This window comes from Mytilus edulis, chromosome 4 (assembly GCF_963676685.1).
Source record: "Mytilus edulis chromosome 4, xbMytEdul2.2, whole genome shotgun sequence".
NCBI classification, from domain to species: Eukaryota; Metazoa; Mollusca; class Bivalvia; order Mytilida; family Mytilidae; genus Mytilus; species Mytilus edulis.
Genome location: NC_092347.1, coordinates 64,143,682 through 64,284,719, shown reverse-complemented (window position 1 = coordinate 64,284,719; position 141,038 = coordinate 64,143,682). Strand labels below are relative to the sequence as shown.

General features: G+C 32.4%; 1 protein-coding gene and 1 long non-coding RNA gene across 2 annotated transcripts; both read right to left on the bottom strand.

Annotated features, from left to right (window-relative positions):
- Positions 1-14,412: 14,412 nt before the first annotated feature.
- On the bottom strand, positions 14,413-17,004 carry LOC139520230 (uncharacterized). The gene is made up of 3 exons (XR_011663841.1): positions 16,766-17,004; positions 15,147-15,338; positions 14,413-14,688 (listed from the first exon to the last, which is right to left on the bottom strand). It is a non-coding gene; the product is annotated as an uncharacterized lncRNA (long non-coding RNA).
- Positions 17,005-27,827: 10,823 nt separating this feature from the next.
- Positions 27,828-92,268, bottom strand: LOC139520227 (uncharacterized). The gene is made up of 15 exons (XM_071312711.1): positions 91,999-92,268; positions 87,674-87,748; positions 84,742-84,913; positions 84,129-84,434; positions 77,120-77,177; positions 76,412-76,476; positions 71,228-71,290; positions 57,988-58,038; positions 56,401-56,658; positions 51,425-51,994; positions 49,231-49,358; positions 45,644-46,852; positions 44,406-44,465; positions 42,968-43,040; positions 27,828-31,540 (listed from the first exon to the last, which is right to left on the bottom strand). Exons 2-15 carry the CDS (start codon positions 87,707-87,709, stop codon positions 30,897-30,899), a joined length of 3,693 nt encoding a protein of 1,230 aa, XP_071168812.1. The 5' UTR covers positions 87,710-87,748; positions 91,999-92,268; the 3' UTR covers positions 27,828-30,896.
- Positions 92,269-141,038: the final 48,770 nt, after the last annotated feature.

The following is a 141,038-nucleotide window of genomic DNA, read 5'->3' as shown; positions in this document are numbered from 1 at the left end:
ACTGGAAGGCCTCTGACAGACTGGGTGAGCATAAAATCATAGCCGTTGACAAACAAGTTAAAAGCTACAAATGTTTTACTGTCGACCACACTGTTATGCAATTAATTCTATAAGGTGTCATGTTTTCTTATCGGTTTACACTTCAGTATGTCGGACTATTACAAAATAGAGTGTATGCGTATCTCGTTAACATATAGTATCGCGCCCAGTATTCAGTTAGTGTTAGGCCAGAGACATATATACACATATACACACACGTGTATATATGTCTCTGGTTAGGCCTATATTTGTTGCTGGACGTACAATTGTTATATTATCGAATAGTAATTAAGCTATAAAGGACCCCAGAGGCGGATTTAGAGGGGGCAGGGGGCCCGGGCCCCCCCTTTTTGGGAAAAAATTTGGTTGCTTATATAGGGAATCACTGAAGCGTGACTGAAGCGGGCCCCTCTTAGGTCAGTCAGTGGGCCCCCACTTATGAAAATTTCTGGATCCGCCACTGGACCCCAAAGGCGACTAGTATGATATCATTCAAACGGGTAACCAACGGTCTAATCTAAATAGAAAACGAGGATCTAGAAAACATTTATGAACTACATCAACAAACGACAACCACTGAACATCAGGTTCCTGCTTTCAGAATACTATGAATTATTTGTATCAAAGTTTTAAAGATTTGATTTAAATTTGATTTGCTCTTGAGTTCCATAAAAATAGAGTAAGGAAATAAACCTTGACAATCCAGATTATATAAAAAATTAAAATAAAACGAAACATGTAAAGCCTTTAAGGATCTAAGCCACACGAAAAAACTCACCATTTTTAACTTCACATCAGCACTGATTTTAGTTATGAATAATTGGCTTTATTGAACATTATTTCAAAACGGCATGATAAAATAAATATTGTAATAACACATTTAAAAGATCATGGATGGGGTGAGATGGACGAAAACAGTGTATCGACTGTCGGGTTTTCCGAACGGAAATTAGTCGCAATTTATATAATTTACAGAAAAAAAAAATTCATATATTGAAAAAAATACAAATCTTTTTAGAAAAGAAAATTTATTAAAATGGAGTCAAAAGTTTACAAAAATTAAGAATGAAAGAGAAAAGAAGGGCAAGAAGCCGGGGAATTTAAAAAAAAAGGAACGGATCGCCGGTAGCAAAGTTAAATGAGCCATTTTGAAAACTAAAACTGTAATCAACGGGCGACGACTTCTAAAAATATTGCTTTAAAATCGGTATCTTTAGCATGGAGTGACATCAAAATGAAAATAAATCACCCCCCTCTTTTCCATAAAATTACAAGCCTATATCGATTTATCACTTTTTTTAATCAGGTTGAAGTTATTAATAAAATATTCATTTGATTTTAATCTGAATTCGTTAGTTGTTTGATCTTTGTAAAAGAAATCGACCTGGATATGCATTAACATTTGCCACTGGACGTTAATTTTTAAGCCAATCGACCATTGATTGTAACAGCCTATTTGTATATTCATAATGCATTTACAGATAGACTGATCAATATATTTAATTTCTTTGTTTTGATTTAACTGATTATTTATGTGAATAGTTGATTACATTGGCCTTTGATCAAGTAGTTTTATTTGAAATTTTAAAGCATTGGCATATTTGGAAAACGGGCACCTGTTGACTGACTTTGATACTTCCAAGTCATCTTGTACAGATAAACGTATAAATCAACTGGTTCCAGGTGTTAAACAGGTGGCAAAAGTTTTTTAAACATATATATTACATTTTCTGGGAAACTTTATGCATACAAGGACGTTAACTTATATATACGTGTTTGAGATATACCATAGATTACATCTATGGATATACCATGTATACCTACAAGGAAAAAATTATTTTTTTCACCATTTTTTTTATTTCATTCGAGTTCTGGATTTTTTTGTGTTTTTTTTTTACAAATCGGTTGTGCAGTTAAACCAATCTATTTTTTCAACGGTTTTAATATTCTTTTGTGCCTTAAAACCTAGGTTGTTCGAAACAGAGACATATAATATTACATATATCTGTTCAAAATAAAATCTTGAGTTAAAAAAAAGAAGATCTTATATAAATACAGTATTGATATTTTCATTCTTGTAAACATTACACCTGTCAATTATTTGAATGTAGCCATCGTAAAGCAGCGGAATACGACAACTGAATTATTTGGGTGAACCAGAGACATACATTGCATAATAATGTACATAATATATAATAGTGAACCTGTCAACTATAATGCCTCGGATGTTGCCCCCTTTCCCCCAAAGAAGGGAAGAAAAGTATTAACAAGTTGAATATACTTTACAGAGTAAACGATTGCGCAAACATTTGTAATGTCTTTAGTCATAAACATGATAAATTCGAAATGATTTTTTTAATGAATTTTTCGTAAGTCTTTTTCCAATAAATAAAATAATATTACGACAAAAGAAAAAAAAAATGATTTAAAATACCCCCCATTTTTTTTACAATAAAAGTAACACAATTGAAAAACAATGAAAATAAAGGTATATTTTTGAATCCCTTTCACGAATAGTAAATACACACGATATTTACAACAATAAGATTTCTTTTTGAAAGATGTGTTTGGTCCTTAAAAGGACCTTTTGTATATTACAGCATTCCTGTAGGTTTTTCTGGTCACTCCGGCGCAAATTCCGTCTCATCTTGGTCACCATCTTCTTCTTCTTCGCGGTTAGTAACGATCTGCACTATTTCTCCAAACAGTTCTTGTCTCAACTGTGCCACTAACTTAGCTTTTTCGTGAGCAAAGTCATAGTAAACATTCCTCATGCCTTCCGCGACAGCGAGTCTAAGTCTCAAATTATATCGGAAAGAACGAAAATTAACTTTTTTAGCTCTGTCATATCTAGTTTGTAAATTCCCAAGAGTTTGATTTAGCAATATAATTTGTTCACATGATCTTCTAAAACGTCTTTCTGCAGTTAGAAGTGCTGTTCTTTTGTCGTTGAAAGCCCGGCTTCCTCGGCGTAGCGTCCTCATCGTTTCCCGCTTACAGTGAAAATGGCTTAACAAATGGTCAACATGGGTTATATAATTTCCGGTAATTTGACAATATTTAGATAAAATCTGCCAAAGGCGGAGTGACAGCTATCGCTTAATATCCCGTGTATATTAAATGCAATCTACAATAAATCTCTTTAAACGTTGTGTTGTTATCTTAGAAAATTAAAATACAAACAAGATTAAAACTTAATTGTTCATTGTTATTGGAAACATTATAAATAATTAATATGCCCTAAAATTTAAATTGTTTCTAAATCACCACAGGGAACTTTGACATGATTATGACACCTGGTGCATTTGATCCTTTTAATTACCATTGGCAATTAACGCAGACATTTGGCAGTCACTAATCTAGTTAATTGCAATGTATAGAACCTGTTGGCACTTAACTGTGAATTCCATGGAGACAGGCCTTTCATATTCTAAAATCTGCGTTTTGTTTTTTTTTTTGGTCTGTTTTGCACTGTTTTATCTATATTTATAGATGTATTTTAAAATATCCAATAACCTTCGACGAAGCAACCAGCCTATCGGTGCAAAAGAGAGGCGAAAGCCTGATTCTATACGGGGACATTTTTACTAAAAGTCGAAAATAAACTAGCTCACAACGCCATATCGAGAAAAAAACCACAACCGTATAAAAACATAACATAGAAAACCAAGGATTTGTATAGTCTTATTATACAAATCCTTGTAAAAACTAAAGACTGAATAAACTAAAGACTGAGCAACACGAACAACTTGCAGGCATTGTATTTTTTTTTAAATAAACTTTTTTTAAAGAGACAAATAAGTGAATTGTATATTTTATTTATCTATCATTCCTTGATCAGCATTATCCGGGAAACGACCATTATCTATGAATATATCAAATACTGTTGAGATTATACTTTCAAAAATTAAGCTTCTTAATTTTATCTCTTAATACATTTGAAAGTCTGCGGCAGGTGTGTTTTGTTAAGGTGATGGGCTATCAAGGATTAATTACTCCCTTTGAAGCACCACATCATTGATCATACAGATACAAGTAATACAAAAAAGCTTCAAGTTTAATTGATCAAAAGATGAAAAAAAGGAAACGAATATACCATCACATGAAGATCAAATTCTATGTAGAGTTAACAATAAAAGGACTTTTTTTTTAATTTCGTAGGTGTTAATTAGGAGATATTTCATTTTAATTGAGATTGAACTTTATTTTAAAGTCGGCGTGTATACATGTTACAGTGAGTTTATGAAATCACACCTAAACTTGATGATTTTGAAATGATTTTTTTTATAAATAATACTAGTACACACCAAGGAGGTTACCTTATGCAAACTATGGTACAGTGGTTATACATAAAAGGATTTCATTTTTTGGTGTTTTAACGCCACTTTTAAGAACCGTTTTTGTGATATTTCGTGGCGAACAGTTTTATTGGTGGAGGAAGACGGCACCATTAGCTTTATTGAGCACTTAAAACTGTCGTTTATTCATAGAAAATACAGAGATTAGCAGATATATGCAGTATTTTACTTTAATGTATTTTTAATCAAAATGAAATATCACCATGTTTAAATTGCTTTAATCTTGTAAATATCCCAAACATCTGGTAAAATCTTCTAGAATCCACTAGTGAGATTGGTAGACTGGTTTATTGAACAACAATGACATGCTATAATCCCGCCTGGTGGACAATTTTTACAAAAAGACACTCTCTCTCGCTCTGGTAATCAATCCTCATTAAGTACCAATTATATGATTGAAGTGAAATGAAATGTAAAATTTCCCCATTAATACAGAATAGAATTAATATCTCTAATTCTGCATGAATAAATTACACAAGACAAGACAATATTTTATTTAAGTCTCACCTCTTCATTATATAAAACATACAAACAGTTGATAAAACAACATCATAAAACATACAAGAGCCACTCTAAAAAGAGTTATGAGAGACTTTCTAAAATGTATATACAGTATTTACACTAAATTAGCTATATCAAATACATTTTCTTTTCAATAAACGTCATTGCAGATTTTGGCAGATAACAACGCAAATCTTCATACACAGGACAATTCATTAATACATGTTTTTCATCTTCAATTAAAAGATTTCCATTACAAATACTGTTATAACAAATTAAAAAATTTCAACTAAAAGACCTTCATATCTTCCAGTCTTAATTTTCAAAGGAGCAGTACCACTTCTAAATTTGGCATAGGCACTCCTATATTTACCAGGTATAATTTTTAATAAATAATTTTCTTCACCAAATTCATTTTTGAACAGTCTGTAAGTACGTAGTTTACTACGCTCGTTTGACATTAAATCAATATACCATTGCTCTTTAAATCTATTGAAACAGATATTCTCAATATTTTTATAACATGTTTATCAATAATCTACGGAAGCGTATTAGGGACATAGTAAAAATAAAATTAGCAGTAAACTTTTTTTTCAAAGACTATATTTTGACTTTTCAAATCTCGAAATTTTGACTTAAACTTGAAATTTTGACTTTCTAAAATCTTGAAATTTCCGACTTTTTGAAAAGTCGAAATTTTGACTTTTTTAATACTCGAAATTTCGACTTTATAAAAAGTCGAAATTTCCACTTTAAATTCAAAATTTCGACTTTTTTAGAACTCGAAATTTCGACTTATTTTAAACTCAAAATTTTGACTTTATTTTAATAAACTAAACCATTTTTAAAAAGAGGTTATTTTAGATAGAAAATCTTGTTCTTGCCGAAGAATAAATAAAATATGTTTCACGTTCAAATACATATTTCAAGTCTGGACTTCAGATATGTGCATCAAGACAATCCCGTTATTCCGACACACCTATATTACGACATACTTTTATTCAACAGTCTTATATATATAAAGACAAGGGTTAATAGTTGTGGCATAAGAATGTCAACTTGTAGAGTTTAATCAATGTTCCAGAAAATAGAACCATTATTTCAAAATTCCAAAACTACAAAACTGAGCAGCTCATTTGTCGTCCTGAATATGCATGGCATTTTTGGCTACTTGATTTACCATTGTTTAAACAAGGCAAAGTCAGTGACTTGCTATTGAGAAACCAAACAGGCCTTTGAAACTGCGATGCTAAATGTTCTCAGATCTGACGATCCTATGACAGTGTCGTGGGAACTAAAACATGGAATATTTTTTCTGTCAACATGCATGTTCTTTCCGAATTCAATATTAAATGCTAATCCATATCTTAATTTAAGAACAAAACCAATTTTTTAATATAAATTTCCAAAATGTGTGGATGACGCTTTAATAATTTGCGTCTTCTAAAATTGTAATAACTGTGTTTGAATACTAACATCAAAGTTTTAAAAGTACTTAAAAAAAGTCAAAATTTCGAGATTTCAACAGTCTAAATTTTGAGATCAAAGTCGAAGTTTCGATTTAAAAAAAAGTCGAAATTTTGAGTTTACAAAAAGTCGAAATTTTGAGGTAAAAATTATGGAAAGCCAACGGGGTCATAATTCTTAATTCGTAACTTGTCAGTTCGTAACTCAGTTGTAGTTGTGTAATTTCATAATTCGTAATGCGTAAATTGTGAGTTTGTAACTTGTATATTTGTAATTTCAAAATTGTTAATTAGTAAATTGTCAATTTGTAAATTGTAACTGTGTGATTTCAAAATTCTTTATCGGTAAATTGTCAATTTGTATATTGATGTTTTGTAACTTGTAACTTGTCGATTAAAAAAAGTCGAAATTTCGAGTTTAAAGTGGAAATTTCGATTTTCAATAAGTCAAAATTTCGAGTTTCAATAAATGTCAAAATTTCGTCATATGCTTTTTTTAAATCTACAAATGCACAGAATGTTGAAAGTTTACAAAGTTTTCTTGTTTCAATGATAGTTGTTAAAGTTGATATATAGATGGTCTATGGTACTGCGACTCTTTCTGAAACCATTCTGTTCGTCATTGATCACTTTAACTTCGGTAAGTTTTGCGGTCAGACGTGCATTTAGGACGCCACAGTATAGTTTATCCGCCACTGGTGCTAGACTTATTCCTCTATAGGACATCGGATCTCTGGGATCTGCCGTGGATGACTTTGGGATCGGTGTAATGATACCTTTATTCCACATAGCTGGCACTTTACCGGAATCATAACATATATTGAAAACACGGATAAGCGCATTCAATGCTGTAGGATTTTTATATAATTCAACTGGAATATCATCACCGCCAGGAGATTTACCACATTTTGATATTTTCACTACAATATACACTTCGATCGCTACTGGTAATTTCACCATCTAAAATTTCATCACAAACTATATCACTATTACAATTTCTGTAATTTCTGTTCTATATTCAAGTTCAGATGCTACTTTCAGGGTACATGTCTATTTTCTATTCGGTTAATTTTTTACTCATACATGTACATGTATAGGCTATATTACAATTTCCTTTGAGGAGACAACCATACGAATAAATACTTAGAAAATTCTTTTAAGGATCCACTGATCGAATGTTCTTTTATTTGGAGAATATTTCATGTTTAACTCTTCAAACAATATACTATTTATACATGTATCTATTTAAAGAGTTATCCCTTTAATCTTTTACTATTCTCGTCACCTGGTTCCCGCCCAACTCTCAATTCCCTCCAATCTAACTTGACTCCTTGCACTCATTCCCATGCTTCGCTCCAGAATCGTATCCACCCAGTGGCAACTTGCAGGTTGTAGTTATTGTACGACATGTTTAGAAAGACAGACGGTCAGACAACGGTATACCATACATTTTAGTCCCGTATAAAACACAGTATGTAGTTATTGGTTGACGACAGACAGACGGCCATACAACGATATTTTTAAAACCATGTTTATAGGCCGTTAGTTTTTTCGTTTGAATTGTTTTACATTGTCTTATCGGGGCCTTTTATAGCTGACTATGCGGTATGGGCTTTGCTCATTGTTGAAGGCCGTACGGGGACCTTTAGTTGTCATATTGGCAATCATACCACATCTTCTTTTTTTATATTATAATATAAATATCCTTTTGGAGAATCAATGACTACATATAAATACACTGATTGAGAGCTTAGTCGATTCTAGAATTGAGGGGTATGAATCGTCCCTGCATTAGGTAATGGAAAATTTGAAAATTTGACCTACATGGTCAAACTAATATTTCTTTTCTATATAGAGTTGTTAATAATTAAACAGATTTTGTTTGGTAACTAATAACTGTATAATTAGAAACACATATTATTTTTATTTTTTATTTAACCAATCATGGACCTTTGTCGGGCAAGATGTATAAGGTATAAGACCACTAATTCAGGCCCGGTATATGATAGAAAGTAGTACATATTTTAAACAAAATAGTTCCTACGCATATATAGCTGCATATCTTTGTCAATAGGGAGAACATTTGATTATTTTGGTATCAAAGGTAAGCTTGTGAACTAAGGATCACCGTGGAACCCTTGTTGGAAGTTTTATTTGAATAATTAAGAAGTATAGGAAATTTTAATAGAAGGTAAACTGATTGAGAATGGAAATGGGGAGTGTGTCAAAGAGACAACAACCCGACCGCAGAACAGACAACAGCCGAAGGTCACCAATAGGTCTTCAATGCAGCGAGAAATTCCCGCACCCGGAGGCGTCCTTCAGCTGGCCCCAATAACAAATATATATACTAGTTCAATGATAATGAACGCCATACTAAACTCAAAATTATACACGAGAAACTTAAATTAAAAATCATACAAGACTAACAAAGGCCAGAGCTATATTTACGAATGATATCCTTGTACCGACGATAAAATTTAGTAAATGTCTTGTCTAGTTTGTTATATCGAAAACCCTGGTGTAATTATTTGGGCACATTTGGCCTGTTGTTCAGTTAAGAAGTTCTACTTCCAAACTTCAAGGAACCAATACGCTCTAATATGCAATTAAAGGTATTTTGAATTTTTTTTCAGTACAAGTCAATATAAGGTTCAGTTTTGTCATGAAATAACTGTCACTTTTTTTAAACTTATAATAAGACAAAGCAGCCATTAATGCTTGAAATTGCAGATTTTAACATAGAAAGCAATGGGGTTATGAATTAGTGGTTTTATACCATAAACATCAAAATACAATGAATATTATGAACAGAGACATATAACGTATTGCATTACCGGTATATGTCTCTGTTATAAAACATACACAAAGAAATAAAGTGAAAAATATGAGCAATGTGGATATTATTACAGTATGAAGCATTAAAATTGTTATATGAGGTCGGTATTATTAAAAAATAAAAATAAATAGATGTCAAATATTTAACAGGATAACCAGAAATATAGTTTCTCATTTTGTACTAGTTCTCCCCATGAGCAGTGCACAGCATCGAGGAATTTTATATCACAACAATGCAGAGGTCATTCAGAAGTAGTTTCAGATATTATGAGATTATCTCCTCATGACTCATGAACAGCAGCAAGGGGTTGACATTCCTACTGTTCAAGATTCAACAAGGAACGGTGCTCTCAAATATATGACATAGCAAACACCAAGAATCCTATTATCTGTCTTTTTTTGTTGGTTCATCGTTAAATTAAGACCTAGTCCTGTTCCAATTATTTTCCTGTAAAAATAGAATCAACAAAATCAATGCAAAAACTATAAGATTTATTTTATTGCGAAACAAACAAAAACAATTTTTGGTTAGACATAAGAAAAACTCGACAATAATAATATTCATGATATTTTACTGTTAGTTTTAATATACGATGTGTTTTATAAATGTTATCCAATATTTCATGTTATACGCAATGTTTTATATGTATAATGTTATACAAGTGGTGAGACTTTAATAAGTGAATCTTGAATCTTCATGTTAAAAAAGTTATTGGTCTTCTAACTTCTATAATGCCTCGCCACAGTCTGTTACTTACATTTAGGACAACATGACATGTTTTACTTTGAATATTACAGTATAAACTTTGATAACCAAGATAAACCAAGAATGTCTTTCGCACCAAAAACATTTAATAACATTGAAACAAAATGTACTATATTGAAGAATAATTGATAGTAGCCGGTCCAAATAATGCTATTAAATGTGTTAAGCTAGCATTCTTAAAATGCTTGTTATTTCTACCTTATACATACAGAGCAGTCATTTAATTACTCATTTAAGCATTATTACTACTCCAGATTTTTTTTCTGTCGTAGACACAATTAACCATTTAATATTTCATTGTTCATTGAGTTTAAATAAACGTACATGTATACCAGTATTATGTAAGTTTTAATTATTCTGATCATCCTGATTATAAGCAATTTAATGTATTTTATATCTGTATACCTGAAATATGAAGCCAACCTGTCGTTCGTGTAACCGATGACCCCGCATGTTGTGTTGTTGCTGGTCCCCTGGTTATCGGGTCTGCTGCTCAATTAAAAAAAACTAGTATATAATCAATTCAGCACATCATTTCAAAACACCAATTTTCTACGAACTACATTTTAAGTTAATTTACGTCCCCTCCTTCTCAAGTGAGGGCTTGCAATCTATAAGCTAGACATAATGTAACTAACAGGTAAGAGACCACTTTATCTAAACTTGTAACCTTCCCTCAATCCTCTTGCTAGCGAAACTTAGACTTAGTATCCATCAGGATAAAAGGTGTTTTCCTATATCATTGTTATTTATTACAATGTCCTGTTTATGAAAATCTACTTTAGTTTCCATGTTCTTTTTTTTTTTTTGGGGGGGGGGGGTCCCTCTCTACAGATTATTACGTAACATATATGTTTCAAAAGAAGGCTGGACAAGTCATGGTGTAGTGCACCTTCTGTTGTTGTAGACAAAGACTGCATTCTCCAAAGTCGAATGTATATTGAATTTTAATAGATGATATATTAGGTACTAGTATGATATATGCGTGTATAGTACCAATACAATGTTTTAAAAAAAATGTCTTAAGCGTTCGAAACGGGCCAGTATCTTTAAATTTTGTTTAGCTCAAATTCAAAGTGAGTACAAAAAGGGGGGTGAAAATTTTGCTGAGACGTCAATTTTCATTTAATCTTAATGGATTTTCCAAGTAAAACAAAACCAGGAATGCATGATCCTACTACTGTACTGCAACAACATAGATTTCGGTTTACTTTTACATATGAAGGTTTGTTTAATTTGGTGGTATTTAGACTTGTAATTCAACTTACTTGGAACATGTATCCATTTTTCAGCTGTTGTTACCCTTTGAGATCTAGCTCCTACTGTTAGTAATGTAGTTCTTGCTTCTGAACCTAGTAAATCAAAGCATAATGACGGGAAAAAAAATCCCACAATGATTCATTTACGCGGAACGCATATAAAACCACAGGTTTAAAAACACTAGAGACCGGAAGCTTAACGTTTTTGCTATTCATCAACAACGAAAAAGCTTCATATCGAAAGAAAAGTTATAATTTGGAAATATGATATCGACGAAAAAAGTGCCAATATCTTAAAATAAAACACTGTTATTAATTTGTGCATGTCGAATTATCCTGAAAAAAATTCGAGAACACATATTCTTTTATTATACTGCACGTTAAAATGCCATATTTTGATTGGCTGATACGAGGGTGTTAATTTACTCTATCACATGGCTGAGAGGGTAACATTTTTTAAAATGTTACCCTCTTGTCTAGACCAATCAAAAATCGATAGTTTAAAGAACACTGAATTTAATTTACATCAAGTATTTTTAATACAATGCTAAAGTTCTACGTTTTGGCTCAGATTTTATTATTTGATTGTCAAAATAAAAAAAAAAATCATATTGTTTAACTTTTTTTTTTCTTTTTTTCTAATACCCGTAACGTTGTTATGTACGTGATGTCATAGAAAATACTTTTAAAATAAAATTCATCTGTAAAAGACTATAATGAAAGGACATTCAGTCTAATAAATTAAATAACACATAGCTGAGAGGGTGATAGAGCAGATTGGTACCCCCGATAAAGCATTGTCAACCTTGGCTTCGCCGCAGTGGACAATGTTTTCTCGGGGTAACAATCTGCTATACCACCATCTCAGCTATGTGTTATTTATATAATATCATATATTGCATGTAGAAGTATATATATATATTAAATTGCATTTATTATTACGGTACTAGAATTGCATGTAAAAGTATATATGCAGTAAATGTCCAAAATGCAGACAAGTTACAATAGGGATTTCAATCCATCGATGAGGTTAAGTATACTTTATTTCGTTTGGAATATACCTTTATAACTAATGCCACACAAACTCTGCAAATTATATGAGAACTGTGTACACATGACCAAGTTGTTTTCTCCACAGAAACATTGGTTAACTCCATCTGGTGAAGCAAATGATGCACCAACTTCATATTGTTTCCCGCCATAGTTGCAGTTTCCTGGTGAAGAAGAAAAACATATGGCATTTTAACGTGCAGTATAATAAAAGAATTTATTCTGATTTAGAGTAATTTCTCGCATTTTGATTGGCTGATATTGTCCTAATAAATGTCAGTACAATTTTTTATCACGTCAATTGGAATAAGACTATTTACCGGATTTGTTATCACATAAGCAACACGACGGGTGCCACATGTGGAGCAGGATCTGCTTACCCTTCCGGAGCACCTGAGATCACCCCTAGATTTTTGGTGGGGTCGTGTTGTTTATTCTTTAGTTTTCTATGTTGTGTCGTGTGTGCTGTTGTTTGTTTGTCTTTTTCATTTTTAGCCATGGCGTTGTCAGTTTGTTTTAGATTTATGAGTTTGACTGTCCCTTTGGTATCTTTCGTCCCTCTTTTGGAATTATCTCCCTTATTTATTACGTCAATTGGAATTATCTCCCTTATACCATTGACCTAATAAAAAAAATAAAAAATTGAGTTGCTTTATAGTCATAATATTTTTAATTTTTCAGTTTTAGATTAAATATCTAAAACGTATTATTGATATTGTCCTAAAATTGAATTTGAATATAATAATATGTAATATAACAAAATCAATTCGTTACACAGTGTTCAATTGTCCTAATACGGAATTTATCGGGTGCAATAAAATTCATATCGGGTTTGGCTTCGCCTCACCCGATATGAATTTTATTGACCCGATAACTTCTCGTATTAGGACAATTGCACACTGTGTAACTAATAATGTGTTCAAAGTTTACAGCCACTTGTATGAAGTATCATTTTGTACAATCATTTGCTTAGTCCGAACATCCAAATACCTTTATACTTTGTTGATGGGTTGCTGTCCTGTGACTTATAAATCATCCCTTCTTTTATTCATATTCAAATGGTTTGAACGCTACTTATAGTTAATATATCTCTGCGTTTTATGGAACATTTTAAAAGTCCTAAACATATAAATGAAAACACTTATTAGTTACCATACACATGTTCTATACCTTGACAATAGGCTTTACAGATACTTTGCTCATTTAACTTCGGATTGTGACAACTTGGTGTGGCACAGGTCCATTCCTTACACACTGTACTGGTACCGTGTGGCACACATATGCGGTTAATACTAGGGGTTGTATCGCTTCCAGTGTAATGTTTGCAATCATTTTGAACTGTAAAAAACAATCATTTACTGAACGATTCAATAAATTAAATGGCAAAAACAAAAAACAAAAAGAACTTAAAAAATCATACAGCAAGAGCGAATAATCAAAACTTAAAAACCAGTCTTTGTAAGAATCAGGCAATTTAAGTAAAAATTAAAACATGATTAGAAAAAACCCACCGAGCTAATCATGCTATTTAATACTAACCATCATCCTGAGTTAAAAATAATTGGTCTTTTGTTTGTGTGTGTCTGGTAATATCAAATAACTTGGTTAGAAAATTGGTTAGAATGATAGCAAATTACAGAGTTATCTCCCCTTATTTGTTAATTTCTAGTGCATTTCAACCAAATTGTATCTTCTATTACCAGAACAGAAAATGGAAATGAATGTTATTTTTGTGCATAACTACATATTATGAACTGAAATCAATGTCAAATTGGGTGGGTTTTTTTAGTCATGTTTTCACCACTGTCTGATTTTTAGGCAGACTGGCACTGAAAACCCAAATGTATCTATCACTATATATATTTATAAAAACCATACACATAATAATGACTTGTGTCTTATTATATACAGACTTTAGTTATGTGTTTAAAATAAACTGAAATTATAAGAACTATCCATTCATGTTGTCTTTTGTCTATGTTTCTATTTTCATTAAATCGCCATATTTCAACTTTAATTCATAAAACCATCACATTTTGAAAAAAAAATAGCAAAAGTAAACTGAATGGAAAAAACCTTTTTTACAACACATTGAATTAACGTAATCGAAAATGTTTTGATCTAGATACCTTCTATTGATGACGTTGGTGTTGTAGCCCGTTGTTTGGGTGTTAATGTGCTCGATCTCATCGTTGTTGTCCGTGATGTCGATAATAACGTTCCAAGTCTCGTGGTTGAGAAGAAATTATCAGTATGTTGCTGTTTCTTAGAATTGCAAAGATTTTCTAAGGTCAGGTACTGGTGAGTACAAAGTATCACATTGTTGTCACCACACCAACATGTATCTTGACCATACGGTGAAGGGAATGGCTTTCCTTGTATGTGTTCTTTCCCGCCATAATTGCAGGTACCTGATATTGAAATAAAATGACATAATTGCCAACCGAAGATGTTCGTTACTCTGTTTCAATGAAATAAGCTTTTTAAAGACTGTTATAATTTGATAGTCTAAATATAAAGGAACTAAAAGCAGAACAAAACGAAGGGTCCATGTGCTTGTTTTCAAGAAATAAGCCATTGAAAATTTGGTGGAAACTTTTTCGCAATAATTATTTCATATGTGCAACTTTTTACTTTCAAAAACTAAGAAACATTAACAAAGATTATGTAAAATTTTTCAAAATGATTTTTTAAAGAAAATGTAATAAAATTATGAAAAGAAAAGCAGCCTGAGATTTTATATGTTTAAACCCTAGAATGTAAAGATTACAAGAATATTTTTTTTTTCAAGATGTGAGCTCGTTCTCAAATTATTTATTAGACGAGGAACGAAATAAACCGATTGTCAAACTCAAAATAGTACTCTTACCTTTACAGTATAGACCACACTCTACAAACTGGTTCACCTCTGGGTTGCTACAGCTTGGTTTGGCACATGTCCATTCCTTGCACAATGTATCTGTTCCTTCTGATAGACAAAGCCTACCTATACCACAGATTTTTGGGATTGTTTCATTTTCCTTGTAACGTGTACAATTATCTCCCAATATAACGAGATCGCCTAAAAAAAGTTTTATTTTAGTGTTCACATTACAAAACAATTTAGAATTATTAAATATTGATTTGATTAAAAAAGGGAAAGATAAATCCATTATAATTATGATCATAAGCCTGTCATAATTTCAGGAAATAATGATTCTTCTGATAGACAAAGCCTACCTATACCACAGATTTTTGGTATGTTTCATTTTCCTTGTAACGTGTACAATTATCTCCCAATACAACGAGATCGCCTAAAAGAAGTTTTATTATTTGAGTGTTCACATTACAAAACAATTTAGAATTATTAAATATTGATTTGATTAAAAAAGGGAAAGATAAATCCATTATAATTATGATCATAAGCCTGTCATAATTTCAGGAAATAATGATTCTTTTGCTAGATGTAATTTGTCTTCAGCCAAGGGATAATGGGGGAAATGACAGGTTATTTTTGAGTCTCAGCTAAAAAGTAAAATCACAAAAATACTGAACTCCGAGAAAAATTCAAAACGGAAAGTCCCTAATCAATGTCCTTACATTTTTTCAGACACGAGACGATTTAGAGGTTGACTTACACTGTCATTATTTGCAGAACGACCGTATCCAGTGTAAAATATTGGGACTGGGCTCGGCATCATACGGGACAGCATATTTGTGCTTGCTTAATGCTCAGTGGCAAATATTTCAAGCATATTCATCCACAAACGTCACAACCATCGTATTTAGAAATACATGTATGCAACGTAACGAATTTATAAAGTGATAAAGTTTTTTTCCGATGTACTGTTTGATTGTGAACAGTTATATTACCTGTATCGTGTTGCTGCAAAATAAAAGAGGAAGTGAGGGTAACTTTCAAATTTTAGGGAAATAATAATTGACGATATTTGTTGCTGACTTTGCAAAAAGGAAACAATTTGCTGCCCCTATATGATACCAATCCCAGTCACCATATTGGTAATGGAGTAATTGGACACGGCGTATTTTTCTAAAGATACGGAGATGTGGTATAATATCCAATTGGACAGCTTTGCAAAACAGTTTGAATGAAGTGGATGTAAGGAATTATATGCAACCGTACGGTCTTCGACAATTAGAAAAACCCAAAGTCGGCATAAAAATCCTTGGCAGGAAAAACTATGAAACAATTCAATTGAAAAAACTGACGATGTAGTTTATAACAAAACAATTTACGAAAAACAAATATGACAGCCATGAACCAACGACAATAAATGAACTACAGGCTCCTGATTTGGGACACGCACATACAGATTTCAGGTCTTTGTATCTGAAATTGCTTATTAATCAATAACTATTCGTATAATTTTTTGGCACACGATTGAAAATAAAGTAAAACTCAATTTATTAATAAGTGTCAATGAATTTTTTTTAATAAAATTAACAGGCACAATATCTAATTGAAATCAACATTATCAAGCCACTCACCAAAACCAGCAAAAGCCGACAGCATAACGAAGGAAGTAAGTATGGTTTGCATTCTTTGAACTTTGGTGGATAGTTGTATCATTGGCAATCATCTACCAAATCTCCTTATTTTTATATTACTTGAACCGGAGCTGTTCGTCAAAATGGAAAGGACACACATATGATTTTTGGCCAATAAAAGGCATTCATGATATATATTGGCTTAAAGCGCATTAACCAGGTTTAACATTGAATGAAACATGCATGAATCATCACATGCTCAAACCGTGCTTTCAACAATTTTTCATATTATCATTGGATAAGATAATTTATAGATTATAATGTTAAACAGGAAAAGTAAATAAAGCGAAATATTAGAATGATAGTAAGCGGATATTATACTTAAAATGTGTCAAAAGTTAACAGTTACAATACATAAATTGAAAATGGAAACGCACTCGACTACCTATTGAATTGATGTTCCAAATAAAGGGGAATTTTCAGGGATATTCTTTATGAGATGAATTCAATGATTGATGACAAATATGAACATAAAAGATAGATAATGAAAAATATTTTTGTTTCGACTTACAACATCACAATAGAATACAAGGTCTGCAGTCACCATTTGACGTCCGTTTTTCATCCAGCATCTGTCAACTTTTCAAGTGAATCTACATTTTAATAAGAAATTATTTGGATAATTGGCTAATTTAAGCCACCCAAAAATTCCTGCACTTTCTTTCTGAACAGTCCGATGACCCGGCACGAGTGTAGTTTATAAATTCGCATGTTAAGAAAGAATTGAACCAAAAGTGTTGATCCTTTTCTTGCAGTTATGCCGCAAACAAAAACACAAGACGAAGGGAAATGGTTTCAATGCGAGCCAACTTTCTTTAAATAAGAAAATTAGTTATATTTAGGATTCAAACATATAAATGGCTTTGCTAGTTCAAATGATTTGGTTAGATTTTTTGCTTTTATATAATAACTATTATCCCCAATCATCCAATTGAAGGTTGTACCTGATTTATTTTTATTAATATCCTTAAATTGATTTCTTTTTGCTCAAAATACCTGATAATGATTGTATTTGTTCGTAGATCTTCAAAAATAGTTCAAGTTATGCTACATAACCAAAATCAAAATATCCTCACATGCAATATATGACAAGAACAAATAATATTGGTATCATCCTGATACAAAAGATTTAACATGAGCACCGTGGACATTTTAAGATATAGCAAGGACTGAACCCAAAATTTAGAAGCTTTGGCTACAGAGTCGATGCTATTTTTTTCTTGATGCGAGTGCTTGAATCCATGAATACGGCGTTGACGGTGATGTTGCATTAGCACGACGATATCGACATATAACAGTTCTTATAATGTATAGAAAAATTCGGAATGACACATTTCCAATAGTGGTCATGGGAACACAAAAAGAAAAGAGCACCATGGTGCAGTCAGAAATAAGAAAAGGAACAAAGAAGGACAAAAGCAGTAGAGTGTCAAGGAGCATGGATGAAGTGGAATTTGCCAAAAAGAAAGATCACAAGGGCAGAGTTATGGAGGATGGAATCATTCAGAACTTTATTCATGCTTATTTCAGTGTACGATACACTTCCATCCCCTTCAAACTTAAACCAGTGGGGATTGATAGAAGAACCAAGCTGCAAGCTATGTGGTGAAAGTGGCACGATGGCAAATATTCTTTCAGGCTGCAAGGTTGCTCTGACACAGGGAAGATGTTGAAGGCGGCACGTCAAGCTCATAAAACATTTGGCAGAGATCCTTGATATTGAGAGAAGAGAAAAGAGACCATCAATAATGGAGGCAAAGCAGATCAGATTCGTCAGAGAGGGATATACTATAGTACTGGTCATGCAACAAAGGGACAACTTTATGTTGAACAAGAACAGTTAACGGAACACGAGGGCTGACATTGGAAAGAAAATTGTGTTTCCTGAGTGCGTGCAGATAATCATATATTCACAAATTGTATTTGGGTCACAGTCGTCAAAGATGAACGTAGCAATAGAACTGACAGTTCCGTAGGAAGAGAGGTGTGTAGAGGTATACCCACGGAAAAAGGAAAAGTACACAAAGCTAGATAGTGATGTTGGAAAGCGTGACTGTTCCTAGTAGAAGTAGGCTGCAGAGGTTTTCCTGCACAATCAAAATGGAGGATGATACAGACAATTGGAAGACAGATAGGGTAAGCAGCAGAACGTTTATTTTGCTTTTATGGCATCACAAAGATGATCGAGCTGAAGAGTAGAGGTTTGGCCACCTCTACTGACCCTTAAACCGGAATATGTAATGGTACAGAGTCGCAACATCTGGTGAAGGTTTGAACCTTCTGAAGACACCAAAGCACCGACAGAGAGTGATAGAGATTCAGAGTTGAGGAAGATGAAACGTCAAAAGAATATGACAACAGAAAAACAGAATACCACATCTGTAAGTTTTAATCAGTCTCTGTTAAAGATTCGTTTGTTAAAGATGTATGCATCGAAGAGATCAAATATATCGGCTGATACGGTGCTTTTTGTCCGCAATTTGTTTTTTGTCCGCTTTTGCTTTTTGTCCGATAATTTTGCTTTTTGTCCGACACTTTTGCTTTTTGTCCGTTGCTTTTTGTCCGTTTCGCTTTTTGTCCGATAATTTCGCTTCTTGTCCGACACTTTTGCTTTTTGTCCGTTGCTTTTTGTCCGTTTTGCTTTTTGTCCGATAATTTTGCTTTTTGTCCGACAATTTTGCTTTTTGTCCGTTGCTTTTTGTCCGTTTTGTCTTTTTAGCTCACCTGGACCAGAGGGTTAAGTGAGTTTTTTTCATCACTTGGCATCCGTCGTCGTCGATATCTTTCAGAAAATCTGAAATAATGGCAAAATTAAAGCAAATATGGCCACAATCATCCTTAGGGTATGTAGTTTCAAAAAGGTATCCGATGATCCCGCCCAAAAATCAAGATGGCCGCCATGTCTAAAAATAGAACATTGTGGTGAAATGTAGATTTCAGCTTATATCTCTGAAACTAAAGCATTTAGTTCTGGGATAAAAATATTCATCAAGTCATAATCTATAGCCCGAGATTTTTCAGTTACATTAGACAACGCGTTTTGGGGTTGCTGCCCCTGATATTTTAATTTTAAGGTAAATTAGCATTTTTTAGTTTTAGTTTGATTGAAATTTTATTTTAAAGTCGTTATAACGAGTAAGCTTACTTGTTATAACGACTTAACTAACAACACAGCTTACTTGTTTTAACGACTTAACTAACTCGTTTAAACGACTTAACTAACTCGTTTAAACCACTTGACTAACTTGTTTACTTAAAAACTACTTATTGTAAATACACAATTTTTATGTGATGTTTGATAATAATATGATGATTAAATGTGTTGCTATAAGATAATAAATAAAATTGAGAATGGAAATGGGGAATGAGTCAAAGCGACAACAACCCGACCATAGAGCAGACAACAGCCGAAGGCCACCAATGGGTCTTCAATGTAGCGAGAAACTCACGCACCCGGAGGCGTCCTTCAGCTCCCTAGACAAACATGCATACTAGTTTAGTGATAATGGACGTCATACTAAACTCTGAATTATACAAAGAAACTAAAATTAAAAAGGATACTAGACTAACAAAGGGCAGGGGCTCCTGACTTGGGACAGGCGTAAAATTGCAAAGACCCTATAAGTGAATTAATATTAAAGCCAAGATATGCAATCTTTAATGACCTGACAACAGTATCGTAACTATATCCCTTCTTAATAAGTCTGTTTAAAAGTTTTGTTAGCCTTTGAGGTGAATACTGACATTTTTGTGCTTTGTAAAGAATATTACCATAAAAGATTGGATGTGAAATACCTAAACGTATAAGACATCCGCATGTTGAGTTATATTTACGAATTATTTCCTTGTACCGATGATAAATTAAGTAAATGTTTTGACTAGTTTGTAATATCGAAAACCCTGGTGTAATAATTTTTCAGTAATACATAAATTTCTCTCGCTAAAATCTAATACGTTGTTATATACACGAGCGAATCGTACAAGTTGAGATATATAAACACCATAAGATGGTGACAAGGGAACATCACCATCTAAAAATGGATAATTAACAATAGGAAATGAAAAATCATCTCTTTTATCATAAATTTTTGTATTAAGCTTCCCGTTAATGATATGGATATCAAGATCGAGGAAAGGAAAGGACAGTGGTCATTGTTACATGTAGTATTAGCTATATTTAAAGTAAGTTCAACAGGATAAATTTCTTTAGTATACATACTGAAGTCGTCATTATTGAGAGCCAATATATCATCCAAAAATTTAAAAGTATTGTTAAATTTTTGTTTCAAATGTTGTTTTGATGGATCTTTGCTGGTTTAAGTCATAGTTTGTAACTCATAACAATACAAAAACAGGTCCGCAATAAGTGGTGCACAGTTAGTCCCCATTGGAATTCCAATAACTTGACGATATACGGAATCTCCAAAGCGAACAAAATTGTTATCAAGTAAAAATTCAAGCGCAAATATAGTATCAAAGCATGTCCAATTGACATAGTTCATTTGTTTGTTGCTACTAAAAAATGACCGAAAAAAGTTTGAACATATGTATTGGCATTATGACTTTTTAAATGCCCAATTAATTAGGGATGTGATTTTTTTTCTTAATAAGAATATGTGGCAAAGTGGTATATAGGGTAGAAAAATCATAACTTTGAACAGATTCAAAATCACCAATATATGCATGCAATTTATCAAGTACTTCCAACGAGTTTTTGACACTCCAAAAGTAATTAATTCCACTATTCAAAGGCCTTATTTGAACAATTTATTATCAGGTTTTTGATTGTACCAAGTGTACCTGTAAGTAGAATAGACAATTTAGTAATGCAACAATGGCTTGAAGATGAAATAAATATATACTTGTAATGTGTTTTGTGTAGCTTCGGAAGCCAGTACATAGTTGGGACTTTCATTGTATTTGGTTCTGCTTGTAAAGATGTAGCTAAAAGTTTGTGTTTGTTACAGATGTCGTTTTCTGAAAATGAAGTCAGTTGGAATGTTGGTGAATTCGTGATTTCCTTTTACAGAACCTCAATGTAAAATTTACGTCAAACAATAATGATATTAATAGTAGCTACTAGTATATCAGCCGGGACAAAAACAAATTCCTTGGCTAGTTCATTTAGTTTAAGCATGGATTTCTGGCGGAAACATTTATAACGGCCGAATTTAAAGTTTTGTCTTGGTTAATAGAAGAAATTTTCATCATAAAATTGAAACGCATGCGGAAAAACGCACACACGCATTAAAATGTTTATTCAGGACAATAACTTATATCCAAAAATAACAGCAGAAATATATATGAACTACCACCAATGAAGGTTATAAAATACTATAGGTAATACTTAATGCTTTACGTAATGTGCTGTTTATCTTTTTTTTTGTGTCGTTAAGAATTGCACAAAAATAATGGATTTATACTTTAACGAAAACATCTCTTGAAAAGTAATTCGTTGATGGCTAAATGATATTTATTTCTGAATTCTAAATCTTGTTTCGCTGTTCTGAGTGTTCAAGATGTTACATGCAGTTAAGAATGGTGAAACAAATACAAAAAAAAAACACTGGTCTGTATAAAAGTAAACGAAAGAAAGCCGCTGGAATGCACTCCTGGTCTCAGATAAACATATTTAAAAAAATGACAGCTAACATGAAATAAGTGCCAATAAAAGAGTGAGTCCAACACTTGCTTTTTCAAAAAACAAAATCTATATTCAAAATGATAATGTATATATAAAAAAAAAAAAAAAAAAAAAAAAAAAAAATGAATATGAAAGTTTACAATTCAAACAATATTATAGATCGATATCGAACAAAAGCATTTCATTATCATTTTTCGGCTACAATGGGTATATGAAACATCCAATGTCGTATTATCAACATTGAGTCCTAACAAAGAATGTTTCTGTCATGTTGTGCAACGAAATCTCTACAGCACATGGTACATGTTGTGACACCACTAGATGTTTAATAGGATCCCGCGAAAAGTCTGACTTTGGTCCATGAAGGTAGCAAATTGTCTGTGTGACCATCGCTGGCGGCTTTTGGTACACATAAGATATTTTATTTTGTTGGTAATCAGATATTTTTTTTAATATGCCGGACAGCCATTAAAACATCACCAAGGAAAGGTTGCCATGCTCTTTGTTAATTTCCATGAAACTGATATAGCCCCAAAAGTTTTACATGAACACCAATGGATACTCATGTCAATTTGAAAGCCACGCGGAATCAATATCGGAGATGTTTAAGACAAATGCATCGATCCTGCTGGGCGTTTGTTCCTTTACATCTCCCTTGACATGGCCTATCATTAAAAGGTCCCTTTTGAGGACTTGTGGATTATTTGGTATACTGTAGAGGGTAATTATACAGTCTACAAGCAATTGCATCCTTGGAAAAGCCTCCTTAAATTACGCCCCAAATTGTTTGTCATTAGTTGTTAGAAAGACCTGGCATATAGTCTGCTGTTTATTGAAGTGTTTTTACAATAAGGGCGTGACATTCATGACATAAGCTAAACTTTACATGTCGAAAGTAAAAGCAAGAAAAAAGTCATACTTGAGTTAGAAAACGTTCGAACTCGAATTACGTCCGTTCAAATAACCCTTGTCCTTCACATATGTTCCAAATATCTATTAAGCGAAAAGTATTCGACATTAGTCTTAACAGTCATGTTTAACCAGCTATGCATAGTTCTAATAAAAATAAACTAGAAGCTCTAAATAGCCTTTGTGATCACCTGGGTCTATGTGCATATTCAACAAAGGACACTCTCCAACATTATACACATGGATATAATTCATGACAAATTCTGTTTCGTTGATCTTGTATTGCTGATCATGTGCTGTTTCGATTCCTTCTTTCTTATTTAGTTTTGCTCAAAACACAAAAGAGGATAAAAAAAAATCCTCATTTAAGTGCATTTACTACTATAAAGATTCACAGTCTACTTAACTTTGTCGACAACATTTGACTTTTTAGTAGATCTTGAATTGCTGATCATTTTTGTGATTTAAAGTGTATCTTTATCTATAATAATTTTTTATAATATATGACAAAACTTAAAAAAAGATTGATTAAAATCTTCTTTAAGGTGGTATGGAAGTTTAGATTAAAAATGCTAGAATGTGCCAAAACGTAGTACAAAAATGTATTTATGAACTGTGTAAATAAATATTCAAGAATTTAATAAATATGATAGGTCACCGAGCATTTTTCGCAAGCTACAGGTTGTGACAAAATGACACAATTTGTATGACAGCGCTGAAGTACGTCCATTATTCATTTTCCATTATTCAGAATTCAATAATGAATAATGAAATATTTAAATATTTTATTTCATTAATCACTATACGTTAAGTGATGAATAATGAATAATGAATTAGTTTTTGTTTCAGTATTCAAAATGAAAAGTGAATAATGAAATAGAATAATATTTTTTGACTGTGACACTATATCCTACAAATATTCAAATTAATATCAGACAAAAAAATCCAAGCACTCTTTGAAATTTTAAACTTTGTTTATTTATCTAGTTTCGGAGGAAAAACTAGAGGGTTTCCCTAACTATTTTTAACAGAAATTTCTTGGTTTAATGTATGGACGACCTGAATACCATAAATATATAAAAATTCAAATACTTTACGTTGTCTTTTATTATTTTCACTGGACCTTTGCTATTCTTCATCCCTTGATTATAGATATGACATGCTAATTGTACAGCAATGACCATTAGAGGGGTTACGGAGAGGACCAAAATGCCAAAATACGCGTGAAAATTAAGAAATAGCCAATTTTGAATAATGAAATGGATAATTTGAATAATAGAATGGCTGCTGCGGCCCTTCAACCGCTATTGACACAGTCGGGGCACTTAGCGAACACCATAATATTATGGATTTGGCTAATTTCGACTGTATTATGAAAATCCATAAAATTATGAGATACAATAATATTTCTAGTTATATTATGCAAGCCCATAATTTTGAACACATTGTATTTCATAATTATGCATTAAAAAATAAAATTTGACATGTCCGGAAAACAATTTTTTGGGCACTGCTAAAGTTCTGTTATTTTGTCATCTTAAAATGCATGATGTGATCAGAAGCTAATCTAAATTATAGAATTGAAAACAAAATGCGAGAAGATAGCTTTAAGAATATCAATAGATACAATAGGGTCACCGTGCGTATTTTTCCTGCTAAAATTTAAGATAGCAAAAGCTCATGTATATTCTTTCAGAAAATGCACTATGTCCCCTAAAAATGCCAATTTAAAAACATTAAAAATCAAACAAATAAATTTAAATCTACGTTTGTAAAAATATTAATATTTATCAGTTGAATTTTGTTACAATGATTTAAAATTAGACCTTAAGCTTTCTTGTTATTTACTTCTTCTTCTTCTTCTTCTTCTTCTTCTTCTACCATATAGTGACCGCCTTCAACAAATTGAAGATTATGTCACAGGAGGAAACTTACAACAAGACATAGATTGAAAAAATGTACAAGTTTTTAAAAAAAATATGAAAAATTAAAAATATAAAATGTTTTGTATAATAAAGTAAGATGTTGTAATTAATATTGATGCTTTGAGATTGAAGATATAATCCAAGATATAAGGTAAAAAAAAGCCCTCCCTCCCCCTCCCCCCCCAAAAAAAATAGTCAAAGAAATAGTCAAAATCATCATCAATGGACATTATCTGTATTAAGGAGTCAATTAACGATTTCGATCATGTTGTCTCATTTGTAGAACTTACCTTGCTGGTCACCATTAAGTTTTTCTGTATCTATTATAATTTTCAAGATAGTAGGCAAAACAATTTGTCATTTTAGGGCAATTAATCCTATATTAAAATGGGAAATGAGTCCATGGGACACAGATAATGCCCCCGCTCGCATATTACTTTAGAAAGGGACATAACTTAATAACAACAAAAGTGACACTACCCACATTTGTTCTTGATCTAACTTCTGTTGTAATAAGTATTGTGTATAAGTTTCATAAAATTTGCTTGAGGCCGTTAGTTTTCTCGTTTGAACTGTTTTACATTGTCATTTCGAGGCCTTTTATAGCTGACTATGCGGTATGGGCTTTGCTCATTGTTGAAGGCCGTACGGTGACCTATTGTTGTTAATTCCTGTGTCATTCAGTCTCATGTGGAGAGTTGTCTCATTGGCAATCATACCATACTTCTTTTTTATATTAAGTTAAGAAACACAAACGATAAAGTCAGTATTTTCCCCATCTATATAGGGCATAAGAGGAAAAGTGAGGTCATCAAAATTCAAACCTGACCTGTGTTTTGTGGTATACTCATTGCATATAAATTCCATGCCATTTTTTAAGGCAAACTGCAGTTAAAGAACGGATATAAAAAGTTCAGCAGTTTTTCCATTTCCAAACTCTAGAGCAGTAAAAGTGACGCCATCAAAATTCAAACTTGATCTGGGATGTTTGGTAATAAGCATTGCGTTTAAGTTCCATAACATTGGTTTGGGGCGAACTATAGTTAAAGAATGGAAACCAATTTTGGACGTCATCTGACAGTTTTGACAATTGGTAGAGCTCAACATCCTGCTGTCAGATTTTCTCTCTTTTTAATGGTTTTCAGAATAATAGACAAAACTTTAATTTTACCCCGTATGTTCTATTTCAGTCATAGTGGCCATCTTGGTTGGTAGGCGAGGTATAAATCAGGCATCTTTCTTTTTAAATAAGATACCCTAATGAAGATTTTTCGAAGTTCAAAATAAAACCTTCAAAAATATCCACGTTTTTATATCGGACATAAAGCAAAATCAGCGGACAAAAAGCAAAACGGACCAAAAGCAACGGACAAAAAGCAAAAGTGTCGGACAAAAAGCAAAATTATCGGACAAATAGCAAAACGGACAAAAAGCAACGGACAAAAAGCAAAAGTGTCGGACAAAAAGCAAAATTATCGGACAAAAAGAAAAACGGACAAAAAGCAACGGACAAAAAGCAAAAGTGTCGGACAAAAAGCAAAATTATCGGACAAAAAGCAAAAGCGGACAAAAAGTAAATTGCGGACAAAAAGCATCGTATCAATCGGCTAATAATTTTCTAAATTACTCTTTGCTACAGTTATCTATATGGACAATTTAGTTTCTCCTGGTTCGTCTGTTTTAGATGCCGATATCGATAACACCACTTGATCATTACAATGAGGAAGTTCCGCAGTTATTACTCATGCTCGCTTTGTTGATTTTCATGTGTGGTTTAGTGAGTGATTGAGCCAGTTAGCCGACCAATTGCTGATTCATTGTTCGCAGGAAAACGCATCATATTTATCTTCATTATAAGGTGGATTTTGTTTACTTATTGTAACTCTGTCGTGTAATGTTGTCATTTTGATGTTATAAATAACACTGCCATTAAAGCGGAAGGTTAGTCATGCCACAAAACTAGGTTCAACCCACCATTTTTTTCATAAAATGTCCTGTATCAAGTCTTGAAAATGGCCATTGTTACATTATAGTTCGTTTGTGTGTGTGTTACATTTCGATGTTGTGTCTCTGTTGTGTCGAAGTTCTCTTATATTTGATTCGTTTCCCTCAGTTTTAGTTTGCAACCTGGATTTCTTTTTTCTCTATCGATTTGTGAATTTTGAACAGTGGTATACTACTGTTGCCTTTATTTAGCCCGAAATAAAAAAAAAATGAGTTAGTTTCAGTAATGAGAAACATTTTAAGTGGGTTTTTTTCCGTTGTGATGTCTTTAGCCTGCAATCTGAAGACTGACCCATTTGCGAACTCTCGATGGCTTCATTTTTGTGAGTTCGTACAAATACATATTTCAGACGCTGTATGAGAAAATTGTCCCATATGGCTACTATGTCTTGTTATGAAATTGTACCCAAAATCAAAATGTTGTGATCAGAATCTTGTTACATACTAGACCAATCGGAGCGTTTAGACGGTTTGACATGACAGTTAAGACAATGCATCTGTATAACATTATAACAACATATTATCATTTTGTATCTTTATATATTTACAATTGCATGGTGTTCAATACATATAATTACTAATCTTTTATTTGACTTAAAAACAAGTTACATCCTTCCGTCATTTGTTTCCAATTGATGTTATAGCAACACAAATCAATGTAGAATTAGTGTACTGAACACTTATTTACACATTGTTTGTGTACATCGTGCAAGTGTTTTTTTTAAAGGAGCACTAGCCTGTCAAATACATGTTTACCGATTTTTAAAACATTTATCCAAACTATTAAAAGTAAAAAAAAAAAACAATTAACAGGACACGGGCATGAAAATACGTAGTTTTGTTTCGTGTGTACTTTTATCAAGACGCCATCTAATTAACCATCGAGTTGACCTCTAGAATTATCCGATGACCATTTAATTAAGCGATGTAAACATAAATATAGATATAAATAGATTAAGCAAACTCGTGCTGTAAAATTTTTCTAGGTCTATTTAATTTCACATTGTAGATGAAATTTAAATGTTTATCCTGGTTTTTACCTGTACTAAGAAAGGTTTTTGTGGATCGAATCAGTCAATCAAATGATTAACCTTTGTCTCAATTCCAATTTTGACATTCTTTTCCTTTAAATAACTCTATACATACAATTCACGTGATATCCATCTCAAGCTAAGGGGTTAAATGGAAGGTTACATGAATACGGATTTAATGAGGTCGAATTATTCACTTGCAAGCGAATTATTCATAATCAATTTGTTTTAGCTTATTTTGACAAAATTGAACCATACTGGCTGCTAAAAGTCAATTATTATCTCACTATTTGTATTTCATTAATGATTGAGCCAAAAAAATAATATATATATGATTTTTCATACATCTCGTAGCTAGTGCCCCTTTAATGCAAATTTTACAAGTTTTAAAAAAGTAGTTTGTATCATACACAAGAATAATTTATAGAAAATATGTAACAATAATTTATTTTTCAATGATATTCATGTATAAGAAATATTGAAATTTGATTTATATTCTATAAACTATCAACTTTGAAATGGTCATCGTCAATTTTATAAAGTTTCTGATTTATTACTTATTATTGATTTCGAGTGGCATTATAATGCAGTCATCTCGTTAGACAAATTCTGCCGCATTTTTTGTGTCAAGATTTACTTTCAGACTCAAAATGTTTTTCTTATTATTAATTTGATTGTCTGTAAATATCAGAGTTTGAATGTCGTGCTTTTTAAAAATTTATACGAAATGAAAGCAAGTGACGTAATTTATTAAGCGAATAAGTAAGTGTTATTACAAATGTAAAAGTCGACATATATTATGTACAAAATAACAGAGAATGCTCTAGCTAATCGAATAAAGTGAATATAACTTTTTATGCAAGGAACGCTTCATAAAAAATGTGAAGGTGACTTGTTTTCATTTTGCATGATTTCAACAAAAACGATTCATTTCTCTAATCAATTTAGAATAAATCATGTAACAGTGAATATCGTATACATAAGAATAAAAAATATATACACTGCAACATGGGATACAATATATCACAAAATCACAAATATTGTGTATCACAGATTTTCAAATTATATAAATATAAGTTATATCACTGAGACCTTTAAAATCATCCCCTGAGAGAATAAGCGATTCGTGAATCATGACGTTTTTTCCCGATGCTTAACAATTTGGAAGGACGGACACTAACATGCAATTAGAGTATTATTGAACAGTTTGCGTGTGGTCTTCATTAAATTTGATTCATAATCTGTCGATAGATATTACATCTGCTCACATTCCTAACCTTACTCTGATTTGCATTGGTCGCGATAAAGGACATCGACGAACTAACGTTTATGAATATGCAAGTAAAGGGAAACACATAAACCTCTAGAGAGTAACATATAAGGATAAATGTTGGAGAACACTAGAACATTTTTATCGATTTAAACTAGACCGGTTTACTTTAGATCGATTTAAGGGCTAATGTGAACTTTAATCGGTCTAAATGTAGTTTAGTTTGAATCGATCTAAAGTAAACCGATCTTACTTTATAAATGTGACCACAGAGATCGGTCAAACTAGTACGATTGAACCGAAAATAACGTACTATATTCGCATGTATAGCGGCAAAACTATCTCAAGAGATTCGTTGTTTAACCCATATTTCTATGTTAACAGACCATTAGCACAAACTGAAAACATGTTGGCACTTTACGACATCGACTATCCGTAACGGTCTCGCAAGGTGGGTAAAAGACATAAAACTTTGATAGGAACAATGAAAAGAACTGTAGTAGTGTGTTTACATCTATATAGCTACATAAAAATAATATTTGGCAAATACTTATCATGCACAGCATAAACGTTATATATAAACGAACCATTAAACTGTAACTAGAGGTATATCTCACAAAATGACTCAATCATCTCTTGCAAGGTCCATGATTTGGGAAGATAAAACTCAAAAATGATGTGATGGGATAAGATCGATATATACGAACGGTTCGTATTATTGATATGAACCGAGAACACGTTTATATAATTTTGCAGTGCATTTTGGGACAAATCCTATTTTAATAGCTCTTACTAAAAAATGGACAATTTCAAGTTCAGAGGGAATTCAGTTTGACAGATTAAGAAATACTAAATATTTACATTTTCACCTGGACCAAATCACTACCTAACTTTAAAATCCATACAGTAATTTTTTTTAAAAGTGTAATATCATCTCTCTCCTTTCTATTTGAGGCATAAAACAGTAAGTAATAAATTGAAAATGTGTATGAAAAAATGTAACACATTGTCCACACTAGGTATTATATTTGGAAAAAATACCGACTGTTTGATGATTATCGGGGTCTTTTAAATTGTTTATATATAGTTAATTTTCAAATCTAGTAGTGGATTTCATTTATAGCATATATTGTTTACTAGAATGGGGTGATCACATAAAATTTTAGTATCAATGAGTGACCGGTTTTAAACGGATTTGCTATAAAATTTATTCTTAAGCGCATGCATCATTCCAGCATGGCATTGACTTTTCTTAAATCGTTCTTTTAGATAATACTGTGACCCTTTTTTACACAATATTAGGAGTAGGCATATTTGAAATATATTTTATACGTTTCTCGATGAATTGTGTATTATTTTTTCGTCTTTCTTCGTCACTTTTTGAAAATAGATGGTTAAGTCTTTCGTTGAATTGATCATCTTGATTAAAGAAATCAATTGCTTTTTTAGAGCCTATTCCAAATGGTAGTGGTAAACCTTGTTTCGTCCTTACAGGTATTATTTTGTTTCCCTTATTACAATACCAAACTATTTCCTCGAAAAAACTATTAAACTCGTCATCAATTACAAAATTATCTGGCGATACACAATTTTCACCATTTAATGTTGATTGGTCATCATTTTCGGGCGATTTTATGTTCCTAATAAAAGTTTCAGTAACAAGTACAAAAATGAACATAGAAATTTCGCAAGTCAGTTTTAATTGTGCGAGTCTTGAATTTGTAACATGATCTAAATGAAAATCATCGTATAGTATCGGTTTCAGTGGATGTTTTAGTTTCAAAGATTTCAACTGTTCACAAAATTTTGTTGCCACATTCCGATCTGCCTCCATATAGAAAACCATTGCATCAAAATATTCATACCGCAAACACTCTGGTAGCTTAGTTATATTCTTCTCCACTTCTTTGATTTTATGTTCCAAATTATCGTCTGAAATAGATTTGTCGAAATCAGGTAATAGATTAATGATGTAAAATTTTCTAATGGAAAAATTTGTTTCAGAAATGCAGTCGTCAACATAGTTTGTTTTTATCTATTTAGAATTACTAAATTCAAAAACAAATAACAGCAGTGGTGGTTTTGTCATTTCTTTTTATCCAAGTTGAAAATAAGCGTTTGTCAAAAGAAAGAATAAAAACCATGCCCAAAACATGCATTTTCCAAGTTGAAAATAAGCGTTTGTCAACAGAAAGAATAAAAAAAAAACCATGCCCAAAACATGCATCATAGATATAAAGTTGGTGTCTACTCCTATATAGAAATTAAAGAGAGTACACGCATTCATGGAGATAATTATAATAGATTATCGTTGATCATCTCAACGAGCAATCGAGTTGAAAAAAACCAATGATAATCTGTTTATCGCTATTTTACCATTTATCATCCACGAGAAATTATCGCACCGTACTGATTAACAAATAGTGAACAACTGCATCTAAGGAATATATCCTCTAATTAGCGAACTAACATTAAACATATTTAGCCATGTACAGAATCAATCAGCAATATCAGAAAAAGGGGGGGGGGGTCATCGAATACTAGCCAATTCTTTCCAATACAACTCGATAAGGTGTCTGACACACGTAGAAATGGTTTGCTCTTAAACACTGCTTATGGTCTTATAGATTTTTTCTGATCTTTTATAATTTCATCTGTAAGTATATGAACATCATGGTCATTGCAAAACACAGATCTGGTTAGAATTCATGCTTTGTTTTGTTATTGATGCATGCTGGGATAATTTTTTCAAATGAGCATGTTGTGTTTTATGATTTAAGATAATTGTTTTATAATTGGTAGAATATGATAACATTTCCGTCTTTTGAAAGTACACAACTTTTATTATGTGATGAAAATTTATGTTATTTCTCTTCCATGCTTTCAGATGCTGTTCTTGTCTACCACATAGAGACACCAGAATCCGAAATACCTGAGCAGTGTGCAAGACATTTGACGTTTGCCCCAAAGAGAACAGAAGGAGTTGCCAGGCCAACAGAATAGATCTTTAAAATAAAATTATTTTTTCATTTTAAAAACGTCTTTTTGTCAATTTCTATAGTTAATTGAGTGCCAGTAAACAAAAGGCAGTGACATTTATCAATACATTATTTGGTGTTACCGGTATGCATCTTTTTGTTCGGTTTACCTAATTGTATCGGGTGTATAATGATTTAATGAGTAAACAGCTTGGTTATAGTATGGTTTGTTCCAAATGCCTTCAAGATAAATGTAAAAGAAAAACATACGACATACCCACAAAAAGTCAAATTTCAGATCAACAAGATATCAATAAAAATGAAAAAAAGACAAACAAAAACAACTGAATATCAGAATAACAAAAACTGAAATTGAGATCAGGTTTTTTAAATGGTTCTGGTATGTATTCACATAAAACAAAGGAGGCATTTTGTGTCACTGTGTCAATTTGCTGCATTTTCATGATTTAGTATAACTTGATCAACCAGAATCAAACCAGTGTGCTGTAGTGAGTTTTTACATCTGCTCCTTTGCTTTGAGAAATTGGTGTGCTAGAAAAAGATAGCTTGTTAATATTGAGATATTTGGTTCAAATAACATCTTGATATTCTACTGTCTCTCCTCATTGGTTTTGATTGTTATTGTCTATTATTCTCTTTTTAAGTTGTCTCTTGTTGAGAAAGGAACTGTTGATGGACATTCTAACTGAAATTAAACTTGAAAGTGGCTTTTTTTTATTTCATAATTCAGGTACCTTATTATTGTATTTGAACACGTTCCAATAAGGAATGATTTACACCCAAGAAGCATCACTTCAACCAACCTACAATTGACTGACTACAACCTAACTCAACCTGATTTCAACCTTAACCCGACCTAATTTCAACCTAAACCCGACCTAATTTCAATCTAACTAAGACCTTATTTCAACCTAAATCAGACCTGATTTCAACCTTAACCCGACCTGATTTCAACCTAACTAAGACCTGATGTCAACCTCACTTGACCTGATTTCAACATTTTATCAACGTCAATACAACGTTGAAACTGCAACGTTGATTCAACGTCAGAATTTCAAACGTCATTTCAACTTTCAAAACTAACCCAAGTTTCAACGTTGAAACAACGTTGAAGACTGACATTGGATCAACGTTAATACAACGTTTTGTGCCTGCTGGCATACCAGAGGGACTTTCAAACTCATAGTTCATATATAAACTGACAACGCTAAGGCTACAAAAGAAAAAGACAAACAGGCAAATAATAGTACACAAGAAACAACATAGAAAACTAAAGACTAAGCAACACGAACCCCTCCAAAAACTGGGGTGTTCCGGAATGGAAAGCAGATCCTGATCCACAGGTGACACCCTTCGTGTTGCTCATGTGTTTACAAAACCCTGTAAATAGTTTAATTCAGTAGGTCATATTCGTGAAAAGGGAACTGGAATGTAGTTACGACATAAGAAACATATCCGAAATCATCTGTGAAACTGATATTCCATAACAGTCACCCAACTCGTGATGGCGTCCGTCAAATTTACGAAGGGATGATTTCAACTTTGTTCCTACGATGTACTGTTATACAACTGTTCCAGAGTAGGGGGAGGGTTGCGATACCTCTAACATGTTTTAGCCCGCCAAATTATTTATGTATGTGCCTGTCCCAAGTCAGGAGCCTGTAATTCAGTGGTTGTCGTTTGTTTATGTGTTACATATTTGTTTTTCGTTCATTTTTTTTTTATATAAATAAGGCCGTTAGTTTTCTCGTTTGAATTGTTTTACACTGTCATATCGGGGCCTTTTATAGCCATCTATGTGGTATGGGCTTTGCTCATTGTTGAAGGCCGTACGATGATCTATAGTTGTTGATTTCTGTGTCATTTTGGTCTCTTGTGGATAGTTGTCTCATTGGCAATCATATCGTATCTTCTTTTTTATATTCATCATTTGAAACTCTTGGTTTAATAGCAGTCCTTGTCAGCATCAACCCTCTATCAAGGAAATTATGATAGGAAATACATACCAGGGAATATCTTATCAATAAGGAGATATATATATACCTCGTATATATGCAGGCTCTGCTGGAATGTTGCTATATAATAATGGAAAGTTCATAATTGGGAAGCTTTAATTATCCCTTTTGCCGTAATGTTTTGTTTTCAACCGACCCTCATTGTCAATACCTAGATGTAAGGCAAGATCTGGTGTATCCTTTACCTCTAGTTAGATGGGATAGAAGGTTTCAACAAAGTCACCAAATTTTGAATTATTTAGTTAGAGAACACCATCTGTATAGCAGAAAGTAAAGTTAAAGGATATTACTAACTTCTTTTCTTTGCTCCTAAGAAGTTCCTGTATGAAGTCAGTCTCATAAAAATTAAGGAACAATTCGGCAAGAAGAGGAGCAAAATTGGCTCCCATGGGAATGCTGATAGGTTGTTAAAAAAACAAATATTTTGCTCAAATAATTTGATCGTTCCTTTAGAGAACACTATTTTTTCTTAATGATAAGTGAATAATGATAATTATATTCATTTCTTATTTTAAATGATGAATCACTTTCCAATTGCGTTATTTCCAGTGAAGTTTACATGACCTTTTTTTCGTTTCATCATGTCTTTGGTATTAAAATATCAAACATAAACAGAGGTTACTGACACACTCTTCAAATATAGAAACATGCTATTCATTGAAATACTTCAAATATATCAAAATATTGTCGAAATGCGTTAAACAAAATTGAAATCAGTCTTTTAATCAATCAATATCCATATTTTTATAGCGTTGTACCCATTCAACACCCATTTGTATCTCATAAAAGTTACAATCGTCTCTAAAGATCTACAAATGAAATATCAATATATTCAGTTAAGCGTATTTTTGTTTGTCCGAATTATTTCATTATAGCGAAACATTTTTGTCTAAAATTAAAAGAAATATCAGCAGGAATTTGTCTTGACATAGCTCTATTTTGCTTGGATGGAAGCATATTAAAATAGAGACAGAACACAGTTTCCGCGTCTCCAAACATAAGTGCACTAGCCTTCCATAAGTTCATATTCGACAACTTAAACAAAAATTAAAACGTAAATTCACCTAAGTAAACTTTATTTTGAGGGAGTATAATACCAAGATTTGATTATCAGGAAATACTTCAAATTAAAGAAATTGTATGTGCATCATATAGATGCTTTTACCATAAGTAGCTATATTATATGAGTGCCCATTTCTGGTATTTAGTACTGAAGAATCATAAGTTCTAACATATACAATACCATTTTGATATTTTGGGGCGTTCAGTGTTGAGAGTTTTTTTTTTGTTCTGTGAGTTCAAGATTACTGAATAGAAATTAAGTTACATGCGGATATGATAGAAACACAAATTGGAATCCGTCTATGCCAAAAAAATCAGAACATGTATACAAAAATTTCACAAAAAAATAAAGACCACAACTCTAATCGATGTCCTCCACATCAAAGTCATAATAAGGCCTTCAAAAAAAGGTCTCACTTAACTCACTGCAAAATTAAGCATGAACAGAGTTCTTTAAAAAAAACATACGGAGAAGTAAAACATAATCAAAACCAATCAAAGTTTTGGAAGCATTGAAATCACCCATGGAAATATTGGAAAGGTAGTTTTCAACTAACAATTAGGTAGTGAGTGAACAAAAAAGAACATTGATATAACAATTGCATTAACTACAGGCCTTTAGAAGGATACACACTATTCGATAAATAAAAAGAGCTAAATGAGAATCAGCGATACAGGGTAACCCTGATACATGTTTCATCTTTTATATTTTATCTTTTAAAACAAATAAATAACAAAACTTTGAATGATTCCTCTAATAAAGTTTATCAAGTTTATCAATCATCCGATGGACATGGGACAACCAGATAGACTGAAAGCTGAAACACATTATTGTCTCCGAAATAAATTGTAAAAGGTTGCTTTGAGGTTTTTCTTTATACCGGCGTCACACATCAGCGTATAGCTCCGACGTACGCCGGACGTGTTAAGAAATAATGTACGCTGCCAATACGCTAGTAATTTTTGATGCATTAAACCTGTCAATCATATCTGTAACGTGTGTACAACGAACTTTAAGCGCGTATTGGGCGTACGAGAAGCGTATCTAAGCGTTTATCGGACATTCAAGAAACGTATGGTTGTGTATGCCTGACGTTTGTCTAACGTAGATGGAATGCGTGCTACGAACGAAAGAAGTTTCTTGAACGTATTTGAGACGCATCCCGGTCGTATCTTGGACGTTCTATTATGGGGGGGGGGGGGGGGGGGTTACAAACACACCCGCATACGTTTTAGTTAAAGTCGAACGATCTCGAAAAGTATACAACGTGCCCTAAACGTGTCTCAAACCTATCTGTAGCGCGTTAAACGCGCTTATAGTGTATGTATAACTTGCGTGTTGCGTACAGGTATACGCTAGACACACGCTTGAGCTGGATGAAAATATTTATACTGCATAAAAATTCCCTTGAGTTGTAGAGTTCACCAAACGTATACTTTTGTATTTCGACGTACTTCAAAAAGGAGGGACGAAAGATACCAAAGGGACAGTCAAACTCATAAATCTGAAACAAACTGACAACGCCAAGGCTAAAAATGAAAAAGACAAACAAACAACAGCACACACGACAAAACATAGAAAACTAAAGAATAAACAACACGAACCCCACCAAAAAACTAGGGGTGATCTCAGGTGCTCCAGAAGTAAGCAGATCTTGCTCCACATGCGGCACCCGTCGTGTTGCTTATGTGATAAAAAACCCGGTAAATAGTCTAATTCGGTAGGTCACATTCATGAAAGGGAAGGGGATTGTAGTTACGACGTAAGGAACATATCCGATATCATTTGTGATACGGTTATTCCATAACGGTCAACCAACTCGTGATGGCGTCCGTAAAATTTACGAAGGGATGATTTCAACTTCACCATTTGGAACTCTTGGTTTAATAGCTTCCTTGTGAGCAGCCACCCTCTATCAAGAAAATCATGATAGGAAATGCAAGCACGGGAATATCGTATCAATTGGGAGATATATACCCCGTATGCAGGTGCTGCTGGAATGTTGCTACTTAGAAATGGAAAGTTCACAATTGGAAAGCTGAAATCATCTCTTTTGTCGTAAAGTTTTGTTTTCAACCGACCCTCATTGTCAATTTCTAGATGTAAGTCAAGATATGAGGCCGACTCAACTGTATCTGTAGTATCCTTTATCTCTAGCTCGATTGGATAGATGCGTTCCACATAGTCAACAAATTTTGAATTATTTAGTGAAAGAACATCATCTATATAGCGAAAAGTAGAGTTAAAGGATAGTGCTAACTTCTTATCTTTCTTCCTAAGAAGTTCCTGCATGAAGTCAGCCTCATAATAATAAAGAAAAAAGTCGGCAAGTAGAGGGGCACAGTTTGTTCCCATTGGAATGCCGACAGTCGGTTGAAAAACACGTCCTCCGAATGTAATAAATATGTTGTCAATCAAGAAATCAAGCATCTTGATAATATCAGTTTCAGAGAAATTTTTGTTCGAATCAGAGTGATCCTTTACAAAGTAGGATTTATCCCTCCCTAAGACAAGATACTTGTATCTTCGTTGGCCATTCTTTTTTACGAAGCAAAGCAATACCAACTCTTTCAATTTGTCTTTTAGTATGGAATGTGGAATACTAGTGTACAGAGTAGAAAAGTCAAATGTTTTAATACTGTTACTAGATGAAAGAGAGTTAGATTGTATGTACTCTAAAAGATCTTTGGAATTTTTAAGTATCCACATCTGATTCACGCCCCCTCTAAAATAGGCAGTTTCACAATAACTTTGAAGCCCATCTTTGATTGCTGATAAAATAGATGTTAATAATTTAGAAAGAGGTTTCGTGGAGCACTTGGAAGACCCAGCAATATACCGTTGTTTGTAAGTACACTTATGTAGTTTAGGTATCCAATACAGTGATGGCAGATCCAGTTCTTCATCTTTGGTTGAAATTCCAAAGGAACACAGAACAGACCTATGATTATCCAGGAATTCCTCTTTGCTAAGTGTCGTGAGGGTATGTTGAGTTTCCAAGTGAATTGTCAATACCTAATTCGTTTATCAAGCAGTTAATGTAATGAGTTTTACATACAAAAACGATGTTGTTTGGGGCTTTATCTGCGGGGACAACAACATATTACTCATGGAGTGGGGATAGGTGTTTTGCAACATTTGGGTCTTTAAAGATTGACGTAGCATGGGCATTGATAGACCCATTCAGTTTCTTAATTCTGATTTGTATCAACGACCTCACTGCCTTAATCCATTCGGAAAGAGTGTCTACGTCTTCCTTCTCGCGCTTAGCCCATTGCCTGGCATAATCCACAACTGAATCCATCAAAATATTAAAGTTGAATTTCCAAGTGATGGATTTAGGCTCACGATATTTCGGACCTTTCGATAACACATTTCGTAGAGAAGTGTTATTAGCAATGTTGAGGTCACCGGTAATAACGTGGCCAGCGGGATTATATGTGAATTGGGAACTAGCACAAGTGCAATCGGGAGGTTTAGACTTGAAGTCGTCAATATCGAGATCCTGCAAAACGTGTTTGTAATTGAAAATTTTAGTTGCAATAGGTTTGGTATAGGTATAATAAATGATTGGTACAGACTGGTCTTTGAAATAAGGAGGTATTTTCGATTGAACTAATTTATGATGAAGGATATTGCCTAAGTTGAAGCCATCGATACCTTTGTTGGCAAAGGAAAGATTAAGGAAAGATCTTTTCTCTTTTTCATCTTTGTCAATGCGGACTGGCTTGAAAAGTCTGTGACTTGCAATATCCGAAATTATAGCTGTAATTTTGTATAGGTTTGAATGAGGGTTTGTAACAGTGGGTTCCAAACATAAATTGAACAGAGAATGAAGTTTTGAAAGGGGTAATGAATAAAGTTTCGTGCGAATGTGATGAATACCTAACGGCGTTTGTATAAAAGGCAGCAAGTCATTAATAGATACATCATGCAGAGAAGGTGATGTATAATGACGATGACCATCAAACTTATGCAACGCGCGTGTAATGATTGCTTTGCGTTCCTCCGGCGTACAACTAACGTATACTGACTTTGTCAATTTTCTCTGTACGTTTGGTGCACGCCGGTCTATACGCCAATATGTGACGCCGCCATAAGCACTAATGAGCCTTGTATAGACGAAACGAGCGTCTTGCGTATCAAATTATAATCCTGGTACCTTTGATAAATATTGAGACATACTAAGGTATACTATTATGAATTGCTCCTTAATTAAAAAAAAACCAATTATCATGATTTTATAACACTGAAGTTTAAAATTTATAATTTGATTTTTTCTAGAAAAGGGCATTTAAATGTACTTTTCCAACTTACACAGATTAAATAACTTATTTGATTGCAAGCGCGATTCATTCAAATGGCAAACATACACTTCGTGCAATCAAGTGACTAGAATTGTTAACAGGTATTTGATAGGGGAATAAACTACAAAAAAAAATGGTTTGCTTGGTTAAAGAGTTTAAAAAAATTTAAAAGCAAATAACTTACATAAAATTGATGAATCACATATGATTATTGCATAGATTTATTAAGTAAATTAAAGACAAACTTGCATACCTTTTCATAAATTATTTAAATTTTATATTTCAGTTTGAAAACAAAGATCTTGTCAATCTGTAAATAACCATTTATCTTTCAGATACAATTTACAGAATTCCTTTGTATAGTTTAAAAGAAATAGACAAGGAATAAATCTATCATGTTTATATATCAAGCATCTAATATATACAGTCGTGTATTCAATTATGAGGTCAAGTATTTATGTATTGAGTGATTATTATTAAGTAAGACTGTCATAGTTTGAATAGTAATATGGTCAATATGATTGACATTTTATGAGGTGGGGCAAACCTTGTCTCTGATTATTTTGTGAACAGGACAGGTGTCTATCCTACTGGTATTGTATCAGTACTCTAACTTAATCGAAATAAAAAAAACCCGGCGCTTTGGCACACTTTTTATACATACTTGAATGTACAGCAAAACAGCTTTAACTTTATTTTTTTCACATTTCATATGTACATGTGTACACAGACATTGGAATCAAAGAGAACTATATTTTTAGTGTGTACACTTTTTGTACATTAAGATCTAACTGTGCTACTTCCCGTAAAGTAGACCGGTGCCTAAGACAAGGCTTTGAATAATAATGAACGAATGAACTTTAAAATTGAGGGTCTATATTGCCTGTTTTTCAGATATGAAGTACCTGGTTTGAGTATCCAAAGTTCCTGTCACCAGTACGGTCTGGTGAGTACATGTTACAGTAAATTTTAGGGCGTATTGCATTCCCGCTAATTTTTTCAAAGTCCCAACACTACGTTTCCGCAAAGGAGTAGGTCCGGTAAGGACCGATTTTGGCCTCAAATTTCAGGTTCATCTGACGAAAGATTTTGACCACTTTTTAAACACTTAAGTGTCTATTTTATTTGAATTAATTAGTGTATGTGAAAGATTTTAACAGATTTAGTCATTAAAAACGATCCGATTCAAGCTGAAATATGAAAAATCTACCTAATATGCCGAAAAATGTCACTTTTCAGATGGTTTTTGGTAAAAATGAAAGTGGCCGCATCCGTGTTCATCCTCAACCTTTATATATGTTATGTATTATCATAAAATACAACTTACATTTCAATATTAAGGATGAACACGAATGCGGCCACTTTCGTTTTACACGAAAACCGTCTAAAATTTAACTAAAATGCTAGAATTATGAGGATTTCAGTAATTTAGCACGACTTAATGGTGCTAGTACCGGATATATGTGCATTGTATTGTCAAAAACAGCCCATATTTATGTAGCAGAAGCATTCTACTGTCCAATAAATAACTACAGGTTTATATTTTAACAATTTTGTAAAACTGCTATATTTTGGGGCCAAAAAAGGGGTCTTACTGAACCTACTCCTTTAAAGTATTCGTTTCCGCAATTTTGTATTTATTACTTTTCCGGAAATTTACCTGGTGAATTATAAATATTTGAATATAATTGTATTAGATACATATTTTTTTAAAAAATTTTTAATAAAGAAAAGGTTCTGATCTTATATCTTCAATATATTATATATAACTAGTTGACTCTGGTAAGGATTTTTGTAAATGGCTAACACATTTCTTTGGTTTGGCTTACTTGCCAACTGACATGATTAAAGCATGCTTTGCTGAATTAATAGCCGATTCTCCATCTGACGATAAATGCATAAAGTTTGCCGATTATATATTGGAATTTTATATCGATAGCAAATCGAGATTTCCACCAACCATTTGGGGATCACCTCCTGACCCCGACCAAAAGAGAACAACGGATGATGACGAGTCTTTTCATTACCAACCGAACGAGCAGAGTGACGCTAGCCATCCTAACATTTTTGTCTGTGTCGATGTGTTATTGAAACTGCAAACAACATCTTTCATAAAGATGAGAACTCTAACTGTAAAAGCATCCGTTCGGAAATATGAAAAAAGAGAGACTTCCTTCTTGTCTGGGACATAAATTTTACTTGAATAATTTAATATACAACTCATTTATAAACTATGTTAAAAAATAACAGTTAAATTTACCAAAAAAATAAAGGGCATGGACATTTTTACCTAGGAATATTAATGACATGGACATTTATTCGTAGGAAAATTAGTCTGGGGACATGGATTTTACTAAATATTCATTCACAAATATTTATTAACATTAAAACTGAGTTTCCATTGTTTACATATAAATTATTTGCTTCATGAAAATTTTCATTAAAAAAAAAAGACATGGACATTTTTCCGTAGAATATTAATGAAATGAACATAATTTTCTAGAAAACTTAGTCTGGGAGCATACATTTTATTTTAAAAAAATGATACACAACACTGTTAATCAATATTAAAACATTACATATATATTTACCTTTTAAAATTAAGGGCATGGACCTTTTTACCTAGGACTATTAATGGCAAGGACATGATTTCCTAAGTAAATTAGTCTGGGGACATTTATTTTGTCAAAAATATAAATACACAACTCTTAAACTATATTAAAACATAATATTAAATTTCTATTTGTATATTTAATTGAATTTATTCATTAATATTTTTCTTATAAAAAAAGGACATGGAGTTTTTACATAGGAACATTAATGACATGGACATAAATTCATAGGAAAACTAGTCTGGGGATATAGATTACTTACATCGGACTAAAAATACTAGTAAAATCTGGAATCATCGACTGTTTATACAGACATATTTTACCAGGACATATTTATCACTTACAAAAATAAGCATTACTTACCGAAAGAATTACTGTGATTTGGTTTATCCTGCTCAGTTTTTAATTTCGTCAAATCATATTTTGCTTTTTCAACCTGAAAGCAAAATAGGTAATTTAATTGAACACAAAAACATAAATATGTGAAAATATGCAAACATTTCTAATCTACAATGTACAGTTCAGTTTATAAAGGATTATTTAAGCTAAACAGACATAGTGAATGAAATTTCAGGCATGTTAGGAGCTTGAATAGAAAATAGTAAAGATTTTTAAAATGGTGTAAGACTTTTATAACTATCAATATATGTCATAGGCAGTTCAGTGGTTTTAAAGAAATTTGGTGTAACGAAAGACGACATCTATAGCAATTTTAGCAAAATTTCTCTAAAGCTTTTTATCTGACTAGGACAAATATTGACAGTTATGCTTGAATAATCAGTATTTCAAACAAAATCAAAATTACATTCAGTTTATTTAGCAAAATTCTCTTCTAATTGACAGATATGCTTGAAATGTTGTTGTTTACCATTTAAGTTTACATTTGTATTCTAACATGACGCCCTTCAAACGCTTTGAGTACACACCCGTGGTAAAATATGAATATTTTGCATTGGCTGTTCTGATCGTACTCCCACGTCATATGTTTTTTTTTTATGAATGAAGTACCCGACGTCATAGAATAATGACGTAATAATTTAAGCATTTTACGGGAAATTACACGCTTCTGATACTGAAAATCATCAAAACAAGGAAACGTGAACAAACGATGCTAAAATGTGGTATTATTAAATTTTTTATAAGTAAATTATCATTAAAATTCATCCAAATCTATCTAAATACGTTATTGTAAATAGTTTGAGCATGTCACTAATTCTGTTTGCTCCGTTCTTTTACGCCAATCTAAAAGTGCGTTAATTTATGGGAACGGCAAATATTTGCCTACACTTAGAGCGCTTCGATCCAAAAGAATTGCCGTATTTGTCCTATTAGAATCGAAATAATTCATGGGGGCTTGAATATATCTAGATTTTACCACGGGTTGTCCCTTTATGCCGATATTTTACCCCTCGATATCGCTCAGGGTAAAATATTTGTCATAAAGGGCCAACCCGTGGTAAAATCACGATATATTCAAGCCCCCATGAATTATTTCTTAATCAACCTCAACTGTTTTTTGCAAATAAGATGAATATTTGATCAGTTATAAGTCCTAGTCCTATAATATAAGACTCTGCAGGTTCATATCATTTATATTCCACGTTTTTTATCGAATTTTTTTTTACTATCAATGTTGAACCGCAGAGTCTTATAACATCCGTCCATTTTCTCGTAGTGGATTCCCAACGAATTTTTGTGGGAACTTTGAACGACAATTTGACAATGTTTTCGACAGTTTTAAGTTTACTTATGTCATTATCCTTACAAATGAACATCTCAAATAATAAATAAAATGTCTTACCTTATCATATGATGGATTTATATCCCTTTTTGAACCACTTTTCAAACTGCCCTTTTTTTCCTGTTAATAAGTTTTATTAACCATGAAACCCAAAGTTTCCAAAATAATTTATAGAAACACCAAATATAAAAAGAATTGTGTTTCGAATCGCCAAAGATGTATGTTAATGACTCCAGTCGACTATACAGAAAGATAAGACGTGTATAAAATGTACCAAATACAGAACTCAAAGCACATACTTACAAAACAAGAATGTGTCCCCAGTATATATCATTTTCTATATTCAGTGAGCCGTCAAATTTGGGTAGAAACTCAAATTTGGCATTAAAATTAGAAGGCTCATATCATAAGGAACATGCGTACTTAGTTTCAAGTCGATTGGACTTCAACTTCGTCAAAAACTACCTTGACCAGAAACTTTAACCCGAAGCGGGACAGACGGACGGACGCACAGACCAGAAAACATAATGCCCATCTACTATCGTAGGTGGGGCATAAACACATCATAAATAGATACATGAGTGTTAAATGTATAAATACCGAGCTACGTCGTATAGCAATGAGAATTCATACACAACAATTCAGTGACTCGGATGCATTGAAAACCGATTGGTGGCATTCGGATGTTTTCTGCTCTTTTGTTTGGTTGGGTTGTTGTTGTTTTTGGCTTATTCCAAATTTCCCTCGGTTTTATTTTGTTTTTGCTTAATCGATTTATGACTAACGAATATCGGTATACTTCTGTTGTCTTTTTCTAACATAACTATGCATAACTTCATTTGAGCCGTTTCTGCGTAAGGAGCACACTCCTGTAAACGCAATACCAGAGGGTATGTTATTACTGAGAAATGAGAATTTGTGAATTGGAAAGGAGAAATTATCCCGTTTGTCATAGATTTTTGTGTGAAGTCGTACATCTGTGTTAATATTTCTGGGATATTCTACACTAAAGCATCGGAGTCCTTCCCGTAATCGCAAGAGGAAAAAGAAAATATTTAGGAAAAGAATAAAGTTTGAAGCAGCTCTTAAAAAATTGAAATTGCATTTTATATTTTTAAGCATCTAATTTCGTAAACGAAATCCAAGAAAAGTGGTACCCCACAAATAATAATGAATCCATATTATTAAGTCCTGTGTTTTGGGGTTATTTCTTTTCCTCTGTTTGTATAGACTATTACATATATCATTATTAAATATTACAATCTTTTACTTATTGTTTGACGATATTATCTACTCACCTTTGCGAACTTCTTGAACCATGGCCATAAAACATCATTTGAGAAATGCGGAGTATGTTCGGGACATCTGTAAAGCTCATCCTGCTGTAACTTTTCTACTTCCACAGAAGAAGTACATATGTCGCCATCGTTGCATGTCACTTTTTGTTTGTATGTTAATTGCAGTCTATATCTTTGTTGAATATTTTCAATTTTTGAACAGAATTCGTCACGAATGTCTACATAATCTTTTTTTATCTCCAAGCTAGTATCCCAAATCCATATCTGAACCGCCACTGTATTTTTTGAAACAGTGACGATAAGTTGTGGACATCCAGGTCCTTCTAAATCAAATACGCCCATTCCTCTATATACAGCATGAACTTGGTAATCTCCATCTTTTACTTTGCTGATTTTGTACTGTCTTATATACCATACAAGAATGTGGAAGAAAAAGGCTGGTGGCAAAAAATTAAATTCGATGCAAAACCAAGAGGTTCTTGTACACCTGTTGCCATCAACTTTAAATAGCTCGCATACTTTTGTTAATGTAGACGATTGCATCATAGATGGCAAAAAATAAAATTTGTTCTTTTCTAAGGTCGTTTTATTTGGTTGTACAATTATGTCAAATTTTTCCATAACTTTCAATAAGTGTTCTTTGTATTGAAAAAACAAGGACCCGGTTTTAGATAAGAACATATCAGTTATCAATTCATTACTTAACTCACCAGTCTGTCGAAAATTCTCCAAATCAGGGTGGTTTACTGTTTTTGTTTCTATTTTGTCTGACACAAGACATCTAAAAGCATCGGCTAACCATTGAGGGTTTAAAATAACATAATCACCAATTTCTTCAAAGAAAATAATGTTACCTACGTTATGTTGAAATTTCAGAAACTCTTTCAACTCTGATTCACTTGATACATCGAAGGCACTGTTACTTGCAAACTGATAGATTTCTTTGTAAGTTACAATTACGATATTTTTTGATTTTATCTTCTCTATAAAATGCTCTAAAAGAATCCATTGTAATGGCTTTTTCTCGCCCCAATTCGACATTTCCTTTGCTGTATGCAATATTTCATGTCTAATTTTCTGGAAAATCTCGTCGGAGTCTTCTTTATTAGATACAAAAAAGGTGTTCCGATAATGTTTAAACTTTGATTGACTCGCAAGAACGTTATGCAACTGGTTTAAACAGAGTTGTTTGTGGGATTCTTTCTGTGTCTGAAAATATATGACATTACGGTTTTAGTTCTATTTAAAACGAAAAGAGTACACAACAATGTGCTACTGTTACACCTCTGGCACATGTGAGGGGAAGAGTTTGACGCTATAAAATAAGTTTACACAGTCTAATTGAGTCCGTAATTTATTGAGTGTCGTTTGTTTCTGTAAATCATATTTTGGTTTTCGTTCATAGATTTGTACATAAATTATGTCCTTAGATTTTCTGTTTAAAATGTTTTACTTTTGGCATTACGGGCCCTTATGTAGCCAGCTATGTGGTTAGAATTTTGCTCATTATTGAATGGCGTAAACAGTTTCAATCCTGGTATCGATGATGATCTTCATTTGAAGATGTGGTAAGAATGCCAACATCGAACAGTTAGATATAAAGGGCCCAAAAAATAATTAGTGTAAAACAACTCAAACAAGAAACCTTACGATCTAATTTACTTAAATAAATGTGTATTTGAATTTTTTTCCCAGCCAAGATCTAACATGAATTGTTCACTCTTTTAAAGCCACATCAAGATGATTGTTTAAGGTTTTTGTATTCTATAATTCTAAGTTACTGACTATACGGCGTACATTTTTTAGTGCTTTTTTTATATATATATATTGAAAAACGAATCCTGCCAAACTTGCAGTTTTATCTGAATTCGATCTCCCAAGTATAAGCTTGCTTCGATAAAAAAACGAATATTGCCGAATATAGACTAATCAATTCAACCATCGGTGATGAATAACAACTTTAAGTAAACACCCATTAGGGTTTTGGTTGCAATCTATAATATCCGTTGCTGTAACTCTGACGTATACAAACAAAATATATATGTCCTTGTGAATTTATTTCAAAAATCCAGTTACTTCAACAACAACTTCAGAATGCTTGTTGTCTCCAAAGTCTACCATGAAAGGTGGCAAACTCATATAGGTATTAGGACTTGTAAACTTTTTTAATGTAACATTCAACATTACTCAGCGGTATCTCTTCTTGTCCTTGCGTAAATATCAATCTTATTGTAATGATATTCCAGGACTTCGCTTTTCTACAAGAGTTTCGTCTACGAGTTGTTTCAGCCTGAAATGAATCTATTGATCAATAGCTTCCAAAAGGTAGATTTAAGGTAAATCGAGTGCCCTCAGTCATCTCGTGTTACAAATAAGCAGAATACAATCAGTCAAGATCTTTATCAAAACATACAATGTTTTCGAAAAGCTGTAATTCATTTGTTAGACGTTTCATCGTATATGGGACTATTAAACTTATCACCTGGTTTGTGCTTACATGAGGTAGCAATAAACAGATAGGAAAAAATATTAAAATTTGCACTCATAAATTTTACCATCTCCTTTTCATTGCTTTCTTGCAATATTAAGCTTATTGTTTGTGTCATATATGTGCATATGTATGTAATCAGATTCTTCCTTAGATTTTATTTCCAGTTTATAAAATGATAAAAAATAATTTCCTTTGGGTGTATCCATGGCAACAGTATACATTTATTTGCTATAACATATTGCTAAAGGGGAGAACAAATGTCACATATTTCCCCAAAATTTGGCTAAAAGTAGAATTTCAAATTTCTGAAACTGTTTCCATATATCATTCAGTAAATCCAATTAAAATCATATGTCTTTCATCTTACTTTTTGGTGAAATTGCGTCAAAAACTTCGTGTAGAAAAAAAGTATTTGTAAGCATTACATTAATTTCTGGACCGATGGCTGGTAATAGCCAATAAAACATGTAAAAAATAATCTAAGTGTTCTTTTAAACCATCTTTTCAGGCTAAATTGGTACACAGCTGTCTAAAATGGCCAAAATGCGAAACCAAACTCCTAACTGAAAACTCTACGGATGTCACAAGTGGCGAAGGACCGTCTTATCCTTCTGGGTTACAGGCATGAGATCCCCCCTGCTTTATGGTGGGTTTGAGTTGCTCAATCGCGAGTATTCTATGTTGTGTTTTCAAAATTGTGGTTTTTCCTATGGTTTTTCCATGGCATTGTCGGTTTATTGTCGACTTGTGTGTTTGAATGTTACTTTGGTGTCTTCGTCTTTTTTACAGCTATCTCTCCATCACATTAAATTGGGTTTGATATATACAAAATCTCACAGATCTGCACCTGAAAATGGAAATAATCTCCGTACATTCGATCTTCCGGAGCACCTGAGCTCACCTATTTTTTGGACTGGGTCTTGCGCAATATAGTTTTCGGTGTAGTATAATGTGAACTAGTCGTGTTAGTCCTTTTTTTGTCATGTTCATTTTTTCTTCTCCTTGTTTTTAAAAAGGTACTCTGATATCATCTAGACTACCCTTTGTTATAATTTCGTAATAAAGTTTCCTTATTAACTAATTAAGCTATTGTTACCTTGTACTTGTCCATTCCAGTGCAAACTATAATAACTGGTGGGTCAATATGGTAGTCTGTAGATCTTTCAGAGCGTTTTTCTTCATGACGAAGGCAATGAATTGAATCAAACCAAAAATTGACGTTATCTGAAATTGACATTTTCTCCAACAAAAAAACCAACATATTATATAATTATAACAAGGTTAAGCAATTTGAAAGAAATGTATAGGAGGCAATATTACAGCGCCACAATCTATGATACTGAAGCTAGAAATTTGACATTTGCTTTCAACGAAAAGAAGGACTTAAACTTAAGATGAAATGAGATGAATATCGCCTCCGGAACACCATGATTTTTACTTTTTTCTGACTTATAAATAATTTTGAGTAAATTTCATTGGTCTCCCGATAAGGATTAGAACAGTTTGTGAAGTGGTCTAATTAGTTAGCTAAATTTCTTAAATAATAACAGAAATGGAAGTAAATCATACCCATACTACGAAATGACAAAAGTTTTATGTCAACATATTGACTGAAATAATTTAATAGAATTGTGAAGACTTGCGCTAATATTAACGTACGTTTCAACGGTACGGCCGCTATCTTTGTGACGTCACGTTATTGTGATTCTTTTATGTTGATTGAATAGAAACTTATAATGACAGACGTAGTACTATCTTTAACACCTTAGTTAAGCTTACGATAAAAATACATAACACATCGCAAAAGTCTACATTGGTGCCGTGACCAGGACATTAGCCGATTAAAATCATTGACAGCGGGGAATAGAGCAGCGGTGACGAACAGATTCTAAATGCAGTCGAATCAGAAGATATTACTAATGAAATACTTGAAACATATGAGTTTTATCTAGAATTAAACGTTAAACTTCGAAAATTTAAACAGTTCTTGAAACCCGTGGCACAAACCACATCTTCAATACTATATTCCAACGCCGAAATGTTTGTTCCGTACACACCCATTTACACACACAAGTCAGTAAATATCAAAATCAAGTTCGACCTCAAGTAAAAATCATCACCTACCAAAGCTATCATATTGAAAAATCATTTAAAAACTATACACAATTGTTCTACCCATATATTGCAAACATTTGACTTTTTAACATTGTTTAGGTAAATGTTTGCCGCATGCCTGTAATACAAAGCTACCATTTCTAGTAACAGGAACGGGAACCTATTTTCTAGTCTGTTTATTTTGTTTGAATGGTAAAGGCATTCATTTGTTTTTCTTCAAATTGTTATATTGGTTACCTGTAATAAATAATCGAAAACAATAGGATCAAAACTATACAGTTTTACTTATTTATGTCTTGTTAAAGCAACTTCATCGGACGCAAATTGATTTTGACATCTAAAACTTAGGATAAACGGAAAAGCCAACACTTTTAAAATCATATGTTTACAAAACTTAAAACACTTATAGTACACTATACACATTTAATATAAAAATGTTTCTTTTTGTAAACAATATTGAAAACACTCTCAATTTTAATTTAACAAGAACACACAAATAAAGGCAACAGTTGTATACTGCTGTTCGAAATTCATAAATCGATTGAAAAAAACGAATCCGGGTTACAAACTCAAACTGAGGGAAACGCATCAAATATTAGAGGAGAAATACAACACAAAAGAAACACAACATTAAAATATAACATACACAGAAACGAACTATAATTTAACAATGGCCATTTCCCTGACTTGGTACTGGACATTTTAAGAAAAAAATGGTGGGTTGAAAACAGTCGAAAAATGAGATACTATTGTATATTGAAGCTTATTTGCCTATGCTTAATGATGTTGTTCGTGTGATTTGAAATTGTGGAAGTTTCAGGTGGTGTAGTTCTCGAAACAAAGAAGGAACTAACTTTGAAATTGGAAATTACATTTAACAATAAAAGTGAACTTTTGATATGCATGTACACTATCAATATTAATTTATCTCAATTATATAATTAGACTTGAGTGAACCTTGTATTCCAATTACTCATCTCATAAGCAGCACTTTATGAAATACCTTGATTTGTATTGCTATTTTCAACCTGATATAGTTTGTTTATCTTTTTTTTTGTGCGCGATTTAGCGTTTACGAGTAAATAGCTACACATTTATAAATCGTTCAGCATGTGCTTTTTATAATAAACCATTATGTTGTATCACAAAAAAACTTATCTTATCTTGAAACATACCTCCAATATCTTTAGGATTTGAAAAACAATGATTTGTAGACTGGTTTACAATATCACCTAGATCTGCTACCAATAAATAAACAGCATAGCTAGTTAAAAATACTTGATGAGTTACGTAAAATTCTTTCTGCCCGGCAAAATCCCATAATCCACACAAGGCATAATCTCCTGATGGCTTTTCGAAATCTATAGAAGATAATAAAGAATATAATATATCTGAAGGTTCGCCTTCCAGTTTAGGTAAAGTAAGCTCATCTGAATTATTTGGGTTCTGTCCGATATCAACTGCAGACTCTTCAGATGACTCTATGGTTATTTTACGGCTACCAGTTGTAGAATGAGGCAAACTTTTAAATTCATTATGCACAAATGACTGTTGTATATCTTTATTTTCATCCTTATTACGAGTCCTTGTAATGGCATCCTTTTCTGATCTTTCCAAAGCAATTAAATCAATATTTCCTCGTTCATTATTATCATTTTCGGTTTTCAGGACAGTTTCCCGATTAACCAGATCAAACTTCCTGTTATGTGTCCTTTTCAGCCTTTCTAATTTATCATCTATAAGATCTACAAAAAGAAATATAACTAAATATTTTGGAGATTTACAATTAACCAACATTACTAGACGCAACCCACATATCTGAATAAAAACTATATCTTATAAATTGGGCCTTCTTTTACTTAAGCGATCCCAACCCATACAGAGCTATACAAAACTATTCTTAACACCAAACCTGACCCTAACCCATACCTTAATCTAACACTAGCCCTAAAACCTAACCCTAACCTAAAACATCCCTCAACCCTACCATAACCATGAATGAACCTCAACTGTAAATAGAATTGATAATGGAAATGATAAATGTGTCAAAGCGACAACATCCCGACCATAGAGAAGACAACAGCCGAAGGCCACCAATGGGTCTTCAATGTAGCGAGAAACTCCTGCAACCGGAGGCATCATTCAGCTGGCCCCTAAACAAATATGCATACTAGTTCAGTGATGATGGACGTCATACTAAACTCCGAATTATACACAAGTAACTTAAATTAAAAACCATACCAGACTAACTGACCAGAGGCTCCTGACTTGGGACAGGCACAAAATTGCGGCGGGGTTAAACATGTTTTTGAGATCTCAATTCATTTCCCTATACCTCTAGCCAATGTAGAAAAACAAACGCACAACAATACGCACAGTAGAACTCAGTTTAAGAGAAGTCCGAGTTCGATGTTAGAATATGAAACAAAAGAAAATAAACTGTTATCACAGAGATATGTCTCGCCTTTTTGTTATTTTGATTATGCAAATGTTGAAATAGCAATACTCTAACATCTGACAAAAGTTATGCAAATTTTCAAAGTCAATGAACTATGACTGAGTTATATTGCTAAACAATCTCCATGTAAATGAAATGTGCCAATGCTAATACAACTGCATACCAAATACCATTGACTTATTATAAGTCGTTCCCAAATCTAAATACAGACATTAACTTGTAAACTATGTAAAAGTGTCAAAGTCAATGGACCATGAATAGGGATGGGACTATATAATATCCATGGACACACTACTTGCAAATGCCAATGAATTTGCATACCAAATATCATTGACTCAAATTAAGCAGTTCATCTTAAACTGATCTAATCACAAACTAATACATGTAAACTAAGAAAAGTTTCAAAGTCATTAGACTGTGACTGAGGGGCAATGCCAAATATTCTTCATAGAAATGAGATATGCCAAAGCTTATACAACTGAATACCAATTAAAATTGGCCCTACACTAATGGTTCCCCTTGAACTGACCTAATCACAAACTAATACATGATAGCTTACAAAAAATTTCAAAGTCCATAGGCCATGACTAAAGGGGCGGAGTCAAATTATCTCCATGGAAACTAGATATGCCAATGCTTATACAAGTGCATACCAAAAATTATTGACCTACTACTTGTGGTTCCCAATAAACTGACCAAATCACAAACTAATACATGTAAAATAAACAAAAGTTTCGAAGTCAATAGACCATGACTGAGGGGGCAGGGCCAAATAATCGCCATGGAAATGAGATGTGCCAATGATTATACAACTGCATACCAAATATGATTGACCTACCACTTGCCGTGCACCATAAACTAGACCTAATCACAAACTAATACATTGTTGATGCCGTCGCCGCCGACGCCGGAAACAGCATACCTATGTCTCGCTTTTTGACTCCGTCAAGGCACGACAATTAACAAAATAACATGATACATAAATAACAACAGACTACAAGCAGTTACTAACATGCCAGCTCCAGACCTCAATTAAACTGATTGAAAGATTATGTCTTCACCATATGAATATCAATCACAATCCCTCCTGTTAGGGGTTTAGTATTATACCATCATAAAATATATGGGAAGAACATAACCCGTGTCATGCCAACAACTGGTTTTAGAATAAATGTGTTTAATTTCGATGCAAAGACCCAATTAGTGAATCAAGATTAAAGCTAAAATATGCAATCTGTAATGACCTAACAACAGTATCGTAACTATATCCCTTCTTAATAAGTCTGTTTAAAGGTCATGTTAGCTTTTGAGGTGAATACTGATATTTTTGTGCTTTGTAAGGAATATTACCATAAAAGATTGGATGTGAAATACCTGAACGTATAAGATGCATGTCTACATGCTGAGTTATATTTACGAACTATTACCTTGTACCGATGATACAATTTAGTAAATGTTTTGACTAGTTTGTGATATCGAAAACCCTGGAGTTTTTATTTTTCAGTAATACATAAATTTCTCTCGATACAATCTAATACGTTGTTACATACACGAGCGAATCTTATAAGTTAAGATACATAAACACCATCAGATGATGACAAGGGAACGTCACCATCCAAAAATGGATAATTAACGATAGGAAATGAAAAATCATCTCTGTAATCATAATTTTTTGTATTAAGCTTCCAGTTAATGATATAGATATCAAGATCGAGGAAAGGGCAGTGGTCATTGTTAGTTTAAGCTTTAAAGTAAGTTCAACAGGACACATTTCTTTAGTATACATACTGAAGTCGTCATTATTGAGAGCCAATATATCATTCATATATCTAAAAGTATTGTTAAATTTTTGTATCAAATGTTGTTTCGATGGGTCTTTGCTGGTTTTAGTCATAAATGTAACTCATAAAGTATAGAGACCCCTAAAGTAAAAGAAGGTCATAAAGTGATGACTACCGACGGGTACACATAGACCATAATTTTGATTGTATCAACACTTTAAGGATGTAGTTAAAAACAGAATTTACAATTAATACTATAAGTCAGACAAGCATTAGTGAAAGAAGAAAATAAGCTTAAAAAAATTATAGGTTATGGAACTCCTTTTTGCGATATCTGATTTTTTTAAATTCCGGGAAAAGGCTGACTTTGACTTTTACCTTATATTAAGGTAATATCTGCTTACATTTTGGTATTTACCTTTTTATGAGCTATTGAAGTATTCTTTGAAAAGAAAAGTGGGTGATATGGGGCAGACTAGTTTACCCAGTATTGTAGGAATAAACCCAAGAGGTTCAAACATCTGTCAAAAATTCATAAGCCTGACACAAGTTCATCCTTTAAACATTTTGTTTGTAATTATATGTACACTTTAACCATTTTTATTTTTGAAATGTACATTTTCTACTTGAGTCACTAAAACATTCATTGCAAATTTTTATGACCTATTGATTTACAGAAATTTCAAAAACGTTTTCTTCGTAAAAAAAGGTACTTTATTCAGGTGAACATCTGGCGTTGATGATAAACTAAGCCTGCACTGATATCCCTAATGGCAGATCAATTGTTCATTGAACTTCTCCTCACTGATTCGAATGCTTTTTCTAGTAATTCAATTTGCCTATTATATATATTCTACTGTAACACTGTATTCTATTTGAATGATTGAAAACGGAATCAACAAAAACAAAAGATAGTATGTTACAAATTCATCAATTCAAATAATTCAAAACTGATGAGAACATTCGGTGTTTGTTATTCCGATTCCGAATATAAAACTGAATATGTATCTTTGGAGCCAGGTTGGCTGAGATCTCAATCCTCCCCTTACTCATTTAGCCAATGTTGAATAAAGAACCACAGAGCAATACGCACAGTAAAACTCAGTTTAAAAGAAGTCCGAGTCCGATGATAGAAAAGGTAACAAAAGAAACTAAGCAAAATGACAATGATACATAATTTAACAAAGGACTACTAGCAGTTTATGTCATGCCAGCTCCAGACCTAAATTAAACTGATTAAAAGATTATGTCTTCATCACATGATAATCAAGTACAATCCCTCCCGTTAGAGGTTTAGTATCAGACCAAGTCTATGCTGTGAATAAATAAAGGCAACAGTAGTATACCGCTGTTCAAAACTCATAAATCCAGGGACAAAAAACAAAATCAGGGTAACAAACTAAAACCGAGGGAAACGCATTAAATATAAGAGGAGAACAACGACATAACACCGAAACGTAACACACACAGAAACGGACCAAGCATCAGACAAAACACCACGAGAATAACAAATATAACATGAAAACCAAATACATGAATTTGGGATAGACAAGTACCGTGCCACGTCTGAAAACAGTAATTAAAAAGGCAATACAAAGTATTTCTTTATGAAAACAATATATGATGAATGTTTTTTTTTTATAGAAACTTGAGTTATTAGAACATATTAAATTGAATTTATAAAAGATGTTTTAACTTAAAAGTAAGTTAGCAGTTCAAATCTGTGATTTTTTAAAATAAAGATGAAATAATAAATGTTAATCATGTTAATATTCATTCGTGTATTTATGTTCACATGTTAAAAGTAGGAACAGTCGTAAAACTCATAAAATCGGCTACAAGTCTACAATGCTCGTAATAAATAATACGCACAACAATATCAGATTCTATAACTACAAATCTCCTTGCTCACCTTTTCCTATTAACCATTCGCCATTTTCAATATTTATTTTACACCTCCTGACAACAATATCTATTCCATCCGTGCTCGGTTCTTTTTCATTGAAATCTTCTTTCAAAAGACGTCTCATAAGGCTGGTTTTACCAGCAGATTCCTTTCCAACTATCATGACTTTAACAAAGTAACGTTGCTCCAATTCCTTGTCTTTAATTAATTTCGCGTATTTTTCAGAACGGGCATTATTCTTCTTCTCTCCTTCTGGGGGTTCTGCTGTAAAGAATGATTTTAATTAAAGTGTACAGTTTGAAGATGCATTTACTAATAACACAACAGGAATTATTTTCTATTGTAAATGTACCCGGCATACTGGCTACTGGGATGACGATGATAACGAGTGCAATTAGACTGGTTGCAGAAATTGACGATGCCAACGATAGTCAAATGAAATCAACTTCCCTGGTAGAAGTTTTATGCGGTAGTAAACGATTTTCTAATTGCAAGATGGAGAACATGTAGTTTTACAAATTAGCGGATCATATTGTCAGGGCGACTGCCTGAATCTCGATAAAAGTCAAAACTTCAGAAAAACATACATAAATAAAAAATTATGCTAAGTTAAAATTTCATCATAGAAACGCATTTACAATATGAATATGGACAAACATACAAATAGCACTTAAAGCGTTAATAAAATAAGATAAATAAATACGAATTAAATATTTTTTACGTAATGAATAAAAAATATATTCTTTAAAATTAGATTATATGTAATATATAACGTTTTTAAAGATTCTTATCTAATTTGAAAGTGGATCCAATTAGATTGACAGACCCATATTGCAAATTAAATGATTTCGATAAACTAACAAACAGTTTAACATCTAGGAACGACAATTTATGACCAAGCATTTTATTGGTGACCACAAATTTATGAAAGAATTCAGCGCTTTCACTGCTTATCCATTTTGAGCGTACCATTTCAGTTTAAGCTGTTTGAGATAGCCAATAAATAGCTTTAAAAAGCTTAAAAGGTAATGATTAACTGGCAAACTGTTTTATTGTACATTTTTCGGCAATTTTTATATTTCCCCTTTGATACAATACCTTATATTGTTTTGTCACAATAAAAAAAATAACTGCATTTGTTTTATACTGTGGTTTTTATGCTTAATATTTTTTGTTGATAAAGTCAGTATCAAAAACAAAAATGTCATTATTTTGTATTAATGTTTTTATACGATTGGCATCACAGCCAATGTTAGTCAGTATAAGAAAATTTGCGGTTATGAAAACTGGTGCAACGGGATAAATTTTAAATAAATGTGTTTAGCCAATGATCATTTGTCGGGATTTTTTAAATTAAATTTGTACTTAAAGAGGGGCGAAAAAAAACAGAGGGACAGTTAAACTCATAGATCGAAAATAAACTGACATTACGCCATGGATAAAACAAAAAGACAAACAGACAAATAATAGTACACAAGACAAAACTTAACTGTTCGTTATATGTCACCGAAAACGTGATAAACAAAATACTCCAAATGCCTGCCTTTTGACAACTAAATGGAAAATACTCTTTTACATAGAGTATGCACTTACTTTTGATCCATTGTCGTGGATTTTTTAGTAGCATATACATTCCTACAGCAGCTGAAATGAAAGATCATACATTGGTATATACAAATAGAAGAAGTTAACAAATGTGATTTCGAAAAACTTAAGTTTGAAATGCACGCACAAAATCATGTACAAAAACAAAAACAAAAGAAAGACATTAAGCAGCAACCACAAAACACCACACAGTAAACCAAATACTGAGCACCGGGAACCCCAATAATCATTTTATTATGTTGTCATTTCAATGTTATATTTAACTTTGCCATTAAAGTGCGAGGTTTGGCATGCCACAAAACCAGGTTCAACCCACCACTTTTATTCCCCTTTAAAAGTGTCCTGTACCAAGTCAGGAAGATGGCCATTGTTATATTATTGTTCGTTTCTGTGTGTGTTGCATTTTAACGTTGAGTCGTTTGTGTTTTCTCTTATTTTTGAGATATTGAGATCAGACGTGGCACGGTACTTGTCTATCCCAAATTCATGTATTTGGTTTTCTTGTTATATTTGTTATTCTCGTGGTGTTTTGTCTGATGCTTGGTCCGTTTCTGTGTGTGTTACGTTTCGGTGTTATGTCGTTGTTCTCCTCTTATATTTAATGCGTTTCCCTCGGTTTTAGTTTGTTACCCCGATTTTGTTTTTTGTCCCTTGATTTATGAGTTTTGAACAGTGGTATACTACTGTTGCCTTTATTACTCATTTGCCCCGGAATGGTCATCAGTTTATGCTATACAATTTAACAAAACGTAGATATATCTTTAACAAAGGGTGCATTTCTTTCTAACCAAAATTTTGTAAACGTTGTGTGGCGTTTGTTATAGTTTGCTAAAAGCAACAAACGTAGAAACAAATACATCGTTTAATTAGTGTTTCTCACCCGGTTTGAACTTTCAATTATGCATACACATGTTGTTGGTAAATAGGCTTATTGTGCGGTTATAATTAAATCAACCAACATACATAATAAATTTCAAGACTTTACACTGTGTTTTCTATTTCATATGTATGAAAGTTTGTTGCCTATATTTAAGATTATTACTAACAATGTTTCGGGAATTTTTGCTTATAATGTTAAAGCATGCGCCCCTCTTCAAAAGTCTCCCTTCGTTTCTAAAGGCTTTAATTTTTCAATGAAATCCACGAATTTAAAAACCCACGAACATGTAAATATTGCTCAAACCACGAAAATTGATACACACGAATTAAAGTACTTTCACAGTACATAACTTATTTATAACAATGACTCATCTACATAAGTACATTAACCGTAATGCCAATTATCTATTTATAATTATGTCAATAACCATGATAATTCATATCAACACAGACGTGTTGACATCTATGGGCAGAGATATCCTCGGAGAAGAAACTTCTACCAGCGTTTGTACTAACAGACGATGAACGACAAACTGTAGACGCATTTGTAGCGAGTGCATAGTTTGTCAAAATTTATGTAAACGTTACTTGTTTGGTTTTATAAATATTTTGATATGAGCGTCACTGATGATTCTTATGTAGACGACAAGCGCGTCTAGCGTACTAAATTATAATTCTGGTACCTCTGATAACTAATTGCAAAAGTATGTTAGAAACGAAAGATCAAAACATGTGCTCGCTTAGTCGTTTGCATCGTTTGTGTTAGAAAAAAATGTACTCTTAAATAAATATGGTTTTATCGATTATCTGGTCATCATGAACGGAACATTATTAACATGTGAATGATTTTGAGGTCAAATGTTATGTCGCAAAATTTTGTCCGAACATATAAACTAAACCCCTTTTCGAATCAGCTGAAAAGGTTTTGGTACCATCATTTATAACACGAGGGTAAAATGAATTACGAATAAAAATTAAAGACCTATCAAAATTGTTAGCTGCATGGAAAATATTTTTTTGGAAAATAAAATTTTGTTAAAATGAAAATCATTTAGGATTTATCAAAGGATATCCGGCAATATTTAGTATCTTAGTATTTCATATTTTTTTTATCTATGAAAGGTGCGAGGGAAAAAAATATGTTTGTGCTTTTATAGACTTCGCAAAAGCCTTTGACACAGACTGCCGATCTGATTTATGACATTATCTACTGGAGAATGTTATCAGTGGGAATATGAATTATGCCAATGTAAATATGTATAGCAACCTGTAATCGATAATTATTTAATGTTTGTGCGATTTCATAGTATGTTCACCGTTACGTAGGCGTATGTCAAAGCGAAAGTCTTTTTTTATTATTTTATCAATGATAATGAACAATTTTTACACGATAATGTAAAATCAGTATTCGATGATATAGGAATTAAGCTAGACTTCTATTTAAATTTGTTACACAGCTCTACTTGAAGAGTCAAAATTTACTTACAAAAAAAGCTTGACCCTTTGTATAAGTTTTGTGAACTTTGTTATTTGAAGGTGTATGTGAAGAAAAGCAATATTGAAATTTTCATTATCAAATATAGATTTCAAATATGATAATACTGCTTTAGAAATTGTAATTGAGTTGACATACGCTAGTGACAAGGTATTAATAAACATGGAAATCAACATCAATATAAAAAAAGAGTATGTAGTATGATCGCCAATGAGACAACTCTCCACAAGATACCAAAATGACACAGAAATTAACAACTATTGGTCATCGTACGGCATTCAACAGTGAGCACAGCCCATACCGCATAGTCAGCTATTAAAGGTCCCGAAAGGACAATGTAAAACAATTCAAACGAGAAAACTAATGAACGAAAAACAAATATGTAACACATAAACAAACGACAATCACTGAAGAATGTTGCGGGGTTAAACATGCTAGCGGGATTCCAACCCTCCCCTAACCTTGGACAGTTGTATCACAGAACAACACAAGAACGAACTATAAAAATCAGTTGTAAAAGGCTTACCTCATCAGATGGATAAAAATACAAGTGGATGTGGACGGGTACTTATACATCCCAACAACGAAAAACTTGAACATCCCTACATCAAGTTTAGAATACATTTACCTCAAATTCTTCTTACCGCTTAATTTCATGATCTTAGATTATTTTTTTATTTGATATAACTTTGTTTTTTTCTTCTTTTTAGTTGATTTTTTTCATATTCAACAATGATTTAAAGAAATAATTTGTGCATTATAACTTACTTTAAGAAACAAATTGCAAACACTTGATAGTATGACTAAACCTTTTCATGTTATTTAAAAATGAAAACTTGGGAACTAAGCTTATTCTATGTATGCATGGACGAAGGCAACTAGTGTTAACTTAGTCAATTCATGCATGAACTTTCTTTACATAGACATTTGAAATTATTCAAGTAGACTTAGTCCATGCAAGTATGGACTATGTTAACGTTAGTTGCATTCGTCCATGCATGCATGGAGTAAGTTTAGTTCTCAAGTTTTCATTTCTACATAACATGAAAAGGTTTAGTCATACTATCAAGTATTTGCACAAAATGTCTTTAAAGCATAATAAGTAGGTTGAATATGAAAAAATCAACTAAGAAGAAAAACATTATAGCAACATAAAAATAATCTAACTAACATCATGAAATTAAGCGATAAAAAGTTATGCAGGTTTTTTAAACTTGGTGTTAATTTCCAGTTTTATTTAATACCTCGTTTAGTGTTAATTTTTCTAGAACAGGAGGTTTTTTGCATCAAAGAAAAATAAGAAAAGAAGCAAACAGAAAAAAGTCACAGATTATGCAAAAAAAAGTATGTGATAAATATTCCATGTATTAATAATATCAAATCTATTCTAGATAGTTGTGAATTGTCATATGTTTGAAATGCATGATAATTTGTCAGTATGCATGGTTATATCATAATGTTAAAGTTAGTGTTATTGACCAATTTAAACAAAATTGGCACTTCGTCTTCATAGAATCGTCAAAAGCAATTCATTGTCGTTTATTCAAAAACAATGTTGAAAGAAAATATTACAAAATCCTAGATGACAAAACATTTCTCTAATTCTTACACGATTTATCCTTTTCCTTAAGGACGTACTTATGTGAGGTTTTCGAATTTGTGTCAGATGTTCGAACTCCTTGGTGTTTTTCCATACGATACCAGGTAAAATATTTTGCCCTATAACACCTATTTATTTCTTAATAGAAGACTTAATAGCTTATAAAAGGTTATTTAACAAAATTTAAGCAGATTTTAGATTTTTTTTTTTTATTGATTTGAGACCCAAATAATACCAACACAAATATAAGGTAAAAGTCCGAGTCAGTCTTTTCCCGCCATATTTTATCAATCGCATATCTCGAAAAGGAGCTCCATGGCCTATCAATAGTTTTAGCTTATTTTGATCCTTAACTAATACTCTTCAAGCTTATAGTATCAATTTCAATTTTTTAGTTTATTTAATTTCACCTAAGATCACATAAGTACATCCTTAACTGTTGATTATTGATATTTATTTAAATTTTGTGCTATTTTTACCTTTTGAGCGATAAGAAAAATATTTCTCATCACTAGTGAAATATCTGTTCTTCGCAAATAAATAAGATAAAAAATAAATAATTATGACGATCAGAATTTTCTTGATTTTTTTCTAAATTTCATTTTGTGAAGTCCTTAAAAAGGCTTACATGACTGATGACGTCACATGTCAAATACAACTTTCTGCAATTCACCCATCTGTATAAGTTCTGACGATTATTAAATTATTTTAATGTTTCAATTATCTCTGTATTTTGGATTTTAGTTTATGGGAATAAAGTTGTGTATCAAATATCATTGCAAATATATACAAGCTATTATCAAGTCTTTCTGGAGTAAATAACGCGCACGGTGAGTCCAAATTAGAATACAACCAAAACAATCTGTCATTTTGGTCTCTTGTGGAGAATTGTCGCACTGACAATCAAACCACATCTTCTTTTTTAAATTATATATATGATATATATTTATATATAAGAAGTCGTGGTATGAGTGCCTATGAGATGACTCTCCATCCAAGTCACATTTGTAAAAGTAAATCTTTATAGGTCAAAGTATGGTCTTTAACACAGATTACCGTTTTCAATATATTATGGGCATTTACCTTAACATGACATGCACTTCACATTATATGATGTGCCAATACCTTTATATGGTGTCCAGTTGACATTAAATAAAACGTGAATATCATTGTATGATGTGAAAACATCCTTATATGATGTACAAATATCCTTATATAATGTGTCAATTTACTTACATGACATGCAAATAGGCTTATATGGTGTGCAAAAAGTAAAATAACAAAAATACCGAACTCTGAGAGTAATCCAAAACGGAAACTCCATAATCAAATTGGAAAGACAATAGCTCAAAACATATCAAACGAATGAATTGCACAATTGTACTTATATGAAGTTCAAAGATCCTTATATGATGAACACATACAATTATGCCATGCGCATTTCCCCTGATATGATATGTAGACATCTTTATATGAGGTGGTTATGGCATTATATTATGTGTTTGAAAAATAGGCAGTATTATATCGCTGTTCGAAATTCATAAATCGATTGAGAAAAAAAACCAACTCCGGGTTACAAACTAAAACTGAGGGAAACACATCAAATATAAGAGGAGAACTACTACACAATAGAAACACAACACTAAAATGTATCACATACAAAAACGAACTTTTACAATGGCCATTTTCCTGACTTGGTACAGAACATTATAAGAAAAAAGTGGTGGGTTGAACCTGTTTTTGCCGCCAGCTAAACCTCGCGCTTTTATGGCAATGTAAAATATAACATTAAAATGACAACATTACATGACAAGACTTCAGCACACATAAATGCATTCAGGACAAAGAAATACACAAATAAACATTAAAATAGGACATTTCGAGATGCTAATAGTTTACATAAACATAAGACTCTCCAGAGACGCTCAAATGAAAATAGTAAAGAAAGCCTAACAAGTACAAAGTTGAAGATCATGTGTGACCCAAAATTCAAAAAATGGTGCCCAATACGGCTAAGGGTATCTATGCCTGGGATAAAAAAAAAAGCCTATGTATTAAGAATAATTCTCACTTTTGCAAACAGTAAATTTATAAAAAAATAACCATAAAATAGATGTTCTTGTCACCACCGAAGTGGTGACTTACCACAGAATAAAAATAAACACGTATTAAAAACAAAACACGAAAGCACATAATAGTTATCAAAAGTACCAGGATTATAATTTAGTACGCCAGACGCGCGCTTCGTCTACATAAGACTCATCAGTGACGCTCATATCAAAATAGTTATAAAGCCAAACAAGTACAAAATTGATGATCCAAAATTCCAAAACAATGTGCCAAATACGGCTAAGGTAATCTATTCCTGGGACAAGAAAATCCTTAGTTTTTCGAAAAATTCAAAGTTTTGTAAACAGGATAAAAACGACCACATGATTGATATTCATGTCAACACCGAAGTGCTGACTTCTGGGCTGGTGATAACCTCAGGCACGAAACGTCCACCAGCAGTGGCATCGGCCCAGTGGTGTAAATAGTTATCAAAAGTACCAGGATTATAATTTAGTACGCCAGACTCGCGTTTCGTCTATATAAGACTCATCAGTGACGCTCATATCAAAATAGTTATAAAGCCAAACAAGTATAAAGTTGAAGATTATTGATGATCCAAAATTCCAAAAAATTGTGCCAAATACGGCTAAGGTAATCTATTCCTGGGACAAGAAAATCCTTAGTTTTTCGAAAAATTCAAAGTTTTGTAAACAGGAAATTTATAAAAACGACCGCATGATTGATATTCATGTCAACACCGAAGTGCTGACTTCTGGGCTGGTGATAACCTCAGGGACGAAACGTCCACCAGCAGTGGCATTGGCCCAGTGGTGTAAATAGTTATCAAAAGTACCAGGATTATAATTTAGTACGCCAGACTCGCGTTTCGTCTATATAAGACTCATCAGTGACGCTCATATCAAAATAGGTATACAGCCAAACAAGTACAAAGTTGAAGATCATTGATGATCCAAAATTCCAAAAAGTTGTGCCAAATAAGGCTAAGGTAATCTATTCCTGGGACAAGGAAATCCTTAGTTTTTCGAAAAATTCAAAGTTTTGTAAACAGGAAATTTATAAAAACGACCACATAATTGATATTCATGTCAACACCGAAGTGCTGACTACTGGGCTGGTGATAACCTCAGGGACGAAACGTCCACCAGCAGTGGCATCGACACAGTGGTGTAAATAAACAGTACAAAATAACCTTGCATAGTCACCTACAAAATAACGCTACGCTACAAATGACATCACAGGTAAAAGTGACGTCACGATAATTTTAGAAGAGTTTGATATAGTTCAAAATCAGGTTTGTAATTATGATATTAATGTATAATTATAGAATTGTGTTAACAACCAGTTAATTAATTGTTTTATCTAGCTATGTAGGTATTAATTTCATAAATAAAACAAACTAAAATCTTATAAATGAACTTGGTGATGAGTTATCTTTAATTTTACATATGAATAGAATCTAAAAAAAAAAAATAGAACCGCGAAATCACATTCAGCAAAACAGTCAAATTCGGGAATAGGTCACGTCCAGTACTTAAAAGACAAGATGACGTTAATGGTAAACAACAATCTAAGACGTGGTAAAAATGTCCTTTGTTAGTTTAGACAGAATCACATCATATGGATCAACTATTTCATGATGGTGCCCATAAAATTTAAGGTGTAATTTTTTCGTCCCTCCGCATATCTTTGTAGGAGCAGTTTCTGCGTAAGGAGCACACTCCTATATATGAAGTCATTATAGTGTGAACATGCACGAGCATAACTTATCAACTGTGATATGTAAACACCATAAGGGGCAGAGGGTATTTTACTGATGAGAAATGGGAAATTGATAATTTGAAAAAAAAGAGGGAGGAAAGGAACCCGAGGGACAGTCAAACTCATAAATCGAAAATAAAATTACAACGCCTGGCTAAAAATCAAAGAAGACAAACAGACAAACAATAGAACATATGACACAACAAAGAAAACTAAAGAATAAGCAACACAAACCCCACCAAAAACTAGGGGTGATCGTAGGTGCTCCGGAAGGGTAAGCAGATCCTGCTCAACATGTGGCACCCGTCGTGTTGTTTATGTTATAACAAATCCTGTAAATAGTCTAATTCGGTAGGTCACATTCATGAAAGGGAAGGGGATTGTAGTTACGACGTAAAGAACATATCCGATATTTTTTGTGAAACGGTTATTCCATAACGGTCAACCAACTCGTGATGGCGTCCGTAAAATTTACGAAGGAATGATTTTAAGTTCACCATTTGGAACTCTTGGTTAAATAGCTTTCTTGTGAGAATCAACCCTCTATCAAGAAAATCATGATAGGAAATACAAGCACGGGAATATCGTATCAATTGGGAGATATATACACCGTATGCAGGTGCTGCTGAAATGTTGCTACTAAGAAATGGAAAGTTTACAATTGGAAAGCTGAAATCATCTCTTTTGTCGTAAAGTTTGGTTTTCAACTAACCCTCATTGTCAATTTCTAGATGTAAGTCAAGATAAGTCAAGATATAAGGCCGACTTAACTGTATCTGTTGTATCCTTTATCTCTAGTTCGATGGGATAGATGCGTTCAACATAGTCACCAAATTTTGAATTATTTAGTGAAGGAATCTAAATAGCGGAAAGTAGAGTTAAAGGATATTGCTAACTTCTTATCTTTCTTCCGAAGACGTTCCTGTATGAAATTTTCATAATAATAAAGAAACAAGTTGGCAAGAAGAGGGGCACAATTGGTTCCCATTGGAATGCCGACTGTCTTTTGAAAAACACGTCCTCCGAACGTAATAAATATGTTATCAATAAAAGAAATCAAGCATCTTGATAATGTCAGTTTCAGAGAATTTTTTTGTTTGAATCAGAGTGATCCTTTAAAAGTAGAATTTGTCCCTCCCTAAAACAAGATACTTGTATCTACGTTGGCCATTCTTTTTTATGAAACAAAGCAATACCAACTCTTTCAATTTGTCTTTTAGATTGGAATGTGGAATACTTGGATAAAGTGTAGAAAAGTCAAAAGTTTTAATACTACTGCAAGATGAAAGAGAGTTAGATTGTAAGTACTCTAAAAGATCTTTGGAATTTTTAAGTATTCAAATCGTCCCGTTTGTCATAGATTTTAGTGTGAAGTCGTCCATCTGTGTTAATATTGAGAAAGAGATTTAGGTATGAAGCTGTTTTTCTTGTATTAATAGTATCCTTAATTTCAAGTTCATTGGGATATATGAGATGGAAGTATTGGCTGAAATATGGGATATTCAGTGATAGAACATCATCAGGAAGTAAAACATGTAAAATTAAAAAATTTCACAAGGTGCTTTTTCTTTTTATCTTTTAGAAGGTTCTGAATGAATTCTGTTCATACGAGTACAACAACAAATCGGTCAATAGGGTTGCACAATTAGTACCCATTGGAATACCGACTGTCTGTTGAAATATAAATTTTCTAAACTCAACAAATATTTGTCGATAAAAAAGGCCAGCATTTCGATAATATAAACTTCTGTATATTTTCTGATAGATTCAGTGTAGTTCTTCACAAAATATGAATTTATAGTGACCCAAAACAGGAAATTTAAATCTACGATTCCCATTTTTATAGAAACAACTCTGTATAATGAGATGGTGAAGTCGATCTTGCAACTGAGCATGGGAAATAGTAGTGTTAAGCGTAGAAAAATCAAAAGTCTTTATATTGCTGCAAAATTTCAAAGATTAAGCAGTAGATCTTTCGAATTTTTGAGAATCAACAGTCAGTACTATAGAAAGATGTTTAGTCGAACATTTTGATAACCCAACTATGTATCGTTCTTTATATGGAGTTTTTTTTTTAGTTATGGTATCAAGTATAACATGTATAATGACGGTAAATTTTCTTCGTTTTCTTTCATGTTGATACCAAAAGAAAGTAGGATAGATTTGTGAGTTTGTAAAATTTCGTCCTTGGTAAATGATGTTAAATAAATTATGATTGATTATCAGTAGTTCTATTTATTCCAGGCTCTGTTGTGAGACATTGCAAATAATGGTTTTTACATATGAAGACAATATTATTGGATGCTATATCTGTTCGAACAACGACATATATGTAAAGCATAGAGGATAAAGCATCCACAACCTCTGGATTTTGAAAGGGTTAGTAGCTCTTGTGCTTATAGTACATCGTAGTTTTTGAATGTGCTTCTGAATGCATGATCCAATAGCTTTGATCCATTTAGACAAAGTGTCCAGTTCTGTTTCGTCTGGTTTGCGCTTTATCCATTTTATTGCATAGTCCTTTACTGCATCCATCAGTAACCTGAAGTGCTTTCCAGTTGAATTCTATATTTTGGTCCCTTGTCTAACAACTCTCTTAGTTATTCTTTGGTAACGATGCCAAGTCGCCAGTAATGACACGAATAGCTGGACTATAATTGTTTGGCGACGATTCACAGGAGCAATCTGGAGGCTTGGATTTCACATGTTTGAGGTTAAAGGCCTCACAAACCTTCTTGTGGTTGAAAATCTTGGATGCAATAGACTTGGTGTAAGTATAAGAAAGTTTTTTTGTACAGATTTCTGGTGGAAAACATTGCTAATATTTACAGCATCTAAACCTTTTTGGCAAATTCTACATTAAAAAAATACGTTTTTCCTCATTTTTAGATGTAGTCGATACGGATTTGAATAGTCTATGTAACATTGCATGACGTGGAACGGTTTACTTTATTATTCGATGTCAAAAAGTCCCTATATGATGTATGTTCATCGTTGATTGATTGATTGGTTGATTGTTTATTGTGCTTTTTCGTGGCGGTCAGATTATCTTGGTGGTGGAAGACGGAGCTCAGAGTATCACCGAACTTCTGTATAAAAACTGACGATTCTAATGAATTTGGTGGATATAAGAAGTTCATGTAGGGAAAGATTTTGACATTTTTTTTTATTGAAAAAGTAGTGTAATAGTACTAAGTCCCATTTCGTGTCATAGTTAACTATGTGCTACTGTGATTAGTATCGGCAACCTTTTAATAGTATATAATAATTAATGAAAAAGGTGATCTGATCAACAATCACGAAGAGTTTCCAATCATTCAGTGCAGAGATGTTTTTTTTAATGTGACCGTTCAAATTTTGGTGATATGTTTGTTACCTATCGGAACTAAATAAGGGTCTTTTGTATATAAATGTTAATCAAATATTCTTGCGAAGACTTCTGGACTTTTTTTTATTTTTATTTTAAGACATGTTTTTAAAGCAATTACAAATATACAGAATAATTGAATTCGCGACATTAAGGGGGCTCAAGGGTATAAATCGATTTTTTTGAAAATATAGGATTTCGCTTTTTTTTCTTCTATAAATGAACTTTATCATACACTAAATAGAAAAGCAAAATAAAATATGGGGTCACTGTTCATTAAAGGTAGCACAATACAAAGATTTTTTTACTTCCAATCTTCAACCTTTAAAATGCTGTTACTTTCTTAAGACTGCATATAAATTAATAAAAGAGGTATATATAGATAGATGAATGCAAAATTTGTTATGCAATCATTATGTAATTAATTATTATGCAATCAATGGCAAAATCTTGGTCAGTTCACTAGAATAAATTTAGCTCCATCATCTCTATAACTATACAGGAAATTTTAACGTAATCTTAATCAACACAACATGAGCTACATAAGGGTGTCTCAAATTATCGCTATCATATTTCATTATATCATAAATCTGTAATTAGTGTAAACATCATTACCACATAAAAGTAGATAATGTTTGATAAGGTGTAAATTTGATCTATTCATTCTATCCGAAATCTTAGACACTTTTTTGTAGATATTGGTTCTAGGAACAACATATGATAAAATCAACCCTCTCGGGGTATTCACGAAGAAGCTAATTTCAATTGAAAGCGGAAATATATTGTAAATTCGTTTAGACACAGTTAACATTATAATTGATTACATAATTGTTGAATAATACTAACATTGCAATAATTTGAAAGAGTAGCTATCCATAAATACCTATTTTATAAATTTTCAAGCATTATAAAGAAAATTACAGCATTTTGAAACTGGGGAATTGGAGGTATAAAATCTTTATATTGTGCTCACAATCTGCATTCGAAAGAATCAGGCATTTTTGTTACGGTACCTTTTTTTGTTGAACTAATAGGTGAAATATAGGTAATATTGAAATATAAAAAAGAACTCGCTTTAAATTTACGATTGTTTAGTTCAAGTACAGATTATTTGAAAAAAAATAGTATAACATATACGTCACCGATGAGTAAAAAAGGATATTTTACTGCCACAAAATGGCATGTTTGCACCATAGAGAGATAATTTGGAGATTTTTCAATGATAAACATATTTTAAAAGTCATCCGAGGCCAAAACGAATTGATGTTTTTGGTTACATTTTTAACCATATCATAAAGTGACAATCAATAGTGCAATACATCAAATAAGTAATGAAAAAAATGTCTAAATTTTGCTTAAATATTTGTACTCTCGAGCCTTCTTTAAGAGGTAGGATGAAAGACGCGAATTTAATTCAAACCAGGAATTTTATAGAAAAGTCTTAAAATCTTTTCTAAAATACTGCTTGACACCTCCATATGATAACTACAAGGTTCAATCACAATTGGGTGGTATTTCTATGCGAAAAGTTATATATGACTACTAAACATCATCATATCATAATCCATGCAAATTTGTAGATATTGTAAATTTAGATTTTTAAAAACAAGGAGACACTTAGCATCTTTAAACACGAACAAACCTTAGAATGTTAACTCAAATAATAAGATTAATCAATGAGTTGTAAATATGTGTTACAAATTCGAGGATAAAATATTCTCTATGAAAATCCTTCAACGCATGTAACCTTAATGTTATAAACCAAAATATCGCTAGTATTCGGGTTTATTACTGTGACTTGACTGTAAGTTTTGCTCTCCTGGCACTATTGCAAATTATTTATAATTTTGACCAAATTGCAATTTGTTTTATAAAACCAAATTGTTCAACTCGTCATAAATTTGAACAAACTGCTGTAGAAAACCTAAGTCAAGTTGTAAAAGTGCAAGGTGATAAAATAAAGCATACCAACAATCATATGAGAAGTTGCAAAGGTGGAGAACAACACTAACAGTCAAGTCACAGTAATAATGTGCAATCGTTAACGTATACTTACGGATATATAACAAAACTGATATCAAAACACTAACGAAGGCTTGGGTACGATAATCATCTGAAACTATATATTAATGCAACTTTTAAAGTGAAATGAATTATCTTAGACACGTTGAAATAATTAACATCACACATTTAGCAAAAATAATGACGATTTACTAAAATATTAAATGGATCCATAACATACACTATATACATTCAGCTGTTATTTGAAAAAAAAAACAAACACGGCGAATGATGGCAATTAAAGCACACGTGGCTGTTATAACCAGGTAAGCTAATACACTCATTTGACTGCATATGATATATATTTTTTATAGATTGGTTTATATCAATAAACTTATCATAGATACCAGGATTAAATTTTGTATTTAAGCGAGACGCGCGTTTCCCATATAAAAGACTCATCAGTGACGCTCGAATCCAAAAAAGTTAAAACGGCCAAATAAAATACGAAGTTGAAGAGTATTGAGGACCAAAATTACGAAAAGTTTTGCCAAATACAGCTAAGGTAATCTATTCCTGAGGTAGAAAGCCTTAGTATTTCAAAAGTTCAAAAGCTTTGTAAACAGTTAATTTATAAATATGACCATAGCATAGATAATTCATATACGCACAGCACAGAAGTGCTGACTAATGGGCTGGTGATACCCTCGGGGAATTTAAAGTCGAACAGTAGTGGCATCGACCCGGTGGTTGTTAATAAACTCATCATAGATACCAGGATTAAATTTTGTATTTACGTATTAAACACATTTCATATGGTTTGGTGATTCCTGTTTGTCATCGGTTTATTTGAAAACGTGTTTTCGAATATGTATTTTATATTTGTTTCACTATTTTGACATATTGACACGTTGTTACTATTTTTAAGAAATGATATTGACACCATGTTACCAAAATAGTACTTTTAAAGTCACAAGAAACGAGTGACCAGTGAAAAATAATGTTCTTTCAATTCTTGAACCAATGCATAAAACATCATAAACTTAGTCTTCTGTGCACGAATTTATCATTTTTTTCGCGCAAATTTCGTATAATCGTCAATTTTTTTTTCAATCGGTCAGTGTTGTTGTGAAAATATCACAGGTTATTAAAGTTCGTGTTTTGAACCCGAAGTTTAACGATTGTCACCTGTTTGTCAACAATCGACAAAAAATCAACAAAAAAGCATGGAAATTGAGCACGTGTTTAACATGTAAATTCAGATAATAGTTTATTTTAAGGACATCCATGCGTATTGGGATCACCGGATTTTTACGAGATGGGTCACACTGAGGTCACTTTGCATACGGAAAATATGCGGGGGAATTGCTTCCTGGAAAGGAAGCAATTAAAATAAAGTAAACTTCTTCGTAATATGAAATAATTAAAGAATTTTCTTCAGAAAAAAGTATATGTACATCAGTTTTATAATGAAAACTATCCATTGAGTTATAAAAAAACATATGCATTATTTTTTTTGATTTGAGGTTTCTTATGACTTTAAGTTAATATTAGTAGCAGAAAAAGAAACATTGAGTAAATATTACTTCCAAAATAAGTAAAATTGAGTCAATATAATTTTCAAATTTATAATACTTACATAATATGTAATATACAAACTAAGTCAGTACGTTAAGTATGGCCCTGTTAAATTATATTAAACATCGGCCTTTGTTCTCGGTCAATATAATCTGAACGGGTCCATATATAGCGTATTGAACTTGTTTATAGTCACCAATGGATACAGATATAGTTCTGTTTATACCCTTGTGTTGATATAATGCTAAACATATTAGTAGGGTGCCCAGTATCGAAAAAGTCGTCTAGTTAACGAGTTTACGTTCACGGATAACACACGGCTTTATTTATATGCAAACTATTGGAAAATCATTATATTTTCCAATCATGAATGTCGTCGTAAGCTCCCGTGTTTCAAAATTTTGTGGTTTCTTAGGGTACCCAAAGATACCACATCATACAGGCCATCTTCAACACGAAAAATGAAATTATTGCTATTTGTGTTATTTAGTCAAATGATACTCTTCGGTACTCTTAGAACGCGTTCAGAATACAGTTCTGTCTTGTTTTATTGAACTTCCAGCTAATTCCGTACATTCCGATCGTCTGGAACTCGTCAACCGAGCTCATCCCTATTAAACTATGCCCATCAAGCCCTATTTATAAAACGAAGTAGGAATGAAATACAATGGGATAAGTGTGTTATATGGCAGGGTTCTTCTACTGAATTGCTTATTAATATGCGAGGAATTAGCACAAAAAAGTTTTATCGAGACTATTGGAGCACGGAAAGATCATGTATATTTTAGTATATTGCATGATGCTTCAGACCTAGACCATCTTCGTACTGATGATTACAAAATATTGTACCACCATTATTGCTATAACTCTTACACTAGCAGACACAACTGCAGCAATTTTAAAGCTGGATTAAGTTCATGTTCGTCTGTAAAAGTGTCAGGTCATATATAGAAGGTCGTCAAATTCCTGACTGGAAAAAAGTTTCTATGAATCAGTAAGAACCAGCAGGCCTTAATCAGATTTCTTGGCGAATCGATTGTTCAGCATCATGGTATGATACTATGATACATGAGGAAGTCATTTATCTAGCTAGTACTTTCAAGGACTCTTAATCTGCTCAGAAGGAGTATTCAGATTTTAATACTTATTTTGTACGCCCGATGAAGTCGATACTCGCATGATTTTACATGCTATTCATGTAGACAAAGAGTTCGGTGTGAAAGGAATCAAGGGTAGGATAATAATAAAGTCACAAGATACAGATGTTCTGATCTTATGCGTTCATTACTTCCCCTCCAGGTTGTACTTTGTAAAAACAGCTGTTTCTCAACCCACGCCTCTTTTGGGGAGATCTTGAATATGCATAGAAAATTAATTTTGTTTACATACTGGTTCCAAGTTATGCTCTCTGTGTTTAATCTCACAGAGACATAACTGGGAATGTTACCAGTAAATATACATGTGCATATTGTTTATATTAAAACCTATGGTAACCCTTTATTCGAGATAGGGGTAGTTAAGAAAATTAGTGTTAGTTTAAACTCTGAGAAGTTCAGGGCATATGCCGCACAGCCCTATATTTTGCCCTTTGAAAAAAATTGTAATGCATATGAAGTTTCAATTCTAGGTTAAGATTTTTTTCAAAACTTCATAGTAAAAGTGGTACAGTTTTAGCCGTAAAAGGAGTTCCTATGGGAAATTGCATTGTCAATATTTACAGAAATGCAACCTCCATGCAGCATACGCATGAGCTAGCGTTTCAATCAGACACTATAAATTGCACACTTGTCCACGAAATATGTAAAAGTCTCTCGTTTGCCATCTGTAACATTCTACCAGCCACACGTACTGTAACATGATGCTATACATCGTCACCCCTGTTTAACGCCTTGTTTTTAGTCTTGAAGGACAACCCACATGATATCACCGATTTGTCAAACCTTTCTAATTAAGACATCGATGATTAAAATGTCTCCCTTGTCAAACATCCTCCTTGTGAATCTACTTTTAAACAATATGTATTAAGAGTTTCACTCCAGACATAAATTTGATTTCTTCCCATATAGCAAAACTATCCTAACATTCTCCTCTTCAGTTCGGATGGGAAAAGAAGAACGACTTGTTCCTGTCTATCTCGAAAGTCAGATGTTATATGAATTTCTGAAAGATTTAGTTTGTCACAGTACTTGTAAGGGGAAATCTGTGTTTTCAAAGGGTTGCTTTTGCTTCGCACAAATTCTATCATGTACAGATTTATGCCCATGTCAGGCAAATGACATATGTCAAAATGTAAATACTTGTCTGGTTGCAGTAAGAAACATTGATGACGACAAAGATGACGATGTATAAGATTTCATTTTTCTGTTTGTACCTTATTAATCATTGTTAGCAATCGAATGAAAATTATGGAGTCCATAATATTTTCTAAACAATAAATAAAAATTCTACTCAATTTTGAAATCGTGGGAAATATAGTAATAATCTATCTAGTTGGGAAAGATATGTAAAAAAAAAAAAAAAAAAAAACGGCCATATGGTCTCTGACCTGGACGTAGTTGGTTGGCAAAAATTACAAGAGACCATAGAACGTAGTAGGTAATACTAGCTTCGATCATAGTTTTCTATTGGCATTTGTTCTTTTTTTCGTGTTTTTGCCATGCTGTTGTCAGCTTTTCTTAAAATTTATAAGTTTTTTTATGTCCCTTTCTTTTCTCAAGACTTTTTTGTTTGCAATTGTTTGTAAAGTACATCAGTGCTGTACATAACCCTCTCCCTTATTATATTTTTGGAATACTGGTAAATATTATAGCCAATTGTTGCTCATTTAGTCATTTGTATATGTAGAATGGGGTGTTTACCTGTTTTTGATAGACGTTTTGTTGCCATAACTTCAACCCCCCCTTTTTCCGATTTTGCAGTATTTTTTACTTCTGAAAAGCAAAGCTATACACAGAGCTTCATGTCCAACCAAGTTCGACTTTAATATTACACAAATTTGGAAACAAATCATTTATATATATATATACTCTTTCACACCCCAAAACAGAAATTTGATATTAACCTAGAAATTGACTAACACCGTACTATCAAAAGACGTGAAAAAAACACATTTTGTTTTCGACAAATTATTTAAGTTAAGATCTAAAAAAAAATTTTAGATCTTATTCATGTTATTTGAATACAAAAATTTCAAATTTAGAAATTGAAATAGGTCAAGGCCACTGTTATTTAACAGCTGTTTGAAGATTTTTAATTTGCACCCTATGTGCAAAAAAGTCAATCTAAAGTCATTGTTGGAGATACAAATATAAAATAAGTTCTAAATGTAGATGCAAGAAATATTTTACTATAAATTAGTTGTTTTAAGTTTGCTCCTAACGCATATATGTAGGAGAAAGATCATTCTTGCATGCTGCTCTGGAAAGAGATTACAAAAAAATCCAACTGCACATGGTTATATTCGGTTATTATGACACTATGGTTTATCCTGCATACATTAAGATTAGAAATGATTCATATTGTCGCAATGTAATATTCATAAAGGTCCACTAAGGATATTCTTGTTGTGTGAATGTGTTTGTCAGTAATTATTTAGCCAAACTGACATGTAATCTCAATGATCAAATATAATAAATTTCCTTTTTATCTAGTTTTTACTTACTTAAATGAATATTGTACTTGTTGTTGTCAAAGTCGTTTATCTTTAATACCTGTGATTGATTCGACCTATTTCAAAAATATAAAGTGGTAGTTATTTTCTAACATTTTATTACAAATAAATACATTAGTTGTTCATACATAATACCATTTTCCCACAACTTAAATTACGAAGGGCAGCTTTCATTTGAATGATCTGTTTTCAACATTGTTTTGTTTACAACCAAAAGTTCTATGTAATATCTAGTTTCTACAAACTCATGTATGTTAAAAGTTGATACTTATAGATTATAAAATTGAGAATGGAAATGGGGAATGTGTCAAAGAGACAACAACCCGACCAAATAAAAAACAACAACAGAGTATCGCTATTTTACCTATGACAACGTTGTCAATTTCATGTCAATTTCGTTAGCAACGCCACGTGCCTGCTTAGTTTCTAGGAATAATTTTCCATCTCAAGCGAGGAGCATGATATGAAAATTATCACCAAAAAAAATCAAAGGAAAAATGCACAAAATAGCGATAAACAAATTTATCACGTACATGGAAAATTATATCACAATGTTCGTTGAGCAAAGTTAAGACTTAGTGTTGGTTTTATAAAAAGATAAAGAGTTTGAATTTCAATTGGACAATACATATGGAATATCATAGTGAATTTGACAACTAAAGAAACGGCATGGTATAATTGAAAAATAAAAAGACATACGTCGAATCTTCTTGTAAACGTCTTTGGAGAATGGTTATTTGGCCATAGCATTTCAAATCTGAAAAATAATACATAATATACGATAGTGGATTTTCATCTTTATACAAAAACTTATTCAGTTTTAGTTTTTAATGTTGTTGTATTGTTTCAGTTTATAGTGTTATGTTTAGTTCATTCAAACGGTTGTTGAATGGACATTATTTTATCTATGAGGTTTATGTTCATCCTAACAGAGTGAGAAAAATAACTGTGTACATCGACAAACTTCTATCGATTACATGCAAACCAAAACTTAGCAGCTTTCGAAGTTTTCAGATCTGGAAGCACAATTCAATCTATAAAATTATTATGCAATTTAAACGCGTTTTAACACAAAAAATGAATTTTCAGATTTTAACTTTTATATGGGGACGAAGTCCCCAATAACAGTAGAAAATTCAATAAAAAAAAAATAAAAAAAATCCCGAAATTTTCATTGTACTAATGAACTCAAAATCGTTCAATTTGTTTATGTCATGTTTTGAAATCCCGCATCTGCGCAGAAATCTACAATGTACTTCCCTTTTCCGGTCTCGTTTGCATGAAACTTTGAGTAAAACATATTTATCAGTCTAGTATAAAATAGGAAGGAACGCAATATCAATTTCATTTTTAATAATTCCTTGATATGATAAAACGTTACATAATGATAGCGTTTCTTTGTTTACATTGCATATGATGTCATAACTTAAATAACGTCACAACTAAAATCCCTAACAACGGAACCAAAATCGGAAACGTAACGGTATTTCCGTTTTGGAATTCAGATATGTTTGAATTAAAAAAAAATCATACAGACTTCGTCCCCTTTCACAGGAAATACCTGCCTCATATTATTCCTAAGTTCAAACAGGTTCATTGGTTTGTTATTTAATTTTTTAGATTGCACAGATTTGCCTGTAATCATTATAATAATCACAGCCATTTTCGTCAAAAGTTGAATCGTAAAGGTACATTTTGTATGATTTTGACTACATAAGTTGAAATAATAAGAATATGTTTACGTTCATTTCTATCACACTTATATTTCATATTTATTAGGTAATATATCAGTCCTATTACAGCTTACTATATGGTGTGAATTTTCCTTATTATTAGAAAGCCTCACGGGGAATAACAGTTATTTACATCTTCGTCTTAGGATCCTGGTAAATATATACCTCATTGGCAGTCATGATATATCTTCTTATATTTATATTTTGCACCAAACATTTAAAAGAACGGATATTGCATAATGAAAAAGGCGGATATTGAAAATGAGTATCCGGCAAGACAAATGCACGAGATGTGAAATTAATATTTAGCTGGGGTCACACATTCACGATTTAAATTTCCGTCCTTGACAGGACCATTCCCGACCATTGTCAAAAGTCTGATGAAGATCCTGTGAATCGTGGATGGAAATTCAAACTTTAATTAAAATTTGTAAAAATAAATGTCATCACGACAACAATCAGATATTGTTCAGGAAGCGTCGATATTCAACTGTTTCCAAGCGAATTTGTCCCCATAAACCCGTTCTCAATCCGATTCTAATCCGATTTGTATCTTTCGCATGTCAAAACTCAACAGGGTCTGTTACGACTGCGTCCCAATTCTACCAAATGTAATCCGACAGAGATCAGACTGGAACCAAACAGTGAACCGACGCTGACGGAAGTTATCCGTTAGAAATCTGTCGGCATATTCGGGATGCTCAGGTACTGTCGGAACATAATCCTATCATGATGCGCTCTACCGCATTGCAAACGGCTTTGTCTGGTCAGTTCTATCCTAGGGCATAATCTGACAGGTCCTCTCGTTAACACTTCTAAAGTATAACTTTTTTTTTGTATCCATTCAAGAACAGTTCGACGAAAGATCATTCTTGCATGGTGCTCTGGAAAGTGATTACAATAAAATTGACGGTACTAATTTTCTTGCACCAGATGCGCATTTCGACAATACATGTCTCTTCAGTGATGCTCGTGGCCAAAATATTTGAAATCCAAAGCTTATATAAAAGATGAAGAGCTATAATCCAAAAGGTCCAAAAAGTATAGCCAAATCCGTGAAAGGAATCAGAGCTTTGCATGAGGGAGATTCATTCCTTAATTTATAATAATTTCTAATATTTTGTAACAGGAAATTTCAATAACACAAAAATCCGTATTTTCATGCCAGTACCGAAGTACTGGCTACTGGGCTGGTGATACCCTCGGGGACTAATAGTCCACCAGCAGAGGCATCGACCCAGTGGTAGTAATAAAATTGACGGTACTAATTTTCTTGCACCAGATGCGCATTTCGACAATACATGTCTCTTCAGTGATGCTCGTGGCCCAAATATTTGAAATCCAAAGCTTATATAAAAGATGAAGAGCTATAATCCAAAAGGTCCAAAAAGTATAGCCAAATCCGTGAAAGGAATCAGAGCTTTGCATGAGGGAGATTCATTCCTTAATTTATAATAATTTCTAATATTTTGTAACAGGAAATTTCAATAACACAAAAAATCCGTATTTTCATGCCAGTACCGAAGTACTGGCTACTGGGCTGGTGATACCCTCGGGGACTAATAGTCCACCAGCAGAGACATCGACCCAGTGGTAGTAATAAAATTGACGGTACTAATTTTCTTGCACCAGATGCGCATTTCGACAATACATGTCTCTTCAGTGATGCTCGTGGCCAAAATATTTGAAATCCAAAGCTTATATAAAAGATGAAGAGCTATAATCCAAAAGGTCCAAAAAGTATAGCCAAATCCGTGAAAGGAATCAGAGCTTTGCATGAGGGAGATTCATTCCTTAATTTATAATAATTTCTAATATTTTGTAACAGGAAATTTCAATAACACAAAAAAATCCGTATTTTCATGCCAGTACCGAAGTACTGGCTACTGGGCTGGTGATACCCTCGGGGACTAATAGTCCACCAGCAGAGGCATCGACCCAGTGGTAGTAATAAAATTGACGGTACTAATTTTCTTGCACCATACAAAAAATTCCAACTGCACATTGTTATATTCGGTTATTATGACACTATGGTTTCATCCTGCATACATTAAGATTAGAAATGATTCATATTGTCGCAATGTAATATTCATAAAGGTCTCAGTCGTATTGCTTTCTGTAATAATCGGGACTCTAAAGTGGGTATCATTTACGAATTTAGTATTGATACGAGACTGTTTGCGGACCGGTTTCGGCAAAGACAGTACACATTCGACAATATCTGGTTGCATTCTGGACTCAATCGGCCGAAAAACAGCTATGTAATATTTCTCCAGATCATTCCCGTTCCACGGGACACCGTCCAGAAAACACAAAACATTGTTAGGATTTTGATCCGATACAACAGAATCTGTCACGACTTAGTCTCGCTTGTAATCCGACTAGACAAAATCGGCTGAGTTTCTCCGAATGTTGCGGGACGCATCAAACTGTCGGGGTGCGTAGCCGAACTATCCGGACCATTCCCGGCCCGTAGGAATATTTTACGAACTTAAACGACTGCGTTCAAACAATGATAGGACATTCCAGATAATTGAGGATAGCAATCCGACTTTTTCACTTTTCGTGTTTGATCTCAAACGGGAACAATAATCGGCAATGTGTGAACGCCGCATTAAGTCTGAATAAACCGCTTCCTAGCTAGAAAAAAAGTCGTCCATAAAACAAGGTAGAATGAATTTGATGACCGTGTTGACCCACCAATATTATTTATTCTAAATGAACCCTCCAGTCTAGTCCAAGCAGACATGCACAACTAACAATCATTCAATACAGCACAGATAATTTTCATTTTACTTATGGCATTTGAGTAACAGACCAAGATACAAAAAGTTAACCAATTAACAATGAATCATGATAATGACGTTCTGACTAAACAGTCTTATATATCTGTTTATATACCTTTCAATCATGCAATTCACCAAATATAGTTAACCTATTGCGTATATTGTCTGCAACAAAGAATAATCACGTAACTTAAACATTGATCACTGATCCACGAAATGAGGTCGAGACAGACGTGTAGACCTTGCAAGGATTTCATATACCAAATTGTATTACTAGTATTTGTTCCATTGAATTTGAAAAGTGTTTAAAACCTACCAAATAACATCCTTCAGATGTTCATAAGACAAAAACAAGTCTTATCAGTAATTTTATATTTGATTATTATTCTTAAACGGCAAAAATGCCAAAATATCCTATTCTGGGATTTTGTAATTAATATTAAACTGTGTAAAATATTTGCATCTGTATTAAAGTAGTTAAAAGGGGCATTAGCTGTCAAATTCATGTTCACCGGTTTGACTCAAAATTTAATATTTGATTTATAACATACTAAAACATATCTGTTACAGTGAATTTGTATAATCAATAATTATGTAGAATCCCTGATTTTTCAGAGATTATGTAGAATCAATAAAATCCTTGGTGATTATTGATAATCCCTTAAAGTGACCTGTGATTTTTTCATAATCACTAAACATTTAAATGATCATTTTACAAATTGCCTGAAATGATTTTAGGGATTATCGATAATTCAAAGATCCTTTGTTTGATGAAAATAATCCTTTGTTTTTTTTCTTATTCTTTGAAAGTTTAAGTGAACAGTAAGTCATGATTTAAATTGTTTAAATGCTCCTGTCATCTCTTATATTTTATGAAGATTACCCTCTGTACATATTTATACATTAACATAGGATGGGGACTGGTTGACATGATTTAGAATTATAAATTTTGTGAATAGCAAAAGTAACAAGAGCCGTGGTGTAGAGGTTAGTGCATCGGACTACTAACACAAAGGTTCGATTCCCGTCTGGGATGAAAATTTCAGGGACTGAATTTTCGGCTCTCCCTTGACACCATTTGCGAGTATGGTCTCGAGGAAACGATGATAGTCCGTCGGAAAGGGACGATAAATGGCTGACCCGTGTTAAGAGAGAGCCATATCTCTTGCACATTAAAGACACCCTTGTAGATTTCGAAAAAGAGCAAGTTAATGCCGCTACAAGGCAGCACTCGCACCCGCAAAGTGGAAAGGGTTTTATATACGTTGCAAAACTTGTTTCCCAATCCACTATAAATAAATATGTTTAAACTAACAAAAACTAGATTTATAGAAAAAAAATTACTATTCATCATATAAACATTTCTAAGATTAGCGTCTCATTGGTATACTATTGTTTTGATAAGGTTCGGGACTTGTTGTTGTTTTTGTTAACCCTAATGTGAGCAAAAAATTAAATTCACGTATTTTAGTAGATATGCGATCTACTTTTAAATTTAAGTCCATTATGGTTTTAAATTACCAAGATCATATGACAAAAAATTCTAAGTGTAAATCCACAGTGCTTGTGATTTGTAGTAAAACAAATGGGGAAGAAGGTTATGGGACATCTGTTTTGTGAATTTGTGTTCAAATGAACAAGAACTTCAACCTGAGAACACTGACGCAACTAAATGTATAGAAAAACTGGCAGAACGAATGATGGGTAGTGTCTGTTATGATTTTTATCTATTTTACATGAGTTAGATCAGTTTTTGTGCCTGAGATGTTTGTACTGAAAACTTGATTTCTCTTAAATGTGTTATAAATCTGATTCGATATGTGACATATGTAAAGGAAAAGGTTATATAAAATGTGGATGATTGGGTAAAAACAGACGGGAATAATATATCAGGGCAAATGTGCAATAGTCGATGTCAAATCAATTTATTTTTTAAAAATAGATGATGGTTTTTGAAAATTTCAATATGTTGTGCCAAATATTTTAATGTATTGAGATTATCATTTTAATATATTTGCGATTAACAGTTTACAATTTCTGTTTATAATGATGTTTTAATTTGATTATTTTAGAATGAATTATTTTACTTTTATTCATTTTCTATATAAATAAATCTAATTCATCATTTCAGTTATTTTGCATAATCCCTGACATTTGTTCTAGTGATGATACATAAATCCTGAAACCTTTAGGGATTCTACATAATTACTGATTATACAAATTCACTGTTACATATCCACATTATTAAAGTTTTTTAACAACCAAATTAAATTTTAGTCTAGATGCCATCTACCTAGCTGACCTCCGAGAACTGCCAACGGTAAGGTAAGCGATATCAATATAAATAGATAGCAAACTGGTGCGATTGTTTTTCCTAGGTCTGTGAAATGAGTTTTTGTGGATCGAATCATTCAAGCAAATGATTTACCTTGGTTTCACTTTAAATGTTGACATAATGTTCTTTTTAATACCTGAACCCGCATAATTAATGCGTCCCATAAGTACGGATTCAATGAGATTCAGTTATTCACTTGCAAGTAAATAATTCATCATTGATGTTTCTTAGCTTATTTTGAAAAATTAAATCAAACTGGATGCTAAAAGCGAATTGTTATTTCACTATTCCACTTTCATTGATGATTGAAAAAAAAAATAATTCAAATTCAAATGTTAGAAATAAAAAAAATAACACATCAAGCGAATGTGAATTATAAAAAATGGCGGAAAACAAAAGAATTACATGTCTTGAGTCAAGGCATTCGTATAAATTATATGGAAAGAAAATGGTTCAATGTTGAGTTCTTTTTGGAAGGTAACCAATCATATTAATTTAATATTCACAACTCCACCTTAACTCCTTAATACAATTTATTGTAATTTTCCTAGAATAGGAATTATATAATACTGCAGTGTATCTCTATTATTAATTTAGAATTTTATCAGTAACATTTTCGGAGTTTTCTCTTAGCACATCATTGTATGGGGCGGGTGTATCTTTTTGTGTACTAATGCTTCTCAAAGACTAAAAATAGTTTAAATTCAAAATTGCCTTTATACTGTATACGTAGATAAACTCGTCGACGTTTTGAATACTTCAACATTGAGGTGTCGTGTTTTACTTTGAGTATTTATTCACGCAAAGATTCAAACACTGCTGATCTAATAGAGAAAATAATAATTTCACTTCACCTTTGGAGCTGTTCATCGTGTTGTTCGATTTAATGCCGACAAAGCAGGTGCAATCTTCTTTCGAGGGATTGCAGTAACATTGTTCTTTTGTGCTCCTTAAAGATGTATATCTTTTATCGGTATCACATAGACATGTTCTATCAGACGTTGTGTTTCCGTTATCATATGTGATCTGACCTTCGCCGCTGCAAAGAGATTTTTGGAAAGCACAGTCGCTGTTCCCAATCGTGTCAAAAAGAAAAGGCTGATATCGAGTTAATCTGCAATTTTCTCTATTTAAGTTAGGTTGAAAGACATATTTATAACCTACAAAAAAAAATGAAATAGAAGTATTTTGTGTGAATATGAATACACAGGATAATAGCATAACCTATAATTTTATTTTTATGCCTTTACTATACTATTATACATAGTCCTAAGTTTTAATAAAGCTTTATTTTGAATAAATCATATTAAGTTTAAACCGTTGACAATTGTATCTAGTAAAGTTCATTGTTATAAATATAGGAAATGTTAGTAAATTAAATTCTCTACATTTATACTGTTTGTTAATGAAGAAATGGAACAGTTCACAAGTATAATACATAAGAGACTAACAATTTTTAATATTTACCAGGAGCTACCGTTCTTGGTCTGCTACATCTATCTCTGTATATATTGACATGAAAAGTCACGTTATATAAGCAGGTGTAATTTATAGCAAACGTACACTTAGATTTAGCCCGAAGATTCCAGTGTGCCTGCGATGGACAGGAGAAATTGTATGCTTCATTGAAGGACAACACCTACATAAAAAATAAAAAATTCTTTATATCAAATTTTTATTAAAAAAAACCAAGAACTATATTGAAAAGCTCTCCTTTTTCTATTTATCATTAATTCTATCAACTTGTATTTATTAAAAATAGATTACAATTTCCATTTTACATTTCTAGTTACAAGTAACTAGTAAATAAACTAGATTGACCAACCAGCATTTTCATGCCCATGTCCCAAGTTAGAAACCTCGTCAGTAGTGTTCGTCTGCTATAACTTAATGTTTTCATTATTATTAGAGAATTGGGTGATGATGACAGATCTTTTTAATGTTCCTGTTAAAGGAGTAGGTCCGGCCTCAAATTTCAAGTTCATCTGACGTAAGATTTTGGACACTTTTTAAAGACTGAAGTGTCTATTTCAGTTGGTTCAATGAGTTTTTGAGAAAGATTTTAACTGATTTAGTCATTAAAAACGCTACGATGCAATATCTATCAAATGTGCCAAAAATGTCACTTTTCAGATGTTTTTTTTGTCAAAAATGAAAGTGGCCGCATCCGTGTTCATCCTCAACCTTTATATATATTATGTTTTATCCTCAAATACAACTTACACTTCAATATTAAGAATGAACACGAATGCGGCCACTTTCATTAAAGACAGAAACCGTCTAAAATTTAACTAAAATGCTAAAATTGTGAAGAATTCAGTAATTTAGCACGACTTAATAATGCTAGTACCAGATATATGTGCATTGTATTGTCAAAAACAGCCCATATTTAAGTAGCAGATGCATTCTACTTTCCAATAAATAACTAAAAGTTTACATTTCAACAATTTTGTATAACTGCTATATTTTGGGGCCAAATTGGGGTCTTACTGGACATACTCCTTTGTTCACTTTCTATAGACCAGAGACGATATGGAGCTGGACATATTATAGAGACTTGTTAAGTGTTAGATGTATTTTGTGTTTTTGTTAGGTTGCTGTCTCATTTACATACACTACACTTCTATTAAATGCATACGTGAATTATATGAGACAAACCTAGGTCGTAATATCATAATTTAATACATATAATTGCACATTCAAGTGGAACGGCACATTCATTGTTGTTACTTGTATTAATCTTAACAGTCAGTTGATTGTTTACGAAGAAATAAAAGAGCTTATTCTGAAATAATCATTCTTGCAAATAGTTGTGGTCTATTTCTCTTTGTTGTATTCAAGGAAGATGTAAGAAGGTATTATACTATATCAAATTTTGGAAAATGACCTTTTATGACCTATTGAAGTCTTTTATGAAAAGAAAAATGGATGTTATGTAGAGAAATATTTTACCCTGTATTGATGGGAAAAAAACAAGGAGTTCGAACATCTGACACCAATTTCCAAAACCTCACCTAAGTACATCATTAAATCTTGAAAATGTTACGTTAAAATTAAAATATTATTTATCATTTAATCACGGGTTGATATATACGGAAGCCATAAGGGGACACACAAAGAATTAAAAAATATTTTTTTTTAATTCGAGATCACGATTAAACAATACCGTTTCACCTAGATCTTAATCAAAAAATATATCGTTATCTCGATAAAACGATCTTGGATTATCATATCGTTATCTCGATTTATTATATCATTATCTCGATGAAACGAAATTGTTATCTCGAGATCTCGTTATCTCGATTTATTAAAACGAGGTCTCGGAATATTAAATCGTTATCTTGGTTAATGATATCGAAATCTCGATAAAAATATATCGTTATTTCGATAAAACGAAACTGTATTTCTGAATTCGTCATTTTGATATTATCCAACAAATATGCAAATTAATATCAGAAAAAAAAATTCAAATTACTCTTTAAAAATTTTAACTTAATTCATTCATTTATTTAGTTTCGGAGAATAAACTAGTTGATTGCCCTTAATATTTTTAACAAAAATTCCTTGGTTCAGTGTATGGGCGACCTGAATACCAAAATGTATACATATAAGTATTAAAATACTCAACGTTATCTTTTTTTTATTTTCACGTAACCATTGCTGTTCTTCATCCTATAACATGTCCATTGTACCGCAAGGACCATTAGAGGGATTACGGAGGACTTAAATACCAAAATACGCGTGAAATTTATGAAAATAGCCAATTTTGAATAGTGCAATGGATATTTTGAATAATGGAATGGACTGCTGCGACCCTTCTTCCCCTTATTACAGATATACATTATACCTCATTCGAAAGCCCATTGATAGAGAATCAAAACGTATAAAGTCAATATGTCCCGCAACGCATATTAGAGGATTAACCGAGAACCTACATGTCGAAATTCGCGTGAACATTAAGAACAGTAAGGGTCGCAACAGTCTATTCCAATATTCACAATATCCATTCCATTATTCAAAATAAGCTATTTCTTAATGTTCACGCGTATTTCGACATGTAGGTTCTCTGTTAATTCTCGTTAATGTCCGCGTATTTATGATGTTTATAGATCGGTTACAAACCCATTTTCATTAAAATATCTTTCGTATAATTTTTTAAATACTCAAAAATCTTTCAATTTGCAGATTTAAATCATCTTTGAAAATTCAAAGTTCGGTCAAATGTTGATACATGTAGATTTTTTCAATGAAATAAAATAAATAAATAAATAATCTTTATTTCAAGAGAATGATCCCATTAGTTAAAACTAATCTTCCTGAGAGTCCTCAAAATAATAATAACAATGTGATAGGTGCAGAAATGATTTTCATTTATAAAGATACATATAGCGTTAAATACCTGAAGGACAGACAGGAGGATGAAAATGCGCATCATTATTCAAGAATTCTTTCCTTTAGTACTAATGTGTGCCATCTAAATCGACAAAGATAAAGATACATAGTACATAAGACATGTATTGTACATTTCAGTTGTAATCTTTAAATGTCTTTTTGATCGAGTTAAGCCTTTTCAATTGATATTTTATAGTGTGTCTTTTAATTTCTCGGGTTAATGTGAATATTTGTTCCTGTTAAAACGTTCAAACTCGCTGCCTGTCCTAAGTCAGGAACCTGTTGTACAGTATTTGTCATTTGTGGATGTGGTCCATTAGTGTTTCTCATTTTTCGTGTTCTACACTGTAAATATACCTGACGCCTGACGCGTCCGGACGCGTTCAAAATTTGTACACCGAATGTTCAATATTTTAACGTCATATGTTAATGCTTAGAGACGTGTTCAAAGTTTTAACGTTTGTGTTAAAACTACTAACATGTGTGTTCAGACACAGTGAACACCAGTGTTCAAATTCTGATCTAAAAAAAAAGACAGTCGTTTGTCCGATTTTCTATCCTTCTAATTGGCTAATTCAAAAAGAAATTCTTTAAAATATATGAATGTATAAGCAGGATGATGATCTTGTGAATTTTTTACTAATATTTTAGTAATTGGGAAATATTAAACTTTCAAGCTGGCATATACATGATATATGTATAGTTTATGAACTTATTTTATTATTATTACTAGTTTTACTTATAAGTGACAAAATAATGCATATCAATGAGGCCTGTTATGATAATATCGTAATAAAAATATGTCGATGTTTATCTTATTTCATGGTCCGTTCAGTTTATTAACATTACATGTTCAATCAGTGTTCAAATCGCTCGAAATTTTGAACACCTCGCGTTAAAAAAAATATACCAGGGTACCAAATACCGGAAACAGATATCGGCTGGTGATTTAGGCGGTTTAACGAAGAATGCATACTCATAAGGAAGAGAACTGGAGAAGGGACTTCTATCCCACATGAACATGAATGAAGTGAGTAACAAGTTAGGATAATCTCCATAGGTAGTTCGATGGCTTCCTTGTTATTTTCTCATGTCAGATATATATTTTTCAAATATTCATAACTGTTATATCCAAATATTCAACAAAATAAAAGACGAATTAAAGAACAGGATTTAGATAAAACGTTCATAACAAATGATTTCCTAAACTGATGAATAACCAGTCTGTGATCGTCTGTCTGTTATACAGAATAAATGATGATTGTTGCCAAGTTATCCACGTATATTAGCTGAAGATCGCTGAACACTAAGTGTTAAGAACTCTAACATCAAGTGTTCAAAAATGAAACACAAAGGCATTAAAAACGGAACACCACACATTCAATTGATGAACACTAAGTGTTTAGAACTCTAACATGAAGTGTTCAAAAATAAAACACAAAGGCACTAAAAACTGAACACCACATATTCAAATGATGAACACTAAGTGTTAAATAACTCTAACATCAAGTGTTCAAAAATGAAACACAAAGGCATTAAAAACTGAACACCTCACATTCAATTGATGAACACTAAGTGTTAAATAAATCTAACATCAAGTGTTCAAAAGTGAAACACAAAGGCATTAAAAACTGAACACCACACATTCAATTGATGAATACTAGTGTAAACATTTGGAACACCATTTCAGTTGACTTAGAAAATGCATTCGTTTTTTTTTATTTGCAGGAATCGTTAGATTGAAATAAAATTGAGAAAGGAAATGGTGAATATGTCAAAGCGACAACCACCCGACCATAGAGCAAACAACCAATGGGTCTTCAATGTAGCGAGAATTCCCGCACCCGTAGGTGTCCTTCAGCTGGCCCCTAAAATATGCATAATAGTACAGTGATAATGGACGTCATACTAAACTCCGAATTATACACAAGAAACTAAAATTTAAAATCATACAAGACTAACAAAGGCCAGAGGCTCCTGACTTGGGACAGGCGCAAAATTGCGGCGGGGTTAAACATGTTTATGAGATCTCAACCCTCCCCCTATACCTCTAGCCAATGTAGAAAAGTAAAAGAATAACAATACGCACATTAAAATTCAGTTCAAGAGAAGTCCGAGTCTGATGTCAAAAGATGTAACAAAAGAAAATAAATAAAATGACAATAATACATAAATAACAACAGACTACTAGCAGTTAACTGACATGCCAGCTCCAGACCTCAATTAAACTGATTGAAAGATTATGTCTTCATCATATGAATATCAGGTACAATCCCTCCCGTTAGGGGTTTAGTATCATACTATCATAAAATATATGAGAAGAACATAACCCGTGTCATGCCAACAACTGTTTTTTTTAGAAATAAATGTGTTTAGTTCCGATGCAAAGACCCTATCAGTGAATCAATGTTAAATCCAAAATATGCAATCTTTAATGACCTGACAACAGTATCGTAACTATATCCCCTTTTAATAAGTCTATTTAAAGGTTTTGTTAGTTTCTGAGGAGAATGTTTGAATTAGGAACCGGTAGCCAATAATCAAACGAAGGTCATTTCTGCATGCTATAAAGTGTTGAAAAAAAAAGATATCAAAAAAGGTATGACAATATATGTATATTAATAGCTTATGTGGGTGTATCATTTCTATATCTATATACCTTAGGTCAAGAAATCGACTTTTGTAATTTATAATGTCAAAACTTGCATTTCAGTGCCATAGAATATCAATTTGTACTCTAGTATATATCGAAATTAAAGCATAACAATCATTGCATAATTTGATGTTTTATAAAAAAAACTCTCTTCTATTAATTTTAAATTTTATTTTCCAGGATATATAGGCTCATAGACATTACTTGTTGTGGAGGACTTTGACATTTGGAAGTTGATAACAACACATAAAATGCCACTTAGTTGATAGCTTTAAGTGAAGATGCACTGAAAAGTGGAGCGTACATTGTATGTGATCGTACAAGAACTCTTGGAATTTGCAAACTTTTAAACTTTCATTGTGACAAATATCTATATCATAAAGTATCTACTTATCACATTGACATGCTTTTTTGGTTAGGATACACATGATGTAGCAACTATCTTTTCATGTAGGGGTAAATACTTATTTGTGATATGAAGTCAATTTAAAAACATTATGTATGTGATTTCACTGAATGTTACTTGTAATATCATAAGGTATTCTTGTGTACTTTTCTTACATGTCTTACATATATGCTCATTTGATTATATAAAGAATTACTTGTTAAAATATGTTTTATTGTTATATTTTGCCTGATTCAATATAGTTTTTATAACAGTTTAATTAAGTTTAGTATTTATGGAACATTATGTACGCTTGAAAATAGAACATGTTCTACATTTGAACACCATCACTTTGAACACCTATGTCAACTGTTCTGAATGTTAACATCTGGTGTTCTGGATCTTAACATTTCTGGTTTTGAACATGTTCAGTGTGTTCAAAAAGTGTTACATGGCTGTTGAACGCGTCGACGTATTAAGATTTTGAACATTCGGACACGTTAAATCGTTGAACACTACTGTTAAGGTCTCTAACATCAAGTGTTCAAAAATGAAACACAAAGGCATTAAAAACTGAACACCACACATTCAATTGATGAACACTAGTGTAAACATTTGGAACACCATTACACGTTCAAAAAGTGTTACAAAAAAGCGTTCAAGCAGTGTTCTATTTATTAACACTTAGATTTACAGTGTATATAGATAAGACCGTCCTGTTTCAATTGTTTTACATTAGTCATTGTGGGCCCTTTATAGTTTGCTGTTCGGTGTGAGCCAAGGCTTCGTGTTGAAGACCGTACTTTGACATATAATTGTTAACTTTTTATACATTGTGACTCGAATGGAGAGTTGTCTCATTGGCACTCATACCACATCTTCTTACTTATATTACCTTTAAATTGTTGTATTACTCTTCTATATTTTAGGACTCGCATTGGTCGTCAATATTTGATATTTTTTCTTTTGCTTAAAATATTCTTATGTTACAAATTACACCAAAAGTAAAGACCCCATTTGTACCTATTCCGTGAATTTCCAGGGCAAACTGCAAAAGGATGATCTGATGAGTGATATCCAAATGTAAGCGTTAACAGAATCGTGACTGAAAAAGATATACATGCGCAAAATGGAATAGATATGAAACATAATTAAAACAGGGTTTTTGCATAACAATACTATGACGATTTTTGACTTCATGTAAGAGTAGTTCATTTTATATTCCCAATATTCCTGGATGTTTAAGAAAAAAATCTAAAATATTTGTCTTATTGACAGTTAGTAGTATACTTACATTTGATAGCTGTTTTTCTTTGTGCATGTTAATCAATGTCATATTGTCTACAATCCAATTATCAACAGTATTTTAGTATTTTTCAATCTCTATCTGTGAATAAATAACAAACAACTAGTTACTTTGGTAGAAAACGACAACATAACTACTTGAATAGATAAGTATTACCATTAAAAAAAGTGGCTGCTATCTTGATTTGGTGCGAAAAGTGCAAGCTTAAACCTAGTTATTAAAACAAGTATCTATCATATATGTTTTTCGTTAATTCTTTTTTTTTATATATAAATTAGGCCGTGTGTTTTCTCAATTGAATTGTTTCATATATTACATGTCGGGGTCTTTTATAGCCGACGGTTGCCTATAATTGCTTGCATTCACTTTACTTGAACTTGGGTGGATAGTTGTCTCATTGACAACCATACCTCATCTTCTTATTTTATACGGACAAAAGAAAAACCTTCATCTTATCAAAATATTGAATAATGTACTGATGTTAAATTAATGTCTTCCCGAATTCTAACTTCCCGATAGCTTTTTCTAATGAAACCTCTCGTTAGCACAGCGCAAGTCCGAGGGAAAACTCGTGATATCGATAAGAGAAAAGGTAAACAAACGTGGAAGTAAATAATGGATAGTGTAAATTGATACTGAAAAAAAAAATAATACTTCAAAGCATTAAGAACTGTTATTATTTGACAAAGTTAAATTCACAAATACAAACGCATGAAAAAGGCAAAACAAAATTTTAATAACATCGCTCTATCAACACACTTATTTTTCACGTGCTCCATAATACTGCATTCCTTGTCAATGTCACGATCATGTAAAATTATAAAATTGTTTTATATAAACATTCACTGGGGTAAAGCTGATGACCGTAACTGCATTCACGGTCATCCCAAGATGTCGGATGAAAAATTAGGTCAGTTTCTGTATTGTCTGTTTTAAAAAAAGTGTTTCTATATTATTTTCTTAACAAATCATACATTGAAACGATGAAAATTTATAAAAGATTCACACGGAAATCACTAATTACTACAGAGAAATGTGCATGAAACAGGAATTTCGATTTGAAAAAATCGTGAAGATGACCGTAAATCACAATCGAGATGACCGTAACAGAAACAGCGATTCATAACAAGGGTGACCGTAATTGGTTTTAAGATGACCGTAATTTGTAAATGATGACCGTAACTTTTAAAGGATGACCCTCAATTCTAAGAAATATCCGTATTTATATAACTACCTTTTTGTATCAAATGATAAATCGTGTTGGTATAAACATATCAATATGAGAGTATTATCCTATAGGTAGAAGAAAATAAGACGTGCTTCAAATACAAAGTTTTCCATATGTATCTATTTACGGTAGAGGGTTTAATGTTTAAAATGAATTTGCAAAAAGACATGCAAATAAACAGGTAGGGAAAACATGCTACAAAAGCGCGATAAAATGACACCTTACAAGTATAATGAAAAAAATGCGTTGCACAGCCTCCAACTGCACTACAAAAGATTTTTTTTATTTTTAAAAATGCCAATGCATGTACACCCATTGATATTATATCGTCTTCCATTTTGTCGTGTAAATAAAATCACAGAAAATATTTTGAAAATATCATACGACTAAACTAGTGAAGGGGAGCTCCAGCAAAGTAGATCCTTAAAATAGTCTTGTACGAATAGCGTATCACAAGGCGGAACGTTGTCAATTTGTATATATACAGAAATGTTATTCATAGTCAGGATTATACTTCGTCAAAATTATCTCCCCATTTATACGCCAGTTCATGCTCACAATCGTAGATCTGCCAATTTTGCTCTTGAAAACTGACAAATTTATCCACATAGCACCATTATGATCCTTATACGTCAGTTGTATTTTAAAAGACAAATGTATCTACTAAAGTGCCTAACAAGATTTTGTGAGAGAATTCGATGTTTGCTATACCACTGTTCATTTCAACGCACTTTTTGACAATACTACTATACCAATCGAAATGAAAATTTTTGCAGTGTTTTGAGAAATGATTTTACTTTGTAGTCACGTACTGTTTGTGAAACAGTTTATGTTTTAAAAGGACAAATTTTCTGTATAAAGTCAATAAATATGTGGACTTTTTAAGCCCAAACTTTGTATTGCCTTACATACGTAAATGAAAGATCCAAAAACTGTATCAATACAATACAACATGTTTATGAAATGATGGCAAAACTTTTGGTTGACAAATTTTTACTCGTTATTGCAAAAAACTGACCTTTTAATATCTTACATTTTCTCCCTACCCAGTTTACCCCTATTACTTATGATAATGTGGACCGGTCATTGTTATAGAACATAACGCAATTTGATTGGATTAAGTTATTATTAGTTTACCTTAAAGCTGTTTATGCTTTTCATTCTCGACTATTGATTAAATTAGAACGTGCATGAATGTGACAATAACTAAAATGACCTTCAAACTGGACACTGGATGAGTCCATGTTATGTTTTATCAATGAAAGTATAGGTATGAAAGGTAAGAATTGCTAATTCTCCTATTTTCACAAAATTTCCAAAATACACAGTAGATGGGTAATTTTTTGATAGCCAATTGCGGAGAAAACAGACAAAGTTTACAAATAAGACATTTTATTCCAATCAACAAGTCATTTTACGAAGAGAAATGCGGAAATAAATTTTACGCACGGCTACGCCAGGTAAAAATATTATTTATTTTACAAAAAAACAACAATTTTCAGTCTCAAAGGAACATACTAATTACAATCAATCTCAAATTCAAGAAGTCATCAAATAAAGTCAAAATATGTCCGATCTACCTATTTTTGGACAAAAAAAGTCAATACGATCGTTTTAAAGTCAATTTCGTCTACCTCACAAAATCTTGTTAGGCACTATAGCTAATGAGCATCAGTTGATGATCTGCATTGATTCAACTTAAAAATATTGTCTGATCGGATGTCAGGTGGAATTTTCGAAAATTCTTAAGCATTTAAAAAAAAATCTAATTAAATATTTCGTGGAAGGGCAGACTAAATATTTTCAGTGGTTGAAGATTATAAACCCTAGTTATCACAAACAAGAAAATCATATTTTTTCGAAGATATTCATTTTCATCATCCAAATTAAAAGACTGTCGTCAAGAACTTTTAGAAAAAATAGCTATTCGAACACACCTACTGTTTTTGTGATTCATTAGATAGGTATTTCACTTGACCCATATATTCAATTTTCATCTTTTCGTACTGTAATTTTTTTACGTTATAAAGTCAACCTGTAGCTTTGATATATAAAAATGATAGAATCTGAAGCGAGATGCTATATCAAATACTCTTGCTTTGTACGTTTTAAAGACAAAATATACACCTCAAACATGCCCTAACATAAAAAGGTGCACTCGATTTTCTCTTTTCGATACAATCGTTACCTATTTTGGGGAATTTTTTCTTGATTCACATAATGGAAGGGCAGACACGAAAATTTCTGAACTAAAAGATTGATATGTTCTCCGTCCCTCGTTAACAAATTAAATAAATCGGTTAAGCATTTTCTACATCCAACTTATAGATACCCATGTCGTCGACCTGATATCTTATTGTTTTGCATTACTATGTAATAGATAAATTGAAAACTTGTGCAAATGGTGTTTTTAAAATAAAACACTTCGTAATTGAGAAGAAAATTGTCGTTGTATTTGTTTCTACTAAATTTTAAAAATTTTGTCACTCTAGTAAACATTACAGTAAACATTTATCGCCTTCTCTAACAAAGAGCTTCGATTCTTTTGTTCTATTTCAAGAGTGTTTCCGCCGGCATATATCAAGACAAATTAAGATTTTAATCTGCTTGCTCTGGAACCATACACATGGGCTCGATTACCGAATATCCATATGTATTATTAATGTTTTTTATGCTCCATTAATTGGCATAATGTTTTTCTGGTCTGTGCGTACGTCCGTCCGTTCGTCTGTTTGTTTGTCCGTTTGTCCAGCTTCAAGTTAAATCAACTTGAAACTTAGTACACATTTTCCCTATGGTATGATCTTTTTAATTCTAATGCCAAATAACAGTTTTATCCCATTTTCACAGTCCACTAAACATAGAAAATGATAGTGTAGATGAGGCATCCGTGTACCAGGGACACATTCATGTTTCTTCAAATTTTCGTCGTATCGCTGTCAATTTGTGTTAAAATTTTAACGTCGTTATCAATAAATATTTCATTTTTACGAGAAATATGCAATTTACTATCATTGTCATAAATCCCAAATACGGCCAATTATACTATAGTTTAAAAAAAGAAATTTATGAAACATATTTATATCCGCCAACCGAGCCCCTATTGAGATCAACAAACTCAACAAAAAGCTTTCAATACAAATACGGATATTTCATAGAATTGACGGTCATCCTATAAAAGTTACGGTCGTCCTATATAAATAACAGTCAGTCTTTACAAATTACGGTCATCCTTGTAAAGTTACGGTCATCTGTTTACCAATCACGGTCATCCTTGTTATATGTTACGGTCATCTTGAAAATATTTTGATTATGATTTACGGTCATCTTCACGATTTTTTCAAATCGAATTTCCCGTTTCATGCACATTTCTCGGAAGTAATTAGTGATTTCCGAGTGATTATTTTATTAATTTTCATCGTTTCAATGTATGATTTGTAAAGAAAATAATATAGAAACGCTTTAACAGACAATACAGAAACTGACCTAATTTTGTATCCGACATCTTGGGATGACCGTGAATGCAGTTACGGTCATCAGCTGAACATTGAACGACAAAATTTCTTCCTATGTGACGTATAATTTTCTGACGTCAGACACGCGAAGCAATGTTCGATAGATGCTTTTGTGCTTTTTTGTAAAATTGTTTCTTTTAAAATTGTAACACAGTGATGACTGCTGTACCCATATTTTGACTGTTTTATTTATTATGTCTGTTTTGTTCACGCATCGTTGTAAATATAACGGAATTTGACGAGACTGTCGTACAAGTGAGAGGTTTAGCGCTTTAAAACCAGGTTCAATCCACCATTTTCTACATTTGAAAATGCCTGTACCAAGTCAAGTATATGACAGTTGTTGTCCATTCGTTTTTTATGTGTTTTGTCATTTGATTTTGCCATGTGGTTTTAATAGGACTTTCCGATTGAATTTTGATCGGAGTTCTGTATTTTTGTGATTTTACTATTTTAAACAGTACGTTATTGATTCACAATCATTCAATGAAATATTTTTGGTCGATTACAGGTTATTGATTCGCAATAAATGCCAATAAAATGCTTCGCTGAGCGCAGCCTGATACGACCGCAGAGGTCGAACCCTGAACAGTTGGTGCAAGTTTGGACACAATTATCAAGCTTGATACCGTATGAATTTGGATTGTGATCAAATTTTTGACATACATTGTAATATTATAGGTTTCTGACACAAAATAAATGTGGTAATTTATCTAAAAATCTTAAATGGGTTAAAAAAATTGTATTAAATTTCAATTGAAGATTTCTTTCTATTGCGCAATACTGTGCAAAAGAAGATTTCTTTCTATTGCGCAATAATGGCAATTGAATATTTCTTGCAATTGTGCAATACTGTGCAATTCAATATTTCTTGCTATTGCGCAATATTGTGCTATTGGATATTTCTTGCTATTATGCAATACTGTGCAATTGAAGATTTCATGTTATTGCGCAATACTGTGCAATTGAAGATTTCTTGCTATTGCACAATACTTAATATAATAATTTACACATCCTGTTTGGTGTATATGTCCTGTCATATCATTATTATTTGCTTTTATATATAAATCAGAAATAACCTACTTAAAATAGAAAATTTTAAAGAAAATGAAAAAAGGGATAAAAAAAAGGGAAAAAGATCCCCCCCCAATTTTTTTATAGCCCCTTATGATTCATCACTTCCAAACTCAATCCCAGCCTTCCCTTTGTGGTATGATACCTTGCAGTACAATTTCATAGAGATCCATACACTTGAACACAAGTTATTGTCTTGAAACTAGAAAAATGATTCTTTGTTTGCCCCTTTTTGTCCCCTAATTTCTAAACGTTTCGGGCATTACACCCAATCTCAATTCCAGCTGTCCCTTTGCGATATGGAATCTTGTAAAACAATTTCATAAAGATCCATACACTTACACATAAGTTATAGTCCTGAAACTAGAAAACAATCTTGTTTTTTGCCCCTATTTCCTAAAATTTTGAGGCAATTACCCCCAAAATCAATCCCAGCATTCCCTTTGTGATATGAAATCGTGTGGTACAATGTCAGAGAGATCCATTCATTAACACATAAGTTAGTGTCTGGAAGTTACAAAAATGCTTATTTTTCCCCCTTTTTGGCCCTAATTTCCTAAACTGTTGGTACCATAACCCCCAAAATCAATCCCAATCTTCCTTTGTGGTATTGAACCTTCATAGAGAACCATTCACGTAAACTTAAGTTATAGTGCGAAAACCAATGTGTCTTCGGACAACGACGATGCCAACGTCATACCAATATATATACGACCTCAAAATTTTTGCGGTCGTATACAAATGTGCATAGAGAACTGACATGACTAGTTTAGAATATTTCTGCATGATTAGTTTTAAAATTTCCATATCATTATAATTACGCGAAACGTGTTGCATACGACTTTAAATCAGAATCGGTATAAAAAAAAGAAGCAAAAGTATATTCTGTTTTATGCATAGTATCAAAATTGGTTCCTCCTTCATTTTAATCACGTAAAGTCACTATTGATATTCAAAAAGCGTTCATTGCGAACCCATGAAACTATTCCACATATTCACTTGAAAGTTACCTGTCGATTTAAACTTTTACAAATTCTTTTGTCCCATCTAATAAATACAATAGCTATTGTTATCTGTGTAGTTTATTCACAGGGACCTTTAAATTTCTTCTAAGAGAAATCTTGTAAAAAAGTAAAAAAATATCTTCAAAATAGACAAAAATACATGTTATAACTAAAAATTATGCATGTTATGTTGGTCATGTTCAGTATCAATAATATATTACAATCTTTTCAATATAAACAATTATAATTCAATTATAAAACATTATCTTTAAAAACAAGCTGAAAAAGCCGATATACTATTCCGAATGTACTAAATTACCTTTTTTATATCACTTGTCATCCAGACGTTATACTTTGAAAAATAAAGCGGCTGGATGATCGAGACTTAAGCCCCGGTCACAACAGATCGTACGATTTTTGTCGTGGGAGCTCTATAAAATAATTGTCGTGGCACTGTCGTGCAAAATGTCAAAAAAATATGTCGAGTGGTCACATCAGCTACAACATGTCCACGATATTTCCACTATGGGTACAAGTCAGAATTTTTTTTCTGTTTTACTGTCGTTGGTTTGTCGCAAGTCGGTCGTGCGACAGTCGTACGTCAATCGTGAGTTGATTTGGGGCTTTTCCCAGTTTTTCATGTCATGGAATGCGTGTGTTAAAGCTAGGTTCACACTGCCGATCAGATCAACTCGATGATCCCGATTGTCCAAATTTTCACGACCAAGCGTGACCAAATTCATGATCGGGCCTGTTTACGACTTCTATCGGACTGCTGTCCGACTGTACACGACCGTAACCCGACCATTAACGACTCCATCACGACTCAAACCCGACCAATAATTGAATACATATTCGATAATTCCGACCAATTGACGATCTCTACACGATCTTTACTCGACTAGCTGGACCAAATCAACTATAATACTCGATCTCAGCCTGATCTCTGCCAGACCAGATCGACTTGGTCGTATAGGAGTCGTAGGGATAGTCGGGCATTGGTCGGGTATGTACAATTTCAGTTTAAAACATCTGATTTTTTTTAAGATAACCCGCTGCAGCGGAGGAGGCATTAAATGACCCTTGTCCATCCGTAAGTACGTAAACGTACGTCCCAACAATTAGTTTCCGTTCTCTAATTTCATTTTGCCTCCACCAAATTTTATGAAACGCAATATCATAAAACACAGATCAAGTGCGAGTTTGGGTAGTGTCACTTTTACCGTTCTTGAGTAAAGACTCTTTATAACGTTATATGCAAGCTGGGGCATTATCTGTGTCGATCCAATGGAAACGTTCCCCGTTTGTTTGGTTAGATTCAGTAGTTAACAGAAGGTCTGAGTAAAATTATATATTTAATATATCTACATGGAAATAAAGCAGTTGGATTGTTTGGCAATGTGGTTAGAACTTAGATAGACAGATTAATAGCTGTGACAGAGCTTGAAGAGAGCATAGAAAACAAACAAAAAGGGGAAGACAGCAAAGGACGCCAAAAAATCGAGATATTACAGTTGCTAAAAAGACGACCACTGTGTGGGCAGTATAAATAGTAATCACAAAAATACTGAACTCAAAGCAAAATCAAAAATATTAGAGACTTGCAGGAGGAAAAAAGAGGACCTCAATGGTTATAAAAACTTCCTGCAAGTAAAGTAGGACGCTGATTTTTTATGGGAGTTACTGCTCTTTTTCCTTCAAAATGAGATTTGTCACTAGATTAGTACTGATGTTAGATAGCAATATGCATAAATATTACCATCCCCTTTTCCTTGCTTTCTTACAAATTAAGCCTACTGTTTGTGTCATATACGTGCATATGTATGTACATGTAATCAGTATTTTCCATAGATCTGATACCCAGTTGTTGAATGGTTTAGGATATTTCTTTTTGGTGTATCCATGGCAACAACCTGCATTTTTTACTAATAATGTTGCACAAAGTGGGTAAAGATGTCACATATTTTCCCAAAATTTGGCCAAATGTGTTTGTTAACATTCGACCGTACGGTGACATATAGTTGTTAATTTCGGTGTCAGTTGGTGGGGAGTTGTCTCATTGGCAACTATACCACATCTTCTTATTTTTATACTACAAAAATTTCTGGACATACTGAAAATACGAACAGTCAAACAAAAATAGCCCATTGAACAGCTAAAATATAATATTGATGTTTTTAAAAACTAACTTTGAATGCTACATAAGTCATCAGCTGTTTTTTAAATAATGAATTTTAATGCACAATTACTTTCATATTTGAAAAATCCTCTGGGGCCAATATGCATAATCTACTTCCCTTCCGAAACACCTGCGATCATCCCAGGTTTGATTGGGTTTCGTGTTGCTAAGTTTTTAGTTTTTTATGTTGTGTTATGTAGACATCTGTTTGTTTTACACCTCCTTGCAAAAGGACAGACGCGTACTGTACATAGAGGAATTTGTGTACAGTTAAAAATAAATAGTGACAATATATTTTTGCAGAAGCAAAGTCATGAGAGTTAATCAGAGCTGCACACATTTTAAGAGAATCGTGTATCAGTCATGTATACTCGTGTATGGCCTAGTAGAGATCGAAGAGTGGTCGAATATTGTCGCATAGAGATCGGGTATTGATCGAGTTGGTCTGGAATGAAAAACATATTATAGAATTTGCAGTATTCATGAAGCGATTGGACAGTTTTATGGGTTCTATTGACAGGCGATTGTGTCTAGATATATTTTCCTTGTCTATTTTTAATTGGAAGAAACAAACTATTTTAAATAGTACAGTCATTAAATTAACATGTACGATAAAAATCAAAGAGAAAATGTTGATTGACATTTTAATTCTATTATGTCATAGTCCATTGATAATAAAAATGTTAATAATTGGTTTTTTTTTATCACAAGATGATTTTTTAGCCTCTGTTTGATCATAACATATTTTGCCGGGAATAAGACATACATTTTTGAACTAGGGTGGAACCTACCACAATTTGAAAATTAACATAAGCACTATGTGTATTTATATAAAAGTTTTGTGGCCTCGTCCAAAATTAATTTTAACTCCATAGGTCACTGGGCCTTTGCTTTCCCCCTTCTTATTAGAAATACACTACAATTCAGGACTGTAAAATAAATTACATGATAAACAACATTATCCCCCTCCATCTGAGATGTCATAAAACGCTACCCAAAACATTGTCCAACTTTGATGAATAATAAAAAAAAAACATATGTTAAGTATATTTCACTCCATGACTCCACTCCAACTCTCCAATACTCCACTCCAATATTCCACTCCACTCCACTCCACCTTTTAGTGCATCCGTTTTCAGTACCAACTCAACTATTTCTTAATAAGAATTGAAAATGCACGTGACCACCTCGTTCAAATAATTGTCCCATATAAGTGTAAACTCTTCTAATTCTGCCGCTGGCAGTGGAAATTCAATATTCTCCGAATTTTGATTTTCTTTTTTTCTTTTTATATCAATATTTCCATGGAGCATATGTTTTGTTTAATGTGATGGGTAATACTTTTTAAAAAAAGATTATGAAAATGAATGTAGTTTCATTATATTATCAATTACAACAAAATCCCTGGAAGATTTCCAAAATAAACGTTATTTTGGACGAAATTGACTCACCACTAATTTTAGGAATAAAAAAGACTGTTTAAGAGTGATAATAAACAGCTGCGCCATGAGCGCATGATACGCCCGACGTCTTGTGTGGAAGTTTTATGCAATAATCATAAATAGTTTGAGAAAGTTTTAAGCAATAACAATATATTGTTTTTGAGACACGGCGGGACATGTGAAACCCCCAACCCTGTTTTTTTTTTTACAAAAAACTAAATATCACTAAAATAAAATTTTGAATCAAAACCAAAAAGTATACAGATCTTTAGATTAATATAACAAAGAAGTGTGTAAAGTTTTAAGCAATAATCATAAATTATTTTTGAGATACGGCGCGACATGTAAAAAAAACCTCCCCTGTTTAACAAAATACTCAATAACTCCAAAATAAAGTTTTGAATCATCACCAAAAAGTATACAGATCTTTAAATTAATATAACAAAGAAGTGTGTAAAGTTTTAAGCAATAATCATAAAGTGTTTTTGAGATACGGCACAACATGTAAAAAAACCTCCCCCTTTTTTACAAAATACTCAATAACTCAAGAATGAAATTTTGAATCATCACCAAAAAATATACAGATCTTTAGATTAATATAACAAAGACATGTGTAAAGTTTTAAGCAATAATCAAAAATCGTTTTTGAGATATGGTGCGTCATGTAAAAAAAAACCTCCCCCTTTTTTTTACAAAATACTCAATAACTCAAAAATAAAATTTTGAATCATCACCAAAAAGTATACAGATATTAAGATTAATATAAATAAGAAGTGTTTAAAGTTTTAAGCCATAATCAAGAATCGTTTTTGAGATACGGTGCGACATGTGAAAAAAAACAGCCCTGTTTTAGTTACAAAGTGCCGTAACTCAAAAAGTTTTAATCTTATTTTCACCAAAAAGTATACAGATCATTTGACCATCATGAGAAACAACTATGTTAAGTTTCATAAAATTTGGATAAGTCGTTCTCAAGTTACGGTGCGACATGTTTACGCCGGACAGACAGACGGACAGACGGACAGACGGACGGACACCGGACATTTGTATACCATAATACGTCCCGTCAAAATTTTGACGGGCGTATAAAAAGTAACAGATTGAATTCGAGCTTCTTTTCAGCTGAACATTTTTTGTCCTTGGAGAGGAAATTACTTAAATTCGTGTTACAGATCAAGTTCTGGATTTGTTCTGGTTAAACAATTTCTTAGTAAGATATAATCCTTGGCCATATATAATTACTGGAAAATATCTATTGTCCCCGGGGGTATCGAGTACTCATGGATTGTGTAGAGCTGCCAGCTATTGAAAATATTGGCAAATTCTGACCATGGTTATTCCCAACCACGCCTTCAGTACCAACTCAACTATTTCTTAAGAAGAAAAAAATTATGAAAATGAATGCAGTTTCATTATATTATTAATTACAACAAAATCCCTGGACAATTTTCAAAATAAACGCTTGATTAGTTTTTCCATATGTTATATATAAAAGAGATGTAAAATATTATAGAATGGTAAAAAACATTTAGACTATATATATCATTTCAAGCATCTATATTACATCTGATATCGGTTTGCCTTTTGAAATCAAGACTTACGTGCAGTAGTTTTCTGAAACTTCTATGAAATACGCCTTCAAACAGTAATTGCCATATGTATTATATACTATAAAATAAAATGTTGATTAATAGATAATAGTGATTCAGGATAAATATAACATTATAGATAAAGGAAAATGACACTTGAATTTCGAGAAAAAAAAATGTATATCGGTTGTAATAGAACAAATATTATTTATAAGAGTTTTTAAGTATATTATCCGCATAATTATTTAGTGTAAAAATAACTTGAAACTTGTTAGGAATAAGGAAATATTTATTATAAAGGATATGAACTTTTACTTTCATACAAGGAAATAATAGTTATCAAAGGTACCAGGATTATAATTTAGTACGCCAGACGCGCGTTTCGTCTACAAAAGACTCCTTATTGACGCTCGAATCCAAATAAGTTTTAAAAAAGCCAAATAAAGTACGAAGTTGAAGACCATTGAGACCCAAAATTCCTAAAAGTGTTGCCAAATACAGCTAAGGTAATCTATGCCTGAGGTAGAAAAGCCTTAGTATTTCAAAAAATTCAAACTTTTGTAAACAGTTAATTAATAAATATAACAATATCAATGATAATTCATGTCAGCACAAAAAGTGCTGAATATTGGCTTGTGATACCCTCGGGGAAATAAATCTCCACCAGCAGTGGCATCGACCCAGTGGTTGTAAATAAACTCATCATAGATACCAGGACTAAATTTTATTTATACGCCAGACGCGCGTTCCGTCTACAAAAGACTCATCAGTGATGCTCGAATCCAAAAAAGTTTTAAAAAAGCCAAATAAAGTACGAAGTTGAAGAGCATTGAGATCCAAAATTCCTAAAAGTGTTGCCAAATACAGCTAAGGTAATCTGTGCCTGAGGAAGAAAAGCCTTAGTTTTTCAAAAAATTCAAAATTATGTTACATTATCATTCACTATTGTCATCTCAACAAGTCATTATTTACAAATCAGCACCACGTACCCTACGAATTTCAAAAAAGCAAATTACTGAAATAGAGTAGGCCGAGCTATACCGGCAGATGTAAAAGCACAACAGATTTTCTACATTATCAAACGAATGTTATCAGGGTTGTCAAATAAAGAGGTTTTGTTACCTTTTACACTTAATGGCGTAATCTTTAGTAAGGTGCAACGAACAACGCATAAAACTAAGTATATATGCAACTTAAAATTTTAAAAGACTAAATATGTCAATGAAACTTTTTTTTCTAACTAAATGATATGTATTTCAATTCTCGATTATATTTCAAACCAACAGAAAAGATCAAAATTTAATACATGACACATCAATAGAACTCAGTATTTGTAGTAAAAATAGTTCTCGGTGGGCAAGAGGTCTAAAGCTACTTCTATTACCAAATTAAAAATGATTTCAAAAAAAGTTGAATGCAGCTATCCTGCTTGATAGATCAAAAATCAAGTCGATCATACAATTGCAGATAAATTAAAATACACATCCATCGCCAATATTGTTTACTTTTTGGTAGTACTTCCACTGTAATTACAGCTATGCCAAACTTAGCAAAATAACCAAATGAAAAGCTTATAGTCATATGTTGACTTAGATTTAATTTTAATATAACATTGATCACTTACATTTAATATATCCAAGTGAACTTGAAATTAAAGATACTACCGACGCAGATAAATCTGCTTCATATTTAGACCTTTTTCTCGAAATGACTAGTGATGGTGGTAGGTTGAATACCAAAATTTATGACAAACGCGATGACTTTAATTTTCCTATAGTCAACTTTCCATTTCTTTGTAGCAACATTCAAACGGCACCAGTATATGGAGTATCTGTGTCTCAATTGATACGTTACTCTAGAGCTAGCTCAAAGTACGTTGATTTTGTTGAACGAGGAATACTGCTTTCTCAAAAGTTGCTAAGACAGGGCTATGAATCAATCAAATTAAGGTCATCACTGAAGAAATTTTACGGTCGCCATCATGAGTCGTTTGTCCATTATAATAAAGGGTGTCAGAAATCATATCTGATATTCTTCCTCAGTCATAATACCGAACTGAACAAAGAAATAACACGACGGGTGCCGTATACGGTGCAGGAAATGCTTTTCTTCCGGAGCACCTGATTTCAGTCCCGGTTTTTAGTGTAGTTGGTGTTGTTTCTTATTTATTATTTATAACTGTTGATGTAAATTATTTATAACTGTTGATGTAAATGTCCTTTGGTTTTTTTAGTCTTTGTTTACTCCTTGGTTTTGATTGTTATTGTTTTCTATTTTTTGAATGAAAATTGTACTATTAGGTTGCATAGATTTGATTGGTTCATCACTTTTTGTTTATTTTTTACTTAAGATTAACTGTTTTTTAGATACGGCTGATTCAGCGCACTGATTAAGGCGTAATGGTTGAGGTTTTAAAGTAGGAAAAGTCAATTTCTAAGAAATTATATTTTATAATGCAGTATATAATTATTTTAATGTCGGGGAAAACTAGCTGAAAAGGTACAGTGATTATTTTAAGACACTAATTGAGATCTTTGATGCCTAATCTAACATACGTCAGCTATAATATAGTAAAATAGCCCGAAAAACACCGAAATCTGATAATTTGATTTATAAATAAGCCTGGTATCTTTGAAGAGTGTTTTTTTTTTTAGCAAATCCGTTAAATAAAAGTTAAATTAAATCATAAGATACCATTTTAGTGCACTTTTATAAAAATTTGCATGCAATGTACGTCTTAAGTTGTCTCATTTGCAATCATACTATATTTTCTTATTTTTATATATACAACAACGCCTGAGCTAATAGCAAATTAAAATCACAAATTCAGAATGGACGTATTAGTAAAACGATTAATTATAGTCCATATGAAAAAACATCTTTGAATTAAAAGTATAACAAAAATACCGACCTCAAATGTTAATTCAAGAAAGGGAATTCCATATAAACTGTCAAAATTTATCAACCAACAGAAAGAGTTGGAAAATCTGCCTAATTTCTGTTTGGTACAATTATTTTCCAAATAAAATGTCGGGTTAGCGTAAGGCAACATTGGTGTTCTGATGTCTTTATCTGAATGTTCGAAAAGGAGAGACAAATGAAGGTAACAAAGAAAAACCTGAAGGGATCGCTTGAACTCCAAAAGAACGTGACTGGGTGCGCCGACAGGTTAAGCGTATATGAAATGGACATCCTATTTTAAGTACAATGCGATCCGTCCATTATAAATTTATAGATTCTTAATATTTTGTATTGATCAGTAAATATGTAAATATTAAGGGTTATACAACATAGTTTTTGAAGTATATATGCATGATTATTATTACAGTAAATGTGAACATTCCCATCTTTAAATTAACCTACAGATAAACAATATTAACTAGATGCAAGATTCGAAATGATAAACTTCGAATTTTTTGTTACGTTTCTAAAGAAGTTACGATTTATATACTCACAATGAAGCAGGTAATATTTTGTACTTATTTTATAAACGATATTTTGGAGCAGGTGTGATTGTTCAATTCTTTTTGTCAATAAATATTATTGATAAAAAAAAAAAGAACATGAATGATACCAGGCTTAAGTGCAAAACATAATTTGTCAATTATAGCGATTTATCTCGTACACACTTTTATCATTTTATTTACACAAATAAAATTGTCAAAAATTTATTTAAGAATGTTACACAGCCGAGGAAGCAAGAACATAAACCCTTAAACAAATACTATGAACAGTAGCAGCATTTCTCTTTTATCGAAGGTGTTGTCTGATTGTTTGTTATTTGTGTCTTGAACTTCAAAGTTTGTTTGTTTTAATAAACCGTACAAAATGTTAACCCTAATGTAAATCCGTTGTTAAATTGAAATATCAATGTCTGTGAATTACGAAACTGAAGGCAAATATTCAGTTTTTAATGAGGGGTTTGACTTGACATCAATCTTTCTAGTTTTACTCAGGTTTAGCTCAGTATTATTCATTTGCACTAGCACTTGTTGCTTCTTTTTAAAATGCGAAATGAATTATGTTACTGCCTTTACATCTAAAATGAAAATGAATTACTATCAAGTCTATTTTCAAAATGAATTTGAAAATTGTAATCATTTGGTGAATTATTTGAATCCGGGTTTTTCCCTTTAACAATTTTAGAATAAGATTGCTAAAACACTTATCTTAGACCAATTCGTTGAAACAAAGCTTTGGTGTTTAATTTATAGTACAGGATGTTGGTTTTTAAAGTTACATATACATAACAGACATGTATAAAAATAGATTATAATTGAATATATGATTACCCTTTTACAACATATCTCGAGTGTATGTTTTTGTTTTATTCTTTATGTTATTTAATGTGAGAGTATATATTTGGATATGTATAAGTTCACTTACGTGATATTTGTATTTACTGCAGGATTTTTTTTTTACATTTGGTAAGAATAAGAATCATGAAGTGCACATATTAAAAATGGATCAACTTTTAAAATATGAACATCTTATGACCTTTTGTACATTATTTTACATATGAATTGAATATGGACTTTCACGTCTATTTTGCATGAAACGGACTTATACCCTGTGCCTCTCTTGATTAATTAAAATATTCAATCATTTTAACCTTTTTTTTTTTTTTTTTTTTTAATTGTTATTATTACTATTATGGCACCCTCAACGGAGTTGGGGTGACATATTGTTATTGTTCCGTTCTTTTTTTCTTATTATGTCACCCGATCGACAATGTCGGGTGACATATTGCTTTTCCTCTGTTTCTTTTTCCCTATTATTATGTCACCCGATCGACGAAGTCGGGTGACATATTGCTTTTCCTCTGTTTCTTTTTCCCTATTATTATTATTATTATTATTATTATTTTTCTTCCACCTAATTTTGTCCGGCAGTTTTCTTAGAGCCAAAGGAACCAATCTGAATGATGGTGCACTATAACAAGGAACCCTGACTGTCCAGTTGCAGTGCAACTTTGGAACTAAAAAATGGCTGCCATTACCATGGAAACCGAAAAATATTGGAAAATTCCAGTTTTTGGTTTTGATGAATTATTTGGAAATGCTTTAACTTAGAATCATTATATTTTGAAACAATGTAGGTGCCGGGCATATACTGGTTTTGGATGATTTTGGCAATCATTGGAACTACTATATTGCCATGGAAACTACACCAAAAATTTCAAAAATATGAAAATGCTCCAAATTTTTTGAAACTTTAGCATAACGATGAGCAACTTTGGTAGATGTGGAATTTGGCCTTGGAATTTCCAAATTGTCTGCCGTTTCCATGGAAACAATGCAAAAAGGTCAAAATGCTCCAAAAACATCAGGATTTGGTGAATAATTTTGTTATGCCTTAATTTAGAATCATCTAATGTTCATACAATATAGTTGTCAACTATATACAGGTTTTGAATGATTTTGACAATCATTGGAACTTCAATGTTACCCTGGATACAGCAGCAAAAATTTCAAAAAAAATCAAAATGCTTTAATCTTTATAAAACTTCACAATAATGTTGACTGTCATGTGTTGAAGCAGAATTTGGGGTTAGAATTTCCAAAATGGCTGCCGTTGCCATGGAAACATCAAAAATTTCAATAATTTCAAAATGCTTCAAATGTTCTGAAAATTTGTAGAAAGATGAATTTCCATGCATATATGTAAAATCACTGTTTAAAATTGTTGAAATGGCTGCCACTTAGTGGCAATGGGAGGAAGGGTGACATCCGCTATTGCTTGCAATGGCAAATCTAGTTATGTCACCCGATCGACAATGTCGGGTGACATATTGCTTTTCCTCTGTTTCTTTTTCCGTATTATTATTATTATTTTTCTTCCACCTAATTTTGTCCGCTCGCTTTCTCAGAGCCAAAGGAACCAATCTGAATGATGGTGCACTATAACAAGGAACCCTGACTTTCCTGTTGCTTTTCAATATTGGCACTAAAAAGATGGCTGCCATCACCATGGAAACAGAAAAATAGTGAAAAAATATAATTTTGGAGTTAGGTGAATTGTTTGAGAATGCTTAACCTTAAAATCTTTAGATTTTAATACAATGTAGGTGCCCACTATATACTGCTTTGGGATGATTTTGACAATCATTGGAACTGCTATGTTGCCATGGATACTACACCAAAAATTTCCAAAAAATGAAAATGCTCCAAATTTTTCGAAATTCTAGCATAACGATGAGCAACTTTGGTAGATGTGGAATTTGGCGTTGGAATTTCCAAAATGTCTGCCGTTTCCATGGAAACAATGCAAAAAGGTCAAAATGCTCCAAAAACTTCCGGGTTTGGTGAATAACTTTGGTATGCTTGAACTTAAAATCATCAAGTTTTTATACAATATAGTTGTCCACTATATACAGGTTTTGAATGATTATGACAATCATTGGAACTACTCTGTTACCATGGATACAGGATCAAATATTTCAAAAATTTCAAAATGCTCCAAAATTGATGAAACTTAATATTATTGTTGACTGCCAAGTCTGGATGAGACTTTTTACTTTGGAATTTCCAAAATGGCCACCGTTGCCATGGAAACTGCAAAAAAGTCAAAAATTTTCAAAATGCTTTAAACTTAATAAAACTTGATATTATTGTTAACTGACAAGTAATTATGAGGCTTTTGACTTTGAAATTTTCAAAATGGCTGCCGTTGCCATGGAAACGGCAGAAATGTGAAATTTTTAAAATGCTGTGAATGTACTGAAAATTTACAGAAAGATGTATTGCCATGCATATATGTGCATTCACTGTTAAACGATTCTGAAATGGCTGCAACTTAGTGGCAATTGGGGGAAGGGTGACATCCGCTATTGCTTGCAATGGCAATTCTAGTTATGTCACCCGATCGACAATGTCGGGTGACATATTGCTATTCCTCTGTTTCTTTTTCACTATTATTATTATTATTATTTTTCTTCCACCTAATTTTGTCCGGCAGTTTTCTCAGAGCCAAAGGAACCAATCTAAATGATGGTGCACTATAACAAGGAGCCCTGACTTTCCAGTTGCAGTGCAACTTTGGAACTAAAAAATGGCTGCCATCACCATGGAAACGGAAAAATGGTGAAAAAATATAATTTTGGAGTAAGGTGAATTGTTTGAGAATGCTTTACCTTAAAATCTTTAGATTTTAATACAATGTAGGTGCCCACTATATACTGCTTTGGAATGATTTTGGCAATCATTGGAACTGCTATGTTGCCATGGATACTACACCAAAAATTTCAAAAATATGGAAATGCTCCAAATTTTATGAAACTTCACAGTAACGATGAGCAACATTGGTAGAGGTGGAATTTGGCATTGGAATTTCGAAAATGTCTGCCGTTACCATGGAAGCAATGCAAAACAGGTCAAAATGGTTCCAAAAACCTTAAAGTGGCATTTACTTTCTTAAAATGGTAGGTCAAATTGATCGAAACTTTGATGGTATGGTCCCTCCCATGTACCAATGTGGTATCTGCCATTAGAAATTTGGAATGGTCTGTGTAACCATAGAAACCAGCCAAAATGTCAAAAATTTCAAAAATTTCAAAATGCTCAAAAAGTAATGAAACTTAATATGATTGTTGACTGTCAAGTCTGCATGAGACTTTTGGAGTTGGAATTTCCAAAATGGCCACCGTTGCCATGGAAACTGCGGAAATGTCAAATATTTTCAAAATGCTCCAAACTTAATCAAACTTAATATTATTGTCAACTGGCATGTATAGATGAGACTTTTGACTTTGGAATTTTCAAAATGGCTGCCGTTGCCATGGAAACCGCAAAAATGTGATTTTTTTTAAAATGCTCTGAATGTACTGAAAATTTACAGAAAGATGTATAGCCATGCATATATGTATGTGCATTCACTGTTATTTTTTTTTGAAATGGCTGCCGCTTAGTGTCAATGGGGGGAAGGGTGACATCCGCTATTGCTTGCAATAGTAATTCTAGTTATTATTATTTTTCTTCCACCTAATTTTGTCCGCTCGCTTTCTCAGAGCCAAAGGAATCAATCTGAATGATGTTGCACTATAACAAGGAACCCTGACTTTCCTGTTGCTTTTCAATATTGGCACTAAAAAAATGGCTGCCATCACCATGGAAACGGAAAAATGGTGAAAAAATATAATTTTGGAGTTAGGTGAATTGTTTGAGAATGCTTAATCTTAAAATTTTTAGATTTTAATACAATGTAGGTGCCCACTATATACTGCTTTGGGATGATTTTGGCAATCATTGGAACTGCTATGTTGCCATGGATACTACACCAAAAATTTCCAAAATATGAAAATGCTCCAAATTTTTTGAAATTCTAGCATAACGATGAGCAACTTTGGTAGATGTGGAATTTGGCGTTGGAATGTCCAAAATGTCTGCCGTTTCCATGGAAACAATGCAAAAAGGTCAAAATGCTCCAAAAACTTCAGGGTTTGGTGAATAACTTTGGTATGCTTGAACTTAAAATCATCAAATTTGTATACAATATAGTTGTCCACTATATACAGGTTTTGAATGATTATGCCAATCATTGGAACTACTCTGTTACCATGGATACAGGATCAAATATTTCAAAAATTTCAAAATGCTCCAAAATTGATGAAACTCAATATTATTGTTGACTGCCAAGTCTGGATGAGACTTTTGACTTTGGAATTTCCAAAATGGCCACCGTTGTCATGGAAACTGCAAAAAAGTCAAAAATTCTCAAAATGCTTTGAACTTAATAAAACTTGATATAATTGTTAACTGACAAGTAATGATGAGGCTTTTGACTTCAAAATTTTCAAAATGGCTGCCGTTGCCATGGAAACGGCAGAAATGTGAAATTTTTAAAATGCTGTGAATGTACTGAAAATTTACAGAAAGATGTATTGCCATGCATATATATGCATTCACTGTTAAACGATTCTGAAATGGCTGCAACTTAGTGGCAATTGGGGGAAGGGTGATATCCGCTATTGCTTGCAATGGCAATTCTAGTTATGTCACCCGATCGACAATGTCGGGTGACATATTGCTTTTCCTCTGTTTCTTTTTCCGTATTATTATTATTATTTTTCTTCCACCTAATTTTGTCCGCTCGCTTTCTCAGAGCCAAAGGAACCAATCTGAATGATGGTGCACTATAACAAGGAACCCTGACTTTCCTGTTGCTTTTCAATATTGGCACTAAAAAGATGGCTGCCATCACCATGGAAACAGAAAAATAGTGAAAAAATATAATTTTGGAGTTAGGTGAATTGTTTGAGAATGCTTAACCTTAAAATCTTTAGATTTTAATACAATGTAGGTGCCCACTATATACTGCTTTGGGATGATTTTGACAATCATTGGAACTGCTATGTTGCCATGGATACTACACCAAAAATTTCCAAAAAATGAAAATGCTCCAAATTTTTCGAAATTCTAGCATAACGATGAGCAACTTTGGTAGATGTGGAATTTGGCGTTGGAATTTCCAAAATGTCTGCCGTTTCCATGGAAACAATGCAAAAAGGTCAAAATGCTCCAAAAACTTCCGGGTTTGGTGAATAACTTTGGTATGCTTGAACTTAAAATCATCAAGTTTTTATACAATATAGTTGTCCACTATATACAGGTTTTGAATGATTATGACAATCATTGGAACTACTCTGTTACCATGGATACAGGATCAAATATTTCAAAAATTTCAAAATGCTCCAAAATTGATGAAACTTAATATTATTGTTGACTGCCAAGTCTGGATGAGACTTTTTACTTTGGAATTTCCAAAATGGCCACCGTTGCCATGGAAACTGCAAAAAAGTCAAAAATTTTCAAAATGCTTTAAACTTAATAAAACTTGATATTATTGTTAACTGACAAGTATTTATGAGGCTTTTGACTTTGAAATTTTCAAAATGGCTGCCGTTGCCATGGAAACGGCAGAAATGTGAAATTTTTAAAATGCTGTGAATGTACTGAAAATTTACAGAAAGATGTATTGCCATGCATATATGTGCATTCACTGTTAAACGATTCTGAAATGGCTGCAACTTAGTGGCAATTGGGGGAAGGGTGACATCCGCTATTGCTTGCAATGGCAATTCTAGTTATATTTATTCTTCCACACTTTTTTGTCCATACTATTTCTCGGAATTGGCTTGAACAATATTGATGGAACTATACCATAATGTAGACCACCACATTCTATAGTGCAGTGGGGTATGGCACCATCAAGATGGCTGCCGTTGCCATGGAAACGAAACAAATGTGAAAAAATCCAGTTTTTTATTTTGGTGAACTGTTTGAATATGCTTAAACTCAGAATCATCATATTTTAATACAATGTAGGTGCCCACTATATACAGGTGTTGGATGATTTTGGCACTCATTGGACCTACTATATTGCCATGGAAACTACACCAAAAATTTCAAAAATATCAAAATGCTCCAAACTTCATGAAACTTCACAGTAACGATGAGCAACATTGGAAGATGTAGAATTTGGCGTTGGAATTTCCAAAATATCTGTAGTTACCATGGAAACAATGCAAAAAGGTCAAAACTTTGAATTTTCACAGAACATTCCAGAACATCAATGTTAAATTTATTCTAGAGACATTAAATGGTATATGATGGTATATATGATTATGGAGGGAAAAACTTGCAGCGGGGGTTTGACTTTAGAATATTCAAAATGGCCGCCGTTACCATGGGAACAGCAAAATTATGAAACTTGAAAATGCTTTAAATTTAATGAAACTTATTACAAATTTGTCCTACCTTATGTAGACTTAACTTTTGAGTTTCGAATTTTCAAAATGGCCGTCGTTGCCATGGAAACAGCAAACCTTTCTAAATGGCTGCCGCTGGCCTGGCACTGGGGAAAGGGTGCCATCCGCTATTGCTTGCAATGGCAAATCTAGTTATTATTATTATTATTATATTATTATTATTATTATTATTATTATTATTATTATTATTATTATTATTATTATTATTATTATTATTTTTATTATTATTATTATTATTATTATTATTATTATTATTATTATTATTATTATTATTATTATTATTATTATTATTAATATTATTTTTAGTATTACTGTTAATATTATTATTGTATAGCAATATAATATTCCCAACAGAAAGTAACCAAAAGTTAGCGTGCAATAAATTCTATTATCATTATTGTATAGTTAAGCTATTTCTGAAAGAAACACAGCTACTGGGACCCACACATTGTACTTAGAATTCCGCCGAAAATGCATTAAGAAACTATCTGATTAGTGTCGAATATTGTTTTACAGTAATACGAATGAGAAAAAGAAAAAACATAGGAATATCATCTCATAGAAACTGCTTAGATCAATGTCATTCATTTACTGAGGAAAAAACATGACTCAAACGGTGTTGTGAGTTACTTCTCTGTTATCATTGTTTTGACAGAACATATTCAAAAGGTTAACCATCTAAATATTATGATATGATATTATTCTTGCCCAATGAAATTCGTATGATTTAAAAAAAAAACAAAAAAAACAACACACACACACACACACATCGTCCATTGTATTATTATTTTCAGAAACTTGGTCATTCTTTCATGATCCTTTTCTCGATCCCCCAAATCCAGTACCCGATCTTTCACGGTTCGTAATATCAAATATCTCATCATAGATACCAGGATAAAAAAATATATTTACGCCAGACGCGCATTTCGTCTACAAAAGACTCATCAGTGACGCTCGAATCAACAATTGTTTAAAAGGCCAAATAGAGTACGAAGTTGAAGAGCATTGAGGACCAAAAATTCTTAAATATTTGCCAAATACAGCTAAGGTAATCTATTCCTTAAGTAGAAAAGCCTCATTTTTTTCAAATTTTAATTTTATGATAGAATAATACTTACGTAATTAGCTCCCACCCACCTCCCCTTTTGAATCTTTTTTTATGAACACTTTTCGCCGAGAGAGACTGGGGAATCACGCATGCGTGGTGGAAGTCGATATACCTGAGCGCTTTATTGATATTTTAAAGCGCGATCGGCGGTGACATATTGTTATTGTTCCGTTCTTTTTTTCTTATTATATTTATTCTTCCACACTTTTTTGTCCATACTATTTCTCGGAATTGGCTTGAACAATATTGATGGAACTATACCATAATGTAGACCACCACATTCTATAGTGCAGTGGGGTATGGCACCATCAAGATGGCTGCCGTTGCCATGGAAACGAAACAAATGTGAAAAAATCCAGTTTTTTATTTTGGTGAACTGTTTGAATATGCTTAAACTCAGAATCATCATATTTTAATACAATGTAGGTGCCCACTATATACAGGTGTTGGATGATTTTAACACTCATTGGACCTACTATATTGCCATGGAAACTACACCAAAAATTTCAAAAATATCAAAATGCTCCAAACTTCATGAAACTTCACAGTAACGATGAGCAACATTGGAAGATGTAGAATTTGGCGTTGGAATTTCCAAAATATCTGTAGTTACCATGGAAACAATGCAAAAAGGTCAAAACTTCGAATTTTCACAGAACATTCCAGAACATCAATGTTAAATTTATTCTAGAGACATTAAATGGTATATGATGGTATATATGATTATGGAGGGAAAAACTTGCAGCGGGGGTTTGACTTTAGAATATTCAAAATGGCCGCCGTTACCATGGGAACAGCAAAATTATGAAAAACTTGAAAATGCTTTAAATTTAATGAAACTTATAACAAATTTGTCCTACCTTATGTAGACTTAACTTTTGAGTTTCGAATTTTCAAAATGGCCGCCGTTGCCATGGAAACAGCAAACCTTTCTAAATGGCTGCCGCTGGCCTGGCACTGGGGAAAGGGTGCCATCCGCTATTGCTTGCAATGGCAAATCTAGTTATTATTATTATTATTATTATATTATTATTATTATTATTATTATTATTATTATTATTATTATTATTATTATTATTATTATTATTATTATTATTATTATTATTATTATTATTATTATTATTATTATTATTATTATTAATATTATTTTTAGAATTACTGTTAATATTATTATTGTATAGCAATATAATATTCCCAACAGAAAGTAACCAAAAGTTAGCGTGCAATAAATTCTATTATCATTATTGTATAGTTAAGCTATTTCTGAAAGAAACACAGCTACTGGGACCCACACATTGTACTTAGAATTCCGCCGAAAATGCATTAAGAAACTATCTGATTAGTGTCGAATATTTTTTAACAGTAATACGAATGAGAAAAAGAAAAAAACATAGGAATATCATCTCATAGAAACTGCTTAGATCAATGTCATTCATTTACTGAGGAAAAAACATGACTCAAACGGTGTTGTGAGTTACTTCTCTGTTATCATTGTTTTGACAGAACATATTCAAAAGGTTAACCATCTAAATATTATGATATGATATTATTCTTGCCAATGAAATTCGTATGATTTAAAAAAAAACAAAAAAAAACAACACACACACACATCGTCCATTGTATTATTATTTTCAGAAACTTGGTCATTCTTTCATGATCCTTTTCTCGATCCCCCAAATCCAGTACCCGATCTTTCACGGTTCGTAATATCAAATATCTCATCATAGATACCAGGATAAAAAAATATATTTACGCCAGACGCGCATTTCGTCTACAAAAGACTCATCAGTGACGCTCGAATCAACAATTGTTTAAAAGGCCAAATAGAGTACGAAGTTGAAGAGCAATGAGGACCAAAAATTCTTAAATATTTGCCAAATACAGCTAAGGTAATCTATTCCTTAAGTAGAAAAGCCTCATTTTTTTCAAATTTTAATTTTATGATAGAATAATACTTACGTAATTAGCTCCCACCACCTCCCCTTTTGAATCTTTTTTTATGAACACTTTTCGCCGAGAGAGACTGGGGAATCACGCATGCGTGGTGGAAGTCGATATACCTGAGCGCTTTATTGATATTTTAAAGCGCGATCGGCGGTGTGAATACTAATTAGGGGGACGAAAATTTTAGTAACAGTTAATTTATAATTATGAACATATCAATGATAACTGAAGTTTGTTTACAAATAGTACAGAATTTTTTTTAAAGCTTCTGAATAAACTAAATCAAAATATCTTTCAAACAGTAATATTGAACAATATTTCTATGCGAAAAGTAGTCAATGAATTAAAAATATGAAAAAATCATGTTTGTTACATTTTTATTTCTCTGAAATTCAGAAGAGCAGTCTGCCTTTCATAGTTCTGTCAAAACGGTGTATATTTAAGTCTTGATTTTACTACGACACTAATAAGAATGATGAACCATATATATTGACAGACAGTTTTTTTAACAATATTTTTCATAATAATTTATTAAATTAGATTATTTACTGACGGAGCATGCGTCTTTTAGATAATATTTCATTCACGATCGTATATCAGATCTGATCGCAATGTGGAACCACTATTGACTTATTTGTAGATCTTCTTTTGTTGATCATCTAAACTTTTGGATGTTTTCATGATTATAACCAAAACGTGGTTAAGTATTAAATCAAAGATGTAAACTATACAAATCTTGATTTAAATCGTCATATCAAATCAATAACTCCGACGATTGTGTATTGTTTCCTGCTATAAGATTACAAATGGATCAGTTTTTTTTTGTGTTTTTTTTTACTGTTAATCAGCATTTTATTTTTATTATTATTTTTTTAATTTTACCAAGGCAGTGTTCATTTTTTTGTTTGTGTTGGTGGAGGGGCTCTTGTTTTTTGTTTTTTTTTGCTTGCTATTTCAGGTTCCGCTCTTGTTTTATTCTAACGTTTTCCCCTATTATCAGGTTAACAGATTCGTCTACTCTACAAAGTTTGTAAATGGTTATCAAAGGGACTTTTGTAAATAGAAAATTTTAAATAAATGACCATATAATTGATATGAATGTCAACACCAAAGTGCTGACTACTGGGCTGGTGATACCCTCGGAGACGAAACGACCATCAACAGTGTCCTCGACCCACTGGTTTAAATAGTTATCAAAGGTACCAGGCTTATAATTTAATGCGTCAGACGCTCGTTTAGTCTTCATAAGACTCATCAGTGAGACTTCTATAAATCACTAAGTTCGAGTCTCTCAAGTTTTTGTTTGTTACCTTAATTTTGTTGTCTCTTCTTAATTGGTTTACAAGATTAGAACATCGGTAAACAATTATCGCCATGATGTACTTGATATTTACATGAAACGCTAAACCCATATATATGCTCCACATGTAGCACCCGTCTTGTTGTTTATGAGATAATAAATCCGGTAAAAAGTCTAATTCAGTAGGTCACATTCATGAAAGGGAAGGGGATTGTAGTTACGATGTAAGGAACATATCCGATATCATTTGGGAAACGGTTATTCCATAACGGTCAACCAACTTGTGATGGCATCCGTAAAATTTAAGAAGAGATGATTTCAACTTCACCTTTTGGAACTCTTGATTAAATAGCTTCCTTGTGAACAACAACCCTCTATCAAGAAAATCATAATGGGAAATGAAAGCACGGAAATATCAATTGGGAGATAAATGCACCGTATGCAGGTGCTGCTGGAATGTTGCTACTTAGAAATGGAAAGTTCACAATTGGAAGGCTGAAATCATCTCTTTTGTCGTAAAGTTTTGTTTTCAATCGACCCTCATTGTCAATTTCTAGATGTAAGTCAAGATATGAGGCCGACTTAACTGTGTCTGTTGTATACTTTATCTTTAGTTCAATGGGATAGATGCATTCGACATAGTCACATAATTTTGAATTATTTAGTGAAAGAACATCATTTATATAGCGGAAAGTAGAATTAAAGAATATTGCTAACTTCCTATCTTTCTTCCTAAGAAGTTCCTGTATGAAGTCAGCCTCCTAATAATAAAGAAACAAGTCGGCAAGAAGAGGGGCACAATTCGTTCCCATTGGAATGCTGATAGTCTGTTGAAAAAAATGTCCTCCGAACGTAACAAATATGTTGTCAATCAAGAAATCAAGCATCTTGATAATATCAGTTTCAGAGAATTTTTTGTTTGATTCAGAGTGATCCTTTACAAAGTAGGATGTATCCCTTCCTCAGACAAGATATTTGTATCGTCCCTGGTCATTCTTTTTTATGAAACAAAGCAATACCAACTCTTTAAATTTATCTTTTAGTTTGGAATGTGGAATAGTTGTATAAAGTGTAGAAAAGTCAAATGTTTTAATACTTTTACAAGATGAAAGAGAGTTAGATTGTATGTACTCTAAAAGATCTTTGGAATTTTAAGTATCCACATCTGATTCACGCCACCTCTAGAATAGGCAGTTTCACAATAACGTTAAAGCCCGTCTCTGATTGCTAATAAAATAGATAAAATAGATGTCAATAATTTAGAAAGAGGTTTCATGGAGCACTTGGAAGACCCATCGATATACCGTTTTTGTAAAGCCACTTTCTTCATTTCGCTAAGTTGCATTGATAACACAGCCTAGACTAATGTTCACATGGTCACTATGCACGTCTTATTTAAATATCGAAAAGGAATAAGGGAAAAGAGCCTATATTGAATAAATCAAATAAATATATCAAAAGCAATATTGAAAATATTTATTAACAATACACTCCTGCATTCAAAATTTAAACATGATTATTTTATGATCTGTCATTTAAAACATTTGCTTTATAAATAAGCACTTTTATTTAAAATAGACTATCATTTTAAACAACAGAAAACCAATACAAATCATATAAACTTGCATCAATAGCACTATTGCAACAAACACATATATAATATAACAAGAAATAGTATATCTGCTGGCTAAATAAGGGTCAGTTTAATTGAATTGAATGCTTCTTTTTGACAGAAGTAAATTTTGTATGAAGCACTTCAGTTCTAAAAATGTATGCATGGTCAAAACTTTTACCACCCTATAAAATTTTTAAAAGAAGCATTCAATACTTATAATAACATTTTTTGGTAGGATCATGAAAACAAGATTTCTATCAAGTTTTTCTTTTATTAACCTGTGCACTTTAATGTGGAAAAACATGTAACCATGAATTTTACAATTCATTTTGCAATGAATGTTGATTTCAGAATTACACGAGAATCCTGTTAGACCATCATAATATCTTATCATAATGAAATATGAAATATACATGTTATGAAATTATTTTAAATTACTCTCTTCCCTGGCTCCTAATTTTCACTCTTGACATGAAAAATAAACAAATGAATATGAGATGTTAGTGGTATTCATTTCTGTTAGATTGAATTAATGTGATAATGAATCTTAAAAAAAGAAACAACCATAGAATCATTACAATTGTTAATGATTTTTTTCCTGAATGGCAATGAAACATCCTTAACAATTATCATTGTTTGCTGGTTACTGTGTGAAAGTAGACGAAAATTTAAGCACTTCTGGGCACCCAAAAGATTGCTTTAATTTTACAATTTTGTGAATTTAAAGTAAAACATTGAATACTATAAATTTTAGCTATGTAAATTATAAATTTGAGTTAAGTTATATTTCTTTATTCATGGGAGTACATTTGTAGTTGAACCTATTTTTGTCACAATTTCATACTTCAGAGTTCAGTTATTTAAATACACATCATATTTTTACTTGAACATCGAAGTATAATAGATCATTGATAAATTGCTTAACATTTAGGGGGTAAAAATCTAAAGAATAATAACTCCATAGCACTATGTCGTTTGAAACTATGTAAGGTAGTGATAAACCTTGGAAGATTTAGATATCATGTCAAAACAATGAAGTTTTGATTGCATTTCATGCAATCTTTACCCCAACACCTTTTGTTCTATAGTAAAGCTATTCTTTCAAATCTATGACTTTAAATAGTGTATGAAAGCATTAATGCCCTTCAAACTTAATATCATAAAAAAAACAATTTCTAAAATATTCCAAATCTGATTATATCTTTTACTGACTTCTTACATATTTCAGCACAAAAAGAAAATCAAAGCATGTTTAACATGTTAGTAGTGTATGAACAGTCACACAAGCATAGTGTACAGTGTATTGAGCACCATGGAATGAATTATGTACATCATATATTGATAAAAATTTGCAGAAAACTTTCAACATCATTTTTTACTAAAATCAAGAAAAATTTCAGATCATAATTTATGGCAAAAGCATGTTAACTAAGTTGAACAATAAAGGATTTAAGCTCTCATAAAGATTATATAATTCAACACCTCATATGTTTAACTATATCTATAGAAAGCACTTTAGAATGAAACATCACAGTTTACAATGGTTTAGGTATATATAATTTACAAATTTATTTATACATATAAAGTCAATAAAAGTAGATATTTAGGATGAACTTGCAAATACATGATCTTCTAACTGGTGCCTATTCCCAGAAAATTTGATGTTGTAAAGAATCTATCTTTACTACAAAATGTTCAATGACATGGTTTTTCCCACCCCCTTTTTGATCCTGAGTCAGCTGGGGCAGGTAGTTTATAAAATCGAAATTGGAAAACTGCCTGTAATTGACTCAACTTTTAAATAATTTTTCAATAAAACTACTTTTTATATATAGTTAATGCTAACAGTACTCTTTATCTTTCTACAATTAAGAAACTCTTTTCAACTCGCATACTATCATAATAACAACTTTTTTAATCATTATAACATGATCAGTATCATTTTTTCTGCACCAGATGGATATTTTTCGACAATTAGTGTCCCTTCAGTGGTGCTCAAAGGCTAAAATATTAGAAAATCGAAAGTTTATTTAAAAGATGAAGCGCTATAAACCAAAGGGTATAAAAAGGTATAGCCAAAGATTATCTTGTAGTGAAACTGTATCTGCATACTATTTAAGGAATGACTGTAACATTTTTTTCTGTTTATGAAGAAATAACATCAAAATGTGGTGCACACTGAATAACTCGCATAGTTATTTAAAGTGTGCACCACATTTTTTATGTTATTTCAAATAGACAGAAAAAAAATATTACAGTTATTTCTTATAATTTAAATTTAAATTCCATTTTAAACCAGAGTAAACCATGTAAAAAAAACTGATGACGTCACAGTCACATGACAAAATTATGTCTATGATTTAATAAACAAAACAATGTCAGCCAATCAGAAGACATGTTACATCCAAAATTAAAATATTTGATGTTACTCACTGATTTCATCATGGAGTTAATGATAACCAGATGATAAAATGATATTTACAAGAATGATATCTACAACTGATTTTATCAAATGTAGCATGCATTCATCTTATTTTGATGACCATTACATAATTTATATAATTCATATAATAAAGACAAAAATTAGATTAATATGATCACTCAAAACCTATCTTTCAATTAATATAATATTGATAATTTTATTTGCTAATCATGAATATCAAGTCAGAAATTTATCTTAAGATTATTATGCTCCATTTTTCAAATAACAAACATTTGATAATAAAATTATCTCGAAAAGGTCTCACAACACAATTGTTGAGGAAGTAGCAATTTGTTATAACAATATATGCAAATTAAAAACATAATTTAAATCTAGGATTACAAAGTCCAAATTCATCTTCAAAGTGGTTTATTAAATCTTAAGTCAGAGTGACTTAATTACTGTTAGATGCTATAAATACACTCTCCTAGATGCATCCTCATACCAATTTATGTGCTGATAAGGCACCTACTTTTTGAGATTTAAACTCTGGCTCATAACTTACTGTTTGAGATAAATTTCGAAACTTAGACACAGCCCTGTCCATGAAATATAGAATTTTTGACCTTCAAACAGTCTCACAATGAAGCATCTACATGAGTATGCGGCTATATTTCTTTTGGTTCCTTTGAACTGACTGCAGATGTGCACACTTGCATGTAAATGTAAAATGTATGAAGCTAGTCGATATCGATAAATCTATGTTCAAAAAAAGAGTTCAATATCGTAGCAGCTACGTAGCGGCTACGTAGCTGCTATAAATATTTATGTAACAACTAGTATATAGCTACACGTTCAATAGTCAAAATCTACGTAGCCGCTACGATATTGAACGCAACCCTGGGCTGCGTTCAATATCGTAGCAGCTACACAGGGCTACGTAGATTTATGACTTCTGAACGGTTAGCTAGCCTAGTTTCTACATAGATATTGATAGCAGCTACGTAGCAGCTATACGTAGCTGCTATGATATTGAACCGTGACGACCCAGTATAAATAATTTAGTTTCTCCTCGATATCGGTAAATTGTGTTCTAAATTTATATCAGCTACAGTTATGTTTAAAAACAATTTAGTTTCTCCTGGTACGTCTGTTTGAGATGCCGATATCGACAACAGGGTCGAGTTCAATATCGTAGCAGCTACGTAGCTGCTATCAATATCTATGTTACAACTAGTATATAGCTACACGTTCAATAGTCAAAATCCACATAGCACTACGTAGCTGCTACGATATTGAACTCGACCCTGCACTTGATCCTCACAACGAGGAATGTGTTGGTCTTGAATAAAAGAGGCAATGTGAAATATTTCTTGTTAAGGAATTGTATGCATTTAATATATTTCATTAACTTAAAACACTTTTAAACTCTTAAATGATGCACATGTTGTTACTAATTCATTTATCATGACTGTAATGTTTTGCAATTCGAAATTGACATAATTGACCTAGATACGACAACCGGGTTAAGTTCAATATCGTAGCAGCTACGCAGTGCTACGTAGATTTTGACTATTGAACGTGTAGCTATAGACTAGTTGTTACATCGATATTGATAGCTGCTACGATATTGAACTCAACCCCGTTTATGCTCGCTGTTCAAAACTCCTCCCTCTGAAAAATCACATTGCTAGTCGTTTGCTTGTTTACAAAAAAAGGAGGTTCATGGAAGAGCCTTCACAAACACTCATATACATTGGACATAGACATTACCTTAAGTGTCCTAATCAGACTCGAAATAATTGATGCAAGCTATACTTTATTGTAGTATAACATGGTTAGACATTATATTCGTGTTATTTTTGCCCTAGCGATAGTGAGGGGGAAAATAATCATGAATATAATGCCTACCCATGTGAAAACTACAATAAATTATAGCTTGCATCAATTATTTCTTAAATAATATTCATGTGAAATTTGATTAATATATTATAAGCTATCATGATCTACTTTAAAATGGACATCTTAATTATTTAAATTTTCTGATATATGACTTATTATTGATTTACACATGAACTATTAATCGAATAAAGAGAAGATAACTTTTAAGGAAAGGAACACTTCATAAACGACAATTTTAACAAAAAAGATTCATTTCTTTTCGATTTAGAACAAATCATGTACCAGTGAATAAATTATATATAAGAATGACAAATGTATGCAATGCAAAATTGGACAAAATAGTACAGAAAATCACAAACACAATGTATCACAGATTTTCTCATTATATGAAAAGTATAAATTATATAACAGAGACCATTGTTTCCTCCCCTGAGAAAATAAGCGATTCATAAATCATGAACTTTTTAGTGCACCTTAGCTGTGCATTACAATTAAAAGTTAACAGGTGTCACATTATTGTAATGTTATAACTTACACCTACAATTCAAAAAAATAATAAAGACAGCCATATTTACTTTCATAAAATGTTAATATAAAAATATTACTGATTTGTGGGTTTCTTCTGTATAAATGATGAAACATTTATTTATTATTTGAAATATACTAGATTGTATCTAAAAATGAAATGTAACAAGTTTACTATCCACTATTTTATATATATTTTTTAAATAATATAAAAACATACACGAACAAATTTACTGTCAAAGTTTAAAAAGACACCTTATTATTACTAAACAAACAACCCAATAATTAACAAAAATAAAAAGTTGGCTAAATGAGAATACCTTATTTTAAAAAGTTAGATAAATGGGAAGACACCAATAAGACTGAGTATTGTTGGACAGTTTGCGCGCGGTTCGTATTATATTAGAGTCATAATCTGTGGCTCAACTTGTGAAAAGTTTAAATAGATTGTAGGTTTTAAAAAGGAGTTGTGCATAGTGTTTTCAACGGTTAATCGGTTAACCGTTCGAACGACCGAATACCTAAAAACGCTAACCGGTTCACCGGACTTTTTTCAATTTTAATAGATTTGATATAAATTTGTATTGAAATTATTAAATAGTTGTTTTTTCTTTAAAAATTGTCGTCGTGGTAATTAATTTGACGGATCAATTGTCCAGTATATTGATTGGTATTGTTAATCCAAAAATATAACATTATTTAGAACTTGTCTCTCAGCTCGGGGAAAGATCTTAAGCAAACATAGGATAATTAGTTACATGTTTTTTAACAGTAATTTTTAACCGGATTTTTGTGACAAAAATGTCGGTTATTGATTTGGGGATGTACGGCGGGCGGACGGGCGGGTGGCAACCAAATGTTGTCCGTGCATTTACTCATGAACCGTTCAACCAAAGCTTTTAAAATTTTAATATGTTGTTACTTACAACAAAATGAAGGTCAAGTTCAATAATGACGATTTTTACTTTTACCGTTCAGGAGTTATGGTTCTTGGAAGATTGAAAAATGGCATTTCCAGTCGTGTCCGTGCATTTACGCATGAACTGTGCAACCAAAGCTTCCCAAATTTTAATATGTTGTTACTGATGACAAAATGGAGGTCATGTTCAATAATGTTGATTTTGACTTTTACCGTTCAGGAGTTATGGTTCTTGAAAGATTGAAAAATGACTATTCCAGTCGTGTCCGTATATTTATGCATGAACTTTTCAACCGAAGCTTTTCAAATTTTAATATGTTGTTACTGATGACAAAATGGAGGTCAAGTTCAATAATGTTGATTTTGACTTTTACCGTTCAGGAGTTATGGTTCTTGAAAGATCGAAAAATGGCGTTTCCATTCATGTTGTTGCATTTACGCATGAACCATTCAACCTAAGCATTTCAAATTTTAATATGTTAATACTGATGACAAAATTGAGGTCAAATTTGATATTGACAATTTGCACTTTCACCATTCGTCAGTTATGGTTCTTGTGATATTGGCAGGACACAAATAAATGTTAATAAATCCGGTTTGCTGTCGTTGTGACAGCCTCTTGTTAATCCGTTATACTATTAAATTTTACAATTTACTTCATTGTTTCATTTTTGATCTTATATTGTGTAGACCTACATCTGAATGTGCAATCTCCGTCGAGAAATTTAAGTCTTTGTCATACTTTAAACTAAATGCTAACTCAAACACTGTAAAAAGCCAATCAACGTGAATGTAATCAATGCATACTTGATGATACGAATATCGAATATACGATTAATCAATTTTAATTAAAACACCTCACATTATTTTTCGGAGACAACAAGACAAAATGGAAAAATCATCGGTTTCAGACATATTCAATTCTACGAGATCAAGACGGTTTTTTTTTAATTTTTCAATTTGAAGTTAGTACACACGCCATAGTTGATACCATTTATTTGATTATTAAAAGTCAAACTTCGACAGGAATCTTCAAAGACAAGCCTTATAAAACCAAAGGCCAAACCTCAATTCATCGTATTATAAAAACGTAAAAGTATGACTTCAATCATTAGCTTATACTACCGGTTAACCGGTTAATCGGTCGAACGATTAAACGAGTAACCGGTTAGGCAAAAGTGTACGATTTGACAACACTAGTTGTGCATACATTTAATGGTCGCCCCAAACAAAGTAGGCGTTTACTTTTACATAATTCTTCTCTTCTGAAACTACTGAGCCAAATTTATAATAACTACATTTTTAACTAAACTTGTCTACAATAATCAGTAGGGTATATAGTTTTTAGAAATGTGTCCGTTGACCCGCTTGCTAACCAAAATGGCCGACATGACTAAAAAACGAAAATAAGGATAAAATGCAGTTTTTTGCTTATATCTCTGAAACTAAAGCATTCCGAGAAAATCTGAATGTTTAAAAATGTTCATCAGGTAAAGATCTATCTGCCCTGGAATTTTCAAACGAACCAGACAACCATTGATGGATTGCTGCCCCTAAACTGGTAATGTTAAAGACATTTTGCAGTTTTTGGTTATAATCTTGAATTTTATTATGAGTAGAGATAAACTGTAAAAAAGCAATTAGTTTCGAAGTAAGATCTATAAATAAGTTTACCTGACCAACATGGTCAATTGACCCAAAAAGGAGTATTTGGCCTTTAAAGTCAAATTTGACAATTTTTCATAAATTTTGTAATCTTTTACAAAAGTCTTCTCGTGAAACAACTTAAAAAAAATAAACAAACTTGACCACAATCAGCATTAGGGTATCTTGTTTAAAAATATGTCCGATGAACCTGTCTGTCAACCATCATGGCTACAAAAAGGTCACACGAATGATGCAGTTTTTTTACTTGTATCTCTGATACTAAAGCAAAGTATAACGGTTGACGTATGATTTAATGCATCAATTGTAAATAAAAAAATCAGGTGGGCGACACAGGCTCCTTATGCTTCCAGTTTAAACAATATTAGGAATGAACCTGTTTTTTATACATTCATACTGTTTCTCAATGAATTGTTTTTCTTTTTTTCGTCTTTCTTCATCACTTTGAGAAAATTGATGATTAAGCTTTTCGATGTATTGATCATCTTGATTGGAGAAATCAATTGCTTTCCTAGAGCCTATTCCAAATGGCAGTGACAAACCTTGTTCGGTTATAACAGGTATTATTTTGTTTCCCTTATCACAATAAGAAACTATTGCCTCGAAAACACTATTAAAATCATCATCAATTACAAAATTATCTGACGTGACACTATCTTTACTATTACATGTTGATTGGTTATCAGTGTTTTTTGATGCTCTGTTCTTAACAAAATTTTTAGTAACAAGTACAAAAATAAACATAGAACGATCGCAAATCTGCGATAATTGATCTAGTTTGAACCTTGTAACATGATCCAAATGATAATCGTCGTGTAGGATCGGTTTCAGTGGATGTTTTAGTTTCAAAGATTTCAACTGTTCGCAAAATACTGTTGCCACCTTCCGATCTGACTCGAGGTAGAAAATCATTGCATCAAAATAATCATGGCGCAACCACTCTGGAAGCATAGTTCTATTCTTCTCCACTTCTTTGATTTTATGTTCCAAATTATCGTCTGAAATAGGTTTGTCGAAATCAGGTAATAGATTAATGATGAAAAATTTCCTAATGGAAAAATTTGTTATTGACTCTCAACTAGCTTTCAGTAACTGCGAGTACTTTTTTTATTTTGGTGCTTTGTTGTTATTGTGTTTATGTTGTCTCTCATACTGATCTTTGAGCTAAGCAAATTACAACTATAATGTTTACAGTTTATTCTGTGTTGTTCTGTCACAACACTGTCTCATGGTCAGGGGAGGGTTGAGCGCTCACAAACAGTTTAACCACGCCACATTCTTTATGTGCCTGTCACAAGTCATGAGCCTGTTGTAAAGTGGTTGTCGTAATTTCATGTCTGTCATATTTGTTTTTCGTAAATCGTTTTGTTGTAAGTTAGCCTGTTATTTCTCGTTTTGAATATTATTTCCTATTTTTGTGGGGGCCACTTTTATAGGCGACTATATGGGGTTTTCACATTGTTGAAGGCCGTACGATTGCCGATAATTGCTAACTACCAATTCATTTTAATGCTGGTGGATAGCTATCTCATTTGAGCAATGTCAATAGACATTTTAAAAAGGTGTTTAATGGAAACGAAATGAGACACAAGACTAAAAAAAACATTTGGAAGAAAGCGGAAATGAACGTTATATCATGAAAGTAATGAAGTCAATATAATACGTCCATGTTTATTTTGGTGTTGTACATTGTGCGATTTATAGCACATTGGCATTATAGTTAGCATAACAATCTGCCCAGTTATAATTTTCAAAAGGTCATACCTTGTAATCCTTTTTTGATGATACAATCTATTTCTTCATCTACAATAAGATAATTAGTAGAATTCATATCTAGAAAACATAACGATTGAAAGTAGAATACGATTGTAGGTGGCACGGTAGTATTTGCTGGCCCATTAGGGATAATGGTAGCCTTTTTTGAATTTTCACCACTTTCTAGCACTGCTAAAAATTTTACATTCACAGTTAACTGAAGTTCTTTCATTTTGCTATTCAGAAATGAATTTGAATGTGTATCATGACCGTTAATATGAATGTTGAATGCTTAAAAAATATAAAATCTTAATTCACCAACACAGTACTGAAAATACGGATTTTGTGTTATCTAAATTTGCTGTTACTAAATATTGGAAATTATTTCATGTTTAGGAATCAATGTATCTCCCTAGCTCATGCGAAGCTCTTGTTTCTTACCAAGCTTTGGCTATGCGTTTTTGTCCCTTTTGGTTGATAGCTCTTCATCTGTTTAATAAGATTTGGATTTTTAAATATTTTGGCCTCGAGCATCACTGAAGATATATTGATCGTCGAAATGCTCATTAGATGCAAAATATGTCGTACCGTTTATGTTATTAAGAATATAATAGTTGAGAAGCTTTCCCTTACTTAATCAATTTTGAGTGAAACAATATTATGATTTGTTAAACTTCCAACCATTGCATCTAAAAGTAACAATTGTACTTTATATCGAAGAACCAGTATATTGATGTTTAGTTCACACTTGTTGTATAAGGGACGACATAAAAAAATCAATGAAAGATAAAAAAAAAAAAAAAAAACTTAACTCAAATAATTTGGGGGTGGGGGGGGGGGGGGGGGGAGGAGTCAAATTGCTGCAAGTCACAGTTTGTATAAATTGACATCGATTTTACATATTTCCTTATTGATCAATCAATTTTCCCCAAATTAAGTTAAGAGGAGGGTAGGAGGGTCGTGAAAAAACTATATGAATTAAGTTTTTTATCCTTCATTGAACTTTTGATGTCGTCCCTAAGTGTACCGGAATAACATACACAATCACAGTAGGAACGTCACAAATTTTTTAACTGTATACTAATACAAATTTTAAAAAAAACGAAAACCGTTTGTATAATTCTAAAGTATGGAAGTTCACGCAAATTAGGAACTGACAATAGAAAAGGAGTGTGCGCATGAGCCGAATTCGGACGTATCCTTTTTCATCTCCAAGACAATTCTTACTAAAGTTATGTGTTTCCTTTGTCAAATTTATTTAAATCAATGTAACTTGGGTAAAGGTGTTCAATTATCTATTATATTTACTGCAACATAGAAGTTAGGACCATCCAACATCAATCAACAACGAAATCCTGAGTTAAAAAGTTGTTACCTATGTAAACAAAGAACAAAATGGCGGCAAATACGGAATAGAAATCTGACAGCTCGACAGTCAAGTGGCAGTCAAGTGGAAGTTAAGAAAGGTGTATAGATGAGTTTATCTTATCACCACCTTCTTACACAACCCAAAGATGTCACAATTAATTCCATATCTATTTTTATTGTCATTTGGATACCAACTATGTCCAGCCAAATAACAGACCAACAAAATATTTTGACAAAATCAAAACAAGGGGAGCATGTGTTTATCATTATTAACAGCTACAACCCCGAGTATATAAAGCATTTTTACCATCATTGACAACATTAGAACAGAAATATTTAGTATGAATGAGAGAAGCTTAATATATCGTAAAATGATAAACCATCACACCTATCTTTCAATGATGCTAATTCTTATATCAAACGATGTAAATCTTAACCCTGGACTTGAATTTCAACACCAGTGGAACTGTATATCCATATGGCACATGCGACGAAACAGTTACATGACAAGAACGAGGTATAGTATGCGATACATGCAACCAATGGTACCACATCAGTTGCCAGGCTATGCAAACTAAGTCCTACCTAGAATATGTGAATGACTCCGCCATTGCATTGGAATGCATTATGTGTAATTGTCCAAATTACTCCACCTTCTGCTATTCTTTGGTATTCAGCACTTCAAATTAATTCAGCATACTATAACATATATCCATCAGCAGTCCAAAATCTGGCATCATAAAACCATTACATACTTCAACACAAGAACGGAAAAAGATTCAAATCCTAACACTATTCGAGTATTAAATATCAGATTCCAGTCAATAAGAAACAAACAAGGCGAACTTATAAATCTTTTTGAAAGCACAAAGCCAGATATAATTTTTGGAACTGAAACCTGGTTTGATTCAAGACAATATTTTCAAGAGGGTTACAATATTTACAGAAATGACAGAAACTTAGTGGAGGGGGAGTACTCATTGCCGTCAAAGACACATACATCACTTCATCAGTACCAGAACTTCAAACTGATTGTAAAATTGTTTGGTGCAAGATGGAAATTTTCGGGCATAAAATGTCTATCTATCCAGTTACTACAACCCCAAACCAACAAACGAAAAGGGATATAATGAATATGGAATAAGCATTAACAGAGCCAGTAAAATACGAAATGCATTCATTATATCAGCTGGTGATTGTATCCTACTAGTCTGGGATTGGACTAACAAAGAGATAAAGATGCACACCCAATGTGGAACAAATCATGAAAAATTTGCTGATATATTAGATGATAATGGGATGGCACAACTTGTAAATAAACCAACCAAAGGAGCCAATACTCTTGATCTTGGTGTAACAAATCATCTTGAAAGCTTCATGAGAATTGAAACCTTATCTGGACTCTCCGACCATGAAATCGTTTTCACGGAAGTTAATCTAAACCCCAGGAAATCCATTCAAAAACCTAGGATTATACCATTATATAGTAAAGCAAATATTGGGAGAATATGAAACTAGATCTGAAAAATTTACACCAAGATATCACCCTAATGAATGAACAAAAGGCAGGAGTAAATAAATTATGGACACACTTCCAAACCAAACTTAAAGAGAGCATACGAAAAAGATGTGCCGAAAAAGACACATAGGAAAAAGGATGGTAGTCCCTGGATCACATCTGACATCAAGCGTCTCATACGAAAAAGAGACAGATGGTTCAAAAGAATGAAAAAATGGTAATGGAGGAGATAGGGACAAATTTAAAGAACTTAAGCGTCGTACATAAACTCATCATAGATACCAGGACTAAATTTAGTATATACGCCAGACGCGCGTTTCGTCTACAAAAGACTCATCAGTGACGCTCGAATCTAAAAAAAAAGTTAAAAAGGCCAACACAGAGAGTAATTAGGAAATCTTACTGGAATTACCTCGACAGTATATTTTCACCACCAGACCAAATTAAACCTATAGAAAGACCAAACTGTATGAAAAGGTTCTGGACCTTTATAAAAAACAAAAGGTCAGATTGGTTTTAAATACCACCTTTAAAATCAAATAGAACTTTACATTCAGAGCCCACAGATAAAGCAGACATTCAATAGCCAATTTCAGAAAGCCTCTTCAGACAAAACCATCATAACAGAAAAAGAATTCCAAGAACAGTGTCACATGTCTGGAAAGTTTGAACAAATCTTGGACGTCAAAATAACAGAAAATGGTGTGTACAAACTACTAAATTACCTTAATCCAAATAAAGCAGCTGGACCAGACAGTATAACGCAAAGAGTCTTAAAGGAACTTGCAGTACACATAGCACCAATCCTGACAACAATATTCCGCTGCTCATATCAGACAAGCGAAATATATAGTATTTGGATATCTGCAAACGTCTACCCAGTGTATAAGAAAGGGAAGAAAAACGATCCAATAAATTATAGATCAGTCTCATGTAAACTAATTGAGCATATCATAACTAGCCATATCATGTCTCATGCCGATACACAAAACATTGTGTTTCCACTACAACATGGGTTTCAAAAGGAATGTGAATCACAACTGATTGAATTTATTGATGATGTAACTAAAAAATTAGATCTTTGGAAACAATCAGATTGTCTCATAAGGGGACGACCATTTGATATTTGTGGGGGGAGGAGGATTTTGAAAATAAATAACCCAGCCTTGATAAACACAAAAATAAATGGTTTGTTTTGTGGTAGTTTGAAAATAAATTACCTGACTTGCAATGAATTGAAAATAAATAACTCAGCAGGACTAATTGAAAGCATGAGATGGCACCAGATTCTTCATAAATTCATATTTTTTCCCAAAAAAAAGCGGGAATAACTTCCAAAATCTTTTAATAAAAAAAGAATAAATATTATTTAAATATACTTGAAATGTCTGAAAATTGTTTCCTTTAACTTGAGGTATATTTTCTCAGGAACACTTACCTCACTTTTATTACAGGACCACAACTACATTGAAGCAAATGCCTCATGTTGGAAATTTCAAAACCAAACGCTCGTCGGTCTCCATATCAAATTGTGTTTACGGCAAGTGCCTTGCAAGAAGCAAGTTCTGTTCTTCCTCAGACGTAGCCCCTGATTTTTTTGGGATCAATGTTTCTTATATATTTGTCTATTGTTCATTGATTGCTCTTCTGTATTCTGTTAGTCTTGCATTCCTTTTGTAATTTAGTAATTTTGTTAATAACTTGATCATGAGTTTAAAAAAACCAGAAGCCACAGACTTATCTATGTGAATTACATTTTTGCTTTATCATACATATTGGTCTTTTGATGTTGTCCCTAGAAACTTAAGTCTTACACTGCATCTATACATTTTGCTTTGAGACCAAAATATTGTAAAACAATTATTAAAACAGAACTTGCATTTTCAGATTAAGAAAGGGTCTGGGGAAAACACAGAAAGCATGATTTTGCATCATTTGTTCTATAGCTTCTTGGGCCTTCAATGGGTCCAAAACCCTTCAAAAACAATTTTGCCTTGTTCATGTAGTTACGCTCGGCGGAACATGTTTCCCAATACTTTTAAAAAAGGCTAGATACAACCAAACTTTAATGATTCGTATGTATGCAATACATGTATATGCAGTTAGTAATATAGAAGATTCATTTCTGCAGAGGAGGAGGATTAATTCTGATTAAATGGCACATAATTATTTGACTATAGATATAGGAAGATGTGGTGTGAGTGCCAATGAGTCAACTCTCCATCCAAATAACAATTTATAAAAAAAGTAAACCATAACATGTTTTATTTATAATAAACAAATAATTTTAAAATTGAATGTTTTCGAAAAATATAATTTAAGTTGTGAATATAAAGAATCAGTCCTTTGCTTTAATGAAAATGAAAAATATTGCTTCAATAGTGCAGAAAATAGATAACCTGTCCTCTTAGTTTACAAAAATTAAAAACCGATCCAAAACAAATCCTCCTCCCCCTCCCCCAGAATATCAAATGGTCGTCCCCTAATGGACTTCTCCAAGATATTTGATAAGGGTATTCATAGCGTTCTCATTCACAAACTGAAGCATTATGGGATAACCGGTAAAACAAATCAATGGATAGACAACTTCGTCAGTGATGGAATACAGTCAGTAGTTGTAGAGGGTGGAACATCGATCTCCATACCTGTAGAGTTCGGCGTACCACAATGATCCGTCCTAGGACCTAGCCTATTTTTGTTTTATATAAACGACATGCCCCAGGGGATTCAATCAATCGTACGACTGTTTGCTCATGGCACTATTGCTTATCTTACAATCTCATCCAATGCAGATGCCGCAAACTTACAAAGGGACATTGACTAGCTGTATGGGAAACAACATGGCTTATGAAGTTCGATCCAGACAAATGAAATGTACTCACCATCTCTAAGAAATGAACTCCATCAAAGTACAATTACACACTGCATGGCCATAACCTTGAACTTGTAATGTCAGCAAAATACATGGGATGCACTGTTTCATCAAATCTTAAATGGGAGAAAACATAAACTCCATCTGCTCCAAAGCCAACGACACCACTAGCTTCTTAAAAAAGGAATGTTAACATTTCAAACAGGTCAATTAAAGAAAAGCATATATGTCCCTCGTCAGGCCTACTTTAGAATATGCCAGTGCAATATGGGACCCATACCAGCAAAACGACATCCACAGATTAGACATGATGTAAAGACGGGCAGCAAGGTATGCTACTAACAGATATCATAATACCTCATCTGTTAGTAACATGCTTGAACATTTTGAATGGCATACCCTATAAGAACGAAGGAAACATAACCGCTTAATAATGATATATAAGCTACAGAACAACTTTGCCAAAGTCGATACATCCATTAAGCTAATACCGAATGAACGCCTTTCCAGAAATAACAACGAAAAGGCACTTAGAATACCATCATGTAAAACAACTGTACGGAAGGAATCGTTCTATCCCAGAACAATCAAAGAGTGGAACACCTTGCCCAACTCTACTGTCTGTGCCCCGAGTCCTTAATCTTTCAACGCTCAGCTTCGTCATTAGATTTAATGACATGTTTTTAAATTGCACCTGTATATATATATTAAATTGCATCCATTCTTTTTGTTTATTAAATTTCAAAAATATCGCATCCGCTCACTCCAAAATGTGGCAGAATAGTTAACCAGTTGACGGTGGCCGCTTACCGGATAAAGAAGTGTATATGTATACATCTTACATGAAACAATACATCCAGCTTTTGTTTTAATTTCACTGCAGGATCTAAACTACACATGTTCATTGATCCCAGTTTGGCCAACGTTAGTACTTCATAAAATATTTCAGGAAAATATATCAGCTTCAAAGAACGAGTGTAAAGAATTCAGAAATCTGTTAGATTTTTCAGTCGTGGTAAGGGGTAACGTTTTCAAAACTAGCTCTATCGACCTAAACGCCCAGTGAAAGATTTGTTTTCAAATTGAATGTTTAGTCCAGCTACTAACTTTGGTAAAATGCAATAACTTTACCACAATCAATAATGACTACTATCTCCAAGCTTATAGAACAGCAATGTGAACGAAGATGACAACATTTCTATGGACTTAAAACAGCTTATTCTCAAAACCAGGTCGGGTTAAACTGAAAGAGTTTGAAAGCAGAGAAAACTATGCACCTTAGAACCATATGACTTTATCAGATGACAAAACGAATACTAAAAATCGAGGTTGTATTCTAATTCAAACACGTACCTAAGGGTAGGTTCTAGTTAGTTACTATAAAACAAACAAATATTTCAACAAAGAAAAACAAAAGTGGTATATAGACAAAGCACATAAGGAAAAGTTAAAGACAAGAATACAAAAAGTGGCCACAGCACAATAACACAATGACGGGATGTATAAGTATTGAGACACGTCAAAAAGGCCATTTTTAAGGATAGTACCAAAAATGGACTAAACAGTAAAGGTAAATTATTTACACAAACAACAGATTGTTATAACACACAATTATGATGATAAACAACATCCGTGCCTAGAATCTATACTTCAAGACCAGCATGTTTTATTTGTGAAGTTGATACGGAATACCTATAACTTCCAGTAAGTACCTGTTTTTCCAAGATTTTTGCATATTCCCCAAAGTTTAGACAAGTACTCTTTTTCAATAAAAAGTACATCCGTTGCTCTATGTTTTAAAATAAATTCTTTCAATATTTCATTCGTCTGTTGTGTGTCCCTTATGTCGTCTGTACAATCTGAAAAATGATAAATTAGAAATATAATATACTCAAAAACAAAACTCATACACCCACAAAAAATCTTTGATAAATTTCATGTCCGGTATGCTTTTTATGATTTGCAATCATTAGAAATATATTTAACCCTGCAACATTCTTTATGTGCCTGTTCCTGGTCAGGAGCCCGTGGTTACTATCTGTCAAACTGTTTTTTCGTAAATTGGTTTGTTATAAATAAGGCCGTTGGTTTTCTCATTTGAATTGTTTAACATTTTTGACGTTGGGTTCTTTATTGTCGACTATACGGTATTTGTTTTCTCATTGTTTCCTATATTCTGTTGATTTTATAAGATTCGAAGTTTTCCATGCATCTAATATGTATATTAAATAATCTGGCTATTCAAAAGGTTTGTAAACATGTCATTTCCTATTAATAACTGTACAATTTGGTTGTTGAAACATATGTGACCAATTTAGGGGTTTAAGAGTCCCTTATATTTAATGATGATTCTACTAACAAACATGTTGTCCTACCTTGTTCGGGATTGTTGTCTATTTTCTTTTCAACAGGTTCAACTTGAGTCGATTGATTTTTAAGTTTAATAACTTTAACTTGTGTTGGCTGGTATTCCAATGCAATAGCTTCAACTTGAGTCGACTGATTTATCAATCCAACAGCTTTAACTTGAGTCGGATGATCTATCAATCCAACAGCTTTAACTTGAGTCGGGTGATCTATCAATCCAACAGCTTTAACTTGAGTCGGATGATCTATCAATCCAACAGCTTTAACTTGAGTCGGATGATCTATCAATCCAACAACTTTAACTTGAATCGGATGATCTATCAATCCAACAGCTTTAACTTGAGTCGGATGATCTATCAATCCAACAGCTTTAACTTGAGTCGGATGATCTATCAATCCAACAACTTTAACTTGAGTCGGATGATCTATCAATCCAACAACTTTAACTTGAGTCGGATGATCTATCAATCCAACAACTTTAACTTGAGTCGGATGATTAGTTCTACAACGACAAAAACAACACTATCATTAACTGGAGTATCAACCTTGCTTGGAGTAGAGACAGAGAATGGATTTGATATATACCTAAAATTTAGCACGTCTTTGAACATTGGAACATAGTTATTCCTGGGATAAATGGTATGCAATATTTGGTTTTTTTTTTGTAGATAAGTGTGATGCTACATATATTGAATAACTTGAATAATTATATGATTTAAAATGAACATTTATCATATCGATATTTTTCACAAAAACATTCGATGTTATACAGGTGAAATATATGTTAACATTTTAAGACTAAAATAAGAAACAAGTTTTTTGTGTATCATCAAAAGGCATTGGCCATTGTTTTCGTGCATTAATTTCACTCGAATAGATATTTAAAATCTGCGGTAAGGGAAGCTTAGAATGCATATGCCTATTTGACAGGTTTCCAAATATATATAATAAAAACAACAGTAGTTTGTTTTCCGATATTCAAATCTCACAAATCTATGAAGAAGATGTTATCAAAGTAAACATCAAAAACTATCAAATAAACATGTTTAACACAACCATTTTTATCCCACACACCACACTCTGTATGTTAATGTCCAAATTCAGGAGCAGAAATTCCGTAGTTTGTTGCCCAATATAATGATCGCTTTTCGTTAAATTTTATTGTACATACATCAAGTCGATTGATTTACATTATATCCTGTCATGTAGCATGTTCTGTGTTTAAGTCTATGGTGCTCATTGTCGAAGGCCGTACAGTGACTTATTGTTTCTAATATCTATTTCATTGGGTATCTTGTAGATAGTTGTTTCATTGAGAATCAAACTAAATCTTCTTATTAAAATAATATAAATTTCAAGCGATTAACAACTGTCACACGATTGATAATCATTTACACAAACGTTTAAATCAGAAGTTCAAATTAAACTGATTGTTTTTGTAAAACTTATGTTGAATCAAAAAATGTGCAATAACTTTAATAGTATCTCAAAATCTTTTTGAAAAATTCACATGTTGTTATACAATGAAAGTACTTACTGGTAGAAGAGTTAAAGTGACGTTTTTTCTACTTGCCTTTTATTAGCTTGTAAGTATTCATTTGCAGTTGTAGAAGACTGTCGGCCAAAATTTCGTGGTGAATTACAGTTAGAACTTCTTGGAGTAAGGAATTCATTAGAAAATACACCGGAAACAAAAGCCTTGCATCTGTTATCATTGTCCTCTTGCATATGTACCCAGTATATGATGAGCTGTTGGTGTTCATAAGATTACCAGGTCCCTTAATATGTTTAAACGCTGGGATATATCTTTGCTTTGTTTTAAGTTATTTTTTGACTTTATTGAAATGTTCTTTATCCTCTTCATCATTATATGCTGTAAAAAAAAAATACAATTCTAATTATACTCATTTATTTTTTTGCTTCAAATTCTTGGTTGCGTTTTATTTAATGAATGGCTATTATTTATTTTGAATTTATTGAACCATAAAATTAATGTTTGACTCTTCTCATTGAATAATCCGCTTATGTAAAATTGGAAGAGTAAAAAAATAGTTTTATAGTTCAATCAATTCAAAATAAATTATTGCCATTCATTATAAATAAATGTTTATCAAAAATAAGGCTCAAAGAACTTGTTATATTAATTATATTAACAAAACCAACGTACACACATGTTGACGTATGAATACCCAACGTCAGAGTGGGCGTGTCGCCATAAAAATTGACAACATTTAAAATAAAAGTAATACTTTTAACAAATCAGAAGATATATTATACACCAACTTTATTTATATATCATTAAAGAACTGTATTGCTATGAGTGCTGCATCAATCAGGATGGTTTAGAAGATAGTCAATTCTACTACACCCTAGTTAATTTGATGAATAATCGGGAAAAGGTGTTCGTCTGTGATTGGCTTTATACTTGAATTTAATAATACAATTTTTGTAATTAGGAGCAAGATGGAGTATTTGATAACCAGAGAATAATTTCTTTAACGAACATTGATTTTGTTCGACTAATGAAAAAGCTCTTCCAATCATCTTTGAATTTCGCAATAACCACCACTGTAGATAAAAGGAATCTATTCTATCTACCAGTTGTATGTGTTACGGTTATTGTATATCTGTTTAGTGCCTATAGGTGGAGACTCTTGGAATATTACTTGTTTTACCTTTCTATGGTGATATCTATATCAATTTAATAATTGGTAATGTTCTGCTCTGGAAGCTTATTAATAAAGCACCCGTTGACAAACAGACCCGTCTATATGCCCGTTAAGTTTTCGTCAAATTAAAAATGTGTATTTATGAGTTTTTTTACAACTACTGGGTCTATGCCACTACTAGGTGGGATTGACTATCTGATGGTATCAGCAGCACAGTAGTCAACACATCAGTGTTGACATGAATTATCATTGATATGGTCATAATAATGATTAATTAATTGT

What these genes read in the sequence shown, in the direction of transcription:
- LOC139520227 (XM_071312711.1), bottom strand. Translation starts at nt 87,709, where the DNA reads ATGATGCGCATTTTCATCCTCCTGTCTGTCCTTCAG. An exon ending in TAAATCCATCATATGATAAG is followed by an intron (nt 43,041 to 44,405) that starts GTAAGACATTTT and finishes TTTTGCTTTCAG; the next exon opens with GTTGAAAAAGCAAAATATGA. An exon ending in AAATCACAGTAATTCTTTCG is followed by an intron (nt 31,541 to 42,967) that starts GTAAGTAATGCT and finishes AATCTATTTCAG; the next exon opens with ACGATAATTTGGAACATAAA.